Source organism: Staurois parvus, unplaced genomic scaffold (genome assembly GCF_062004578.1).
Source record: "Staurois parvus isolate SC_StPar_1 unplaced genomic scaffold, SC_StPar_1.0 ptg000163l, whole genome shotgun sequence".
Taxonomy (NCBI): Eukaryota; Metazoa; Chordata; class Amphibia; order Anura; family Ranidae; genus Staurois; species Staurois parvus.
In genome coordinates, this window is record NW_028317959.1 from 745,477 (window position 1) to 864,835 (window position 119,359).

The window sequence follows — 119,359 nt, forward strand, 5'->3', positions numbered from 1 at the left end:
ATAAACAGACAGTCGAAGCAAAAATTCAATGACCAACATTTACAAATTGTATTAAATGAAGGGAAGCTGGTTCAAGGCATGCATCGATAAAAGCATAATCTGAAAAGTTTACATAGGTGCCCTGAGGGAAGGGATGGAGGAAGAGGTTGGAAGGGAACGGGTAACAAACCTTTGTGGGTCAATGATAATGTAAACTCTAAAGGGAAGTTTTGCTACATCAACATTATAGAAAGCGGGAGAGGCACGAGAAGAGGCCTCACCAAAAAGCAGTACATGTTCATGACCTAGAGTTTATAAAGAAATCTAGATTGCATAAATAGTATTGCGGATGTAGCACAGAAAACAGCAGGCACAATCCGTAAAATATGTTTAAGGACAGATTAAACAGGAGAGTAGAAAAAGACAAATAGTAGAGAGACACGGACAACACACACACACAAAAAAAAACAAAAAAACAAAAGGAGGAGGGAGGGGTTCCGAGGGGGTCACAGCAAAATCCATCCTCATATCGACAGAAGGGACTGGTCGAATCTGGAGGGTTGAGCTATATCCAGCCAGGGACGCCATATCTGCAGAAATTTTGTATGGGTATCCAACAATATGGCCGTCAGTTTTTCAAAAACCATTATGAAGTTCATTTTTGACAGCCTCAAAGCTAAGGACAGGAGTCTTCCAAGCCCTCGCAATTGTCAATTTAGTTGCCATAAATAAATGTGATGCCAGCTGCCGTTCAGAGCGGAGAAGGCCCTCTAGTGGTTTAAATAGAAGCGCTTCATACGGGTTACGCTTAATGTCTGTATGAAGAATAGTGCAGAGGAGGGCATACACCCTAATCCATAACCTGCTTACTTTAGGGCAAGTCCACCAGATGTGGGCCATGGTACCCAATTGTTGGCATCCCCGAAAACAGACCGGGGAATAGGTAGGGATAAAACTAGCTAAACGGCCAGGCGTATAATACCATCGGTATAGAATTTTGTAGGCATTCCCAAGGATAATGACATTCCTGGAACACTTAGATAATGTTTGGGTCATGTGCTGCCAGTCCTGTTGATCCAAGGTCCCCCCTAATTCAGACTGCCAACGCTGATGATAGGAACGAACCAGAGGGGTTCTATAAGATATAATGGAAGAATAAATCAAGGAGATCAGACCCGGAGCATGAGGTCTATGTCTGCACTGGCTTTCAAAAGGGGATAGACGATAAGGTCCTGGATGCGTACGTATTAGAGTATGAATAAAGTGACGAAGTTGAAGATAACCAAAATGTTCTCGGAGAGGAATGTTCTAAGAAGAACGCAGAGTGTCAAAGGTAATTATTCTAGTGGGGGATAGGAGTGAGTGAACATCATAAAAACCATGCGCCTGGCACCAGGCAAACTGTCTAGGATTATTCTTACCCAGAGGGAATAATGGGTTATGCAATAGACGTATCAGAGGCAGGTGAGGAGAGATAAGGCCAGCGGAGTATTTGATAGAATCCCAAAGATGAAGCGAAAGCGTCAGCATTGGGCTAAGGGTAGATGGACGTTGGGAAATAGGGAGCCATGGCAAGGAGGAGAGCGGTATCGGGTGAGAGTCCATCATATCTACTACAGCCCACAGGGGGAAATGGTGAGATGCATGAATACGAGCTAAAGGGGCAATGTTAGCCGCCAAATAGTAAGACTGGAGATTTGGAACAGATAACCCGCCCGCACTCCACTGCGTGAATAAGATATGTTTGCTAATTCTGGGTCGAGAGGAGCTCCAAATAAAGGACAAAAGTTTTCGCTGATGTATACGCAATATATGCGAAGGTACTGAAACTGGCAGAACATGAAATAGGTAAAGTAGTTTAGGGAGATAGGTCATACGGATTGCATTAATTCTGCCGAACCATGATAGCGGGAAATGAGACCAAGAGGACAATAGCTCGGTCAACTCATGAAAAACAGTGGGAAAGTTAGCCTGATACAGCCTGATATGTTGGGGTAAGCTTAATTCCTAGATATGGTAAGGCCGAAAGCCATTGGAAAGGGAACGTTTGCTTCAAAGTAGTCAAAAGTGATGGTGGGAGGGTAACTGACATAGCTCTTGATTTAGCTGGATTGACATGTAAACCTGAGAGGGTGGCAGAGGAATCGAGAACTGCGAGCAAATTAGGCAAAGTAACCCCCGGATTCGAGATTGACAATAATATGTCATCCGCAAACAACGACAATTTATGTTGGGAGCCTGCCACATCAATTCCCTTAATATCAGGATGTATACGGATGGCTTCTGCCAACGGTTCCAGGGCTAAGATAAAAAGTAAAGGGGAAAGCGGGCAGCCCTGTCTAGTACCTCTGGCAACCGAGAACGTAGAAGACTCAAATCCGTAGTATCTAAGCTTCGCTTGAGGGGATGTATATAGCGAAGAGATCCATCGTAAGAAGGAAGGGCCAAAGCCGAAACGGTGGAGGACCGACAGGAGATACGGCCAGGATAAAGTGTCGAAGGCCTTATTGATGTCTAAGGATAAGAGCATCATGTCGATTTTACGAGTATGGGCCAAATGTTGCAATTGTAAAATACATCTGATAGCATCTCCGGCCTGCCTGTGGGGAACAAATCCCACCTGGTCCTTTTTAATCAAATGAGAAAGGAAGGAATTCAATCGAGTAGCCAAAATCTTAGTAAGAATCTTCATATCGATATTGATAAGAGAGATAGGCCTATAGTTAGCCCAGGAAGAGTGATCTCGATCCGGTTTAGGGATCATAACCACATTAGCAGTTAAGGAGTCCGGGGAAAAATTCGAACCTCCCTTCACCGCATTAAACATAGTGGCAAGGTGGGGAGCGAGCACATCAGCTAATTTCTTATAATATAGTGCCGTGTATCCATCAGGACCTGGGCGTTTGCCCGTTTTCAGTTCTGCTATACATTGCAAAACCTCAGATACTTGGATATTACGGTCCATCAAATCCTTATGGGCCGACGTTAAAGTAGGTAAGGGCAAACTAGATAAAAAGTCAGAAATAGACTGAGGGTCAGCCCGGGTGGGATCAGAGTAAAGTTTAGCTAGTCTGTGCCGGAACTCCTCTAAAACCACTACAGGGTTGCTCGTAAGGGTATTGCGACGAGTACGTAAAGATATCGGTTTGGGGTGTTGCGCAAAAGAACAAAATCTACGGGCCAACATAGAGTCTGGTTTGTTTGCTTTGCTATACCACTTCTGGCGAGTCCAACGTAAGGAGCACTCAGCCTCATCTGTTAAGCAAAGATCCAATTCTAAACGAGCCTGATCCAACAGTCTACGATTTGACGGGGAAGGTGACTGTTTAAACTGGGCTGACGCGGAAGCTAACTTCGATTCCAACTGACGTTGTGTAAGCTGTCTTTCCTTCTTTCGCCTTGAAGCTATATGGATAATATGTCCCCTAAGAACTGCCTTGTACGCTTCCCACAATGTTACTGAAGAAGAGACAGAACCCGAGTTTAATTGAAAATATTCCTGAGACTTACGATGTAGCTCCGTCTGAATCTCCTTCAGTGAAAGCAAGGAGTCATTCATTATCCATGAAGAGAAGGTCGGCCTACATAGGAGAGATCGACAGACTACCAAAATAGGCTCATGATCTGACCATGGGACCGTTAGGATAGAAATAGAACGAACCAAAAGGAGGTGTTTACGTGAAACGAAGGCATGATCAATTCTGGAATGAGAATGATGAGGGTGTGAATAATAAGTGTAGTCTTTCCCCTGAGGATGAAATTCTCGCCATAAATCTACCAGATCATGGGTAATTAACGTCCGTACAAAGGACTTCGCTGATGTGGAAGAGTCAGAGCGCTCCGCTGGATATTTATCTAGTGCAGAATTTAGCACTAAGTTTGAATCCCCAGCCATCAGAAGCGTACCCCTTTGATGTGTGGCCAGGAGAGAACATAGGTGTGACAGAAAAGGTCCAGGGTTGATGTTAGGAGCGTAGTAGGACATTATGGTAACATCTATTCCATGGATCGTGCCCTGGAGCAGAAGTTATCTGCCATTGGGATCAGCAATACGCTTCACACAGACAAATGGAGTTTTACTATGGAAGGAAACCAATACGCCTCTCTGTTTAGTGGGACCACTAGCTTGAAATATCTGAGGGTAACGTGCATCAAAATATTTTGGGGCAGAAGTAGTAGAGAAGTGGGTTTCTTGCAAACAAGCAATGTCAACTTGGCGAGCCCGTAGAAACTTAAATATCTTTACCCGTTTATGTGGAGAGTTCATCCCCTGGACATTCAGTGATAACCAGTTCAACGACATGGTGATCTAAAAGAAAGGAAGATTAAATCCACCACGATCCCCGGGAGCCCTGGAAAAATTTTTTTACAAAAACACAAGACATACATGACAAAGGACAAGGAGAAAGAAACGAAGAAGAAAGGAGAGGACAAGAAGACCTCTAATATACAAGCAAGATATCTGTAAAGCATGGATATTGATTCAAACAATATAGTAATCAACTGTGGGTAAAACACCCACATAAAGGCTAGGTAGCAGGCGGTACAGAAGACCAGACCGCTAGCCAGCTCGATGGGGGACACGACCATCCACCGGAACAACTCGGCATTGATGTAAAATATAAAAACATTATACAAACAACTAAGGCTAATACACCTGTGAATAGGCAATCCAAAACTCACAGGACAATAGAGATCTCAACCAATCAGTGCAGAGAAAAGTAACATCCACTCTTGATTGGAAGAGATAAAACACACGTAAATATGAAATCCCTGAACAGATCTAGATTCAAGTCTAGAAAGTGGCAGCAAAAAAAAAAAATCCACATGGGACTAAGCTACATACTGGCGGCCAGCTTCTAAACATCAAGTTGCAGAGATTTCCTGAAAGCGCTGGGCCTGTAGGGATCGAAGGGCCTGTGAACCACTTTGACTAGGAGGAGATTTATGCGAAGACTGGGAATTTCGATGACGCGTAGGTATTAAAGTCTCCACACTCTGGGATTGTGGCAACTCCAAGTTGAGCTCCCGAAAGTGACGCCGAAGATCCGCTGGCGAAGAAGACTGGAATTGACGACCTTGAAAGGAGAATGAAAGCTTGAAAGGGAAGCCCCATCTGTACTTGATATCAGCTGACTGAAGAATCCGAAGATAAGGTCTCAGGGTACGACGTTTGGCAATCGTGACTGGGGACAGATCTGCGAACAGATGGACAGAGTGACCTTGAAACTCCAAAACCGAACGGTTCCGAGCCACCTGCAGTAGACATTCTTTAGTGCGATAGAAGTGGAATTTAATAATAATGTCTCTGGGAGGACCCTCCGTGGGCTTAGGTGCTAGAGCTCTATGGATACGATCAAACTCCAGACGTTCCATAGGAATCTCAGGGGCCAGCTCCTGGAAAAGAGCAGTTGCAGTGCCCTGCAAATCGGTGGTTGCCTCCGGGATTCTGCGGATGCGGAGATTATCCCTGCGAGCTCTATTCTCAGCATCCTCCAACTTATCTTTCAAAGTGTCCAGCTCAGCATGTAAATCCTCCACTTCTTGTTCGTGACCCTCCAAGACTGTAGTCGCCAGATCCATACGTTGTTCCAATTGGTGGGCGCGAAGACCCAACTCCTTTAGGCCTCTCGCCAGATCAGAAGATAATTTACGTGAGGCAGCAGTAATCTCCTGTCGCACTATAGCACGAAATTTGTGTAGCGAGGCTTCGGGATTGTGTTCAAGAGAATCAGCCATCCCCGATGGGAATTGCCGCTGGCTATCGCCGTCAGGCTCAGGGTCACCTGGAAGTTGGGTGTTATCATCAGGCTCAGGCGGGCTAGGTATCAACTTAGCGATGTGGCCCTGTGAAGGGGATTGCTGTCGGGCCCGGTGTTTAAGTTTAGTGCAGGGAGTGCGGTGCATTGCCGAGAGTGGTCCACAGGTTTCCAAGGCACCCTCAGACTATTGAAGTGATATGTTAGGGTGTAAAAGCCCAATGGCCGAGAAGAATGTCTCGGTGGCACGGCACAGGGAGGTCACTCTGGCATTTCCCCCTTGGCTCGTGTACGTGTCCCCCACCGGGGAGGTATTCACAGAAGGTTCAACATAATGCTACAGTCAGTGAAATGTAGATGGTTAAGGTACATAGGTCGGGTATGCAGACTGTGTAGAGGCTGCCAAAAAATATCCCAGACACCCCTGATTTATCCACTGGGGAAGGGGGTTATTAAGAAGGATTCCTTCCCCCATCCAGCACCATTCCTGCAGCAGATCAGAGCCCCAGTATCTTGCTGGGATTCTGCAGGGATATGGTGTAGTCCACAGGGCCACCAGGAGGATCAGGGGAACCCACCCAGCCTGTCCCAATAGCTGACCTGTGTCCAGAGGCTGGTGGGCAAGGCGGTAGTGCGGCGGTCCGGCCGCGGCGGCGATCCGCTCCAGACGCGGATTTAGGAAACACCGCGGCTTCACACGCCGCGGTAGGCCTCAATCCGCCCCGCGCCCCAGATGCTCAGAGAAGGGGCAGAGCAACTCGACACCCCTCCTCGGATGTCAGGTAAAGTCTGGGCAGCCGGGGATCTGTTGTGGGCGGCCTCCGTACCCCGGATGGCAACGGATGGAGGATCAGGGTGCCGGAGCTTCAGGGAGAAACATCTGCTCCCGGCGCCATCTTCGACACGCCCCCGACGAAAATATTTTCAGTAACGAAATTGGCACCAGCCAGGTATGGTATATACTCTACACAGTTACAGTATAAAATATCCATACCTGGAGTTCTTCTTTAACCTATTCCTTTCCTTCTCACCCTGTTTGTTACTTTTACGCAATACACAATCCAATTTTTTGTCAAATGTAAACGATGATGTTAGCCTGAGTAAATAGATACCAAACATGTCACGTTTTAAAATTGCGCACGCTTGTGCAGTGGCGACAAACAGTGTAAATATTACTATTCATAAGTGACCGGCTAAAAGCGTTTCAAGGTTACCACTTTAGATTTACAGAGGAGATCTACTGCTAGAATTACTGCCCATGATCTAATGATTGCACCAAGATATGGGTTTTTCAATGCTTTGGATTTTTAAAAATGGTGCAGAAAAGTTTCCAAGTAAACCGGAAGTGATGTCATTTACAGCTTTGTTTGGCTGCCCAGCCAACCGACGGATGCTGGTCGTTCTGGACTCCTGTTATGATGGGAGATTCTGAGAGAGCAAGGGGTGGTGTCCCCCTTCACTGCTTGTACAAGACAGCTGACCTTTGGCTCTAAAAAACGGTACCGGGGGATGGAAGGCATCACTCCGGTACAAGCACAGAAAGTCCAGCACCGTATGGGTATGTCCGGAAATAGTTTACTATAGGTACTTATATAGCGCCATCAATTTACACAGCATTTTACATTTTACAAACCCACGCAGGCACAGGGAGAACATACAAACTGCAACCAGGCGGTGCCGTGGTTGGGATTCAAACCAATGACCCTAGTACTGCCAGGCTGATGTGCTAACCATAAATAGTTAAGGGTGTTTGACTATTTTTTCAGCCTCTAAACACCCCTCTATGTTAGCCTATAGGGATGATTTACTAAAACTGGGGAGTGCAAAATCTGGTGCAGCTCTGCATAGAAACCAATCAGGTTTTATTTTCCAGGTTTTATTGCTAAAGCTCCACTGAACAAGCTGAAGCTAGAAGATGATTGGCTACCATGCACAGCTGCACCAGATTCTGAGTGCTCCAGTTTTAGTAAATCTCCCCTCTGAGTTACATATTAGAAGAGGAGTATTTGAAGGCAGAAAAAAACCAAAACACTTGTGCATTCAGGATAACAACATTTGAGCAGAAAAAAAAACGCTTGACGCACCTAAATGTCTGTAAATGTAGCTAAATGTGCCTAAACACTAGCTGCGTCTAGAGCTTGAGCATTAATTAATTTCAATGAATTAATATTCTGGCCAACAGAATGAAAGAACTCCCAAATACTTGACCAACGTTACCGCTTCAGGGCAGCACGGGTGCGCAAAATTAAGTATATATACATGATTTTGCATTTTCAGGTAGGAGGTAACGTGCAATGCGCGCGTCCTACCTGCTCCTCCGGCTGTCAATGACTGGGTTCTGGCTGCTGATTACTCACCAGTGCCTGGTGATTGCCGAGCACCTCCGAGGGGCAGGAGAACTGTTCGTAAACAAAACAGTTCTCCGCCCTGTCAGCTTGTGCACACTGCTTTGAATGGTTGTGCACAGCACAGCCATCCAAAGTAGTATGCTTATAGTGAAGTACACATACACAGCCCCATTTTTAAACACACCCAGCACACAGGTAACCCTTTGATCGCCCCTCATGTTAACCCCTTCCTGCCCATTGCCATCAGTACAGTGTCAGTGCTTTTTTTTTAGCACTGATCGCTATATTAGTGTCACTGAGGATGTCAGTGACACCAAGTCAGTTTCCCCCAGTGTCAGAATTCCTACTGCAGTCTTGCTATACAGTGAAGCAAATAAGTATTTGATCCCCTGCTGATTTTGAATGTTTGCCCACTCACAAAGAAATGATCAGTCTAAAAATCGAATGGTATGTGTATTGTAATACTGAGAGACTGAATAGCAACAAAAAATTCAAAAGAAATGCATGTGTAACAAATTATGCACCGATTTGCATGTTCATGAGGGAAATAAGTATTTGATCCCCTATCATTCAGCAGGATTTCTGGCTACCAGGTGTTTTTCATACAGGTAAGAAGCTGAGATTAGAAGCAGTCTCTTAAAGGGAGTGCTGCTAATCTCATTTTGTTACCTGTATAAAAGACACCTGTCCACAGGAGCAATCAAACAATCAGATTCCAAACTCTCCACCATGGCAAAGACCAAAGAGCTGACCAAGGATACAACAAACACTTTTCTCCTGCGCTAGGAAAAGACTCAGTAGACCCAGTAGGAATGTTCTGGAATTTTCTGGAATATGCACTGCTTGCTGCCCTCAACAGACCAGGGTGGTCCAAATACACTGGATGCAAATGGAGAAACAGAAAAAGGGCTCACCGACCTAGTGCATTATCGTTTAAAATATTTATTGAAGAAACAAAGTAAGTATCATACTCACAATAGACATAAAAACACAGGCATGAACAAGATGTATGATCCAAACAACATCTGAGTCCATACGATGGAACCCTGGATGACCAACTGGCTAACGCGTGTCGAGGACACAACCTCTTCCTCAGAGCTGTCCAAGGATCTCAGGGACAAGATTGTAGACCTACACAAGGCTGGACTGGGCTACCAAACTATCGCCAAGCAGCTTGGTGAGAAGGTGACAACAGTTGGTACAATTATTCGCAAATGGAAGAAAGACATAACAACTGTCAGTCTCCCTAGGTCTGGTGCACCATGCAAGATCTCACCTCGTGCAGTATCAATGATCATGAGAATAGTGAGGAATCATCCCAGAACTACACCTGAGGATCTTGTCAATGATCTCCAGGCAGCTGGGACCACAGTCACCAAGAAAACAATTGGTAACACACTACGCTGACAAGGATTAAAATCCTGCAGTGCCCACAAGGTCCCTCTGCTCAAGAAAGCACATGTCCAGGACCCTCTGAAGTATGCCACTGAACATTTGAATGATGCAGAGGAGGACTGGTTGAAAGTGTTGTGGTCAGATGAGACCAAAATCGAGCTCTTTTGGCATCAACTCAACTTGCCGTGTTTGGAGGAGGAGGAATGCTGCCTATGACCCCAAGAACACCATCCCAACTGTCAAACATGGTGGTGGAAACAGTCTGCTTTGGGGGTGTTTTTCTGCTAAGGGGACAGGACAACTGCACAGCATCAAAAGGGACAATGGACGGGGCAATGTACTGTCAAATTGGATGAGAACCTTCTTCCCTCAGCTAAGGCATTGAAAATGGGTCATGGATGGGTGTTCCAGCATGACAATGACCCAAAACACAGGGCCAAGGTAACAAAGGAGTGGCTCAAGAAGAAGCACATTAAGGTCCTGGAGTGGCCTAGCCAGTCTCCAGACCTTAATCCGATTGAAAATCTGTGGAGGGAGCTGAAAGTTTGAGTTGCCAAACGTCAGCCACAAAACCTTAATGACTTGGAGAGGATCTTCCAAGAGGAGTCGTCCAAAATCCCTCCTGAGATGTGTGCAAACCTGGTGGCCAACTACAGGAAACGTCTGAGCTCTGTGATCTCCAACAAGGGATTTGCCACCAAGTACTAAGTCATGTTTTGTGAAAGGGATCAAATACTTATTTCCCTCATGAACATGCAAATCAGTGCATCATTTGTTAGACATGCATTTCTTTTGAATTGTTGCTATTCTGTCTCTCAGTGTTACAAGACACCTACCATTCGATTTTTAGACTGATTATTTCTTTGTGAGTGGGCAAACATTTAAAATCCGCAGGGGATCAAATACATATTTCCTTCACTGTAAGTTGCGGATCGCTGCCATTTCTAGTAAAAATAATCATTTAAAAAATCCCAGTATATATACTATTTGTAAACGCTGTAACTTTCACGTAAACTAATTAATTTACATATATTACGTTTTTTGTTTTTTTTTAAAGACAAGTAGCAGAATATATTTTGGCCTACATTTATGTGGAAATTAGATTTTTTAAAAATATTTTTACTGGACATGTTTAGCCACTTGCCCTCCAGAGGATTTACCCCCCTTAATGACCAGGCCTCTTTTTGTTACTTGGCACTGCACTAATTCAACTGATAATTGCGCGGTCATGCAATGCTGTACCCAAACGAAATTTACATCCTTTTTTCACACAAACAGAGCTTTCGTTTGATCACCTGTGTGCTTTTAATTTTTCACGCTATAAACAAAAAAAAAGACTGAAAATTTTGAAGAAAAACAATATTTTTTACTTTCGGCTATAAAAAATATATAGTAAACTCAAAGTTAGTTATAAATTTAGGCCAAAATGTATTCTGCTCCATGTTTTTGGTAAAAAAATCCTAATAAGTGTATATTGATTGCTTTGTGTGAATGTTATAGTGTCTACAAACTATGGTATAGATACTGTAATTTACGCCTTTTTTTGCTACACAGCACTGCACTAGTTTAACTGACAATTGTGCGGTCATGCAATACGGTACATATATGAAATGTATGACCTTTTTTTCACACAAATAGAGCTTTCATTTGGTGGTCAGCATAGAGATGGTATTGGAAGCCATGGGATGTTATCAGTTGGCCCAGGGAGGAGGTATAGAGAGAGACAAGGAGGGGCCCAAGGACAGAACCTTGGGGTACCCCAAAAGAAAGAGGAAGCGGAGCAGAGGACGACGAGTTGTATGTGACACTGAAAGTGCACTGAGAAAGGTAAGAGGAGAACCAGGAGAGAGCAGAGTCACGGAGGCTGAGTGGAGTTTACTGAGGAGGAGCGAGTGGTCGACTGTGTCAAAGGCAGCAGAAAGGTCAAGGAGTATGAGTATGCAGTAATGGCCATTGGTTTTAGCAGTTAGTAGGTCATTAGTGAGTTTTAGTAGGGCAGTTTCTGTGTAATGTTGTGGGCGGAAGCCAGACTGTCGGGGATCAAGAAGGTTGTTGTCGGTGAGGTTGCAGTTCATACGGTTGTGAACCAGGTGCTCAAGAAGCTTGGAGGCAAACGGGAGCAGGGAGATGGGTCTTACGTTATTCAAACAGGTGGGGTCCAGCGAGGGTTTTTTGAGGATGGGGGTAACCAGTGCATGTTTGAGTGGGGAGGGAAAGGTGCCCATGGAGAATGAGAGGTTGTAGATGTGGGTTAGAGAGTTTAGGATAGAGCATGAAAGAGGCTGCAACAGTCGTGAGGGGACAGGATCCAGGGGACAGGTGGTGAAGTGGGCCTTGGAAAGCAGTTAAGGGTAGAGAAGAGTTGAGGAGGATTGGATGAGAGGGTCTTGATGAGAGTGTTATAGTAGGTTTGCTTAGCAGCGTGGAGGCTGGAGTTGTATTTGAGAAGAGTGGATTTGTAGAGGGTAAAATCTTTCAGGAATTTAGTTTAACGCCATGCTCGCTCAAGAGTGCGGCTGCGTCTCTTGAGACTTCTGGTGTCATCTGTTTGCCAGGGTTGTGACATGCGAGGCCTGGTTCTGCGTGTAGAAAGAGGAGCAAGAGCGTACAGGGAGGATGATAGATAGTTGTTGTAGGCAGATGTGGCCAGCTCTGGGCAGGACAGGGGTGCAATTTCTGATAAAGCTGATAAAGTTGTAATCAGAGAGAGAAAAAGGGGTGTTAGAGAGGTTACAGGGAGTGCATAGGTGAGTGAATACAAGGTCAAGGGTGTTGCCATTGGAGTGGATGGTGGATTGGGACCATTGTGTTAGGTTAAAAGAGGAAGTTAGGTTGAGTAGTTGAGAGGTGGCAGGGGTGAGAACATTGACTGGGATGTTAAAGTCACCGAGGATGATGGCAGGCACATCAGAGGAGAGAAAGTACGGTAGCCATGCTGAAAAATCATCGAGAAAGCGTGAAACTGGGCCCGAGGGCTGGTAGATGACTGCGATCCTCAGACAAACAGGAGTAAAAAGACGAATACAGTGCACTTCAAAAGAGCGGAGGGACAGAGACTGAGGGGCAGCAAGAAACTGGAACGTGCTTTGTGGGGAAAGAAGTCTGACTCCGCCCCCTTTTCGTCCACTGGGTCTGGGCGAGTGAGTCCAGAGGAGGCCGCCATGGGAGAGTGCAGCTGAGGAGACAGAGTCGGAATCCTGGAGCCAGGTTTCAGTAATAGCAAGAAGGTTGAGGGCGTGGGAGAGGAAGAAGTCATTGATAGTAGAGAGTTTGTTAGAGGCTGAGCGGGCATTCCAGAGGGCACATAGGAGGGAGGGATTGGTGCGTGGAAGCAGGGGAATTGAGATGAGAGAGTTAGAGTTGCGGCTGCGGCCAGAGAGGGGAGGCAGCTGCTTCTGTGGGTTGGAGTTTGATGGTGGAGGGCCAGGGTTTGGGGCAATGTCTCCAGAAGTTAGTAGTAGTTGGAGGGTGAGGGAGGTGAGGTGGGAGCGAGATTTATATGAGGGCAAATGCTGCAGTGCTTTTGTAGCGTTGACATTATGTGGACCAAGAGAGAGCAGGAGATAAGTGCAGTGATATTGAGAGGGCGGGAGTGAGGGTGATATGTATAGGTTGTGTGGTGGGGAGGAGGGGTAAACAAGAGAGAGTTTGAGAAGAGAGGCATTATAGCAACAAAGAGAGTTAGTAAGAGCATGCTGGAGAGAGAAGAAATAACAAAGGAAGGCAGATGGAAAGAGGTAAGTGGGAGGAGCACATGCAATCTACTTGAGGTGAAGTACTAATGTTTGTACATGCCTTAGTCAAAGTGCCGTGTTTAAAGTGCCATGTACTTAGCGCCATAATGCGTACTTTGCGCAAGGAATGCCAGCCTGTCCCCTCGCCAGCCATTCCACGGACTGTACTGAATTTAGACTTGGATGGATGGAGGGGTTAGGCAATTGTTCAATTAAGAGCTAGTAAATGACACATGGGGGATGTGTTCTGCACTTAACAAATTTCAAGCAGGATGGACACAAGATAAGGCAAGGTGTTTGATTTCAGCACTCTGAGGCTAAGGTCACCTCATACAAAGCAGATAATTTCAGGCATGCAAAGTAGCTTAGTGTTTGAGAGAGCAGTGGAAGCAGTGGCTACTGGGGGCAACAGGAGGTAGTTGTCAGTTGCAGGAAGAGCAAGAAGTTTCAGAGGGCAATGGAAGAAGTGGTTACCAAGGGCAACATTAATTCTAATGGCATGCCACCCGCACTGGAAATCGCAACAGCACTGGGAACCGCGGTTTCCAAAGAAGTGCAGCGACTTCTTCCCTACGTGTCCTGGTGCATGGGAATCCATTCAAATGAATGGGCTCTCGTGAACCAGGGGTAAAAGCCCCAATGAGCTATTGTTAGTGTCCCTCTTTGCTATTTCAGAAATTGTAAGGTAAAATAATATCAAGAATATATAAATTGAGTGTAAAAGTGTTGACAATTCTTATTCAAAGACACTCCCCTTCATTTCTATGACTCTCCAAGGCAGCCATTCTCCACCAGGGTTCTTCCATAGGTGGCCTGGGGTTCCATGAGCTACGGCTAACTGACCTTCTATGTGATGGTACCTGCATAGTCCCAAGTCCAACACCACTTGGCAGTGCCAGAGACATAAATGTAAGGGTGGCAATCTGACCATCAATGTGAGGGGAACATTCATTGCACTGACAAAAAGCAATGTAAGAGGCATTTTCCCAATGACCACCAATGAACTAATTTTATCAGGAGTTCCTAAAGACCTTCAAATTACTGCAAGGGTTCATTTGGAGTAAACAGGGTTGAGAATGGCTGCTGTAGGGTTTGAAGGATCATGCTACATCACTGAGGTACTGGCATGGTGCAGTGTATTCTGTGTAGTAAGCATAGCATATGTAGGTAATAATGATAAATGTAAAGTGAGACTTATGGGGAATTAAACATTTTATTAGCAGGTTCTTAGCACAACTATTGTTTGATATATCTCAGGGCTGGTTTCAGCTGGCAGTGTTCCTAAAGCAAAGCTGATGACATTTTACACATGCATCATTGTTCTAACAAAGACACAGGCTTGGCTTGCAGTTGTGTTGACTATTCATTGATATCCACCAGTATGAACTGGCAATGCAGGGGTACACTTCAGCTGGAGCCTCTTTATTTCCTTAGTCCCAGGTACAATTCCAGATCCCATTTTACAACCATTTTTTGTAACGCAGCCTTTCATTGCCATCGAAAGCACATCACCACCTGCAAATCAAAAGAAGATTTTCTTCAATAGTTTGAAAAAGTAAAAGGTAAATCATTTTGCTGGGCCTGATTTCTCTGTTAAATGACCTATTTGTATTTCTGTCTGTGTTACTGTTGCAGATTTTCCCTCATTTCCTGTCTGGGAAAACCACTGCCAGCAGGACAGGAAGCGAGGTGAAATCTCTCGAACAGAGCCCCATATAGCAGAAAAACATGACAGCAGTTTTTATCTTTTAGGGACCACCTACCACAGATTTACTGAAGCAGAGCAGCCCTGCTGCGCCAGATTACATGCATGTACATAATTTGGCTTTTCCAGGTAGGGGGTGCCGCGCCCACTGGTGCCCCCTGGCTCTGTTTTCATTCACTACAGCACATGCTGATCAATGGGTCCCAGCCAATGATAACTGGCTGGGACCCGCTGAGTGAATGACAGGATAGAGTCCTGTGTTAGTAAACAACACAGGGCTCTCTACAGAGCACAGCAAAGCAAGGAGATAAAGCAGTCACAATGATTAGTAAAAGCAGCACACTTTACACCTTTACACTTGTTAGGCACAAAGTTAACCCATTGATTGCCCCTAAATGTTAACCCCTTCTCAGCCAGCGTCATTAGTACTGTGACTGTGCATATTATTAGTACTGCTCACTGTATTAGTGTCACTGGAGATGTCAGAGTCAGCCAGTTCCCACAAAGTATCAGTTAGTGTCAGATTTCCCACCGCACAATCACAGTCCCACTGTAGGTCACTGATCACAGCTATTACTAGTATAGAAAAAATTAATAAATAAAAATTCCAGTATACAGCGAGGAACAGAAGTATTTGAACACCCTGTGATTTTGCAAGTTCTCCCACTTAGAAATCATGGAGGGGTCTGAAATTCACATTGTAGGTGCATTCCCAGTCTGAGAGACAGAATTTAAAAAAAAATTCAGGAAATCACATTGTATGATTTTATAAGAATTTATTTGTCTTGCACTGCTGAACATAAGTATTTGAACACCTAAGAAACAGCAAGAATTCTGGCTCTCAAAGACCTGTTACTGTGCCTTCAAAAAGTCCACCTCTACTCCACTCATTAATCTAACTTAGTAGCACCTGTCTGAGCTCTTTAAAGACACCTGTCTACCCCACAGTCAGTCAGACACCAGCTACTATCATGGGCAAGAGCTGTCAAAAGACACCAGAGACAAAATTGTGGACCTCCACAAGGCTGGAAAGGGCTACGGGGCAATTGCCAAGCAGCTTGGTGAAAATAGATCAACTGTTGGAGCAATTGTTAGAAAATGGAAGAGGCTAAAGACGACTGTCAGTCTCCCTTGGACTGGGGCTCCATGCAAGATCTCACCTCGTGGGGTATCACTGATCATAAGAAAGGTGAGGAATCAGCCCAGAACTACAAGGGAGGAGCTGGTCAATGACATGAAGAGAGCTGGGACCACAGTTTCGAAGGTCACTGTCGGTAGAACACTACACCGTCATGGTTTCAAATCATGCATTGCACGGAAGGTTCCCCTGCTCAAGTCATCACATGTCCAGGCCCGTCTGAAGTTTGCCAATGGCCATCTGGATGATCCAGATGAGGCATGGGAGAAAGTCATGTCAGATGAGACCAAAGTAGACCTTTTTGATCTAAACTTCACTCGTCGTGTTTGGAGGAAAAAGAAGGATGAGTTGCATCCCAAGAACACCATCCCTACTGTGAAGCATGGGGGTGGTAACATCATGCTTTGGGGGTGCTTTTCTGCGAAGGGGACAGGACGACTGCACTGTATTAAGGAGAGGATGAATGGGGCCATTTATTGTGAGATTTTGAGCAACAACCTCCTTCCCTCAGTCAGAGCATTGAAGATGGGTTGTGGCTGGGTCTTCCAATATGACAACGACCCGAAGTGAAGTACACAGCCAGGATAACCAAGGAGTGGCTCCGTAAGAAGCATATCAAGGTTCTGGAGTGGCCTAGTCTCCATACCTAAATCCAATAGAACATCTTTGGAGGGAGCTGAAACTCCGTGTTGCTCAGCGACTGCCGCCAAAACCTGACAGATCTAGAGGAGATCTGTGTGGAGGAGTGGGCCAAAATCCCTGTTGCAGTGTGTGCAAACCTGGTCAAGAACTACAGGAAACGTTGGACCTCTGTAATTGCAAACAAAGGCTTCTGTACCAAATATTAACACTGATTTTATCAGGTGTTCAAATACTTATGTTCAGCAGTGCAAGACAAATAAATTCTTTAAAAATCATACTATGTGATTTCCTGAATTTATTTTTAAATTCTGTCTCTCAGAGTGGGAATGCACCTACAATGTGAATTTCAGACCCCTCCATGATTTCTAAGTGGGAGAACTTGCAAAATTGCAGGGTGTTCAAATACTTCTGTTCTTCACTGTATACCATCATTTGTAGACACTATAAATTTCATGCAAACCGATTAATATATGTTTATTGGGATTTTTTTTTTCACAAAAGACATGTACAGTAGCAGAACACATTGTGGTCTAAATTTTTTAAGACATTTTATTGTTTTATTATTTTACTGGATATGTTTTATGGCAGAAAGTAAAAAAAGATTTTTTGTTTTCAAAATTGTTGGTTTTTTTCATTTATATAACTAAAAAATAAAAAAAAAACCATTGGTGATCACATACCACCAAAAGAAAGCTCTATTTGAGTGAAAAAACCCCCCATAAATTTCATTTGGGTACCGTGTTGCATGACTGTGCAATTTTTACCTGTGATTAATACCAGCAGATATAGCCAGTAGCAATCATCACCGGTAGTCACGGCACCCGGTGCCCCTTTGCCAAAAGAACACAATAGCTCTGCGGGAGGGATTTCCCTATCAACTCTGATTGTGTTGGTGGGGGAATCAAGCTATTTTCTTTCCCGCAACTCACGGTTGCAGGAAAGAAAATCTCATCATTTATGGCCTGCCTTACTTTTACCATTGTCTAGCACATACAACGGGACTTTCAATTACAGTAGTCCGGGACAAATTAAAGAAGAAGACAAATCTTTCATACAAATGTATGTCAATGTTATTTATACAAACAACTAGTTTGCATATTATCACATACAATATTTAGTTTAAGTTATTTTAAAGCTAAAACATTTTTACCTAAATGCATTCCCTGCATTAAGATAAAAAAAGTTTTGCTACTACTTGATGTGACCCCCCCCCCAAACAGTTAAATGAGCCCTATATTGATCCAGTGCTGTGCCTGTTTGCAGTACCTCCCCCTGTCTTTTTCTTCTCATAGGAGGATCATGCAGCAGCCGCAACCATTGACCCCTGCTACTGTCAGGCAAATCCTGTGAGAAGAGAGCAGGAGGTGGGGCTGAGCCAGGCTGTGTGTGTCTATGGCCACACAAGACCCAACGCAGGAGCAAGCCTGCATGTCAGCCCCCATAGCAAGTAAAAAAATTTGAGCCTGAGAAAGAGGGTGCTGCCCTCGAAATGAGTAAGCCCTTTGGTGATGTCCAAACCTATGAGCACTTGGAGTGGCTGAACTGATTGTATCTCTATGATATGCATTGTCAGATATAACATATGAGAGTAGATATATTTACATTTCTGTTAATAAGTGGTTTTAGAGATGTGCAAGGCTGGTGTGCCCTCTATTTCTTTGTGTTTTCCTGAAGAAGAAATAGGCAGTATACATTATCATATGGTGACAATTGTGCCATGGGGGTCTATTCATTATCCACTTGACCTCCGGAAGATTTACCCCTCTTCATGACCAGGCTATTTTTTTTTGATATGTTGCTGTGTTACTTTAACTGATTATTGCGTGGTCATGCAAGCTGTACATAAATTTAATTTATATATTTTCACCACTAAAAGAGATTTTCTTTGGTGATATTTGATCACCTCTGGTTTTTTTATTTTTTTATTTTTTGTGCTGTAAATTATAAAATACTGAATTAAAAAAAACAAAACAATAATTTTTACTTTCTGCTATAAAACATATCCAATAAAAAAATTAAAATAATCTAATTTCTTTATAAATTTAGGCCAAAATGTATTTTGCTACGTACTTTTTGTAAAAAATCCCAATAAACATATATACTGATTGGTTTGTGCAAAAGTTATAGCATCTACAAATGGGAGTATATATACTGGAATTTTTTTTATACTAGCAATGGTGGTGATCAGCGACTTATAGTGGGACTGCAATATTGTGGCAGACAATCTTACACTAATATAATACAGTGATCAGTGCTGAAAATATACACTGTCACTGTATTAATGACACTGGCTGGGAAGGGATTTAACATCTAGGGCGATCAAAGAGTTAACTGTGTGCTTAGCTATGTGATTTGTGTACTGTGTGTGCTGTTTTTACTAGGCAATCTGCTCAATCTAGCAGATCTAGCAAAATCCAGAAGATCGCAGAGATCAACAAGTGCCGGCGCTCATCCACTGGTTGGCACCTGTTAACCGACTTGTGCTGTGCCCAATCATAGCAGAAGTGGCGCTCTGGCGGCACATGTGCGCCCCTACAGCGGAAATGCAAAGTCACGTTTATATACATGATTTTGCACAGAATGTCTGCTGTGTAGCAGTAAATCTGCTGTAGGGTGGATGGCAACTGGGTAAATAAAAAGACCAATGCATAAAAGGCAACAAACACAATTCTCCCAAGGGATAAAACCATTAGAGCATGCACTCCAAATGTATTCAGGACAACCCCAGACAATATACCCCATGGGTTCAGACATATGAAGGTTCCAAGGTCCAGATAGGTCCTATCCAGGGGTTGCCAACACCCCACAACTTTTTTTTTCTGACAAAAGATGAGAAATTTGCTGAGAAAGCACATTTGTACTGACAACTTGAAATATGACAGAGCCTCCTATTACATCAAGGTTCTCACAGCCCCCCCCCCCCCCTTACATCAAGGTCTCCAAATTACCTTCCCCCCCAATATCAGGGTCCCAAAAGTTCCTCCCCTTACACTGGGGCCCCACAGTTCCTTTTGCTTACATTAGGGTCTTAGCAGTCCTTCCTTAAATTAGGGTGCACAGTCCCCTCACTTACATTAGGATCACTAGAGTCCCTCCATCCACTTTCATTAGGGCCCTTATAGCCCTTAAATCAGAGTCCTTCTCTTACATAATGAATCTTAGAACCCCTGCTCACATCAGGGCCCCCAGGGCCCCACTTACATCAGAGTTCCTGTCTAATCTCACATCAGGGTCCCTGTAGGTCCCCTATTTTACATTCGGGTCCCAAGAGTCCCACCCTCTTATATTAGGGTCTATGCTTCACGGCAGGCAGTAGGGTGGAAGCTGAGAGGCAGAGCACTGGGAGCAGGTCTGGAGATGCAGGCAGAGAGTTGAGTGAAAGCTATGTTGGAGAAAACTAAACATATGTAGCGTCATCAACAAAGAATCCATCTATATATGTTTGTGTAACCTTTGTAGTGGGGTAAAACTTAAAAAAGACATTTGTTGAGCTCATTTTTTATTCAGCATTTACTGTGGACTTTCATTATACTGTAAAGTACTTTGGATGTTATCACTTGTATTCGCTATCATTCTTTGTATTTATCATATGAGGTTGATTTATTTGTTTTTTTACACATTTATTCATTTATATTTATTGTAGAATAGCAAAGCACTTTTCTTACATTGCATTATCCCTTTTACATCTGTTGCATGCAACACAATTGTTGAGGTCTTGTGCACAGAATGTTTGATCACTTCCTATATATACAGTATATTTGGTAATCACAATAGTTATTCTGAAATTGTAAGTAGGAATATATACATACTGGACAGCTCAATAATTCCCCTGTATTCCACGCACTCCAATTCATTCCCACCGCACAACACCATTTCTTTACTATTACAGCTCTTAGTAGATCCAGGCACATAGCAGCTTGGGCACCTGAAGCCATTCCGTAACAATGGTGAAGGACACAATTCTGAAAAAAAAAAGATTGATCTATTATTGGCCAATTTATCTATCTATCTATTCTTTTTTTTCATCTATTTCATCTGTCTTCAGCTTCTGACCCACAATAGTGAATGTAGATATGTAGATGAAATCGGATTCTATACAGAGAAACAGCCTGTGAACCTCAGACTTGGATGTCTCTTTGCCTTACATCGGGCTACTTGGTTAATGCTAATTCTCGTGCTTGCTGGGGATACATACCACTAAAAACTCTATCTAGGCTCTTCTACCTTCAAACAGAAGATTGTTTAAGTGCACTCTGGAAGAAGTTCTCAGCATAGTAGTTCATGGGTAGCAATTAATAAGGATGTGAATTATATTTGGGATGCCCGGGGAAAAAAATAGGGGCACCGCATCTTAGTTATAATATAAATCCTCATATGCTCAACCCAAATGGACTTTTGAGGTGCCCCAGAAACAGCCACAAGATACAAAATGTAAAATTAGGTGTCATACACATGCCCTTGCGACTTTATTTATACAAACAGTTAAAACTGAACCCGTATTGAACAACACAGTCATAACATAAAAGAAACTGCATAGTGGACTCCTCTCCAGTGATTAAGCACCATTCACCTCTACTGTCAATACATAGTTTCCAACAGGGAGTAGCAAATCCCCTCAGCATATATTGTCCACCGTTATTGTACAGTGTTAAATCCTCTATGCCTTACACAGGAATCGACATCTGCTTCTTCCGGACGATACCAAGTAGAGAGGCCATTTGCTATGCAGTATTCCAGTAAAATCAGTTTTCAATGGGTGTGACCCTCAGACCCCCCCAAAAAAAATCACTTGTGACCTCAGGGACTGCCAACAGATTTTTCTGGAATTCTGCATAGCGACTTGACTCTCTACTAGGTATTCTTCCAAGGAAGCAGGCACCAATTCCTGTGAAACGCGTAGAGGAATAACAGTACAATAATGGTGGACAATATATATGTTTTGGGGATTTGCTATCCCTGATAGAGACTTTCTATTAACAGTAGAATTGGATGGTACATAATCATTGGAAGGGAGCTGATTATACAGTCTTTTCTGTGTTTTGATTGTGTAGGTCTGTACGGGTTTAGTTTAAACCATTTGTATAAATTACATTTAACATTTTGTATCTGTTTCTGGGGCACCTTAAAAGTCCATTTGGGTTGAAGATACGAGGATTTACAAGGATGTGTGTCAGCACTCTAAAATGAGACTGTTCCCTTGAAAATGGTGAATTTTTAGTTTGGGATTCATTGGTGAGGGGTTTGAACCTATTTCAGGTTTCTTTTGCTGTCTGTGTCCCAACTTGGGAATGTTGCGCTCTTTATTTTTTCTGGTTGGCATTGTTGCTGGAAAGTGATGGGAATCTCAAAATGTTACCACTAGAACAGGAATATTGGGGAAGTCGTCCTATGAAGATGCCTGCTTTGGTGATAACAATCTATGAGAGCACTTCTATTTCCTATTGTGTCTTCAGGGAAGAAGCCAATGGAAATCTCCTGAATGGACACAGAGGGCATAAAACCTTGACCATTTCCTACTCCAAAATGACAAATATAGAAAAGGTTTGTGCTTTAAAGCAGAACTAAACTATCTGAGCAACATAAACTGAAAATGCTATTTTTTTATATATTTTTTAATATTCAAAGCAAACTCACCCATCTATCCATGTCTCAATTTTTTTTCTGAGAAGTCACTTTGAAAAACACCTCCCTAGCATTTCTAGTCACAGCCATCTTGAGTAAGGCCAGATGATTGATGTAACATTTGCTTCCTGGAATCCATCTGGCCTTTGCTCAGGCACACAGACAGGAAGTTATGCTTAGCTTAGAGAATTCCTCTTCTCCAGATAAAAGGAAAAAAAAAAACTCATGACAACTCTTGGAATGTATGACATCATGTTGGGCTAGGCCAGAAACCAGGAAGCAACTGAATGCATGGTAAAAAAAAAAGTTTAAAACAAGTGAATATAATATACCATCTTTACTATTTAGTAATGCTAGCAACTTCAGGATTTAGAGTGGAAGGTTTACCCCCCTTCATGACTAGGCCATTTTTTACTATACAGCGCTGCACTACTTTAACTGACAATTGAATGGTCATGCAAAGCAGAGAGATAGAAAGTAGCATTTCCCCGCTGACAGGAGAGATCTGCTGTTTACACTCAACTCTCTCCCCTGTAAGCTGCCCGGCCATGAATCGCTGAACGGGACCAAGTAAATGGCATCTTTGGAAGCCAATGACAACGCAAGTAGAGTGCCCGCGCCCCCTACCCGGAAATGCAAAATCATGTATACTTGCATGATTTTGCACAGAACAGCCACTCTGTAGCAGTAAAACTGCTACAGGGCTGCTGGGAAGTGGTCATAAATACTTAACATTGATTGAGACAGTTTAGTTCCTCTTTAAATACAATTTAAATCTTACAGTTGCTGAATTGCTAAGCTTCTTTACTAGATCACCTAATCTAAGACAAACTACTACATTGGTAAATTAGTTATATTATTATTATTCCAGTTATTCGTTTTAATATTTTTATAATTGTTTTCACAGACATGGATATGTAAACTCACTTTTAAATTTCATATTGGTATTACTGTTGTTTCCTTTCTTACATTCACCACTAACTCGAATAAAGAAGTCACGGCTTGTTGATGCAGAAAAGCATTTATTACACAATGGCTCAAAGGCACATGTTTTCTTCACTGAACTGTAAATCACATTGCCTGAAAAGAAAAAACAAAATCACAAAGAAAAAAGTGAACATTTGTCTTACCGGAGGTCATCTTACTGGCAGGTATTAGTGCCACTTTAATTATTATTCATCCTTTAGTGATGTAATGGGTGTAGATAGTGCCCCCTTATATGCCAGTTGTGGGTGGAGCCAAGTACACTTGGGGTATGGGAGCTGGACTCTACTGATCTGCAGAAATGTAGTGCTATGCTGGAGCTGAACTAGAGCGCCCTCTGCAGGACTGTACCACCAGGGTGGTGAGTAAGGACACTTTAGGAATAGACAGAGAAACCTTTATTTATTCCAGGTAACAGGCTACAGGCCGGGAATATGCATGTGGCAGGCCTCAGGAGAATGTTCATTTTATTGTGTTCAGTGTGTTAAAGCGGTAGTAACCTCAAAACGAAAATGTAATATATTGCAGCTTACCGATCTTTAGATGTGGTGGCAGCATTAGTTTTCTTTTTTAGGATTTTTCCACTTTATTTCACTTGGTGATCCTGCCACTAGCATGCTTCCTATTTCTAGAGCTTTCTTTTGGTGGTATTTAATTACCACTGGGTTTTTATTTTTTGCTAAGCAAACTAAAAAAGACTGAACATTTTTAAAAATAAAAATGTTTTTTTTTCTTAGTTTCTGTTATAAAATGTTGTAAATAAGTAATTTTTCTCCTTCGCTGAGGTACGCTAATGAGGCTACAGTGATGGGCATTGATAGGCTGCACTGATGGGCATTGATAGACTGCACTGATAGATGGCACTGATAGGCGGCACTGATGGGTACTGACAGGCATCATTGATGGACACTGCAAGGCAGTACTGATGGGCACTGATATGTGGCACTGATAGGCAACAATGATGAGCACTGATAGGTGGCAGTGATGAGTACTGACAGGCATAATTGATGTACACTGCAAGGTGGCACTGATAGGCAGCAATGCTAGCTACTGATAGGTGGCACTGATCGGTACTGATTGGCACTGATAGGTTGCACTGATGAGGAGGCACTGATAGGCGGCACTGATGGGCATTGCCAAGCATCACTGGTGGGCACTGAAAGGCAGCACTCATATATGGCACTGATAGGCAGCACTGATAGGTGGCACTTACTGGAACTGTTAGGCGGCACTGACGGGCACTGATAGGCATCACTGATTGGCACTAATAGGCATCACTGACTGGCACTTATAGTTGGCACTGAAAGGCAGTTGTGATGGGCACTGATATGTGGCATTGATGTGCACTGTTGGGCACTGATATGTGGTATTGATGTGCACTGAAGGTCACTGTTATGTGGCATTGATGGGCACTGACAGGCAGCAATTATGGGCATTGACAGGCAGCACTTATGGGGCTGCACTGATGATCAGTGCCCTGATTATCAGTGTAGATGTCCCCTCTGAGAAATGCTGCTTGCCGGCTCTCCTCACGTGCTGTCAGCATGAGGAAAGGTGAGCCGATAACTAGCATTTCCTATTTACATGTGATCAGTTGTGATTGGACACAGCTGATCACATGATATACCCCGTGTCATCGTCTCTTTACTGCGATCGGTGAACCGATGTGTCCAAGGGACACAGTGCACCATTGATTGCCAGGCCGTACGCGCAGCTAGAGTGGGAGAGCGTTGTATGTTGTCCTCCCAGAACAAGAGAGCCACTGCTCGCCTGTCATTTCCTTATACGGCTGGCAGGAGGTGGTTAAAAATAAAGACTTACTAGCTGATGGGGACTCTAATGGGGACCATGATGTATTAGGGACTCTGATAGGAATACTGTTATGGACCCCGATGTAAGGAGAGGCTCTGATGTAAGTTGATACCTGGATGGGCACTTGAAAGTATGGGGGCCTCTGATGGGAACTTACAAGAACGCAAGTCTTACTTACTGATATTGGAATATTCAGACAGCATCATACACTTGGATCCACTACATTGAGTTTCCTTTTCTGTGCAGCAATTAGTTGAGTCAAGCGTCCAACACCTTTGGCATATAATCTTGAGATGACCTAAAATACAAAAAAAGGCAAAATAAAGGCTTTAAAGTGAAAATAAATCAAATCTGAAATAAATAGAGTTTTAAATTTGACAATGGGGCCTGACTCTAAGGGGTTGATTTACCTAAGGAAAATAAACCGATCGTTTTGCAAGCAAAGTTACATGTTGCAGGGGAATATACCCCAAAGTTTAATGAACGTTTTGAAGCTTTGCTGACTTCCATCATCAAATCACCTGCAAGCAAAAATGCTGTTTTTTTCTTTATTTTCCTTGAATGTGATTGGGTATTCTTTGCAAAGTAAAATTTCACCACATTCACTATGTTCTGGGGGCAAATCCTTCTACAAAATTCAGTGTCCCTTGCAAAGTAAACAACCTATTTGCCTATCAATCTCCTAATTGTTCTTAATGGGTATCTTTAACCTGCCAGATCTAGAGCACTTCAATGACATAGCTTTCACTAGAACTCTTTTCCTAGTCAGAGAAAGTACTTTAAAGTAGATATCCCCAACCGCACCCGCATGTGGATAGACTGTCAACATCACATTGCACTTAGAAAATGGATAAGCAATCCATAAAAATATTTGGTTACCTAAGTGACTACTCCACAGTTTGACCCACATGGTCTGATTGCTAGTTGTGACAGACCCAACTGGGACAGGGGCTTTTGGAGGGGACTAGGGGCTAGCCTTTTGCGCACTAATTATGGCCCATGGAGAGATCTCTAATGATGGATAACAAGGTGATGAACGCTGAGATCGAGGCTAGGAATAATTCTCTGCATAAAGAAATAAATATTCCCTTCTGAAGTGGATGGAAAGATGTAAAATTAATCTTGTACAGGTTAATGGTCAGAAGAAATATGGTGGCCCTCACTAGATGTGCAACAATGAGACGACCCCCAAAACAGGAATGGTCTTACAGGTGGAGGCCACTGACATTTTTTTCCCTACTCATCTTTACTGACTGTTTTTCACTAGTTTTGCATTTGACTAGGGTCATTGTCGCTACTGATAGCATGAGGCGATACCTGGACCCTACAGAGGTTGCACAGGCAGTCCAACTCCTCCAGGATGGCACATCAATATGTGCCATTGCCAGAAGCCTTTTTGTGTCTCCCAGCACAGTCTCAAGAGCATGGAGGAAATTCCAGGAGACAAGCAGTTTCTCTAGGAGAGCTGGACAGGGTTATAAAAGGTCTTTAACCCATCAGCAGGACTGGTATCTGCTTCTTTTTGCAAGAAGGAACAGGATGAGAACTGCCAGAGCCCTACAAAATGACCTCCAGCAGGCTACTGGTGTGAATGTCTCTAACCAAACAATGAGAAACAGACTTCATGAAGGTGGCCTGAGGGCCCGATGTCCTCTAGTGGGCCCTGTGCTCACCATAGACCTTGATTTACATTTGCCATTGAACACCAGAATTGGCAGGTCCGCCACTGGCTCCCTGTGCTTTTCACAGATGAGAGCAGGTTAACCTTGAGCACATGTGACAGAAGTGAAAAGGGTCTGGAGAAGCTAAGAAGAATGTTATGCTGTCTGTAACATCGTTCAGATGATAGTTTTTGTGGTGGGTCAGTGATGGTCTGGGGAGGCACATCCATGGTGGGATGAACAGACCTCTACAGGCTAGACCAGGGGTGGGCAAACTTTTTGACTTGAGGGCCGCAATGGGTTCATATATTGGACCCGGGGGCCGGACCAAGGGTAGATGAATGATGTGTATGTGTCATCCATAGTAAGTATAGTAATATTCCCCCATAGTAAGCATAGTAATTAATCCCCCATATAGTAATTCATCCCCCATAGTAATTCATCCCCCATAGTAATTCATCCCCCATATAGTAATTCATCCCCCATATAGTAATTAATCATCCATAGTAATTCATCCCCCATAGTAATTCATCCCCCATATAGTAATTCGTCCCCCATATAGTAATTCGTCCCCCATAGTAATTCATCCCCCATATAGCCATTCATCCCCCATATAGCAATTCATCCCCCATAGTAATTCATCCCCCACATAGTAATCAATCCCCCACATAGTAATTCATCCCCCATAGTAATTCATCCCCCATATAGTAATTCATCCCCCATATAGTAATTCATCCCCCATATAGTAATTCATCCCCCATAGTAATTCATCCCCCATAGTAATTCATCCCCCATATAGTAATTAATCCCCCATAGTAATTCATCCCCCATAGTAATTCATCCGCCATATAGTAATTCATCCCCCATAGTAATTCATCCCCCATAGTAATTAATCCCCCATATAGTAATTCATCCCCCATATAGTAATTCATCCCCCATATAGTAATACATCCCCCATATAGTAATTCATCCCCATATAGTAATTCATCCCCCATATAGTAATTCATCCCCCATATAGTAATACATCCCCCATATAGTAATTCATCCCCCATATAGTAATTCATCCCCCATATAGTAATACATCCCCCATATATTAATTCATCCCCATATAGTAATTCATCCCCCATAGTAATTCATCCCCCATATAGTAATTCATCCCCCATAGTAATTCATCCCCCATATAGTAATTCATTCCCCATATTAATTCATCCCCCATATTATGTCCCCAAGTCCCCCCTGTGTCAATTCACTTACCTTTGCTCTGCGCGTTCCTCTTGTTCCTCTTGTTCCCGCGCCGTTCGGTGTAGCATGAAGATCTGTCTCCTATGAGGATCTGTCCCCCTCGACGTATCTGCGCATGTGCCAGTTTCAGGCATTAGCAGCCGATCGGCGATCTCCGGCACATGCGCAGATACGTCGAGGGGGGACAGATCCTCATAGGAAACAGGGCGGACTGTGAGAGGAGCCTAGCGGGAGCCTAGCTCCGCAGGCCGGATTAAAAGGTCCGCCGGGCCGTATACGGCCCGCGGGCCGTAGTTTGCCCATTGCTGGGCTAGACAATGGCACCCTGACTGCCATTAGGTATTGGGATGAAATCCTTGGACCCATTGTCAAGCCCTATGCTGGTGCAGTGGGTCCTGGGTCCCTCCTGCTGCATGACAATGCCGGCCTCATCTGGCAAGAGTATGCAGACAGTTCCTAGAGGATGAAGGAATTGATACCATTGAATGTCCCCCACACTCGCCTGAACTCAATCCAATAAATCACCTCTGGGATATCATGTTTCAGTCCATCCGCCGCCACCAGGTTGCACCTCAGACTGTCCAGGAGCTCAGTGATGCCCTGGCCAAGATCTGGGAGGAAATACCCCAGGATACTATCCGTCATCTCAGGAGCATGCCCCAACGTTGTCAGGCATGCACACAAGCACATGCGAGCCATACAAACTACTGAGTACCATTTTGAGTTGTTGCAATGAAATTTGGAAATTTGGAATCACCCAATCTGGGTGACAGGCATTCTGTCACACTAGTGTTACTGAGTTAATCTTTACAATTCTAGTTAACCAGTTTCTGTCCAGCCTATAAATTCCCTCAATGCAGAGATTAGGGGTTGTTTTACTAACCTCATATGTGAACAAGCCTTAATAGTGCAGCCAGTCACAGTGTCTTTGATAACCACCACACCTCACCGCCACACCTGTCCCTATCTCACTAGACCAATGTATGCCAGCAGAAGTGTTCCTGCTCATCATCACACATGTCCCAGTTTCATCAGATCATTGTAAGCCAGCAACGGTGTCACTGATCGCTGACACACCTGTTCCAACTGTTACTAGACCAGGGTTTACCAGCAGCAGTGTTACTGATGACCATCACACATGCCTGTGTTTCTGATTGCAGCCACAGCAGAACAGTTTCAATAGACAAGTGTATGCCACCAACAGTGCCCCAGATCACCATTACATATACTGTATCCCAGTTTCCCCAAACTAGTGTAAGCCAGTGTCAGGAAGTATTGCTCAAGCCTGGGATCAAAGGAATACTCTTGCGTGCAGAATGGCTTATTAGGACCCTGCGTGCATCTACATGAGCACGTACGCATTAACGTGCATATAAGCGTTACAGTTCGTGAGCATGCTTATTGCACTTTGATGCCCAATTGTCTATTTAAAGCCTTACAGGACTCAGGTTCATTGCTGAGTGGACATCAGATTCTTCTGTTTGTGACCTGATCCTGTGTTCATCCATATCCTGACCCAGCTTGTATCCTGATCCTACTTGATCCTGAAATACTGCTGCTGACTCTGGCTTGTGACCTGACCTTGCTTCCTGCTGCTGTTCCGGTACATCTTCTGCTCACTTGGAACTGACCTTGGCCTGGATCTGACTCTGCACTCCTGCTTCTACTGTTGCTGACCCCTGCCTGTCTGACTACACAGCCGAGATCCAGTATCTGCCTGCTGCCAGCTGGCCTGCTTCAGTTCTGCATCTGACCAAGTTATTTTGAATTAGATCTCCAACAGACACTGGTGCCATTCTGTGCCCTGTTATACACTATCAACATCCCCGGAAGGAAAAAGGACAAGGGGTTTATGGGCAGCCCTCTCAACAATTCGGCCTCGATCAGGAATGTGACAGCCAACAACAGCATTATTGATCACTGCCACACCTGTGCAGTGTCACCAGACCAGTGTAAGCCAGCAATAGTGTTCCTAATCACTGCCACATCAGCCTCAGTGTCACCAGACCAGCGTGAGCCAGCAATAGCGTTCCTAATCACTGCCACATCAGCCCCAGTGTCACCAGACCAGTATAAGCCTGCAACAGTGTTCCTGATCACTGCCACATCAGCCCCAGTGTCACCAGACCAGTGTAAGCCTGCAACAGTGTTCCTGATCACTGCCACATCAGCCCCAGTGTCACCAGACCAGTGTCAGCCTGCAACAGTGTTCCTGATCACTGCAACATCATCCTAAATGTCAGCAAACTAGTGTGAGCCAGCAAGAGTGTTCCTGATCACTGCCACATCATCCCAAATGTCAGCAGACCAGTGTGAGCCAGCAACAGTGTTCCTGATCACTGCCACATCAGCCCCAGTGTCACCAGACCAGTGTGAGCCAGCAACAGTGTTCCTGATCACTGCCACATCATCCCAAGTGTCACCAGACCAGTGTGAGCCAGCAACAGTGTTCCTGATCACTGCCACATCAGCCCCAGTGTAACCAGACCAGTGCCAGCCTGCAACAGTGTTCCTGATCACTGCCACATCAGTCCCAGTGTCACCAGACCAGCGTAAGCCAGCAGCAGTGTTCCTGATCACTGCCACATCAGCCCCAGTGTAACCAGACCAGTGCCAGCCTGCAACAGTGTTCTTGATCACTGCCACATTAGCCCCAGTGTCACCAGACCAGTGTAAGCCTGCAACAGTGTTCCTGATCACAGTCACATCAGCCCCAGTGTCACCAGACCAGTGTAAGCCTACAATATTGTTCTTGATCGACACTGCACAATCCCAGTTTCACCAAACCAGTATAAGCCAGCAACAGTGATACTCATTTGTGCCACATCTGTCCTAGTATTGCTAGACAAGTGTATGCCAGCAAAAATGTTCCTTATCATTGACACACCAGTCCTAGCATCACCAGAACAGTGTAGCCAGTAACAGTGTTCCTGATCACCGCCATACCTTTTCCAGTGTCACAAGACCAGCACAGCCAACAACAGTGTTCCTGATCACTTCCACAACAGTACAGGTTGTCTGTTTATTGACCTTGCTTATGCCTGCTGCCTGGACCGATCCTTTGCTTGTTTGCTGACCGTAATTCTGCTTGCCACCTGAACTGACCCATCTGTATGTCCACTGGTTATGTTTCGGTGAGACACCAGTCCCAGCTATCCCCTGTGAACAACTGTGCACCTGGAACCTCAGGAACTCTTCTGTTTTTCTTTCTCTCAGCCTCATGTACTTCTTGGCTAGTGGCTTTCCTGGGGCAGCCAGGTACCAGTAGGATAGGCTTACTTGGCATATAGGAATGGAGAAGGCTATAGGTAATGCTGCACTAAGCTATATTCCCTGAACACTCATTCAGAGATGACAGTACACAGTTTTTGATACAGTTTGTTTGATTTTTATGATATGCAAGATACAATTTGTGGTATAATCAGTCCAAACAGTTAAAAAGTCTCACACATATGTTATTGCCATACTCAATGTGTTTAATGTGTTTTGGAATGCAATTCTAAGTATGCCCTTTCTGTGTGGGAAGATTTCTTATTAAATAGACAACTCTGTGCATTCTTTCTTCATTTTCCAAAAACTTGTCACAAAAAATAAGTCTTCTCACCATTCCTCTTAAAACATCTTAGATTGTTACTTTCCAAAATGAAGTCATTTTTTGGGATGTTTCTACAGTCATGATATCTCAGGGCCTCTAAAAATGCACAAAATGCACAACTGATGCCCTTTGAAAGCCTGAAGCTGCTCCTTGTAATTTTGGCCTTGGTTAAGCTGTGAAAAAGTCTCATGCTTGTGGTATCATCTTACTCAGGAGGAGTAGCAGAATGTGTTGGGGGTATAATTCTAAGTAAAAAAAAGTAAATTTCATTCTCATTCTTTATTTACTAAAATTTTGTTGCAAAACAATGAAGACTTCAAAAGAGTCACTATGCCTCTTAGAAAATAGCTTAGGGTGATGTAAAGCTTGGATACAGCTGCTCGGCCATGGAAACCCATTCCATAAAGCTCTCTAAGCACTGTTGTTGTGCTAATCTGAAGGCCACATAAAGTTTGGAGGTCTCTAGCTATTGACTCTGCAGACATTGGTGACTTCTGTGCACTGTGCGCTTCGGCATATGCTGACCCCGCTCTGTCATTTTACGTGGCCTACCACTTTGTGTCTGAGTTGCTGTTGCTCCCAGTTGCTTCCACTTTGTTATAATACCACTAGCAGTTGACTGTGGAATATTTAGTAGCAGGTAAATTTCATGGATGGACATATTGCACAGGTGACCACCTATCATGGTACCACGCTAGAAATCACTGAGCTCCTGAGAGCGACCCATTCTTTCACAAATGCTTGTAGAAGCAGTTTGCATGCCTAGGGGCTTGATTTTATACAGCTGTGGCCATGGAGGTGATTGGAACACCTGAATCCAATGATTTGGGGGGGGGGGGGAGGGGTCCCAATACTTTTGGCAATATAGTGTGTGAGTGTGTATATATATATATATATATATATATATATATATATAAAAGCAGGAGTTCCATAAGACCCGAAAGGTTCTAGTGTATTAGATGTCATTTGTAGATGGATTACAATTAAAATGCTCAACGATAGGTTTTCCATAACCCTCCTCATCCCAGGAAGATTCTCAACTACTGCAATACGACTTGTTCATGTCTTGGCTCATGTTCTGTTTACCCTGGTACAATATGTTTTTTGTCCTTTGAGCCTTTCTGTGGCCCTGGTCACTCCTAATGTTACTGTACAATGTGATGCTTTGACATTCAATGTACTTCAGTTGACATCGTGCTATCCTTTTTATTGCATATCATTTGTACAAATAAAAGAATTAAAAAAAAATGCTCAGCTGAATACATGTTGCAGTTTAATAAATGTTTCCTTTTTCCTCTTGCCTTTGTACATCAAATTCCCATGTCAATGTAACACATATGTTTGCTATAAATTCCTGCCTACTATAGAGCATAAATGCTGGGTGAGCTCTTGCCTTGAAGCTCTGAGTTTAAATGTTTTACAGTTTCCATTGCATCACATAATGGCCACTTGAGTTTATCTACACCAAAGAAAAAACCTAATATATTAAAGCTTAGCAGATGTGGTGGCTGCATTAGGTTATTTCCCCTTTCTATTTATCTGTTGACCCTGCCAATAAAACACTCAATAACCAAAATGTATCTATAAAGATGCAGAATTGTCATCCTAGGCTGCCCGCTCTTAGTTTCTGATCTCCATAACATAGGGATGAGGGTTTTCTGTGGTCCACAAAAAACTAGGCGGGACTGATAACCCTGCTTGGGATTGTAACACCAGCAGCGTGTACAGGAAGTAATCAACTCACTGGATTTCTGGCAGGATCAACAGGTATTTTTGTGCACTTATGGGAGCAAATAAGAAAAGCAAGTGGCTTACTTACTTTTAGGGTGCATGTAAGTTGGGGACTTTGATTTCAAGCTTTATGTAAAGGATTAGTACTAATGTGAATATATTTATATGCTCTATTAAACTCTGTTTAGTATGTTGGTGCAAAATAAATAATAAAAAATAATTTGATGTCAAAATAATTTCTTACCTGTAGTCACCACACTGCTCAAGATCAAAAAGACGAAGATTGTATTCATGGTTATGAAAGCCCAATTCAGGTTTGAAGACAGAAAGCTGAGTTGCAAGTCCGGTCTTGTAGTCACCTATTTCCAGTGAGGGGTTATGATGACCAGATAGATATTTATACAAGTTTAGCATTGTACCAAGGTGCAAGCAGTTCTTTGGCAAAAGATATGTTCTTTGAATTTCATTATTTATATTTGTTTACTCAGACATTGATCTGAACTGTTTGGACGCCTATGAAAGTTTTTGAAAGGATTCAAGGATCTGAAGAAGGATGTTTTAAGAAGAAAGGTAACCCATAAACTGCCAAATATGCAGTCAGAAATATGTAAGGACCATGTACTAAGGCAGCAGGGCAAAACTTGCATCCCTTCACTGCTATCCCTAAAGGGTATGATTGGTGTCCCAGGAAAACTCATAGCCACTGGTTCACCAGTAGGAACCTTTGTATCAATATCCCTCCTAAAACATATCTAAACTCAGAAACAAAGACATAATATACTCCAGCTTCCCAGTCCTAAGATAAGGTGGCGGCATTAGTTTCAATTTTTCAGGGGTTTTTTTACTGCGTAATCTCATAACTAACAAACTTCCTGTCTTTGAGTGGCTATACTTTTTTTGGAACATTGTATAATTTATCTATTTTCAATCCATCTATTATTTGTTTTTTAATCAAAATGTGACTTTACAGTGTTTAGACCACTTTGTTTATGCTCAATTAAAAAGATTGCATTGCTGTCCAGCCACTGTGCAACATTTTTGGCTATAGATAATACACTCTAAAATATATTTAATGATAAAACCTGCTTTGTCTCTCTCCCTCCTATATTGCGGCCTAACCAAGCTATTTACATAGCATCCAGCCAGTGAGCAATGGTTGTGGCTATTTTCTCTCAAATGATACAATGATCTGGAATGAGAGTTGTAATTTCAAGCCATGGTTGTCTACCCCTGTTCTATATATTATACAGTTTTTGAACATTGCAAAATGTATCTACTTTTTAATCCATTATGTGTTCTGTCATAATAATGTGACTTGATAGTTTTTAGACCAATTTGATTTGTTCTAATAGAAAGATTTTTGTATGTCCAGCCACTTTGCAATATGTGTGGTTATAGTCTCTCAAACAATACACTCTAAAGTTTATTTCAAGGTAAAACCTACTTTGTCTCTCCAGCTCATATTGCAGCCTAACCAAGTCGCTTAAATATAGTCCAACCACTGTACAATAATTGTGGCTGTTTTCTCTCAAATAATACAATGAACTGAAATGAAATGCAATGATCTGAAATGTGTAGACACCTGTGCAAAACCTTGAAAGGATTTGTAACTGTATCTGAAAAGGAAGGTTACCCCATTCTCACAGATGAACTTAAAAGGCTTTTATTAAAAATAAAAAAAAATGGATTACTGCCCCTGCTGGAGCTGCTTGGTAATTTGGGTTCCCTGTTCTGTGCCTTGACTCCAAGAACAACCTCAGCCTCTCCAATACACCTAGTTGAATGAAAGGTACTGCAAGCACTGTTAAGAAGAAAATATAGATACCTTTAATTCGGCTGTGAATAAGCACCAGCAAATAGACGTTTAGTGGTATATGAAATCAATATATTGATATGGGTTAGAATAAATGCTGGATTGAGCATAAATCAACGCACAGAAGGAAGGTTAAGACACAATACAGAGTTCTGTACTACTGGACTGGGAATAATTCATGAAAAAACAGACAGCAATAAACACTGCATATACACATTAACTGCAATCTGAATAATATTATTACTGTATATCTAGTCTAGAGTGCACTCTAGCAGAATGGTTAGGATATGTTACAATGTCCCCTGAGATCTACCTCTTAGCAAAAGCAATATGTGAAGGTCTCTGTGTAGCAGCTGTAAAGGGACATTCTTTTATTCCTAACTCTTTAGCTGGCTAGTGTTGGGGCCAAGTTGTACCATTGGTTCACATGAGAATAGTCCCAGTCTAGCCTGTAGAAAGCAATAAGGCTTCTGGATGACTGTATGACCAGTTCCTAAAGGGCTCAGTCTCTCTAGCAGGAAATACTAAATCCCCACAGCAGCAGTCCACCAGTCCCAGTGGTAGTGCAGCTCACCAATCCTGCCACACACATTAATTAGTCTTCTTTGCACCCAGGTGACTCTGGCCTTCAGCACCGCTGAATTCAGCACTCTGGATCCAATTTAGGCAGCCTATATGCAGCTGTAGTAGTGCACACTTGACGGCGATTTGCTCTCTCTGGGCTTCCTTGTGTCAAGAAGAAGTTGGGTCCTGTACAACCTGAGGAAATTAGCATCTTTCTCATCCTCCTGGCAGTCTCTCTATCTCTCTGGGAGTTCAACATCTATTGATTGCAATAGAGTCTCACTCCTCTGGACTACAGTTCTCACAGTGCAGTGTTGCCTTATTTTTGGGAGTAATTCCAGATATACCTATGGCATGTGTGAGCAATAAATCATTTAAGTGACAATTTTGTGTAAAAAAAAATGTTTTTTTTTGTCATTTTTCAAAAACTTGTAGTAAAAAAATAAAATTTTCTATTGACTCAACATTCCTCTCAGCAAATAGTTTGGGGTGTCTACTTTCTAATAAGGGGTCATTTGGGGGGGGGGCATTTTAGGCCCAGCATTAGAAGTGTATGCCACGCATCACTCACTCTTCTAACCACTTGAAGACCAAGCCTTTTCAACAGTTTTGTTCATATGAAAAAATCTGTATTTTTTGCTAGGAAATTACTTTGAACCTCCAAGCATTATATAATTTTTTTTAAAGCAGACACCCTAATGAATAAAATGGTGGGTGCTGCAATTGTTTATGTCCCATAGTACCCGAGCAGCGATTCTTCAAAAGCAAATTTTTTGAAAAAAATACACTTTTTTATTAACAAAAAATTTTTTTTATATTGGACAATTATTTGGTAAAATATAAAAATTAATGTATTCTGACTAAACAGATACAAAGCATGACATGCCTTAAAACTGTGCACACCCCGTGCAATGGCAACAAACTGCATACGTTTTTAATATCCATAGGTGATGCTTTAAAAGCCTTTACAAGCTACCATTTTAGATTTACAGAGGAAGTTTACATACCTTCATGGGGTCACGTGTGCACGAGAGTGATTTTATTCTTTTTTTTTTTAGTTATTTTGACACTGTCCCTTTCATTTTTTTTTATCATTTTTATTGCTATCACAGGGAATGTAAATATCCCCTGGGAATGCAATGGGCATTGACAAGTATTCTTTTTTGAGAAATCTGGGGATTTTTTGAGAAATTACCTAATCTCACCAAGATCGGTGTGATCAGATGCTTTCCCAATTTACAAATGGCGTTGTTTATATCCTGCAAAACTGAAGTGATGAAATGCTTGTAGCTTCCGGTTTCTTATACTATAGAGATAATTGGCTACATTTAATTCTCCAATCAGCTTTATGGTCAGCTGGCAGAAACACTGGCTACATTCTCAGGTTCCCCCGATGGCATGGGACTGCCCGAGAAGGCTGTGGAAAGCAGCAGGGGAGGGGTGGCATCTTCTCTCGTTGCTTGTAAAAGCAATCCTGCAGCTACTTAGCGACTAGGATTTCTTTTACATAAAAGCTGATCGCCTGCTGAAAAAAACAATACCAGGATGATACCTGCAGCCGTTCCTTGTTGGGTATATATGCTATGTTCTTTTTTTTGTATGCAGCTTGTGAACAGAATGAAAAAAAGAGAAGAAATCTCTGGCAGAAAAAGTGTGTGGTATGCCCACCATTAGAATATACTGCCCTGCATCCACCCACTTCTAATGGTGGGCACACATGAAATGTTCTTTTTTTGTCATTCAGCCCGTGGGCTCAATAAAAAAAAAGAACCTAACAGATTCCTCTATTCAAATAAGTCGATGTGGATGAAGAAATCTCTGCCAATTTTTTTTTTAAATATATACCGGAGCATAGGGGCCATCCACCCACTGGCCACCCCAGGCCCCCATGCTTCGACACATATGCTCTTTTTTAACTGCGGATGAAAAATATCATCCAACACCTCTGCACACACTGGCTGTGCTGTACCCTATACTACTATTGCATCATAATAGTGTGTGGTAGCGACCAGGTTGGTCAGGACAGGAGGGACAAAAAAAGCGGGTGTCACGCCTAATTCCATGTCCGCTACAGACACGACCAGGGGCGGACTGACAACTCATGGGGCCCCTGGGCAATAGGGGATCATGGGGCCCCTGTGTCCTTTCCCAAACTCAAAAAAGCCTATGAAAAAGGTACCAGGGGCATCTCATGGGGCCCCTACTGACCCTTTCCAAATGGTCAGTCTGCCCCTGGACACGGCATCTTTTTTGGGGTGTCCTTTGGGTTGGGGTACCAGGAATGGCATCAGGAAAATGCCTCTCACGCAGCCGGTTAACTGCATCTGGGTTGGGGGTTTAGGCCATAGCACATTCTGGATACACAAGGGCCATGATGATCTCTTCCTGGAATTTAGGAAGGATCCACTATGTCCAGTCACTTTGTAAAGCACAAAAGCATTATATAGAGCCAATTGAATTAAATAAACACACACTTTTTTGTATCAGCGTCTGGCTTTTTGGGAAACTAAGTATGGCTTCATCATTTGGTTGTTGAAGTGCACCCCTCCCAAGTTAAGTGTGACAGGAGTGACTTTTGGGGGTGGGGGGACCTCTGTGTCAGCTCATGTTACCCCCCATTATGTTTAACCCACCCTGTGCCTGTTTAGGGGTACAGGGTGTGAATGAGTATTGTGTATTGGTGGGGGGATTGTTCATTGTTCTCTGCCATGTGGTTGTCCATTGTTCACTGGCACATGCTACCTCCCATTGTTCTATTGTGTCTTGCTGGCCAGCAAACTATTATGGGATGTACTGTTTATGTAAAATAAGGTGGGTTAACTTCCTGTTTTAAGAAGAGCTGGGTGCTGTCTTATTTTCCTGCATGATCAGGTGCTGTGGTCCGTGTTCGGACAGGGGAAGCTGCGGTATAATGGAAAAACTCAGTGCGGTCTGGGTTCTGGTTCCGTTACATTAAGGTTATAGTTGTGGACACAGAGGGGCTTCTCAACAACACCAGCTGCCGTGGCAATTTGGATGGTCGTGTCTGCATGAAAGGAAGACAGGATGAAAAAATCCCATTTGTTCTTCCACTTCACCGCGAGCAATTCTTCATTTCTTAAGCAGGCTTTTTCCCCTTTCTAAGATGGGTATTTACAAGCCGTTGGGAGAAGCCCATTAGGTCGCACGGTGCCACGTGCCCAATTCCAAGATTGTACAAATTTCTAAATACAGTTGCAAGAAAAGTATGTGAACCACTTGGGATTATGTGGAGTTTTGCATGAATTGGGCATAAAATGTGCTCTGAATGTCATCTAAGTCACAACAATAGAAGAACACAGTCTGCTGAAAATAATACTACACAAACATTAGGTGTTGCCATGGTTTAATTGCACATAACATGTAAACATTCACAGTGCAGGGAGGAAAGAGTATGTGAGGCCCTAGCTTAATGACTTCTCCCAGAGCTAATTGGAGCCAGGAGTGAGCCAACCTTGACTCCAATCAGTGTGATGATATTGGATGTGTTGCTGACAGCTGTCCTGCCCTTAAAAAACACACACCTGTTTTGGGTTTACTGGTTTCAAGAAGCACTGTCTGATGTGAACCATGCCTCGCAGAAAAGAGTTCTCAGAAGACCTACGATCAAGAATTGTTGACTTGCATGAAGCTGGAAAGGGTTACAAAAGTATCTCTAAAGCCTTGATGTTCATGTGTCCACGGTAAGACAGATTGTCTACAAATGGAGAAAGTTTAGCACTGTTGCTACTCTCCCTAGGCGTGGTCGTCCTGTAAAAATGACTGCAAGAGCACAGCGCAGAATGCTGCATGAGGTAAAGAAAAATCCCAGAGTGTCAGCTAAAGACCTACAGAAATCTCTGGCACATGCTAACATTTTTGTTGACACATCTACAATAAGGAAAACATTAAACAAGAATAGAGTACATGGGAGGACACCACGGAGGAAGCCATTGCTGTCCAAAAAGAATATTGCAGCACGTTTGAAGTTTGCAAAAGAGCACCTGGATGTTCCACAGCACTACTGGCAAAATATACTGTGGACAGATGAAACCAAGATTGAGTTGTTTGGGAAGAACACACAACACTATGTATGAAGAAAAAAAGGCACAGCACACCAACATCAAAACCTCATCCCCACTGTAAAACATGGCGGAGGGAGCATCATGGTTTGGGGCTGCTTTGCTGCCTCAGGGCCTGGACGGATTTCTGTCATTGATGGGAAAATGAATTCCAGAGTTTATCAAGACATTTTGCAGGAAAACGTACGACCATCTGTCCACCAACTGAAGCTCCGCAGAGGATGGGTGATGCAACAGGACAATGACCCAAAGCATACAAGTAATTCAACAAAACAATGGCTGCAACAGCACAGAATACGCCTTCTGGAGTGGCCGAGTCAGAGTCCTGACCTCAACCCGATTGAAATGCTGTGGCATGACCTTAAGAGAGCGATTCACACCAGACATCCCAAGAATATTGCTACACTGAAACAGTTTTGTGAAAAGGAGTGGTCCAAAATTACTCCAGATCGTTGTGCAGGTCTGATCTGCAACTACAGGAAACGTTTGGTTGAGGTTATTGCTGCCAAAGGAGGGTCAACCAGTTATTAAGTCCAAAGGTTCACATACTTTTTCCTCCCTGCACTGTGAATGTTTACATGTTATGTGCAATTAAACCATGGCAACATCTAATGTTTGTGTAGTATTATGTTCAGCAGACTGTGTTCTTCTATTGTTGTGACTTAGATGACGTTCAGAGCACATTTTATGACCAATTCAAGCAAAACTCCACGTAATCCCAAGGGGTTCACATACTTTTTCTTGCAACTGTAGTGGCAGGCTTGAATACAAATTGTCCACGTATAAGTGGTACCCCATATGGAAAAAGAATGACACCAAGTCCCAAACTATCTTGCCACTGCTCCCCATGTATTCTTGGCATCTGGGGGGGCTCCACATGACTATCTTTTCCCTCGTAAATCCGAAACTTATATGTATAGCCTGTTGCCCTGTCACAGGTCTTATACATCTTCACTCCATATGTGGCACGCTTGCTGGGGAGAAATTGTTTGAATGCAAGGCCACCAGAAAAACGGATGAGGGACTCATCACAGATGTTTTGCTGGGGAGTATAGACATCTGCAAATTTTTGGTTAAGGTGATTTACGAAGGACCAAATTTTGTAGAGCCGGTCAAATTCAGGGTCACCCTGAGGACGATAAAGTGTATTGTCATTGAAATGCATAAAACACATTATATTATCATATCTATGCCTGACCATGGCAGCAGAGAACTCAGACATGTGATGAATCGGGTCTGTGGACCAATACAACCGCAATTAATTGTTTTTAGTAATGCCCATGTTGAGGGTTAAGCCCCAAAAAACTTTAAATTTCAAAACCGTAATAGGTTTCCATGCAAATGGTCTGGCAAGGTTTGAATTTGGGTTGGCAGTGATAAACTGTTGTGCATATACAGGTGAAACTCAAAAAATTAGAATATTGTGCAAAAGTTCATTTTTTTCAGTAATGCAACTTAAAAGGTGAAACTATTATATGAGATATACACATTACATGCAAAGCAAGATAGTTCAAGCCGTGATTTGTCATAATTGTGATGATTATGGCTTACAGCTCATGAAAACCCCAAATCCACAATCTCAGAAAATTAGAATATTGTGAAAAGGTGAAATATTCTACGCTCAAAGCGTCCCACTCTAATCAGCTAATTAAGCCATAACACTTGCAAAGGGTTCCTGAGCCTTTAAATGGTTCTGTCAGGGATCCCCTCGATCCCCGCCGCGATGGTCCCGGCGCAGGCGCAGTGTGCCGCCCTGTGCAGGGACTCGAGCACTAGGTCCGGGCCGGCCGCGGCGTTCGAGTTCGCGCATGCGCAGTAGAAGCTGCGGCCGCCCGCTGGGCACCAATGGCGGCGCAGGGCGGGATATTTAAACGACCCTGAGCTGTCATTCAGTGCCTTCTGGTCTTACCTGTATCCTGTATCTGCGAACCTGTGAATTGTAAGTTGCTGACCCGGATTGTGCCTTGACCTTGCTGTATTTCTCCTGCTCTGACCCTTGCTTTGCCTGACCTCTCTCCTGGATGCCCCCTATTGGATTTGACCTGCTGTTGCTGACCTGGCGTGTGACCCGACCATTCTATGCCCGCTGCCTTGTACCTTGCCGTCCTCTCTGTTACCGACCCGGCCCGTCTGACCTTGCTCATCCATCCATCCATCCATCCCGTGCAGTGGGGTCTGCTGACCTCCTCATATCAGACTCTTCCCCGTGGGAGCCCTTGGCGCATACCACTACCACTGACGGACGCACCCAGTAGCCACGACCTGGTCTCAGGGGGCTCCAAGTCCATCCCCACCATCAGGGGCCCTGGTGAACAAGCACCCTGGGACTTAGACTCCGTGCGCTGGGGACGCCTATTCAGTGGAGAGCTAGTGGTACCGCCAGGCGGTCCCTTACAGGTTCTCCCAGTCTGGTTCAGTAGGAATCACAATCATGGGAAAGACTGCTGACCTGACAGTTGTGCAGAAAACCATCATTGACACCCTCCATAAGGAGGGAAAGCTTCAAAAGGTAATTGCAAAAGAAGTTGGATGTTCCTAAAGTGCTGTATCAAAGCACATTAATAGAAAGTTATGTGGAAGGGAAAAGTGTGGAAGAAAAAGGTACACAAGCAGCAGGAATGACCGCAGCCTGGAGAGAATTGTCAGGAAAAGGCCATTCAAAAGTGTTGGGGACTTTCACAAGGAGTGGACTGAGGCTGGAGTCAGTGCATCAAGAGCCACCACACAGAGACGGATCCTGGACATGGGCTTCAAATGTTGTATTCCTCTTGTCAAGCAACTCCTGAACAACAAACAACGTCAGAAGCGTCTTACCTGGGCTAAAGAAAAACAAACCTGGTCTGTTGCTCAGTGGTCCAAAGTCCTCTTTTCTGATGAGAGCAACTTTTGCATCTCATTTGGAAACCAAGGACCCAGAGTATGGAGGAAGAATGGAGAGGCACACACTGCAAGATGCTTGAAGTCCAGTGTGAAGTTTCCACAGTCGTGTTGATTTGGGGAGCCATGTCATCTGCTGGTGTTGGTCCACTGTGCTTCATTAAGTCCAGGGTCAACACAGCCGTCTACCAGGAGATTTTGGAGCACTTCATGCTTCCTTCTGCAGATGAGCTTTATGGGGATGCTGACTTCATTTTCCACCAGGACTTGGCACCTGCCTACACTGCCAAAAGCACCAAAACCCGGTTTAATGACCATGGGATTACTGTGCTTGACTTGCCAGCCATCTTGCCTGACCTGAACCCCATAGAGAATCTATGGGGCATTGCCAAGAGAAAGATGAGAGACATGAGACCGAACAATGCAGAAGAGCTGAAGGCCGCTATTGAAGCATCCTGGTCTTCCATAACACCTCAGCAGTGCCACAGGCTGATAGCTTCCATTGCATACCGCATTGAGGCAGTAATTGCTGCAAAAGGGGCCCAAACCAAGTACTGAGTACATATGCATGCTTATACTTTTCAGAGGTCCGATATTGTTCTATGTACAATCCTTGTTTTATTGATTGCATGTAATATTCTAATTTTCTGAGATTGTGGATTTGAGGTTTTCATGAGCTGTAAGCCATAATCATCACAATTATGACAAATCACGGCTTGAACTATCTTGCTTTGCATGTAATGAGTCTATCTCATATATTAGTTTCACCTGTTAAGTTGTATTACTGAAATAAATTAACTTTTGCATGATATTCTAATTTTTCAAGTTTCACCTGTAAATTGCTTTGATCTACAATCAATGCATACAGATATTCCATGAAAAACAGCTCCAAAAAATCAAGGGGAGTAGTTAAATTTGCTGTTTCCACCTGAATTCTGGGTTGCACAGTGAATGGGGGAAGTATGGGTGCTACAGAATTTGTGGGCTGCAAATCGGGATTTTTAAGCACATCCGGAAGGACACTAGGGGCTCTACGGGTTTGTGTTCTAATTCTTGGTGGCTGTGGGACACTATGTGTGACGCCCCCCCATCAGCTTGTACTGCACTTTTGGGACTTGCCACCTCACCAAGTGATACTGCAGTGCTGGTATATAGAAGACCAGGATGTACTGGGCCCCTGGTTCACCAAAAGGTAGAGCGGCACTAGTACTGGCATTCTGCTGCATATGAGCATCATCATGCAATTGTAACATCTCAACAACCTGGGAATGGGGTCGGGTACACCTGACCTTAGCAGAGACATCTAATTCATCGTCTGAGCTATGTGTCAGGTTAGCGCTGCCGTCTACCGGTTCGCATTCTGAGGGAGATTCTGTCAGTGAGGCTTCCCCTTCGCTCTCATCTGACAGGCTCAGAATCCTGTAGGCCTCTTCACTCGAGTACCTTTCGTTGGACATTTTGGCCACTAAATTTATAGGTACCCAGTGCAACTCACAGGAAAAAGAGCTCCTGGCTGTCAGAGACTGCTTGAACCCCTACAAGAAAATTTACCTGCAAGTGCTAACAGAGATCATGCCTGATTCTGTGAACACTGCGATTTTGTGTGCAATATATCAAGTGACAGTGATCTATTGACACTGCACTTATTGGGGAAGGTGGAGGGTAAGCATATGGGCTAAACGCAGGTTCTGGCAGGGCTAATCCCTCTAATGCTGCATTTTTAGGGACACTATACTAATGTGAACACTGGTATAGTGCTGATCCGTTCAGACACTATACTAGCAATGGAGGTTTATTGTGTATGTGAGCATGTTCCTAGCAATCAAGGGGTTAAATGTGATGACTGGTGTAGTGACGGGCAATCTGATGCTATCTTAGAGGGACGCTAACTGGTTCACTAATACAGTAATCAGTAAAAAAATCTGTAAACTGTACTAATGACACTGGTCACAGGGCAGTGAGGGGGTTAAATGGGGGGGGGGAGCAATCAAAGAATTAAATGTGTCCTAAATGTGTTCTAACTGTAAATGTGTACTGCTTTTACTCCCTGTGTCTTCTTTCTTCTCTCTCTGGGACAGAATGTGCCCAGAGAGAGCAGATTGCGTCATTTCCTGTACCGTGTAAGTGTAAACACAGGTACATGAAGATCTCTTATATATATTAAATGGGATCGATCATCCTATTTAGACTGAACATCACTGGCTTAAATCAGATGATTGATCCCTTGGGGACCGAATCACAGCACCTGCGGGTCGTATATATACATGATTTTGTGCACCCATGCTGTCCTGTAGCAATATTACTGCTATAGGGCGGACGGGAAGTGGTTAAATATATAGTCAAAAATATGTAAACACCATGTACCCAGGCAGTGGGGCAAAACCTGCACACTTCTGCTGCTATCCCTGAAGGGTATGATGGGTGCCCTAAGAAACACTTAAAGCCACTGGTTTGACAGTAGAATTGAACCTTTTTTGCAGAACGCCACGTAAAACATATCTAAAACAAAAACTCTAATATCTTGCAGCTTACTAGTTCTTAGATAAGGGGGCTGCATGAATTAAAACATTTCTGGTTTTACTTTACTTTGTTTTCACCTGGTAATTCTGTGAATAAAAACAAAAATATGGGGGAACCCATAGAAATATATATTATATTAATGAAGTGCCACCAACACTATCTGGTGGGATGCCGCCCAAAAACATAATAATATAAATGGAGAAAAGAAAATAGGCCACACACCCATTTGGCTAATTTCTTATATACAATGTAATATACACAAGAAATGTAAGTAAAAATCATCACAGACATGTCGTCCAATGCCCCTCACCATCCCCTATGGACCCCCTCAATACAAAACTCACCCCAGCCCAAGACCCCACCACAAGATCACCTCCCTCCCCAAATGGATCCCAAAAGAGCCCCCCCACTTTTTCATTCCATGCTCTCGCAGCTTGCTTGAGCCCATAGATGCCCCTTTGCAGTTTGCATACAAGGTTCTTTTCTTTCTCAAATCCTGGTGGCTGTTCCATGTCCATGATGTCTCCATACAAAAAGGTAGTTTTGATGTCTAGGTGCTTTACTTTCATTCCCTTTCCGGCAGCAATACTGAGTGTCCTTATGGTGGAATGTTTCACAACTGGAGCAAATGTCTCATCGTAATCTTCTCCAAATTTTTGGGAGTATCCCTTGGCAACTAATCTTGCTTTGTATCTATAGATGTTTCCTTCTGTATCATATTTCACTTTAAAAGTCCATCTGCTTCCGATGGTTTTGCGACCAGGAGGGAGTACTGTTAGTGACCAAGTTTTATTTTCTTGAAGTGATTTTATTTCTTCTTCAGCTGCTTTTCTCCACTGATCGGCTTCCCTTCTCGGCAAAGTTTCTATGTCTTCCCAGGATGTTGGCTCCTGTGTTTGATGTGTTTTAGCAGCGTATGATAACCTGCGGGGTGGTATCCCTTTTGTCATTCGAGAGGATCTTCTGATTTCTTGTTCAGTGGGTTCTATTGGCTCGTTGATTGTAAGTTCCACTTCTTGTTCTGGCTCTTGTCCTGCTTCGCATGGGTCAGTGTCTCTTGCCGATTCAGTGCGTAAATCCTCTCCACATTTTTCAAGAATTGTATTATCTGGTGCTTCACTTTCTTCAAAATAAACACTGCGGCTTACTGTGACCTTGTTAGTCTTTGGACAAAGGATTCTATATCCCTTACTCTGCTCACTGTAGCCCACCAGAATGCCTTCTATGGCTTTGTTCTCCAACTTGGAGCGTTTCTGACTTGGAATGTGGGCATATGCTTTACAGCCAAACACTCTGAGTTGTCCTACGTTAGGTTTTGATCCATTCCACATTTCATAGGGTGTACTCTCAATAGCTTTTTGATGGGAGCCTGTTTTGTAGGTATGTTGCAGTCATTATTGCTTCTCCCCAGTATTTGTTAGGTAAGGCAGCGTCCAAAATCATACATCTGGTCATTTCAACAAGAGTGCGATTCTTTCTTTCCGCTACGCTGTTTTGCTCAGGATTGTATGGTACAGTTGTTTGGTGTATAATACCTTGTTTCTTTAGGTATGATTCCATCTCTTTATTCATATATTCCCCTCCATTGTCAGTGCGTATTATTCCAGGTTTCCTTTGAAACTTGTTGCTTGTCATAGCTACAAACTCTTGAAGTTTTTCTAATGTCTCACTTTTGTGCTTCATTAGATACATTATTGTGTACCTGGAATAATCGTCGATGAAAGTCAGTAAATATTTGTTCCCGCCAGGTGTGATGGTTTTCATTGGTCCGCACACATCACTGTGTATCAGTTCCATGGGTTTAATGGTTTTACTCTGACTGGTCTGTGGAAGAGAGGTTCGGGTGGCCTTTGCTTTGATGCAACACGTGCACTTGCTGAGTGTGTGGCAAGGCAATATTTTCATGTCTTCTGATAGACCTCTCTTTGCAAAGTTCTTTTTTAGCTTCTGGGTTTTGATGCCCCAATCTTCTATGCCACAGGTGGATGCACTTGTCATGTGGGTTATGAGTTGCCGCATTAACCTTCTCACTTTCAGTGATGATTTTGTACAGATGTTCATTTAACCTTCCTCTTGCTAGAATTTGCTTTCCATTTTGAATTGTGCATTCATTTCCTCTGAACTGGACAGTGAGTCCATTGCTTGCAAGGGTTTTAACTGATAGGAGGCTTCCTTCTAGGCTTGGAACATATAGAACATTCTTTACAAGGATGCTCTGCTTGCCCCCTGATGGCGTTTTGCAGTTCAGAAATCCCTGACCATTACCTTCCGCTGTAATACTTTTCCCATTTGCTAGGAAGACTTTATCTTTTACACTAAAATCAATTTCTGTGAAGAATGTCTCGTCGCTTGTCATGTGACTTGTTGCCCCTGAATCAATGTACCATCCGTGTGAGGTACTATTCTGAGTCACTTTAAAAGTACCACTCCATGATGCACTTTCATTTTCTTTCATGACCACTTTAGCTCTTTCTCTTGTGGGTAGCTCCCGCTTTTGCTGCTCAGCTTTGCAGATTGAACAGTTCTTTTTCAGGTGACCGGCCTTTTTGCAGCGAAAACATACCCTGGTTTCTTTACTTTGTCTTATGCCTTCATGCACCTTCAGAGCTGCCTCTGGTCTCTTGTTCTCTTCACTATGCAAATTTTCCTTTCTTCTGCTTTATTCATCAATTAATTTTCCCTTAACATATTCTAGCGTCAGTTCAGTTTCCAGTCTAGTTTCTAGAGCACTGTATGATTCTGGAAGGCTGCATAGCAGTAGTGCTACTACATGATTGTCTTTCATTTCTTCACCTATTGCACCCAGCTGGTCCACAATTTCTAGCATAGCATTTACATGTTCACCCATTTCCTGCCCTTTTTCCAGCCTCATCTTATACAGTTTGCGCAGCAGATATAGTTTACTGTTTAGGTTTGCACGTTCATGCAGCTTTTGTAATGCAGTCCACATACCTTTAGCTGTGTTTTCTTTCCTTATATGAATTTGTTGATCGTCCTCCACTAACAGGCTTATGACTGCTTTTGCTTGCCTGTTTTTTCTGTCCCATTCTTCCAGGTTGTCATTGGGTCTGTGTGTATCTAGTACCTGCCACAAGTCATCTTTGGATAACAGCATTTCAAGCTCAAACTTCCCTAGCTGGTAGTTGGTATTGTTGAGCTTTGCTATTGTAAACTTCATATCTGAAGCACTTGCCATCTTTCAGTGAATTGGATACAGCTCTTGTTTCCTCACACAGGATTTGGTAGGATTGTAAATGCAGCACTTACTTGCTTGTAGTTTTTCTTTTTCCAGTGTCTGGAGCTGGGCCCATAAACTGTTGGTTATGAGTTAGAGAAGACACTAGTAGCTTGTGATGAGGCAGAACTTGGTTTACTTGTGTGGCTTAAGTTGCAAACATACAAAACATTTCAGCAAACTGTAACAGCAGACATCTTGGTTATGAAGAGAGAGAGAGAGAGAGAAAAAAAAAAGAACCAACAAGTTTTACAGATATGCACAACTGGTAACCTTAGTGTACAGTGCCATCTACTGGTCAAGTGATATTAACACACAATACTGTATATAGTACATGCTGTTGCATCCCCAACAGGGGGGGGGGTCCCAATCCTTTTGGCAATATAGTGTGTGTGTGTCTGTGTATATATATATATATATACTGTATATATATATATATATATATATATATATATAAGCAGGAGTTCCATAGGACCTGAAAGGTTCTAGTGTATTAGATGTCATTTGTAGATGGATTACAATTAAAATGCTCAACAATAGGTTTTCCATAACCCTCCTCATCCCAGGAAGATTCTCAACTACTGCAATATGACTTGTTCATGTCTTGGCTCATGTTCTGTTTACCCTGGTACAATATGTTTTTTGTCCTTTGAGCCTAAACAGACAGAAACCATGGCTGGAGCTGATAATCAAATTCTTAAGTGTGAGTTACTAATAAATGTTATCCCTATGTTTTGAATATTGCTCCTAAGACCATTTATTTTTCTGAGGACCTGGAAAATATTCTTAAAGAAGATCTTTGGAGGATTACTGATCCATAATGTTGGTAGAGCTTTCATAACATGCACAGAGGGTAATAGTATTTGGTACTATTGTGTTGTGGTTGAAGGAATTCACTGTGTAGCAGTGATCACAGAGTGCGCACACTTTTGATTGATTTGTTCATGTCTTGGCTCATGTTCTGTTTACCCTGGTACAATATGTTTTTTGTCCTTTGAGCCGTTCTGTGGCCCTGATCACTCCTAATGTTACTGTACAATGTGATGCTTTGACATTCAATGTACTTCAGTTGACATCCTGCTATCTTTTTTATTGCATATCATTTGTACAAATAAAAGCATTAAAAAAAATGCTCAGCTGAATACATGTTGCAGTTTAATAAATGTTTCCTTTTTCCTCTTGCCTTTGTACATCAAATTCCCATGTCAATGTAACACATACTTTTGCTATAAATTCCTGCCTACTATAGAGCATAAATACTGGGTGAGCTCTTGCCTTGAAGCTCTGGGTTTAAATGTTTTACAGTTTCCATCGCATAACATACTGGCCACTTGAGTTTATCTACACCAAAGAAAAAACCTAATATATTAAAGCTTAGCAGATGTGGTGGCTGCATTATTATTATTATTATTATTATTATACAGTATTTATAAAGCGCCAATAGTTCGCTCAGCGCTGTACATTACAAAGGGGGACAGAACATGTGACAGAACAATACCAATACAATGCAAAACATGAGGGGATTGAGGGCCCTGCTCTTTCGAGCTTACAATCTAGGAGGGAGGGGATGGTGGCACAGGAGGAGATAGCTGTGGGGGATGGAGTGGTAGGAAGAGTGGAGGAGGTCGGCAAGTTAGCAGGGGGTGGGGTAGGCTTCCCTGAAGAGATGGGTTTTCAGGGTGAGCCTAAAGGAGAGGAGAGTAGGTGATAATCTGATGGGTTGGGGCAGGGAGTTCCAGAGGATGGGTGACACCCTGGAGAAGTCCTGGAGGCGGGCATGGGAGGAGGAGACCAGGGAACTAGAGAGAAGGAGGTCTTGTGAGGAGCGGAGTGTGCGTGCTGGGCGGTACTTGGATATTAGGTCAGTGATGTAGTTCGGGGCAGCATGGTGGACGGCTTTGTACGTCAGCGTTAGGATTTTGAATTTGATCCGTTGCGAAATCGGAAGCCAGTGGAGGGATTGGCAGAGGGAGTGGCGGAGACAGAGCGGTTGGAAAGGTGAATGAGTCTGGCAGCCGTATTCAGGATCGACTGAAGCGGGGATAGCCAGCGGCGAGGCAGGCCAGTGAGGAGGGAGTTGCAGTAGTCGAGTCGTGATATGATGAGGGAGTGGATGAGCTGTTTAGTGGTTTCTGGGGTTAGGAACATGCGTATTTTGGCGATGTTGCGGAGGTGGAGTCTGCACGAGTTTGTTAAAGATTGGACTTGGGGTTAAAAGGATAGGTTGGAGTCCAGAATGACACCAAGTACTCTGGCCTGCAGGGCGGGTTTGATGGTAGCGTTGTTTGATGTGACGGAGAAGTCAATAGGGGGGGTGTCCGGGCTGGGGGGAAGACAAGAAACTCGGTTTTGGAGAGGTTCAATTTAAGGAAGTGGCGTGACATCCAGTCTGATATGTCGCTCAGTAGGTGTGTGATTCGGGCTGAGACCAAGGGGGTGAGGTGGGGGGTTGAGAGATAGATTTGTGTGTTGTCGGCATAGAGGTGGTAGTTGAAGCCGTGAGAGTGTATGAGTTGGCCAAGGGAGGAGGTATAGATGGAGAAGAGAAGGGGCCCGAGGACAGAGCCTTGAGGGACCCCAAAAGACAGGGGGAGTGAGGGGGAGGTGGTAGCATTATAGGTAACGCTGAAGGAGCGTTGTGACAGGTAGGATGAGAGCCAGGAGAGAGCAGAATCTCTGAGGCCGAGGGAGTGTAGTTTTTTGAGGAGGAGGGGGTGGTCGACTGTGTCGAAGGCCACAGAGAGGTCAAGGAGTAGGAGCACTGAATAGTGGCCATTAGCTTTGGCGGTTAGCAGGTCGTTGGAGAGTTTGAGTAAGGCAGTTTTGGTGGAGTGTAGAGGACGAAAGCCGGACTGTAGGGGATCGAGGAGGTTGTTGACGTTGAGGTGAGAGCATAGGCGGGTGTAGACTAGGCGCTCGAGGAGTTTAGATGTAAATGGGAGCAGGGAGATGGGTCTGATGTTGTTCGGGTCATTAGGGTCCAGGGAGGGCTTTTTAAGTATGGGGGTGATGTGTGCATGTTTCAGAGGGGAGGGGAAAGTGCCGGAGGAGAGGAAGAGATTGAAGATGTGGGTGAGGGAGCGTAGGATGGAGGGGGAAGGAGGTCGTAGGAGTTGTGAGGGGATAGGGTCGAGGGGGCAGGTGGTGAGGCGGGCATCAGAGAGGATCTTAGAGACTTCCTCGATGGTAGTAAGGTCAAAGGTGCGGAGTGTTGGGGGAGCTTCAGTATGAGGAATGTAGGGTGGGGTGGAAGAGGAGGTCAGAGCAGTGGTGGGGCCATGGGAGAGGGGTGATGAGGGGGTAGCTGAGTGAGGGTGAAGGGGGTTGGAGAGAGTTTGAGCAGCGACGAAGTCCCTGCGGGTTATGTTGAGGGGAAGGGGGGATAAGGGGGTAGCTGTGAGAGGGGAAGGGTTGAGAGGGCGTGTGAGTTGCGGCAAGGTCCTTGTGAATTGTGTCAATCTTGTTTTTGAAGTGATTGGCAATCTCAAGGGCAGTGAGTGAGGTGCTGGGTGGAGGTAGGGGTGGAGAGAGTAGAGAGTTGAAGGCGGAGAAGAGTCGGCGAGGATTGGAGGAGAGGGCCTTGATGAGGGTCAAGAAGTAGGCCTGTTTGGCAGCATGGAGGGAGGAGGTGTAGGTGTGGAAGGCAGATTTGTAGCGGGTGAAGGCTTGTTGGGATTTGGTTTTGCGCCATAGTCGCTCCAGGGCACGACTGTGTCGTTTGAGGGTTTAGGTATTAGGTATTTCCCCTTTCTATTTATCTGTTGACCCTGCCAATAAAACACTCAATAACCAAAATGTATCTATAAAGATGCAGAATTGTCATCCTAGGCTGCCCGCTCTTAGTTTCTGATCTCCATAACATAGGGATGAGGGTTTTCTGTGGTCCACAAAAAACTAGGCGGGACTGATAACCCTGCTTGGGATTGTAACACCAGCAGCGTGTACAGGAAGTAATCAACTCACTGGATTTCTGGCAGGATCAACAGGTATTTTTGTGCACTTATGGGAGCAAATACGAAAAGCAAGTGGCTGACTTCCAAAACTTACTTTTAGGGTGCATGTAAGTTGGGGACTTTGATTTCAAGCTTTATATAAAGGATTAGTACTAATGTGGATATATTTGTATGCTCTATTAAACTCTGTTTAGTATGTTGGTGCAAAATAAATAATAAAAAAGAATTTGATGTCAAAATAATTTCTTACTTGTAGTCACCATACTGCTCAAGATCAAAAAGACAAAGATTGTATTCATGGTTATGAAAGCCCAATTCAGGTTTGAAGACAGAAAGCTGAGTTGCAAGTCCGGTCTTGTAGTCACCTATTTCCAGTGAGGGGTTATGATGACCAGATAGATATTTATACAAGTTTAGCATTGTACCAAGGTGCAAGCAGTTCTTTGGCAAAAGATATGTTCTTTGAATTTCATTATTTATATTTGTTTACTCAGACATTGATCTGAACTGTTTGGACGCCTATGAAAGTTTTTGAAAGGATTCAAGGATCTGAAGAAGGATGTTTTAAGAAGAAAGGTAACCCATAAACTGCCAAATATGCAGTCAGAAATATGTAAGGACCATGTACTAAGGCAGCAGGGCAAAACTTGCATCCCTTCACTGCTATCCCTAAAGGGTATGATTGGTGTCCCAGGAAAACTCATAGCCACTGGTTCACCAGTAGGAACCTTTGTATCAATATCCCTCCTAAAACATATCTAAACTCAGAAACAAAGACATAATATACTCCAGCTTCCCAGTCCTAAGATAAGGTGGCGGCATTAGTTTAAATTTTTCCGGGTTTTTTTTTACTGCGTAATCTCATAACTAACAAACTTCCTGTCTTTGAGTGGCTATACTTTTTTTGGAACATTGTATAATTTATCTATTTTCAATCCATCTATTATTTGTTTTTTAATCAAAATGTGACTTTACAGTGTTTAGACCACTTTGTTTATGCTCAATTAAAAAGATTGCATTGCTGTCCAGCCACTGTGCAACATTTTTGGCTATAGATAATACACTCTAAAATATATTTAATGATAAAACCTGCTTTGTCTCTCTCCCTCCTATATTGCGGCCTAACCAAGCTATTTACATAGCATCCAGCCAGTGAGCAATGGTTGTGGCTATTTTCTCTCAAATGATACAATGATCTGGATTGAGAGTTGTAATTTCAAGCCAAGGTTGTCTACCCCTGTTCTATATATTATACAGTTTTTGAACACTGCAAAATGTATCTACTTTTTAATCTATTATGTGTTCTGTCATAATAATGTGACTTGATAGTTTTTAGACCAATTTGATTTGTTCTAATAGAAAGATGTTTGTATGTCCAGCCACTTTGCAATATGTGTGGTTATAGTCTCTCAAACAATACACTCTAAAGTTTATTTCAAGGTAAAACCTACTTTGTCTCTCCAGCTCATATTGCAGCCTAACCAAGTCGCTTAAATATAGTCCAACCACTGTACAATAATTGTGGCTATTTTCTCTCAAATAATACAATGAACTGAAATGAAATGCAATGATCTGAAATGTGTAGACACCTGTGCAAAACCTTGAAAGGATTTGTAACTGTTACCTTGTATCTGAAAAGGAAGGTTACCCCATTCTCACAGATGAACTTAAAAGGCTTTTATTAAAAATAAAAAAAAATGGATCACTGCCCCTGCTGGAGCTGCTTGGTAATTTGGGTTCTCTGTTCTGTGCCTTGACTCCAAGAACAACCTCAGCCTCTCCAATACACCTAGTTGAATGAAAGGTACTGCAAGCACTGTTAAGAAGAAAATATAGATACCTTTAATTCGGCTGTGAATAAGCACCAGCAAATAGACGTTTAGTGGTATATGAAATCAATATATTGATATGGGTTAGAATAAATGCTGGACTGAGCATAAATCAACGCACAGAAGGAAGGTTAAGACACAATACAGAGTTCTGTACTACTGGACTGGGAATAATTCATGAATAAACAGACAGCAATAAACACTGCATATAAGCATTAACTGCAATCTGAATAATATTACTACTGTATATCTAGTCTAGAGTGCACTCTAGCAGAATGGTTAGGATATGGTACAATGTCCCCTGAAATCTACCTCTTAGCATAAGCAATAGGTGAGAGTTTCTGTGTAGCAGCTGTAAAGGGACATTCTTTTAGTCCTAACTCTTTAGCTGGCTAATGTTGGGGCCAAGTTGTACCATTGGTTCACATGAGAATAGTCCCAGTCTAGCCTGTAGAAAACAATAAGGCTTCTGGATGACTGTATGACCAGTTCCTAAAGGGCTCAGTCTCTCTAGCAGGAAATACTAAATCCCCACAGCAGCAGTCCACCAGTTCCAGTGATAGTGCAGCTCACCAATCCTGCCACACACATTAATTAGTCTTCTTTGCACCCAGGTGACTCTGGCCTTCAGCACTGCTGAATTCAGCACTCTGGATCCAATTTAGGCAGCCTATATGCAGCTGTAGTAGTGCACACTTGACGGTGATTTGCTCTCTCTGAGCTTCCTTGTGTCAAGAAGAAGATGGGTCCTGTATAGCCTGAGGAAATTAGCATCTTTCTCATCCTCCTGGCAGTCTCTCTCTCTATCTGGGAGTTTAACATCTATTGATTGCAATAGAGTCTCACTCCTCTGGACTACAGTTCTCACAGTGCAGTGTTGCCTGTCTCAGTCCATTGAACTCTTCCTGCTCAGCTGCTCCCTCCTTTTGCTGATACAGCTGTTAATCAGTTCAGCACCGCAGGGCAGCAGCTACAGAGAGCAGCTGTAGCCAGTGTTTCTTTCACTCTCCATTCCTAGCTAAGCAGCTGTGCATTTTTAATTTTTTAAAAAGTCTGCAAAGGATTGTACTTGTGAATAGTGGATCGCAGGTGCAATATTAGGTTTCTGTAAACTCTTCCTCCAGCTCTCTGCCCATACCTCTTCATGTTGATAAAGCTATAGTAGCTATTTACTACTTGCCCTCCAGAGGATTTACCCCTAGACTGCCAACATGTGGTATCCCCATACTAGGGAGAAGCAGCAAAATGTGTTTTGGGGAGTAATTCCAGATATACCTATGGCATGTGTGAGCAATAAATCAAAATACACTTTTTTTTTCACAAAAAAAAAATATTATATTGGCCAATTATTTGGTAAAATATAAAAGTTAATGTATTCTGACTAAACAGATACAAAGCATGACATGCTTTAAAACTGTGCACACCCCGTGCAATGGCGACAAACTGTATACGTTTTTAATATCCATAGGTGATGCTTTAAAAGCCTTTACAAGCTACCATTTTAGATTTACAGAGGAAGTTTACATACCGTCATGGGGTCACGTGTGCACGAGAGTGATTTTTTTTTTAGTTATTTTGACACTGTCCCTTTCATTTTTTTTTATCATTTTTATTACTATCACAGGGAATGTAAATATCCCCTGGGAATGCAATGGGCATTGACAAGTATTCTTTTTTGAGAAATCTGGGGATTTTTTGAGAAATTACCTAATCTCACCAAGATCGGTGTGCTCAGATGCTTTCCCAATTTACAAATGGCGTTGTTTATATCCTGCAAAACTGAAGTGATGAAATGCTTGTAGCTTCCGGTTTCTTATACTATAGAGATAATTGGCTACATTTAATTCTCCAATCAGCTTTATGGTCAGCTGGCAGAAACACCGGCTACATTCTCAGGTTCCCCCGATGGCATGGGACTGCCCGAGAAGGCTGTGGAAAGCAGCAGGGGAGGGGTGGCATCTTCTCTCGTTGCTTGTAAAAGAAATCCTGCAGCTACTTAGCCACTAGGATTTCTTTTACATAAAAGCCGATCGCCTGCTGAAAAAAACAATACCAGGATGATACCTGCAGCCGGTCCTTGTTGGGTATATATGCTATGTTCTTTTTTTTGTATGCAGCTTGTGAGCAGAATGAAAAAAAGAGAAGAAATCTCTGACAGAAAAAGTGTGTGGTATGCCCACCATTAGAATATACTGCCCTGCATCCACCCACTTCTAATGGTGGGCACACATGAAATGTTCTTTTTTTGTCATTCAGCCCGTGGGCTGAATAAAAAAAAAGAACCTAACAGATTCCTCTATTCAAATAAGTCGATGTGGATGAAGAAATCTCTGCCAATTTTTTTTTTAAATATATATCGGAGCATAGGGGCCATCCACCCACTGGCCACCCCAGGTCCCCATGCTTCGACATATATGCTCTTTATTAACTGCGGATGAAAAATATCATCCAACACCTCTGCACACACTGGCTGTGCTGTACCCTATACTACTATTGCATCATAATAGTGTGTGGTAGCGACCAGGTTGGTCAGGACAGGAGGGACAAAAAAAACGGGTGTCACGCCTAATTCCATGTCTGCTACAGACACGACCAGGGGCGGACTGACAACTCATGGGGCCCCCGGGCAATAGGGGATCATGGGGCCCCTGTGTCCTTTCCCAAACTCAAAAAAGCCTATGAAAAAGGTACCAGGGGCATCTCATGGGGCCCCCTACTGACCCCGGGCCCTCGGGCAGTGCCCGACTTTCCAAATGGTCAGTCCGCCCCTGGACATGACATCTTTTTTGGGGTGTCCTTTGGGTTGGGGTACCAGGAATGGCATCGGGAAAATGCCTCTAACGCAGCCGGCTAACTGCATCTGGGTTGGGGGTTTAGGCCATAGCACATTCTGGATACACAAGGGCCATGATGATCTCTTCCTGGAATTTAGGAAGGATCCACTATGTCCAGACGCTTTGTAAAGCACAAAAGCATTATATAAAGCCAATTGAATTAAATAAACACACACTTTTTTGTATCAGCGTCTGGCTTTTTGGGAAACTAAGTACGGCTTCATCATTTGGTTGTTGAAGTGCACCCCTTCCAAGTTAAGTGTGACGGGAGTGACTTTTGGGGGTGGGGGAACCTCTGTGTCAGCTCATGTTACCCCCCATTATGTTTAACCCACCCTGTGCCTGTTTAGGGGTACAGGGTGTGAATGAGTATTGTGTATTGGTGGGGGGATTGTTCATTGTTCTCTGCCATGTGGTTGTCCATTGTTCACTGGCACATGCTACCTCCCATTGTTCTATTGTGTCTTGCTGGCCAGCAAACTATTGTGGCATGTACTGTTTATGTAAAATAAGGTGGGTTAACTTCCTGTTTTAAGAAGAGCTGGGTGCTGTCTTATTTTCCTGCATGATCAGGTGCTGTGGTTCGTGTTCGAACAGGGGAAGCTGTGGTATAACGGAAAAACTCAGTGCGGTCTGGGTTCTGGTTCTGTTACATTAAGGTTATAGTCGTGGACACAGAGGGGCTTCTCAACAACACCAGCTGCCGTGGCAATTTGGATGGTCGTGTCTGCATGAAAGGAAGACAGGATGAAAAAATCCCATTTGTTCTTCCACTTCACCACGAGCAATTCTTCATTTCTCAAGCAGGCTTTTTCCCCTTTCTAAGATGGGTATTTACAAGCCATTGGGAGAAGCCCATGCCCAATTCCAAGATTGTACAAATTTCTAAATACAATTGCAAGAAAAAGTATGTGAACCCCTTTGGATTACGTGGAGTTTTGCATGAATTGGGCATAAAATGTGCTCTGAACATCATCTAAGTCACAACAATAGAAGAACACAGTCTGCTGAAAATAATACTACACAAACATTAGATGTTGCCATGGTTTAATTGCACATAACATGTAAACATTCACAGTGCAGGGAGGAAAAAGTATGTGAGGCCCTAGCTTAATGACTTCTCCCAGAGCTAATTGGAGCCAGGAGTGAGCCAACCTTGACTCCAATCAGTGTGATGATATTGGATGTGTTGCTGACAGCTGTCCTGCCCTTAAAAAACACACACCTGTTTTGGGTTTACTGGTTTCAAGAAGCACTGTCTGATGTGAACCATGCCTCGCAGAAAAGAATTCTCAGAAGACCTACGATCAAGAATTGTTGACTTGCATGAAGCTGGAAAGGGTTACAAAAGTATCTCCAAAGCCTTGATGTTCATGTGTCCACGGTAAGACAGACTGTCTACAAATGGAGAAAGTTTAGCACTGTTTCTACTCTCCCTAGGCGTGGTTGTCCTGTAAAAATGACTGCAAGAGCACAGCGCAGAATGCTGCATGAGGTAAAGAAGAATCCCAGAGTGTCAGCTAAAGACCTACAGAAATCTCTGGCACATGCTAACATTTTTGTTGACACATCTACAATAAGGAAAACATTAAACAAGAATGGAGTACATGTGAGGACACCATGGAGGAAGCCATTGCTGTCCAAAAAGAATATTGCAGCACGTTTGAAGTTTGCAAAAGAGCACCTGGATGTTCCACAGCACTACTGGCAAAATATACTGTGGACAGATGAAACCAAGATTGAGTTGTTTGGGAAGAACACACAACACTATGTATGAAGAAAAAAAAGGCACAGCACACCAACATCAAAACCTCATCCCCACTGTAAAACATGGCGGAGGGTGCATCATGGTTTGGGGCTGCTTTGCTGCCTCAGGGCCTGGACGGATTTCTGTCATTGATGGGAAAATGAATTCCAGAGTTTATCAAGACATTTTGCAGGAAAACGTACGACCATCTGTCCGCCAACTGAAGCTCTGCAGAGGATGGGTGATGCAACAGGACAATGACCCAAAGCATACAAGTAATTCAACAAAACAATGGCTGCAACAGCACAGAATACGCCTTCTGGAGTGGCCGAGTCAGAGTCCTGACCTGTCCTGTGGCATGACCTTAGGAGAGCGATTCACACCAGACATCCCAAGAATATTGCTACACTGAAACAGTTTTGTGAAGAGGAGTGGTCCAAAATTACTCCAGATTGTTGTGCAGGTCTGATCTGCAACTACAGGAAACGTTTGGTTGAGGTTATTGCTGCCAAAGGAGGGTCAACCAGTTATTAAGTCCAAAGGTTCACATACTTTTTCCTCCCTGCACTGTGAATGTTTACATGTTATGTGCAATTAAACCATGACAACATCTAATGTTTGTGTAGTATTATGTTCAGCAGACTGTGTTCTTCTATTGTTGTGACTTAGATGACGTTCAGAGCACATTTTATGACCAATTCATGCAAAACCCCACGTAATCCCAAGGTGTTCACATACTTTTTCTTGCTACTGTATGTCTACTATGTCTACCTTTCCTTCTTACAATAGTGTCCTCTTCCCTGTCTTTTTATTGCTGCACTCATCAATCCCTGCTCATTATCAACCCACAAGCTAATATAACCTCCAGGATACTGGGGCATATCTAACTTTCACACACATGGCACCCTCCTTCCTCTGGCAGCAGCCACAAAGAACACACTCTCATTTATATTCTATATAGAAGAAAAAGAGTTCACTGTGTGGCACTCGTCATTGTATATATATCAGGGGGAGATGGAAGCTGGTGTCTTACCATAGGAGGTCTCAATGCATAAATCTTTATCCTCGCCAGGTAGCAAACAGGGTCTTGATGTTCTCTTCCAGAGAAGAGGCCATTTATAAGATATAAGATTATTTATCCATACAGAGTGTCTGCTAAGTCCCCTAGCACTGTATCAGTGATTGTGGGAAGTTTGACTGCTTTTGCTAGGCCCCCTTTCTGCAGCCAGTGTTGCACACTGCATTGGTACCACCATCATCCATATTGTGTCACCCAGTGGTCTATTTCAATCTGTTGTTCCTATGTATCTATTGGTATCTATGTTAAGTTGTGTTAAGTTATTACAATTTAATAACCTCTTTGTATTGTCGGTGACCAGTTTTATCTAAACTATGTCTGAACCTACAGTATCAGAAGGGTTGAGGGGCTTGCAGGGGACAAGCATCATTAAGTGGCCTTCTGGGGGTAACGTTACACTTACCAAAAAAACAAAACAAGAAATTTTTGCCATGAACTATGTTTATTGCATGAAGGCTATTAAGTGCTTATCTAAACAGAATCATGATTAGGTTGGGTGGCAACAGAGCAAGCGCATTACAATGTGCAAAGTAGTAAAGTTAACTTGATGGAGACTGTGTACTATAGCATGAAATCAAAATAATTCCTTTTTCCATTTTATTTTTCAGTTGTATCCCCCTTTGCAGTTTGTAAATACCTTTTTCGTATGTTTGCAATGCATATTCAGGCTGTGCTTTCTACTATTCAAATTTTGCTGCATCTCTAATTCAAAAAAATGGCCAGAGCAAGGTCATATGATATAGAAGTGCAGCAAAAAAGCTAATTGCACTGTTTGATACTGAGATATTCACTTCAATCAAAGCCCATATGAATCCTTTCTCCAAAAGAGCTTACAATCTGATATTTCTACCACAGCCATCTAGGCTCGGTACACACATTAGGAATCCTTTGTTGTAGTCATAATTGTGAGAAGAATCCATAGTACTCAGAAGAATCTCACACAAACACTGTGAAAACACAACATTCATTCGTAACAACAGTGGTGGGAATGAATGCATCATTCCAGTCCTACATGGCAAATATGTGAACTATTTTGGAACCACATTTATTTTGATGCCTATCAACCAGCTAATTATACAACTGAATAATTATTTAATTGTTAATTGTTATATATATTACTTATAACTAATGCACTACCATTACTACTTTTCATGCGAATTTGATTTGCATTTCTTGAACCAGGACAATTCAGTATTGTGGATTTTTTTCATGTGATGGATGAGACATTTTATTTTCATAGCACGTGTATTCTACTTCATGAATTACTTGCACACCAATCAGGGTACTGTAGTCCATGGCGCAAGCCTCTTTACTACTGCATCCTTGTCCTGAGAAGTCAACACTGACGCCGCCTGTAAAAAGAAAACCGTCCACATATACCAAACTGTTATATGTTATTAGATACTCTGCATGTCTAATTTGCTAAAAGGAAAAGCAAAGAAACAGGGAAATTACTATAAAAATAAGCAGCATGCTTCTCTTGCAGGTTAGCCTAAGTGTTCAGATCTAGCAAAGCATATGCTCATGTTTAAAGAGTTTATTCCAGTGGTTCTTAACCTGGGTTCGATCGAACCCCAGGGGTTCGGTGAGTCAGTCTCGCGGGTTCGGCGGAGGTGAAGACCCACACCCGACTCATATGATTCGTGATGACATGCCCCGCTTGTCCATCATTGGCTGCAGGTGGTCACGCAACATCGCTTAGCCCAGTGGTCGGCAAGCCGCGGCTCGCAAGCCACATGCGGCTCTTTAAACGCTTTAATGCGGCTCTTGTGTGCCGGGCGCCCGCTCCCCTCCCTCCTCTCGGGCGGCAGGGACTCCAAAAAAAAAAAACAGCCAGGGCAGCGTGCTCAAATGCAATGATTGGCCAGTCTCGCTGCCACTCACATCCTGATAGCCAGTGATTGGCTGTCAGGATGTGTGTAGGCGGGGCAGCGTGACGAACGTGAGAGGAGTTAGGCTCCTCTCACAGTCCGCCCTGAAGACCGGAGCGGCGCGGGAATACAGCAAGAGGAACGCGCGGAGCAAAGGTAAGTGAATTGACACAGGGGGGACTTGGCTTACTACTTGCTACTTACTTACTACTACTATATAAGGGATGAATTAATATGGGGGATGAATTACTATAGGGGGGATGAATTACTATATGGGGGATGAATTACTATATGGGGGATGAATTACTATGGGGGATGAATTACTATATGGGGGATGAATTACTATATGGGGGATGTATTACTATGGGGGATGAATTACTATATGGGGGATGAATTACTATGAGGGATGAATTACTATATGGGGGATGAATTACTATGGGGGATGAATTACTATATGGGGGATGAATTACTATGGGGGATGAATTACTATGGGGAATGAATTACTATGGGGGATGAATTACTATATGGGGGATGAATTACTATGGGGGATGAATTATTATATGGGGGATGTATTACTATGGGGGATGAATTACTATATGGGGGATGAATTACTATATGGGGGATGAATTACTATGGGGGATGAATTACTATATGGGGGATGAATTACTATATGGGGGATGAATTACTATGGGGGATGAATTACTATGAGGGATGAATTACTATGGGGGATGAATTACTATATGGGGGATGAATTACTATGGGGGATGAATTACTATATGGGGGATGAATTACTATGGGGGATGAATTACTATATGGGGGATGAATTACTATGGGGGATGAATTACTATGGGGGATGAATTACTATATGGGGGATGAATTACTATGGGGGATGAATTACTATATGGGGGATGAATTACTATATGGGGGATGAATTACTATGGGGGATGAATTACTATGGGGAATGAATTACTATGGGGGATGAATTACTATATGGGGGATGAATTACTATGGGGGATGAATTATTATATGGGGGATGTATTACTATGGGGGATGAATTACTATGGGGGATGAATTACTATATGGGGGATGAATTACTATGGGGGATGAATTACTATATGGGGGATGAATTACTATATGGGGGATGAATTACTATGAGGGATGAATTACTATGGGGGATGAATTACTATATGGGGGATGAATTACTATGGGGGATGAATTACTATATGGGGGATGAATTACTATGGGGGATGAATTACTATATGGGGGATGAATTACTATGGGGGATGAATTACTATATGGGGGATGAATTACTATATGGGGGATGAATTACTATAGGGGGGATGAATTACTATGGGGGATGAATTACTATATGGGGGATGAATTACTATGGGGGATGAATTACTATATGGGGGATGAATTACTACAGTGGTTCTTAACCTGGGTTCGATCGAACCCCAGGGGTTCGGTGAGTCAGTCTCGCGGGTTTGGCGGAGGTGAAGACCCACACCCGACTCATATGATTCGTGCAGTAAATATTCATTATTATGTTTTTGTTTTTGTGTGAAAATCATGTTTTAATGGTTTTGTTCTTTGTTCTTAACGGTTTTGTTCATTTTGCGCACCTATGTATAAATATATACCTAAATATATACCTATGTTTTGAATTTTAAAAATCATATTTTATTTTTCCAATTAAGAAGGGTTCGGTGAATGCGCATATGAAACTGGTGGGGTTCAGTACCTCCAACAAGGTTAAGAACCACTGGTTTATTCATTACAGTCCCTGTTGGTCATGGCCACTGAACATCCAAAAATGGATGTTTTTGTTCCTTGCATGTATTACTACAACCTTAAAGGATATGCAAACCCTAAAAGCTAGTACACACTATGAGAAAATTGGACGACTCACCATCCCATTTTCCATTTTTTATTATTGACTTGTAAGAAACAAATTTAGGCAAATGTAGCTACATTCTAGTGTAGTAAAGAGGGAGTGTAGAGTCATTCAATGCTTCTGATTATGCACATTTTATTCTATTTGATTATTTTCGTACGATAACTGTACACATTAGATGAAAATCGGACATTGTGTTCACATACGATAACATTTTCTAGCTTGCACTTTTGAGTTTTGTTATCCAAAAAATCAGAACAAGCTGTCAAAAGCACTATACTAACAATCAGATAGTCGGCCGATTGCTCCTCGCACGTACATATTCATATGAATTTCTTCTTGTGTGTATGGACATTAACCACTTGACCTCCAGAGGATTTACCCCCCTTAAAGACCAGGCCTCTTTTTGCTACTCGGCGCTGCACAAATTCAACTGATAATTGTGCAGTCATGCAATGCTGTACCCAAACGAAATTTATGTCCTTTTTTCACACAAATAGAGCTTTCTTTTGGTGGTATTTGATCATCTGTGCGCTTTTTATTTTTCACGCTATAAACAAAAAAGGCCCAAAATTTTGAAGAAAAACAATATTTTTTACTTTCAACTATAAAAAATATATAGTAAACTCAAAGTTGGTTATAAATTTAGGCCAAAATGTATTCTGCTACATGTTTTTGGTAAAAAATCCCAATAAGTGTATATTGATTGCTTTGTTTTGATATATCTGTTCAATAAGTACACAAATACATGTTGATCCTGCCAGAAATCTTGTAAGCTGATAACGTCCTGTGCTGCACTTTTATCAATTCGCATTGTTCCTAGCTACCTATGTGGACTGCAAAATGCCTCCCGCTATTTTATGGAGAAGACAAGGTGTTCTATAGATAAAGAGCAGTAAATAGTCTTGTTGTCCAAGACAGGAAGTGTTTAACTATAAGGACTATCAGGTAGAAATAAACAAGCCTGAAAAAAGAGAAATAATGCAATCATCATATGTAAGGATGCAGCATAACTATGATTTTGATTTATAAAGAATTTGCATAGTCATTTGCCCAGTGAAGATATATATAAATTCGGTTCTGTACAAATAGGGTAAAACCCGAATATAAATAGGCTATATCCTGTGCTGTTCAAATGTAAACCATTGATTGTAAATCAAAAATACTGCATGTGACCACTGGATGGAGCTAAGCGTTATTGTAAATTCCTGTGTCCCATCTTGTGGCCAGTGGAAGTGTTGTCTGCTTTAAATTGATTTACATTCAAACAGCTAAGGATAAAACCCATTTGCATTTTTCCCCCCAATTTTTACTGAAAAAATGTGCATTCACTTTCACTGGGCAAATGGCAATGCAGGTCCTTTATAGATCAATTCCTATGTGTTAAAAAATAATAATGTAACTACTGGGGCTGCAACGTCACTCGGAGAGAGCCGGAATATTACACGGACGGCAGGTGCATGACTCAATGGTCGGCGGAGGACACGCTACATTTTGGATTGCCGCATACCGTCTTCACTATATGTGAGTGTACTACTTGGAAGGAATAAAGCAGTGTTTTAAAAAGATAAACACTATGTCTGGCATTTTTTTCCTGCATGTGGAGAAACACATGGAGAGGAGAGTATAGGGGTCTGTATCACTGTGAGGAGTGATTAACCCCAGAGAGGATAATCAGCTCTAAAGGATATTCCTGCTCCGTAATTTTAAGAGGAGAAAATTCTAACAAGCAGGTCCCAAAGGAGGTGGACCAAAAGTGTATATAGCCTAATTGCAGGCATATCAGGAGGTGAGCTTACATCTGCACTAATTGGAGGATTCACAAATATATTTTTTTTTTCACGGATTCACAATCAGTCACGGATTCAAGATTTTTAGGACACAGAGTCACTTTACTTATATTTTCATGATTAATGGGACTATGCTTTTGCACTAAAAATTAATTAATTTATTTTATGAGTATTTATTCACGGTAATTTTTATATTTTGTCACCAAATTATGATTCACAATTAATTATTATTTATTATATAATCACGAATATGGATTAATATTATACTTTTTTATATATTAAGTTATTATTTCATATATGAATTTATGATTATTTATGTTCAGGTAACTTTTTTATATTTGAATATTATGAAATATAATATTCACTTTGTCACTATAATTTAATAAGGAGCGCAACACAAGATGATGAAATAATGTAACTACCGCAATGGCTTACAAAGATATGGAGGTCTCCTAAGGGTAGATTTAGATGTGCCTCTAAATCTATCTTAATATTTAACAGTTAAAGTGTGGTTTAGCATGGGTTAACGTGCTGTGCTGTAACATCCCCCTATGGATGTCACTTCCCATGTGGAGGTGATATATGCAGGTGTAGGTGGGGTCTCAAGGTATTTTCCTTGTTCAAAAGGAAAGTTGGGAGCAGGACCACATCTGTGAGATCTAATAGTTTACCAAGTTGGGGTAACCCCTTAGCAGGACCCGAGCATGGGACCATAAGCATCTAAATAGCTGAGCAAGAGAATTTACTGGTGAAAGAAGCTGGTTTTGTAAAAGGGGCACAGTCATGCTGAAACAGAAAAGGGCCTTCATCAAGCTGTTACCACAAGGTCATCACAATTGTCTAAAATGTCTTTGCACACTCCAGCATTAACAGTACACCTTCCACTAGGAACACCTGAACTCAATCATGAGAGGTCATAAATAGTGTAGGAGGTCATGTGTTTAAAACCCTTTGGCCATACACTGAAGTCAAGTTGGCCAGGTGTTTACCAACCTTTTGACCATATAGCATAACAACCATGGTGGGAAATGAATGCTTCATTCCTATCCTACATGGCAAATATGTGAGCTATTTTGGAAGCACACTTATTTTTCTTTTACAAAGAATTTTATTATAGAATAGATAGCAGCAGAGAATCAGTCAAAAACAGATGCATTGACCAACAGGAATAAAACATACAAGGTATTTGATGAATATTACAGAGTATGTACTGATGGAGAGACATAGAAATAAACTGCGTACATAAGTGCGGTGTTATAGAAAAAGACAACAAAAAAAAGGGAGAAAGCAGTAAGTTGCAAAAATGGTAAATATAAAGAGACCAATGACAATATAAACGCTAAGGAAAAATTGTTACTATATCAGCATACAGAAAGCAGAGAAGATATGAGATAAAGCCTCTCTGAATGCAGATAGGTATTCTACACGCAGGGCTCTCGATGGAGTCCAACATAAGGATATAGTATTGCTGGTATGGCACTCAAAGCAATAATCACAATCAGCATAAATAGCATAAAAAGAGACTAAACAAGACAAAAGAGAAGAACGAAGAGAAAGGCAACGAAAACAAAAACAAAAAGGGCTCCAGGGGGACCGCAGAAGAAAAAAACCCCAAAAAACGAATGTGTAAATTTTATATCGACAGAAGGGACTGGTCGAATCTCGATGGTTAGGCTATATCAAGCCAGGGATGCCATGTCTGCAGGAATTTTGCATGGGTGTCTAACAGTATAGCCGTCAGCTTTTTGTTAACTATTATGAAGTTCATCCAGTTTTTGACAGCCTCGAAGCTGAGGAGGGGAATCTTCCAAGCCCTCGCGATCGTCAGCTTGGTGGCCATAAATAGGTGCGATGCCAGCTGCCATTCGGGACGAAGTAGGTCCACTAATGGTTTAAATAAAAGTGCTTCATACGGGTTGCGCTTAATGTCTGTGAAACAGTGCGGAGGAGGGCATAAACTCTGATCCACAGTCTGCAAAGGGACAAAATGAGCCAGATGAGCAGGCGTGTAATGCCATCTATAAAGAACCTTATAGGCATTTTCTAGAATGATAACATTCCTAGAACATTTAGATAACGCTTGGGTCATGGTCCGCCATTCCTGTTGATCCAGAGTGCCCCTGAGTTCTGACTGCCAGCGCTGATGATAAGAACAGACCGGAGGAGTTCTATAAGAAATAATGGAAGAGAGATTAAGCCCGGAGCATGGGGTTTATGTCTACATTGACTTTCAAAGGGGGACAGTCTGTAGGGTCCCAGGTGCGTCCGTATTAATATATTGATAAAGTGGCAGAGATGAAGGTAGCTAAGATGTTCCCGCAATGAGAGGAGTGCAGAGTTTCAAAGGTATTCGAGTGGGAGAGAGCAGTGAATGTACATCATGGAAGCCATTTGCTTGCCACCAAGCAAACTGTCCAGGATTATCACGACCTGGGGGGAATAATGGGTTATATAGCAAACGTAGTAATGGTAGGTGGGAATAGATGAGGCCAGCGGAATATTTAGTAGAATCCCAAAGACGAAGCGTTAGCTTTAGCGTCAGCGTCAGACTAAGGAATGAAGGTCAATGGGTAGAAGGAAGCCACGGTAAAGAAGACAGTGGTATCGGGTGAGAGTCCAACATGTCTATAGTAGCCCACAAGAGAAAGTGGTGAGATGAATGGAGATGGGCTAAGGGGGCAATATTGGCCGCCAGATAGTAAGACTGTAGATTTGGGACAGATAGCCCACCCACGGTCTTACGAGCAAATAAAATTTGTTTGCTAATTCTGGGTTGAAAGGAACTCCAAATGAAAGACAGGAGTTTACGCTGATGCATACGCAATATATGTGAGGGAACAGGGACAAGTAAAACTCGAAACACATACAATAATTTGGGAAGATAAGTCATATGGATTGCAATGATTCTACCAAACCGCGAAAGCGGATTCATGACCCTCCAAGACTGTAGTCGCTAGATCCATATGTTGTTCTAGTTGATGGGCACGGTGACCCAATTCTTTTAGGCCTCTTACCAGATCAGAAGATAATTTATGAGAGGCAATTGTGATCTCTTCTCGCACTATGGTGCAGAATTTGTGTAGCAAGGCTTCAGGGTTTTGTTTAAGGGGGCCGGTCAGTCCCGAGGGAAATTGCTGCTGACTATTGCCACCTGACTCATCAGGCGTGACGTCATCAGGCTCTGGAGGGCTGGGCATTATCTTGCCAGTGTGGCTATGCGGAGGAGATTGCTGCTGGGCCCCGTGTTTGGGTTTGGTGCATGGGGTAAGATGCATTTTTAGGTGAAGCTCAGGTATTTCACAAGCACCTACAACCGGCTGAGAATATACGCAGGGGCGTAGAAGCCCTATTGCCGAGGTAGATGTTCCGGTGGCACGGCGCAGGGAGATCAAATGGTCATCTTCCCTAGCTATGCGTGCACCCCCCCCAACGGGGTTGCGTTTACATAAGAACCATTGCTGTGGAGTACCGCAGGAGTCCCACCATAGCCATTAAATTGTAGAAAAGATTGTCACAATGGAGGGGTAGGTATAGGCTGAAACTGTAACGATACCTATCTCAGGGTGATGAAGTCCCAGGAAGAGCAGGCGTAGGCCCCAGGATCTCAGCAACAGGTGGGGCGTGTGGGTCCACGAGTGCCAGGCTAGGCGGATGGCAGAACTGAAGGCCCGCAAGAGGGGTCACAGGAGCCTCCAATTCATCCCCTATAGAAAGGGGGCAGATGGGGTAGGCCTCCAGGCCGGTCAGGGGCCTCTCTTCCACCACGTTGGGCCTCCAGGCCTTATTGCAGACCGTGCAGGCCTGGAGTGAGCCCCGGAGCTAATAGAGAGGCTAGGGGGCCACACACAGACTGCCCCAGGAGCGAGCCTGATAGCAGGGGGCCGGGGGCGCCTCGCTCCGGACGTGATAGCGGAAAAGACCGCGTCTTCACAGGCCGCGGTAGGCCGCAAAGCATCGGAGGGACAAAAGCGCCCAGCACCCCTCCTCAGGCATCAGGCAGGGGCCGCAGGACCTCCGGTAGCTGTTTCAGAGCCCACTACCGCCCGGATGGCAACGGATTATACCGTGGGGTGCCAGAGCTCAGGATCAAGTGGCCGCTCCTGCCGCCATCTTGGATACTCCCCAGCACACTTATTTTTATGCCAGCTAATTATAATTGAATAATTACTTAAGCACATCACTATAGTCTGCACCTAGAAGTTAGCCTTCATTTCTCAGCCATTGAGCAGCAGACAAGAGATTTCCTGCCATGGAGCTGCATATATACAAGGAGGCAGGAATGCCCAAGATATCATTGACCTGTTGTGGCCACATGGTCATAATAGGTCATTGACACTGACCTAATATGGCCACATGGCCATATTGGGTCAATTACGTCATGGGCTTCCCACCATAAGGTCATGGGAAAACCCCCTACCCAGCACTAACAGCTGCATTATAGGTTCAGACCAAACCCAAGTCCCCAGTCTCTTGCTGTATTCTGTGGCATGTCTCCATTCTTCAACCAAACATTTAGCATGTTCTTAGTCTTTGAGCACCATTTCTCTAGTATGCCTGCAGTTTCCTACAGTCCTCTTTACAAGCAGAAATATTGAACATTGCATGTGGTCCTTTCATGATGCAAGTGGCCACAGTTGACATCACTAGTAAGCTGACAACCACTGTTCTATATTGTGGGCAATTTGAATAAAATAACTCACAGGGAATAAATAAAGTTAAATGAAACAACCAAAAACTTCTCTCTACAATGGAGCTGCATGCACCAAAAGGTGTAAAAGTGGATATGTAATGTAAGAAAGTGGAAAGTGCCTCCATTATCTTTAGGAGTGTTCAAGAGAGATTTACATTGGAGATATCCATTTGTCCATGCTTGCTTGACCTTTGTAGTGGTAGTCAAACTACAAGATGAGAGCATTCCCTTGGGAGTCCTGGTGGCATGTGACTGTTAAATTCAGCCCGGGTTAACATATATGCTGTGTGGTACATCACATGTGATTCACACAGGAACCACACCGCATTCGTGTGCAAATCACATGCAATTGTGTGAGGTGTGATTGGAGCCCTACATATTTTATGGCTCTAATCGCACCACATCCGTACCAAAAAGGTGCAGGACCCTTTTTTTGGTCTGCACTAGAATCGGATCGCATGGGTATTCACACCTATGTGATCTGATTCTGCACATCGCACCAGGTTTTGTGGGCTGATTTTGGGGTGTTGTTAACATACACACCTGCAGCAGTTCGCTTGAATGGGGTGTGATTCTGATGTGGTGCGGACTTCGCACAGAAAACACAGAATTCCAGACCGCATTAGTGTGAACCCAGGCTCACTGCTGGTTATTCAACATTTGTTGAGGACTTTTATTATAAATTATTTTAGACATTATTATTATTGTTTTTATTTATCTAATGTGTTTGATATATTCAGTGTTTACATATTCAGCAATATTTTAGCATATTAATGCAGCACTTTTCTTATATAACAAATAAAGGTACTTGAGGTGCAAACTAACCAGTTTGAAAGAATTGTCAGGCTGTATATTTTTATTTTATTTTTCTGATCATTGGACAGCACAATGATTAGCTTAGTGATTAGCACTTCTGCTTTACCAGCATTGGTTCGAGTTCCAATTGGGACTCTGTCTGCCTGGACTTTGCATGTTCTCCCATTGCTTGCATGTTGGCCCTAGTATGTGTATGCATGCCTGTTAGGAACCATAGCTTGTAAGCTATATACACAATAAAAATACATTGGTCATAAGACTTTGCGTGAGGCAGATCACATGCAAAGCATAATAGAGTTGGTACACATGATTACAAGTTTTATTGTTCAATGACACAATAAAGTCCTTTTATACACATAATTATAGATTCCATTTCTCAACAAATTGACAAAATGAAATTCCAACTAAAAAATGATGATGAGCTGATTAATAATATACCAAAAAGGCATTATAAAACCATACATTCATAGTTGATCATGATATTAATATGCATGGTATTTTTGCACGATTGTATGGCATATTGCAACCAAAAAATGACAATACATCCCAGAACTTGATGTGTTTCATGGATCACTGTCCACTCTCTTAGGAGTAGATGCAAGATACTGCAAGAGTCTATAAAAATAAATGAATAACAACATGACTGTATCATATAAATAGGTAAATAGCTCCCAAAAAATGGCAGGTAGCTTTAATACTTACAAATCAGCTCAGAATAAAACCCAGCAGCCTTAGGGTCCGAATATGCTAGGGGATATCTATCTCAGGAGCTGTGGTATAACCCACATGGACCAAAGAGACTAATGGAGGGCAGACCGAGTTTTCATGAAGCACAGATCCATAAAGTGTATAGATTTGTAATGACACCAACAAAGAATGCCAACACTTATCTGTGGAAAGTCCATGTGGGTTATGCTACCCCAGACCCAGGGATAGACGTCCCCTAGCATCCTCTACCCCTATGGCTGCTGGGTTTTGTTCTGAGCTGATTTGTAAGTGTTAAGGCTAACTGCCATTTTTTTTTTTGGAGCTATTTACCTAGTTATATGATACTATTATTTTGTTCGTTTATTTTCATATACACTTATCTTGCATTTACTTCTAAGGAAGTGGACCGTGATCCACGAAATGCATCAAATTTCTGGGATGCAATATAATTTTGTTGTAATATGCCATACAATCATGCAAATAATAACAATATGAATATCATGATCAGCAATGACTTTATGGTGTTATAATGTTTATTTGGTATAATATGAATTGACTCATCATCATTTTTTTTTAGTTGGAATTTTATTGTGTCTATTTATTGAGAAATAGAAACTGTAATCATGTATATAAAAGGACTTTATTGTGTTTATTCATTGAACAATAAAACATGGTAATCATGTGTACCATCCCTATTATGCTCTGTATGTGGTTTGCCTCATGTAAAGTTCCATGAACAATGTATCTTAATTCTGTATATATATACATGGATGGAGGCATATCACTTATGGTTCTCCAGACCACAACTTTAATTTATATTAGCTAGCTTGTAATCTCCTTGATAGCAAGGAATTATATATATATATATATATATATATGTATATTATACTTGAAGCACTGCCTACATTATTGGTGCCATATACTGTACTGTATATACATGTAAGAAATAAATATTTAAAAATTTTCAATAGTTTCTAACATAACATAGCTTAGCAATAGCTAATAACATTTCACAAACACTTACCAGGTGGTTTAATAGATCCTTTGAAACGTACACACTCATCATCTTCATTTTCACAAATAGATGATTTTGTTGCATTACAGCCCTGCTGGGTGTTAAAAGAATGGCAAGCTGGACACATTCTGCCTTTATGTTCAGTCTGATTATTGGCTGGCACTAAATAAAAGGAATATTATGACTTTTTAGACAGATATGGTGAGCAAAATGTCAGAAGAAAAAAACCATAAACAAAGTGTATTATACAGTATATCTTTATATACCGTGCATGTGTAATGTAATATAATAATGTAATGTAATATATATACACACACAGTATATATATATATATATATATATATATATATATACTGTATATGGATTTAGGTGGCGATGAAAAGGTAATCTGAGCTGAATACCTTGGAAGCTTTCTTTTTGCTTTTTGTTTTCTGTTATTACATTTTGCATTTAGGGGAACTATAAAGTAATGCCCGTAGCGAAAAAAGGAAAGGAAAGTTAGTGCAGGGCAGGCATGACTAGGCCTAGAGTGGGAAGGAGAATAAGAAAGAATTAATGATGTGCCAGGGGGGTGTGGAAAAGTATAGCTGGGGGTGCTGGTTGGTGGAGAGAGAGCGTGGGTGGGCTCTGCCGCACCTTAGGGTGGGGTGTCCCGGGGGGGGGGGGCCTCATTTCGGAGCTGGACGTTGGTGAGTGAGATTCCCTCCCGCCCTCCCATGTTATAGGGAGTATTGTGTTCCTCTCGGGGGAAAAGGGGGTTATTTCGGTCTTGGGCGGTTGTTGGTCTTGGAGGCGGTTCTTATCTTGGAGGTACAGATAATGGTGTGGGACCCATCGGTGGTATGGTGTGCCCAGGGACATTCCAGTTAACCAAGGTTTAACTGGAAGGTGGTGGTGCTGCACTGCGGAAGGTATGGTTGTCTCCGAGCTGGTTGGTTGCGGCTGGAGGCCTTTGTGTAATATGGTTGTCCGCAGGTGCATTTCAGATCATTTTTGTGGGGTGCCTTCGAAGACCAACAACAACAACTCTGTATGTTTCTGTTATAAGGAATGGTTGGTGTTAAAAATGTTTGTTAATAAAAGGCCATGTTGGCCATTTACTCCAAAATTGGTGTCATGGTTTTTATTTAAGTATAGTAAGGGGGGGGATTTGGATGACCTATCTCTGGTGCTCTAGTCATGGTATTCTATGTTCTTATGAAAAAGTACAAATAAGTAAAAATGACAAGTTTCACTTTAATTTATCTTATATCTCACTTAAGCTTTACAAGCTCTACATTTTAAACTCTGGGCTAAATATTGTATAAAATGATAGTCAGTGTTAAAAATAAAAAGCAGCTCGGGCTCCAATAACCTTCAATCAGGAGCTGGGGTCTGGTGTAGCAGGTTGGTCTTCGACCATGAAAGGATGCTAACTCATATATTAAATGGTATCTTCTTGCAAACACTAAGAATTTTTAAAAAGGATTGTAGCCTGCTGGTTACTTCATGCTATTGACAAGGCCCAACAAGCAGAACAGAGTCATCATAGTTCCAGCTCTGACAGGATCAAAAGAGCATGTTTTGTACATATTGAATGGATATAACAATACTTCCAATGCTATCTTTAACAGAATCAATATGTTAGAATGTATGTTAAGTTGGATATGTATGTGGCTGGTGCAATATGTATGCCTGTTGGAATGCTGATATGTGGAAGTGTATGTAAATAGGGATGTGGATGTAATGGGCTACTGAGTACTGGTAGACTGCTGGTATGGATGGGATGATGTGAGCCCTCCCTGTTTTGCACTTATGAAACAGATATAACAATACTTCCAATGGTATATTAACAGCCAAAACAACACAAATAGAAGTTCATTGTTAGGGTTTCCATACACTTAAATTGCAGTCCATTAAACCCAAACTATGTAAAATCCTCAAGCTCTATACGGTTTTGTACCAAATGGGTAAACATTTTTTTCTAGTTTTGCAGTGGGAAAGGGATAAAACCCCTGTCAACTTAATATCTGGCTAACCTAGCTAACTGAACTTTGTTTTTTTAGGGTCTACTAAATACCCTCAATCTAGTGTGTATGTGCAGTGTAATCCTTATTTTATTCTAGGCCTCACTATACCATTCCTTTGTGTCCTCTGCCATGCTAGACAGAATCCATACCTCCAACCATTGTGACAAGCCTGAAGCAACAACCGCTGTCACCAGGACTGCAAGAGAAGAGGAATCCAACATTTTCAGTTTACTCCAAAACAGAAAGTAAGGAGAAATCTTGCAATAGTAAGTTTTGTTTCAGTAACCACCCAGAGGGGATTTCCCTTTGAAGAGATTTCCTGTCTGTTGTGTCTATGGGACATAAAGTAAAGCCCCCCCCCCAATGGGACACAAATGGCAAAAAAACAAGCCAGGGGGTTAACCATTCCCAACTCCATTCAAAAAAAGTAATGTAGCTTTAAATATACTTTATCCACCATGCTGCTGGAGAAACACAGACAAGAAATAATAAGTGCACATACTCCTGCATGCACATACACATATTTACATTGTGACCCCTGTGTACTTACTTGTAAAGTTACCAGAGTTGCATAGATTCCCGTCACAACATTGCACGTTCATTTTTAAATACACGTCCTGACCTGAATATACTTTGTAAGTTTTGTTACAAGGCAAGTTCAGTGAACATCGTTTATAGATGGAGTTCTTTTCTTCACCTGCCCAAAAAAAAGAAGGAATGAGGGGTATATTAGAAAAAAAACAGTCTTAAAATTATTGCGATTCTAAAGCCAATTAACTGACGTCCAACTGCCCTATAGCAGAGTTACTGCTATAGGCCGGCAGGGCTGCACAAAATTACGTATAGATATGTGACTTTGTATTTTCGGGTAGGGGGTGCACGAGCGTGCATGCGCCACCTTACCCGCACCACCATTGGCATCTACAGCTGTAAATCACTGGGCCCCTGGTAGAGATTCCCCACCGCCACCCGGCAATCGCTGAGGAACAGTGACAGGGGAAAGACCTGTGTGTAAGCATACTGCTGTGTACTTCTCTGCACACCACAGTTAACCCTTTGATCGCCCCAGATGTTAACCCCTTCTTGCCCAGTATCATTAGTACAGTGTCAGTGCTTTTTATTAGCAGTGATACTGATCACTGTATTAGTGTCATTGGGATGTCAGATGCAGTTAGTCAGTCCTCCCCCAGGGTCAGAATGCCCGCCGCAGTCCCGAGGTCCCGCTATAAGTCACTGATCGCTGCCATTTCTAGTATAAAAAAAATCCAGTATAAATACTGCCATTTGTAGACGCTAAAACTTTCATGTAAACCAATTAATTTACATGCATTGGGATTTCTTTTTAGCAAAGACATGGAGCAGAATACATTTTGGCCTAAATTTATGACAAAATTTTATTTTTTACATTTTTTACTGGATATTTTTTATAGCAAAAATTCCAAAATATTGTTTTTTTCTCAAAATTGTCAGTCTTTTTTTGTTTATAGCGCAAAAAATTAAAAAACGCACAGGCAATCAAATACCATTGAAAGAAAGCTTTGTTTGTGGGGAAAAAAGGACGTAAACTTAATTTGGGTGCAGCGTTGCATGACCACGCAATTGTCAGTTACAGTAATGCAGCACTGTATTGCAAAAAATGGCCTAGTCAGGAGGGGGGGTAAATCTCTTGGAGGGCAAGTGGTTAAACCCTTTTAATGTATTACCGTAATGCAGTCAGGTTGCATATAAAGTAAGCAATATGTGTTTTGTTTTTTTTTACTTTTTTAATTTCTAAGTGCATTAGAAGAGTTGGACTGCTGTTCTAACACACAAGGCAGCTCTCCAACAGTCCAGCAGCCTCCTTTACCACTACTCCAATCATCAGTGCTGCAAAGGGAGACAGAACATTGCTGACTGGTGCCTTGTCCTCCCTGGGTGTCAGACTACTGGAAAGACGGGCTACTGTATCATGTGTGAGAGCAGTGGTCCAAGTCCCTAGTATTTTAACTCTTGCAGCAGTACTTAGCAGATGAATAAATTAAAAAAGAGGCATATTTATTATTGCATTTTCAGCTTGACTGATACATACAACAGCTTTCTTTATTTTTGTAAAGACTGTAAACACTGTCTTTTGGATTTCTGGCCACATCAACAGGTGTTTCCTGTACTTGCTGAAAGGTAAAAATAAAGTGAAAAGAACTGAAAGTGAAAAAAATAAATAAAATGAATGCAGCCACTAAATCAGAGGACTGTTTAGCTGCAATATATTACAGTAGTTGTAAGCCCTTACCAGGGGTGGACTGACCATTTGGAAACTCGAGCACTGCCCGAGAGCCTGGGGTCAGTAGGGGGCACCATGAGATGCCCCTGGTACCTTTTTGATAGGCTTTTTGGAGTTTGGGCAAGGACACAGGGGCCCCATAATCCCCTATTGCCCGGGGGCCCCATGAGTTGTCAGTCCGCCCCTGGCCCTTACATACAGTACTATGTACCCAGTGAACATACTGGCCTTGGGAGACACAGAGATAAAACAAATCTTCCTACATTAGTTGTACCTGTTCATCTACACTTCTCTACAGCCATTCAAAGTCCAGACTTTATACACCGTGTCTGAGCTTTCAGAAAGCAGAGGGCAGGGAGCTGAAGTTACACACTGCATAGCTCAAGGCGGAGAATTCTGAGAGCAGATTGGAGGGAAAGGCAAAGCCCCCCTTCACACAGCTCACAAGAACACAAGAGGCTGTCAATCAATTGGTGTCAGGAAAACGTGTCAGAAGTGATTCATGTTGATAGAACAAGAAGGAAGCAGCAGACAGAAATCTCACTAAGGAATTTATTTACTAAAGCTGGAGAGTACAAAATCAGTTTCACTTCTGCATAGAAACCAGCTTCCAGGTTTTATTTCCAAAACTTAATTGAACAAGCTGAGGTTAGAAGATGATTGGTTTCTATGTAGAAGTGAGAATGATGTTGCACTCTCCAGCTTTAGCAAATAAACCCCTTAGTGCTCTTAACTGAGACAAGTACTCACTACAGAGGAAAATGCATTGTTCATATTTCATGTCTGAGGTGTACAACCACTTTTTTTTATAGTTCAGTTACACTTTAACTCTGATATAAAAGTATGAGTAATAACAATGTACAAGTAAAATGTTGCACCTGTTTTCTGAAGATCAGAGGGGGTTTGAGAGCAAACCATTTATTTTTTTCAAAAGAGTAACAGTAGAGAGTTATTTGATCTTTGCATAGCAGTTACACATGGCAGCTCACAATTACTAGTGTGCATCACAAATAGGGCAATAGTAAGTGTAATTCTGTATTAAACCTCAAAATTACTGCCATCTTCATTAAAAGAGACTAAAGACCTCATTGTGGAACATCACACCTGTCTCACCTCCTTCAAAATGGCCTTTCCCCCATTACCTGCCCACGTGTACCACCACACACAGGAGCTGATTTACTAAAACTGGAAAGTGCAAAATTTGGTGCAGCTGTGCATGGTAGCCAATCAGCTTCTAATCTCAGCTTGTTTAATTAAGCTTTGATAATAAAACCTGGAAGCTGATTGGCTTCTACGCAGAGCCAGATTTTGCAAGCTCTAGTTTTGGTAAATTAACCCCACAATGACTAATACCTTGCTCCACTAGCCTAACTACAATCAACCATTGGTATCCAATAAGTATCTTGCTTTTGATATGGCAGGTAGTCATTGGTCAAACATCCCTATTGACAATATTTCCCTAAAAAGGCCATAGTATACAATATAGTCATTCCTCATTAGGGCAGTGATGTCCCTCAGGGGATAAGTCAAGGGTGTCTGTTTTAGGGTACGTCTACAGCAGGCTTGTAGCATGTTACAATATTCTGCTTCCAAATCCTACTATAGCATTTCCCCATCTCCAGAGTCCTCATCTCTAGAGATATTGACTGTGTCAGCTGCAACTAGTTAATTGTTAAGGATATGGTTGGTGTGTAGGTTGAAAAGTTTGGATGAATTACAAGAGAGAATAAATATTTCCAACTTACCATAGTTTACAAATGTTTCAGAGATGAGCATGCAGTCACTGTCTTCATCACATTCCTTTTCTTCTTGTTTACAGGACTTGGCATCAACAGCATGGCAGGTATAACACACTTTCTTGCTAGCTAGAACTGCAGCATATATATTAAGGGTTAATAATGTAATTTTCCATTGAGTGTATATGTACAGTATATACCTAATGTCAGATGAATACAATGGATCCATAGTAGAAAATTCACTGCTTTCAATTAGTTTAAAGAAGAACTCCAGCCATTAATACCAAGATAAAATGAATAATACATTAATATGTGCCTCGCTTCACTTTTGTTACCAATTATCATAAAACAAACATAAATTCTAATACAAATATATAACCCCCCAAAAATCACTAGATTCTCAATGTACTATTGCATGTTCTTTTTCCTATGTGCATGGTTTAATATAGGGCTATTTTTAATTTCTCAGAGAATAGGTGCAGGAACCTCCACATCTCCCCGTGTCTCTGCCCCCTAACCACCTCCAAGCAGTGTTCCTTGGTTCCACCCTCTACCCACCTCCCAGTACTGCCCCTTTTAGAGAATACAGAACCAAGCATAATTTTGTGGTGCTAAGTACATTTGTATGGAATTCGTTAATAATAACAAGAAAGGCAGTAAAATAGATCCCCTGTAGCTAGCAGCAACAGACCCCGCCCCAGCAACAATGGACCCCAAAAAGCCAGCATCAACAGACCCTCCAGCAGCCAGCAACAGTAGACCCCTCCCTTAACAGTAAATCCCTCCCAGCCAGGATTGACCCCCAGTAACATAAGATCCATCTCATGTAACAATAGACCCTCACTGTAAAATAGATCACCTCCAGCAACAATAGATCCCCAGCAGCCAGTATCAATAGACCCTCTAGCACACCCCAGCACCCCTTGTCAATAGATACATTCAGTGCTGGAGGTGCCAAAACTGCGTTCCCCCTGAAAAAATGCCCTGGATGAATAAAAAAATGGCATGAGAATACAAGATCTGGAAAGCCTGTGGAGACGTGGAGTGGTGTAAAAGGAGAAACACTGGCGGAATCTACTTGCTAGGCATAACCCTTTATGGTTCCTGAGGGACATAGGCGCTTATTGACCGTACTTATATTTAAGGTCACAATGTCCCAGGTGAGAGCACATGTGATGGAGGGTGATTACAAGAATTATGTGCACTGAGTGGTGACATCACAACAGAATAACAGAAAATCGACATATAATGGTGAACTGTGCAATCTGGACTCTGAATATGTGATAGTACATTGGGAAATATAGTGCATGTTTTTTGGTTGTATATTTTGATTTGAATTCATGTGTGTATTGTGATAATTGATAACAAAAGTGAAGCACAGCACATATTATTAGTATATACACAGCTATATGAGAATGTATTTAGTGCAAGCACCAATATAAATTAAATAACTCAAGCGCTTACTATGGTGAATAAAAAACAAAAAATACACACACACATATATATATATAAATACTATAGCCGCTAGTGCACACAACCCATGTCTCAGTGGGGCAAATAATAAGAATAAAGGTGAAGAAAAAATGCTGCGCTACATCAAAAAAATTGTACAATACCTGTGAATCAAAAATGTGAAAAAAAGGAATTAAATACGAAAATCAAGAATCACCCAAACAAAAAACAAAGAATAATAATTTTGAATCAACCAAAAAGTCATTATAAACTCAAGTCCAATCAAAATAGTGTTCTTCTGTAAACCCTCCTGTGGATAACGAAAATATCTGCAGCTGTCACAAATTCCAGTGAGAAAACATCCTCCACCATATATGTGCTCACCTCCCGTGGTGTGACCTCACATTATACAATGTTATGGTTTAACTGCTCTTTTGGTCCCAATTGGACTCAGAAGATCAGCTTGCTAAATGAGGTCTCCAAAGTATGCTTCCTTCTTATAAACGTCTTAGTGTCATCCGTACTCCTCATTAAAAAGAACTCAACATAGAGCTTTATCCTTTTAAACGTTTATTAAGCAATAAAAACATAGGAAATGCACTCATGTTCCGGAGGTGCATGTCTGCACCACCTATGATGAACATCTGGCAATATATCGATTAAACACAAGATGGCAGAATCATCTGAACAGCAGGACTTAATCTATATATTGCTGGATGTTCATCATAGGTGGTGTAGATATGCACCTCTAGAACATGAGTGCATTTGCTGTTTTTCCCCCTATCTCTTCTCATTGGCTCACTGGCTGTGATTGACAGCAGTGGAATCCTATAGCTCCCGATGCTGTTTAAGCCAATGAGGAGATGGAGTCCTGGGATAGTTAAGACTCCAGTGCACATCTCTGGATTGAAAGGGGGCTTAGGTAAGTATTTGGGGGGCTGGGGGGGATGCTGCACAGAAAAGGTTTTTAACTTTCATGCATAGAATGGTAGTAAAGAATGAAGGTTAAAAAAAAACCTTGAGCCTTTACAACACTTTAAATCTGTTCAGTAGGTGCAAAAAATAAAACCTATTGATCCTGCCAGAAATATATTGCAAGCTGATAATGTTGCATGTTTTTTTGTTTGCTCTCTGTTTTCCGTCTCATTGTTCCCAGGTTTGTCTGTGGACTACAATAGATCTACCCACTATGTTATGAAGAAGAGGAAAGGGAGAGGCGTTCTGTAGTTCTAACACACTTTGGGGTTGATTTATTAAATGCAAATAGACTGTGCACTTTGCAAGTACAGTTGCTCCAGAGCTTAGTACATGAGGTAAAGCTTCACTTTGCAAAGAATACCCAATCACAAGTAAGTAAAATATTCAAAAAACTGTATTTTTTTGTTTGCACATAATTAGGCGATGGAAGTCAGCTGAGTTTTTCCTCATTTACTAACTTCTGGAGCAACTGCACTATCTCTTTGCCTTTAGCAAATCAACTGCTTCCTGTCCTTGGGTGATAACATTGTCCCCTCCATAAATACAGTACAAAAACTAATATACTAAAGTGCAAGTGTTTCCATTATTATATGAGGATCCGTTTTGCATACAAGTAGACAGAAATACAGAAACTTTCTTAGAGTTTATAAGCTAGTTTAAAGGATAAGTTCACCTTTGGGTTACATCTTCCCATAGCTGCAGCCACTTTCCCTCCCTCTGAGAGATAATACGGGGAGAAGTTTCCCTATACTATCTGTCAGATTTGTACAGTGGGGCTCCGCCCACATGGCCTCATCATTTATTCACAGACTTCCATGAATTAATGAACTGCAAGTTTTAGGAGTATTAGCGACTGTATTCTTGTCGTTTTCAATTAACTACCACGGTGCTGTGGAGCACTGTGATAGTTCATTGAAGCTTCCTGTCAGAATATCTGCTTGGCTGAACATCCCTGTATGGCAAGCAAATATTCTGACAGGTCTGCAGGAGACCTGCATGGCATCAGCGATCTTCTAATCTCTGGTGCAATGTTTTCCAGGTTCCTTTGGACAAAAATAATAAATGCACATTTTTTTACCTGCAAAAAATGTGCATTTATTATTTTTGTCAAAAAGATGAACTTATCCTTTAAATCTGAACTGCATGCATATACTGTATAAAAGACTCAGTCATCGAATCACTAAGTGTATTATAATTAATTATGATGTAGCAGTGTAAGTTCCATTTATGACATGGTAGTAGTATCTTGCAATCTCTGTATGGCAGAACTCAGATAGAAGAGGGAAAGGCAGCACAAGGCGCCAAATAGCTTATGAGTTGACAATAAGAATGCTAGAAAGAGAAAGCTGGATGATAGAGGGATGATCCTATTGTTGGGCTGCCTTTTCTTTCACCGTATAGTCACAAGCTGGGGATTGGTCCAGGAATATCTGGATTTAAAATTGGATGATGCTGGCCATCATACTGTAGACATAATCTCTGAATTGGTGTTGATTATTACAAAAGCTAATGGCAACAAGAGCGTTCTCTGATCTCAGCTCCCTTCAGAGTGGACAGGCCATACATTGGAGTCCCACTGTTCACTTCAGGCTGGTCAAATTTTATTATATTTGCTACTTTGTCTCACCCAATAAAGATGCACCTTCATTAAGGTGCTTATCTGAGAGCATTTTCCATAGCGCCTATTCTTTTCAGTTCTCATGTTCTTCCTGTGCCTACATGGGTTTCCTCCCTCACTCCAAAGACATGCTGGTAGGCAAATTGGCCCTAATATGTGTATGGATGTGAGTTAGGGACCTTAGATTGTAAGCTTCTTGAGGGTAGAGACCAGGGGCGGACTGACAACTCATGGGGCCCCCGGGCAATAGGGGATCATGGGGCCCCTGTGTCCTTGCCCAAACTCAAAAAGGCCTATGAAAAAGGTACCAGGGGCATCTCATGGGGCCCCCTACTGACCATGGGCCCTCGGGCAGTGCCCAAGTTTCCAAATGGTCAGTCCGCCCCTGGTAGAGACTGATGTGAATGAACAATATCTATGTCAAGTGCTACATAAATTGGTGGTGCTATATAAGTACCATTAATAAAGCTGGGTTTGTTATTTATCTTTTCATGAGCTATTATTAACTTTGTTACTTACACAAACCTTTCTAAAGCTCCAAAAGGCAACCACCACAACAGTCTCTCACCCACCTACGTGTAGGAGAAATGTATGCACTTGGAAGGTTCAAAACTACTGATGATATGGCAAAAATAGTGTAGCCTACAGAATATGGAATACAGTAGTTGTTCAGCACTAATAGCAATAAGAAAAGGGGCTCTGGTGTTCAAATAACCTCGCTACAGACTTGTTTAGTTAACGACATATAAATTATAAAGTGATTATTTTGAAATTATTATATTGCTTTTGAAAATAAAACATATTGTTTTTGTCCTAAAATGTTGAATGGTAGGCCATCGGGCCGATCCAGTGACATTAAAGCTTCTGAGTCACTTACGTAAAACCCAGACCAGGAGATCTGACTACATGCTACATTCTAGCTGTGGGTCAAAAATAAGAAAAGAATTGAACCTAAAGAATAAGTGACACTAAATACATACAGTACATACAGTATAAGTGATGATAAATACAGTATATAAAACACTAAAATAGATGATTTTAAAAGAGAATACATACAGACAGGCAGCAAGAATAAAAAAAGCAGGAAGATGTTGAAAAAAACAGACTTCATTTTTCGTTGGGTTTCAGTTGCTTGATGGTGTTGAGCTTTGGATGCTTCTCATATTGTTGAAGTCCTCCTCAGCTTTTGGTATTTATATGATGGTTTATGGTTTTGGGATATTGTTACAGCACATTTAATTATTTCAGTGTACAATTCTCGATGTGTATGCTAAATATTTGCGATTAGCCAGTTCCCTGTACAATACACTCAATGTAAAGGTTATGTTGACAATAACTTTGTACCGAGTTCAACAGTGACACTCCCAAATGTATCCAACAAATATTTAGTTGAAAAATAATTGCTTGGATTTATTTGGTAAGCCCTAACGCATTAAGGGTATTTTTCTGTTTAGAGACGTAGCCTATGTAGACTGTACAAATGGGATCCAAAACATATTATAATGCTACAAATGCAAAAGTAGGGCCAACTGTGACCAAGTCACAAACATTCACAGTCCACTAGGGAGCCTCTATAATGCATGACTGACTAGGGCCTTGCTATTTTGCCCTCATACAGTTCACAGCCCACATAGAACTCTGTTTCTGCAATGTGTGCATGAGTGGTGATTTTTAACCAATTCAATACCAGGCAATTTTACACCTTCCTGCCCAGGCCATTTTTCAGGTTTCAGCGCTCTCACACTTTGAATGACAATTGCACGGTCATACAACACTGTACCCAAACTAAAATTTTATCATTTTCTTCACACAACTAGAGCTTTCTTTTGGTGGTATTTAATCACTGCTGGGGTTTTTATTTTTTGCTAAATTAACTTAAAAAGACTGAAAATTTAGAAAAAAAAAACACGTTTTTCTTTGTTTCTGTTATAAAAGTTTGCAAATAAATAATTGTTCTTAATATAAATTTAGGCCAAGATGTATTCTGCTACATGTCTTTGGTGAAAATAACCCAAATTAGGATGTATTTTTTAGTTTGTAGGTAGGTTATAGAGTTCACAAACTATGGTATAGATCTGAATATTGATCAATCCTGAAGTACTGACAGCCAATCTAATTTCTTGAGGTCCAAGAATGTCAGAATAGTACAGATATCCCCCAAATGACCCCTTTTCGCAAAGTAGACAGTCCAACGTACTTTATAAGAGGCATGGTGAGTTTTTTTAAGTTGTATTTTTTTTTGTCATAATTTTTCGGAAAATGAAAAAATAAAAAAAAATATTTTCTCTATTTTTTTTTTTACATACTGTCACCAGTGCAGTACAGCATCATCATATAACTGGCATGGCGGTGATCAGGGACACTGACTGGCGACAGTGTGAAAAAAATATATATATTTTTTATTTTTTTTTCATTTTTTTATTATTTTAAATTTTTTATTAAATTTTTTTCTTTTTTTAAGATTTTTTTTTTTCATATTTCACTATGACCAAAGTAGTACAATGTTACCATAGTAACATTGTACTACTTTGGGGAAGTGATCAGTATTTTTTTTACACAATTTGCTATAGAATTACTTTCCTATAAGCAAGCATTTATCTGAATTCCATTGATTCATTCAGGGTTTTTTTTTTTTTTTGTGCTTAGCTGTGATTTGGCCACAGCTAATCACATGACATGTGCATGTGATTAGCTGTGACCATTCACAGCTAGACACTACTATACAATGGATGGCATTAATGAAGCCATCCATTGTATACAACTGTCATGTGACCTGCTGTGATTGGTCACAGCAGGTCACATGGTACCGGCAATGGGGGCCGGTACTCAGATCTGTCATCGGCCGTGTCCGAGGTACATGCGAACTGCGTATGTGCGGGAGGACGCCATATGGCTAGTACATTTTTCAGGACACCATACTGCTATTGTCCAGGCGTCAAATAGTTAAACCCTTCACTTACCATTCTCCTAAACACCATAGCACCAACCCATCAACGGCTGGGGACACTCTTTGTGCAAGGCCCTGAATTTCTTCTGTGGTCACAGGATAGGGTTTGAATCATCTGCTGAACACCTGAGCCCCATGTGACATGGAGGGAGTCTGCTCCTTATCAACAAGAGGGTGGCTTTGTCCCCTATCCTCCACCAGCAACAACACAACCAGGTTTGCACTTCTGTAATTCTCCTCAGGATTCTGTATTCCACTGTATGTATCCTCCATAATGCGCATCTGTCCACCAATGTGGCCTAATTACAGTATGTGCTGCCCAAACTCATACTCCACATATAGCAGGCATCTACTTGAACCACCATAATTCAATCAGAGACTATGGCTCCATTTAAAACTTCAAAGTACCACAAAGGAAACAGTTTTTCGCATGACATGTTCTCCATCCAGTAACAAATGACAAGTCCTCTTTATGTCAGCAACATCTTCCCGTGGCACTAGGGGTGCCTGTCCAGGAGTAGTAAAAATTGTTTTAAACTCTTTGTACATCTCCATAACCAGTCATCTCCATTTCCATCATTATGCTCTCCAAGCTAAGTTCTACCAAAACCTTATATACAGTAGGATCCTGCCAGGAATGAGGTGAACCCCTACCTACAAATGGAGCTCCATTATACAGTGAAGGATTTATGCATTATTACATAGAGTCCCTTGTTTGCAAAAAGGAGAAGTACATCTAAATAATGCATGAACAATTAATTCCCCTTTCTTAGATTAAAAACTCATACAGACTTTTAGAGAGTGGCTTTTAAATGCTGGCTTTAAGATAACAATATCAATCAAGATGCATGAAAAAGCATCACTACATATTAAAGAATCTCCTCAAGCAATTGAGTCTATAGAAGAATGAAAGCTCCACATCTCAAAGTTACACTATTCAAAAAAGGGGAGAAACCTTAAAAAAAGAGGTGGGGCTTGAATGGTGCAAAGTCATTCAAATAGCACACAATATTGTAGGTTACATCTTCAATATGTAATACATACAAATATAATAAAAAATGTTTTTATAAAACAAAGACATATTTAACTGTTTGACAGTGTACAGTCTCACATATGACAGTTCCAAATGTGTATATGGTGTGATGAATTCTGACATGTTTCACCAATCAGGCTGCCTCAGGGGATAAGATGGATTACACTGTAAAGGAACAATTTCAGATAAATCCAGAAGGACAATGCAAAGTGGTTGAGATAATTGTACAAGGTTGGAGTCAAATAGTCCAGTGATTCCCCCCCCCACACACACACACACAGAAAGGGGTATATGGTGTGCCACAGGAGGAGCATAAAGTCAGAAACCTACAGTATGTGTTTCTCTTGCTTGAGGGAAAACCCCCTCACACTCTGTGTCCCAATGGATATAGATTGTTTTAAACAGCAAGAGAAAAAAGGCAATCAGCAGTCCATCTGTTAGATTAACCACTTAACCACTCACTGGGAATCAGCATGATAATCCGCTAGCATCTGCTTAAAGCTCTCCATCCATAGGAGAGCCTGTGCAACAGGATGGGTCTCTAGGGATTCCTTATATTGAATACGGGCAGCCATGGGAGTGCCTCTAGAAATGGTGACATGGCTTGTCCAAGGGCTACTCAACCCTTGGCCTTGGCATGTTTGCACCAGTCCAAAAACCTAGCCAGGTGTCTGGCTTCAAGGCTCAATAGTGGGTTGGGGAAACCCTTACCTGTGGTTTAGCATGTTGAGATTGTCCACATTAATTCTGGGAGATGATCTGCCCAAAGAAACTGTGTAAACTCCCTTTGAACTACTGTCGGAAAGGTTGCGGGAATGTGGGGAGAGTTTGGAGAAGGTAAAGTAGTTGGAGAAGCACATTAATGTGCAGAATACTGTTCCTCTTGAGTAACCTATCTGTAAGATATTTACATATTTGCAGTCCTCTGCGGATTGTCAAAAGCAGGAGGAATTATTTTTTTTTTAAATGTTTTTAAAGCGGAGTTCCACCTTAAAAAAAAAAAAAGTTAGCAGCTAACTTCTCTTCTCTCCTTGGTGCCTGCATCTTCAGTGTGGACATCCGGTTGTGACAGCTTGCAGCTTCACAGCCAGGTGCCCACTGTGCATGCGCGAGAAGCTCTGCGCTTTGTGAATGGCCCCGTAGTATTCTGGGACCTGTCATGTGTCCCAGAAGACTACGGGGAGGGAGAGGGGGAGGACAACATCCACTTCCGATCACCTAGATGATTGCAGCGGAAGTGGGAGCAGGTACCAGTCAGGTTTGGGTACCCGCTCCCCAAAGATGGTGTATATATAGAACTTTACAGAACTCAGAACACAATTCTCCTGTTTTCAATACTACACCTCTATCCACATAGTCTGCTAGCTGATCACTTAGCACATACTGCCAAATGAATGATCTATACAAGCTGAAAGTTTAGGTAGAAAAACAAATTTGATGTCTGTGTATTTAGTGGGAACAGTGATCACTGAACGATTGCATTCATGAAATAGTCATGCACCTGGAAGTGGGTGGTAGGTAGGATGGTAGATGATGCAGGGTGTGCTAATGAGGTCAGCTGGTTAATTCCTTCCTGTGTCATGACCTAAAGTCTCTGCAGGAAGTAAAGCAGAAGTAATGGAGAAGCTTTTTTATACAGTCATCTGGACAGTGAGATAAAGGTGGGTAGAATAAATGGAAAGCTTTTGAATTAATGCAAAAGAAGTACATTAATGCCATATTGGTACATAGGGGAGCAGGAATTTAGAAAAAAAGGTAAACAAAGGTGAACCTATCCTTTAACATTTCTAAGATTTATTTTATTGTTGAAAATCCTGTAGTACTTGTAGATGTCCAACTCTTGTAGAACATTTACGACCCTAATTTCTGGTCTGGAAATAAAGAAAAAAAAACTGCAAGTCATTAGTGTATGATGTGATGAGTATTAGCTTCTACTCCCATAACATCCGAATTCTTCAGAAATGTCTGAGAATGGGTTCAAGAGTCAAAATAAAGATAAAGTGGTGAAAGTGTGCAGCCTTTTTGGGTTCCATTTGTCAAGGTGAAATTTGAAAAGATTATCTCATTGACCTTTACCTTTGCAACTGGGTGGTCATATTGTTCCATTTCAATATACACTATATTTCCAAAAGTATTGGGACACCCTTCAAAATCATTGGATTCAGGTTTTTCAATCACCTCCATGGCCACAGGTGTATAAAATTAAGCACCTAGGCATGCAGACTGCTTCTACAAACATTTGTGATAGAATGGGTCGCTCTCAGGAGCTCAGTGAATTCAAGCGTGGTACCGTCATAGGATGCAATGTGCAATGTGTAGAGAGCTTTATGGAATGGGTTTCCATGGCTGAGCAGCTGCATCCAAGCCTTACTTCACCAAGTGCAATGCAAAGTGTCAGAATGCAGTGGTGTAAAGCATGCTGCCACTGGACTCTACAGCAGTAGAGTGACAAATCATGTCTGGGTTTGGCAGTTGCCAGGAGAACGGTATTTGACTGCATTGTGCCAAGTGTAAATTTTGGTGGAGGGGGGATTATGGTGTGGGGTTGTTTTTCCAGTGAAGGGAACTCTTAAGGCATCAGCATACCAAGACATTTTGGAAAATGTCATGCTCCCAACTTTGTGGGAACAGTTTGGGGATGGCCCCTTCCTGTTCCAACATGACTGTGCACCAGTGCACAAAGCACATCCATAAAGACATGGATGTGCGAATTTGGGGTGGAGGAACTTGACTGGCCTGCACAGAGTCATGACCTCAACCTGATAGAACATCTTTGGGATGAATTAGAGCGGAGACTGTGAGCCAGGCCTTCTCATCTGACTTCAGTGCATAACCTCACAAAAGCTCTTCTGGAAGAATGGTCAAAAATTCCCATAGACACCCTTCTATACCTTGTGGACAGCCTTCCCAGAAGAGTTGAAGCTGTTATAGCTGCAAAGGGCAGGCCAACTCAATATTGAACCCTACGGACTAAGACTGGGATGCAATTAAAGTTCATGTGCGTGTAAAAGCAGGCATACCATACTTTTGGCAATATAGTGTATCTTCTCCTAGGCTGATGTGGTTAAGTGTGTGTGTCAAGAACCACAAAGAGCCTTTTCTGTGTCTGCAGAGAGTATCAACAATGGGAGGAGGCTGGAATTGCAATGGTGTATGATATTTCATAGTAATGGTATTTTCCCTAGACTCTGTGCCTGCCAGGAATCCTACCTGATTGTGGTTTATGATTCAGGATAGTTAAGGAAGGAGATGTGTAGTCAATACTTTTGCAACAGTTTTAGGTCTGTGTTCAGTAAGAAGAAACATGCTATAACTAGAACAAATGGAGGGGCCTTCATTCGCTTCTGGTGCTATGGATATATGGGTGTGCATAGGGTCCTTTGAAAGGGGACATCCTTGTAAGATAGAATTGTAAGCCTTAATGAATCAAGTGGCAGAGAAGCTGTTGGAGAGCTTTGTAGTTAAAATGTATGAGACCATATGGACCAGGAACTTTTTCTGAAGGCATTGCTTTGATTCATAAAAATTTTTCCTCAGTAATTTATCCATCAATTGAATTTTGCTCTCATTGCAACATTTTCAAAAGGCATGCCTCTACAAGATATTCTATAAGTGTGTCCCTGTGGTCAGCAGAGAGGTTGTATGAAGAATCAGGGTAATTTCTGAAAAAAAAAAATCTAACTCTAAATTTTATAAATCAGTTTGATTATCTTTAGTGACAACCCTTATTAAGTACGTGTTTATAATTCAGATTTTATCAAATGTATTATATCCAAGTTATAAATGATAATTTTTATGCAAAGCCATTGTTTAAAATCTTGAACCAAATTTACATGGTAAAGCTATTAAGCGGCATATTTAATTTTCTCACATGTAATGTTTTTTATGAGCATAGCAATTTGCATACATAAGGGTAGTATTACTATCATATGACTATGTTCTCTTATTCATAAATTATGTTTTATTAGGACATTTATTTACATTTAGTATTAGCAACTACTTAGTAACATGTATCTTGTGCTTACAAACAGAATTTTTACTTCATTGTTTTAATTACAACTAATATTTATAGATCATTCTTTTTTTATTTTGAGCTCCTTATGAAGATGTCTAGAAAACCACATTTTATGATAGCACTACAAACAAATTTTAATATTATCATTTACCTTTTCACAATTTACGTTAGCCCTGAAGATTGGGTATCTTCTAATCCCTGAAATGTGTTGGCTTTTGATTTACTGATTTTAATCCAAGAAAAAAAATTGACTGTTTAGAAAAAAAATGACTATTTTCTTCAACTGAAGCTCCTCCTGGTATCATTTGCAGTGCTCCTCACATGCAGGTTTTTTTTGCATGTTTTTTTGGTATGGTATTAACTGCAGGATATAGTGGTACTTCCATGTCTGATCCACTGTCACAAACTGTTGCAGAAATATTTCTAGATTTGAATTAAACAGTGAAATATGTCCTGTGACTTGTTCTGTCACTTTTGCCCAGGCGTCAGGAGCTTTGGGACCCACCCTTCATCGCTAAGTTCTATGATACTATAGAAAGGGGCATCTTCCCCTAGTATTGCCACAATGTATTCATGAAGGTCTTTTGGTTTCAGTTAAGTTTTAGCTAGCTCTGAGCTATTTCTCTCTGTTTTTACTCCTTAGCTCACCCAGTCAGGATTGTTGTTTATTGCATCTCCTCTGTCAACACAAATCTATGAGTAGAGCACCATGATTTCATGGAATATAATATAATACTTTTTGTTGTGCCTGAACCCATAATGGATTTTATTATGGCACTAAGTATTATGACTACAGATGAGCGAATCGAACATGGCGAAGTGGAATTAGTTTCGAATATTGGGAAATATTCGATTCGCGCCGAATCCGAAGATTAGCCAACTTCGGATGCGCGAATCGAAATTTTCCAAAAATGGCGGCGACATGTGTGGCGACGGAGCGGGGATCTCTGGGAAGGCGCGCAGACAAGGCGCGCTGACCCATAATGCATTCATTCATGACATGTGATCGCATTAGCCAATCAGCAGCCAGCCAGCCAGCACTGTGTAATGGTGGAGCTATAAATCGCGGCCATCTTAGAATTCTCCATTAGCCTCCGGTCATTCAAGAGAGACAGACCGGTCTGTATTGAGGGACAGAGTTAGGGCCACAGAGACTTTAGGGACACAGAAACGTTACTCAGGGACACAGAACCATTACTCAGGGACACACAATCGTTACTCAGGGACACACAATCGTTACTCAGGGACACACAATCGTTACTCAGGGACACACAATCGTTACTCAGGGACACACAATCGTTACTCAGGGACACAGAATTGTTACTCAGGGACAGACACAGAATTGTTACTCAGGGACACAGAATTGTTACTCAGGGACAAAGAATTGTTACTCAGGGACACAGAATTGTTACTCAGGGACACAGAATTGTTACTCAGGGACACAGAATTGTTACTCAGGGACACAGAATTGTTACTCAGGGACAGACACAGAATTGTTACTCAGGGACACAGAATTGTTACTCAGGGACACAGAATTGTTACTCAGGGACACACAATCGTTACTCAGGGACACACAATCGTTACTCAGGGACACAGAATTGTTACTCAGGGACAGACACAGAATTGTTACTCAGGGACACAGAATTGTTACTCAGGGACACAGAATTGTTACTCAGGGACACAGAATTGTTACTCAGGGACAGACACAGAATTGTTACTCAGGGACACAGAATTGTTACTCAGGGACACAGAATTGTTACTCAGGGACACAGAATTGTTACTCAGGGACACACAATCGTTACTCAGGGACTGTCAGGGCCTGGACTTGAACCTGGGACTTCTACTGTGTCAGGCAGTAACTCTACTCACTGAGCTACCTGGGATGCTGGACAACACTTTGCCTCATCTATTGGATAATCCTGCCTTGTGCCTTGTTTGCTCTTGAACCTTGAACTCCTTGCTCCTCCCATGAACTTCCTATATAAGCCATGTCCTTGGACTTCCTCCTTGCCAGATTATTGTGCCTTTCCAGCCAATATTCCTGCTACTGTTCCTGCTGCTGTCTACACCTCCGCTACTGACCTTTGGCTTGTTCCTGACCACGATTGATCTGCTACCATTTGTGACCGACCCTTGGCTTGTGACCGACTCTGCTTTCGTCTGATCCCTAACCTGTTGATCCGCTATTGGTTCCCAGTCTGCTCATTCCCTGGTGGGGCGATCCTGAGATCTGCGACCTGGTATTAACACGCAGCCCAATCCATCTCCACCATTAGGAGCTCTGGTGAATACCGGTTAATACTTAGACCCCGCACCTCAGGTGAGCCTGCGTCATTCCCAGGGGGATCCGCTGGTGTACCTATCCTGCTGGTTCCAGGTAAGCCTTTTACTGCTATAGCAACTGGTCTCTGAACCTGACCTTACACCGTGACAGAATAATCTGGCCCACACATGGAGGCCGCTATAGCAATGCCATGGCTCTTGTCAGGCAGCAAATTTCAGAGCTACAAGAGTTTGGTGTTACCTACCAAAAGAAATTTGCTGAACTGCAAAGTGTAGTAGAGGGGCAACAGGAAGAGATCCATGCTCTGCAGACACGATTGCTGGACATGTGCTCCCGCGATGTTGCTAATACACGCATGCCTCTGCCACTCAAGTTCAATGGAGACCGCCGCCACTACTGGGGTTTCCTTAACCAATGCCGCATTTATTTCCAGATGCAACCTGCTGCATTTAATACTGAGAGGCAGAAGGTATTGTTTGTTATAAACCTCCTGACTGAGGAAGCCCTAGCTTGGGCCTCTCCCTATATAGAGCAAAACAATGCAATGTTAAACAGTTTTGCGACTTTTGTGACTGCAATGAACCAGGTCTTTGATGATCCCAACCGCTGCGCTACCGCTGAAGCAAAGCTGCATAGTTTGAGGCAGGGTAGACGCCCTGTTGCGGAGTATACAACTGAATTTCGACGCTGGATCTCAGACACCACCTGGAACCCAGCAGCGCAAAAGAGTCAGTTCCGGCAGGGGCTCTCTGAACAGGTGAAGGATGAGCTCGCCAGAGGAGAGACTCCTAACGATCTTGAGGAGTTCATCCAATTATGCATTCGGATTGACCAAAGACTGACAGAAAGAAGAAAGGAGAGATTGGGAAGTAATGGTGGCATGCGTTTTTCTGCTAATCAGTTCAGTCAGAAGGATTTAAACATTTCTTCAGATTATAACACACCTGAACCTATGCAAGTAGATACTGTTAAAAGATCAATTTCTACTCAAGAGAAGGAGAGAAGACGTTTGGAGAATTTATGTTTATACTGTGGGGACTCTGGGCATTACGCAGTCAATTGTCCTAATAAAGCCAAAAGAACAATTGCTGCGACTGATGTTATCCTGCCTGAACGCATAAATTCAATTACCCAGTCTATCTCCCCATTGATCGATGAAGAAAATAAAGTTGGTCCTAAACAGTCTCATTTTGTTGTCCCTATCAAACTTTTTACTGAGGGCCATGAAATTCCTTGTTCTGCTATGCTGGACTCTGGGGCTGGGGGAAACTTTATGGACATAGAGTTTGCCCACAATAATAATATTCTCAGGAGAAACAAATCTGCCCCTATTGATATGGAGACAGTTGATGGTTCACCTTTATCATCAGGACCAGTTACTCATGAAACAGTTCCTCTAGTACTCCAATTTCAGGCTGACCATTTTGTGACCATCAGCTTTCAGCTGATTACATCACCTAAATTTCCTGTCATCCTGGGCATCCCTTGGTTTACTACCCATAATCCCTTCATCAACTGGGGAGCACGGACCATAAATTTTACATCTCCCCATTGTGAGGAACATTGTAGGAAACCATGTGCTACAAGTTGTCTACCAATCAGGAAATCACAGGCTGATATGGTAACTACACAGTCATATGACAATCTGCCTCCACAATACCATGAGTTTCGAGACGTCTGTGATAAGAAAAATGCGGATCAACTACCTCCTCATCGTCCATATGATTGTCCCATTGAACTGCTCCCAGGAGCAGAAATACCATTCAGCCGCATTTTCAATTTATCAGAACCTGAGTTAAAGGTGCTAAGGGAGTGGCTTGATGAGAATTTGGAGAAGGGCTTTATCAGACCCTCAACATCTCCTGCAGGAGCAGCCCTGTTCTTTGTTGAGAAAAAGGACTCCACCTTGCGTCCATGCATTGATTTTAGGGGCTTGAATAAAATCACTGTTAAAAACCGTTACCCACTCCCTTTAATCGCAGAGATGTTGGAAAGACTCCGCTCTGCCAAAGTCTTCACAAAACTTGACTTACGGGGGGCATACAACCTGGTACGCATGCGTCAAGGCGACGAATGGAAGACTGCCTTTAGAACCAGATATGGACACTTTGAGTCCCTAGTTATGCTTTTTGGCCTATGTAATGCTCCCGCGACTTTTCAGCACTTCATAAATGATGTGTTTCGAGATTTGTTGGACCAGTTTGTTATTGCTTATCTGGACGATATCCTCATCATTTCGGACAACCTGGTGGAGCATCGCAAGCATGTCTGCACTGTATTCAAAAGGTTAAGGATGAACCGACTCTACATCAAACTGGAGAAGTGTGAGTTTGAACGAGCCCAGATCCAGTTCTTGGAATATATCGTTTCTTCAGAAGGAGTGAGCATGGATCCTGAAAAGATCAAGGCAGTGGTGGATTGGACTGCCCCTGGAAACGTTAAGGAAATACGATTTATTGGATTTGCAAACTTTTACAGGAAATTCATAAGAAACTTCTCTAAGGTAATAGCACCAATTACACAGCTGACAAAGAAAGGAGTGCCCTTTGCATGGTCAACTGAGGCACAAACTGCTTTTAGTAAGCTAAAGACTCTCTTCACATCTGCACCAATATTGGTACATCCTGATCCTGAGCTACCTTTTATTGTGGAAGTGGATGCCTCAGACTCCGCCGTGGGAGCTATCATTTCTCAGCGACGAGGAGAAAAAATGCAGCTTCATCCCTGTGCTTATTTTTCTCATTTGATGTCGTCTGCTGAAAGGAATTATGACATTGGGAATAAGGAGTTGCTGGCAATTAGGGAAGCCTTTTCCGAATGGAGGCATCTGTTGGAAGGGGCTAAGCATCCTGTGACTGTCTTCACGGATCATAAAAATCTAGAATTCATCCGTTCTGCCAAGAGATTGTCTTCTAGACAAGCACGTTGGTCACTGTTCTTTTCCAGGTTCAATTTTATTATCTCATATCGACCTGGGTCAAGAAACGGAAAGGCTGATGCCTTATCACGAATGTCATCTGGGCCTCTCCAGGAGAACACTTCTGATTGCACAATCCTGCCTCAAAAGAACTTTCTAGGGGCCACCAGTCCTAAGGCATTCTTGAATCTTCTTAAAGAGGGGTATGAGAATGACCCACTTCTCAATCATCCACCTACGGACATTAACCTGACTTATAAGAATGGCTTTTGGATTCAAGGACATCATCTTTATGTACCTGAATCTGTTCGGGTGGAAGCTCTCAAGTTGGTTCATGATTCCAAACTTGCTGGGCATTTTGGAGTCGCTAAGACCGAAGAACTATTATCACGTTCCTTTTGGTGGCCGGGGTTCAAGAAAGATGTCAAACGCTATGTGACCTCATGCTTGACCTGTGCACGCAATAAGATTCCCCGAGCCTCCCCTTTGGGGTTGCTTCAGCCACTCCCTGTTCCATCAAGACCATGGGGGTCTATTTCTATGGATTTTGTGGTGGATTTACCTCCCTCAAAAGGAATGACCACCATTTTGGTAGTGGTTGACCGTCTCACTAAAATGGCCCACTTTGTTCCAGTTAAGGGGGTGCCCACTGCTGAACAGACCGCTGAATTGATGGTTCGAGAAATTTTTAAACTGCATGGAATCCCTGATGATGTGGTGTCTGACAGAGGTGTGCAGTTTACTTCGAAATTCTGGAGAAGTTTTTGCTCAGCCTTAGGTGTTACAATTAATCTGTCCTCTGCTTTTCATCCCCAGTCTAATGGTCAGACTGAGAGAACTAATCAAACAATGGAACAGTATCTTCGATGCTTTGTCACTTATCTTCAGGATGACTGGGTGGACTGTCTTCCCACTGCAGATTTTGCATACAACAATTCTAAACATAGTTCCACCTCTCAAAGTCCTTTTTACTTAAACGCCGGTTACCATCCAGTTTTTATTCCTGATCTCCCTATCACAACTCCAATCCCTGCTGTTACCGATAGACTAACTACATTGCAGGAGATTCAAGAGAAATTGATTGAGACTTTGAGGGAAGCTCAGGAGTATTACAAAAAGTCTGCAGACAGACACCGGAGAACACTTCCTGCGTTTCATGTGGGTGAAAAAGTTTGGTTATCAACAAAGAATTTGAAGGTCCAGGTGCCATCTGCTAAGTTGGGTCAAAAGTTTGTGGGTCCTTTTCAGATTTCTGCCCAAATTAACCCAGTCACCTTTCGCTTACAGCTTCCGGATAGTATGAGGATTCACCGTTTTTCATATATCACTACTCAAACCGTTTCAGGAAAATCCTTTCCCTGGAAGAAGTTTTTCACCTCCTCCACCTGTTGAGGTACAGGGTGAAGAAGAATTTGTGGTGGAAAAAATCCTTGATTCCAGGATCTTTAGGAATAAGTTACAGTATCTGGTTCAATGGGAAGGATATGGACCAGAAGAAAATTCTTGGGAGCCTGAGGAGAATGTTCATGCTCCTAGACTAACCAGAGAATTCCACCAGAGGTTTCCACGCAAGCCTAGTCCTAAGACGTCCAGAGGACGTCCTGGGAGGAGGGGAGTACTGTCAGGGCCTGGACTTGAACCTGGGACTTCTACTGTGTCAGGCAGTAACTCTACTCACTGAGCTACCTGGGATGCTGGACAACACTTTGCCTCATCTATTGGATAATCCTGCCTTGTGCCTTGTTTGCTCTTGAACCTTGAACTCCTTGCTCCTCCCATGAACTTCCTATATAAGCCATGTCCTTGGACTTCCTCCTTGCCAGATTATTGTGCCTTTCCAGCCAATATTCCTGCTACTGTTCCTGCTGCTGTCTACACCTCCGCTACTGACCTTTGGCTTGTTCCTGACCACGATTGATCTGCTACCATTTGTGACCGACCCTTGGCTTGTGACCGACTCTGCTTTCGTCTGATCCCTAACCTGTTGATCCGCTATTGGTTCCCAGTCTGCTCATTCCCTGGTGGGGTGATCCTGAGATCTGCGACCTGGTATTAACACGCAGCCCAATCCATCTCCACCATTAGGAGCTCTGGTGAATACCGGTTAATACTTAGACCCCGCACCTCAGGTGAGCCTGCGTCATTCCCAGGGGGATCCGCTGGTGTACCTATCCAGCTGGTTCCAGGCAAGCCTTTTACTGCTATAGCAACTGGTCTCTGAACCTGACCTTACACCGTGACAGGGACACAGAATTGTTACTCAGGGACAGACACAGAATTGTTACTCAGGGACACAGAATTGTTACTCAGGGACACAGAATTGTTACACAGGGACACAGAATCGTTACTCAGGGACAGACACAGAATCGTTACTCAGGGACAGACACAGAATCGTTACTCAGGGACAGACACAGAATCGTTACTCAGGGACAGACACAGAATCGTTACTCAGGGACACAGAATCGTTACTCAGGGACACAGAATCGTTACTGAGGGACACAGAATCGTTACTGAAGGACACAGAATCGTTACTGAGGGACACAGAATCGTTACTGAGGGACACAGAATCGTTACTGAGGGACACAGAATCGTTACTGAGGGACACAGAATTGTTACTCAGGGACACAGAATTGTTACTCAGGGACACAGAATTGTTACTCAGGGACAGACACAGAATTGTTACTCAGGGACACAGAATTGTTACTCAGGGACACAGAATTGTTACTCAGGGACACAGAATCATTACTCAGGAACACAGAATCGTTACTCAGGGACACAGAATCGTTACTCAGGGACACAGAATCGTTACTCAGGGACACAGAATCGTTACTCAGGGACAGACACAGAATCGTTAATGAGGGACACAGAATCGTTACTGAGGGACACAGAATCGTTACTGAGGGACACAGAATCGTTACTGAGGGACACAGAATCGTTACTCAGGGACACAGAATCGTTACTCAGGGACACAGAATCGTTACTCAAGGACAGACACAGAATTGTTACTCAGGGACACAGAATCGTTACTCAGGGACACAGAATCGTTACTCAGGGACACAGAATCGTTACTCAGGGACAGACACAGAATCGTTAATGAGGGACACAGAATCGTTACTGAGGGACACAGAATCGTTACTGAGGGACACAGAATCGTTACTGAGGGACACAGAATCGTTACTCAGGGACACAGAATCGTTACTCAGGGACACAGAATCGTTACTCAAGGACAGACACAGAATTGTTACTCAGGGACACAGAATCGTTACTCAGGGACACAGAATAGTTACTCAGGGACAGACACAGAATTGTTACTCAGGGACAGACACAGAATTGTTACTGAGGGACACAGAATTGTTACTGAGGGACACAGAATTGTTACTGAGGGACACAGAATTGTTACTGAGGGACACAGAATTGTTACTGAGGGACACAGAATTGTTACTGAGGGACACAGAATTGTTACTGAGGGACACAGAATTGTTACTGAGGGACACAGAATTGTTACTCGGGGACACAGAATTGTTACTGGGGGACACAGAATCGTTACTGGGGGACACAGAATCGTTACTCAGGGACACAGAATCGTTACTCAGGGACACAGAATCGTTACTCAGGGACACAGAATCGTTACTGAGGGACACAGAATCGTTACTGAGGGACACAGAATCGTTACTGAGGGACACAGAATCGTTACTGAGGGACACAGAATCGTTACTGAGGGACACAGAATTGTTACTCAGGGACACAGAATTGTTACTCAGGGACACAGAATCGTTACTCAGGGACACAGAATAGTTACTCAGGGACAGACACAGAATAGTTACTCAGGGACAGACACAGAATTGTTACTCAGGGACAGACACAGAATTGTTACTCAGGGACACAGAATTGTTACTGAGGGACACAGAATTGTTACTGAGGGACACAGAATTGTTACTGATGGACACAGAATTGTTACTGAGGGACACAGAATTGTTACTGGGGGACACAGAATCATTACTGGGGGACACAGAATCGTTACTGAGGGACACAGAATCGTTACTCAGGGACACAGAATCGTTACTCAGGGACACAGAATCGTTACACAGGGACACAGAATCGTTACTCAGGGACACAGAATCGTTACTGAGGGACACAGAATCGTTACTGAGGGACACAGAATCGTTACTGAGGGACACAGAATCGTTACTGAGGGACACAGAATCGTTACTCAGGGACACAGAATCGTTACTCAGGGACAGACACAGAATTGTTACTCAGGGACACAGAATTGTTGAATTAAAGAGTATGTCAGACAACACGCAGAGGAGTGGCAGAGGAGGCAATGTTTCAGGAGCGAGCAGACGTGGCAGCAGAGGAAGGGGTCGAGGCAGCACTAGTCGCAGCCAGAGGCCAGTGCTCCCGGTGTCATCCAGCGGTCGTGTCTCCACCGACAACCCTGCCGTCATCGATTGGTTGGCTCGGTCGTCTTCCTCTTCCCAGGTCACCTCTGACACCTACAGCCAACGGTCGGTGTGTACGTCAGACACAACCGTTAGTTGACATGGCCCGGGAGCAAGCCCACTGAAATCACGTGTCCTCTACCTGCCCCTGTCCTTTGCTGTTCCCTCACCAAGCAAAGTATCGCATGCTGTGGGCTCAGCCCCACTGTACAGTGAGGAAGAGCTAACAGAGGGCGATCAGGAACGGGGGGAGACATCCGCCTCTTCAGCAGCCAGGCGAAGAAGTACTGGTGAGGAGAGTGGCTCGGTAGCCGGTCTAGAGACAGGTCTGTCTCCTGACCCACACGCAGCCGAGGGGGCTAGTAGTGAGGCGGAGACCCTAATTGATGATGATGAGGCTGATCGCACTTGGCAGCCTCGTCGTCATCAGGCTATTGCTTCCGCATCATCAGGAGAAGAGGGTGCCAGCTTGGCAGCAAGCAAAACAGTCGGTGGGTTGCCCAGGAGGCAGCAGGGTCGCAGCAGTGTCAGTGGAGCCAAACGGCCACGGAGTAGAGCACCAGCTCCACTGCAGCCTACCACCACGGCCAGTAGTGGTGCCGGTGTGCACGGAGGAAGTAGCAGTCAGCCAGTGAGGAGTAGCGGGGGCAAAGTTTCCTACTCGGCGGTGTGGCAATTTTTCGTCAAGCCGCCCGAGGAAGTAAACGTGCCGTATGTCGACTATGTGGCCAGAAAGTCAAGCGTGGCCAGGGGCCCATGTTGGGACTACAGCGTTGCGTCAGCATATGCAGCGTCGCCATTCGGTGGCCTGGGAAAACCGTGATAAAGATACGGCGGTTCTGCCTGCCCCAGCCCCCGCTCCATCACCCGCTCCGTTACTTGCTCCGTCACCCGACGTCAATCGCCCTCTATCAGCCAGTCAAGGCTCCAACACCTCTGCTGAGGGGAGTTGTCGCTCGTTGGCATCTTCCGCTCGTTCAGATGCTCCTTCTCCTGCTACTCCTCTTCACGGATTCCGTCAGCAGTCTTTTTTGGAATCCGTTTCCAAGAGACAACAGTTTGCGAGCACGCACCCGACGGTGCAGAAGCTGAACGTCCTCCTGTCCAAGTTGCTGGTGCTGCAGTCCCTCCCTTTCCAAGTGGTGGACTCAGCACCTTTCCGAGAAATGAAGGCTTGTGCCGCGCCGCGGTGGAGAGTGCCAAGCCGGCATTTCTTTGCCAAAAAGGCAGTGCCAGCCCTGCATTCACATGTAGAAGAGATGGTGGGCCAGTCTTTGAGCATGTCGGTCTCTGCCAAAGTGCACGGCAGCGCCGACGTGTGGAGCTGTAACTACGGTCAGGGACAGTACATGTCATTTACGTCCCACTGGGTGAACGTGGTGCCGGCACAGCCGCACCAGCAACTTGGACAGGTCACGCCGCTTTTGCCTCCACGTTTGCACGTCCTTGGTCCACAAAAGATGTCCGCCTCTACCACCTCTTCTTCCGCCGTGTCCTCAGCCGCCACCCCCGTGCCAAGTCCCATTACCCGACCGGCATATCACATGTGCAGGGCGCAACGGTGTCACGCTGTGCTGCACCTGGTATGCCTTGGCGAACGTAGTCACACAGGGGAGGAACTTCTGAGTGTAATGAACAGAGAAATCGACAGATGGCTGTCTCCGCGCAAACTGAAAATCGGAACCATGTTGACCGACAACGGAAAGAACATGGTGTCTGCTCTGCGTCAAGGAAGGTTGTGCCATGCGCCATGCATGGCTCATGTGTTCAATCTGGTTGTCAAGCGGTTCCTAAAATCCACCATCCCACTGCAAGACATCCTTAAAATGTCACGTAAACTTTGCATGCATTTCAGCCATTCCTACACCGCAAAGCACACACTCCTTGAGCTGCAGCGGCAGAACGGAATTCCACAGCATCGCTTGATCTGCGACGTTGCAACAAGGTGGAATTCAACCCTACACATGTTAGACCACCTTTACGAACAGCGAAATGCCATCACCGATTTCCTGATGTTACAAGCGGATAAAGGTACTCCCTGTGTAACTTAGATGTCAGCCATTGGCAGCTCATGCGTGACACCTGCCGCTTGCTCAGGCCCTTTGAGGAGGCCACGCTAATCGTGAGTCGGCAGGACTATGGGATGAACGACGTCATTCCTCTGTTGCACGTCCTGGAACAAATGCTGTTAACAATGGCTGGTCAGGGTGCGGTAGACGTGGCGCACAGATCTCAACGCCACATGACCCCTGTGGGGGCAGGACAGGAAGAAGAGGAGGAGGTAGAGGAGGACATTGGTGCTCAGGAATTATTGAGTGAAATGGGTGGTTTTTCCACTCAGCGGACAGGAGTGGAGGAGCAGGAGCATCTGGTAGAGGAGGAGGAGGAGACAGAGGACCCAGACGCACCGTGGCAGTATGCTGTGGAGATGGACGCAGGGAGTCCCTCGCATTCCTTGGCACAAATGGCCCATAGCATGCTCGGTTGCTTGCGTAGCGACAGCCGAATAATAACCATCAGACAGAGGGATGACTTTTGGCTGTCCACCTTGTTGGACCCTCGCTACCGTTCAAAAATGGTGGCCTTTTTCACACCTGCTGAGAGGGAGGCCAAAATAACGTACTATAAAAACCACCTATGTAGTCAGTTGGTCTCTGCCTTTCTGCGCCAACGTCCATCCTCAGACACTGTGGGCCCTGTGCGCTCGCGTTCCGCTGCCATGGCAGCAGGGGAGGGGTGGGGTGGTAGGAGCAGTGGCAGCTCCACCAGCAGCGGCTGCCTCAGTCTGCAGTCGATGATGAGTAGCTTTCTTCACCAGCGCAGTGAGGAAACTACTAACCAGCCGCAGCAGCAGCAGCATCAGGTGGACCTGGAGCAGGACCTCAAACAACAGGCTCGGGCCTACTTGGACAGCACCCTGCCAACCGAGGTAGACAATCCCCTTGACTACTGGGCAACGAAACTTGACCTTTGGCCCCAACTAGCTGAATTTGCCCTTGAAAGGCTGTCATGCCCGGCCAGTAGCGTGGCATCGGAGCGCGTGTTTAGTGCGGCAGGAGGTATTGTAACTCCGCGGAGGACACGACTGTCCACCCAAAGTGTGGAGAGACTCACGTTTGTGAAAATGAATCAGGCGTGGATTAGTCTGGATTTCAAACCACCAGTTCCTGACACAACTGACTAAATCCGCCATGAATCATGCCCCAAACATGTTATTATTTTTAACATAGGCCTCTGTATGGCCTTCAATTTAAGCTGCTTACGCTTCGCCACTCTGCCATGGGCCCCTGTACCGCCTCCTCTTGCTGCTGCCAGGTCCAGAGTGTGTCATGGGTCCCTGTACGGCCTCCCATTGCTGCTGACTTCATCGCCAGACTCTGCCATGTGCCACTTTCAGGTCTCCTTACACTGTTGGTGGGTTCCATTTTGTGATAGGGTGCTGTATGGCCTTCCATTGCTGCTGCCTCCACCGTCACCCTGCGCCATGTGCCTCTGTCGTCTGCTCACGCTGCTGACGGCTTCCGCTTTTTAACCGAGGCCTGTGTTTGGCTTCCGAATACTGCTGCATCCACCGCCACCCTGCGCCATGTGTCTCTGTCGTCTGCTCACGCTGCTGACGGCTTCCGCTTTTTAACCTAGGCCTGTGTATGGCTTCAGAATAATGCTGCCTACACCGCCACCCTGCGCCATGTGCCTCTGTCGTCTGCTCACGCTGCTGCCAGGTCCATACTGATTCATGGCCCCCTGTACCGGCTCCTCATGAACGTGGTTCAGCGGGTTTGCATCACTTAACGGCAAATCGTTGACAAACGCTGGGACGTTCAGTGTTGTGCGCATTAAGCCAGACACCAAAGGGCAGCACAGACCTGTTATTACTCGCTCAAGCATGGCTGAATAAAACCAGTCTCTACCACAAATTGGACCCAGACCTGCCCAGGGTCTCGTAAGTAGATTAAACGGAGGAGTAGAGTTCGTTATTGGAATTAACTGTGAGGGACTTTTTAACCTAGGCCTGTGTATGGCCTTCAATTGAAGCTGCTTCTGCTCCGCCACTCTGCCATTGGACTCTTGATAGTCGTCTCCCCACGCTGCTGCTGGGGGGACTTTTTAACCTAGGCCTGTGTATGGCCTTCAATTGAAGCTGCTTCTGCTCCGCCACTCTGCCATTGGACTCTTGATATTCGACGACTATACCATACAGCACCCTATCACAAAATGGAACCCACCAACAGTGTAAGGAGACCTGAAAGTGGCACATGGCAGAGTCTGGCGATGAAGTCAGCAGCAATGGGAGGCCGTACAGGGACCCATGACACACTCTGGACCTGGCAGCAGCAAGAGGAGGCGGTACAGGGGCCCATGGCAGAGTGGCGAAGCGTAAGCAGCTTAAATTGAAGGCCATACAGAGGCCTATGTTAAAAAGTCCCCCCAGCAGCAGCGTGGGGAGACGACTATTAGCCTCCTCATGCTGCTGCTAGGTCCAGAGTGTGTCATGGGTCCCTGTACGGCCTCCCATTGCTGCTGTCTCCATCGCCACACTCTGCCATGTGCCACTTTCAGGTCTCCTCACACTGCTGGTGGGTTCCATTTTGTCATAGGGTGCTGGCAGATTACGGGCCTCCCATTGCTGCTGCCAGGCCCGTAATCTGCCATGGGCCCCCGTACCGCCTCCTCATGCTGCTGCCAGGCCCGTAATCTGCCATGGGCCCCTGTACCGCCTCCTCATGCTGCTGCCAGGTCCAGAGTGTGTCATGGGTCCCTGTACGGCCTCCCATTGCTGCTGTCTCCATCGCCACACTCTGCCATGTGCCACTTTCAGGTCTCCTCACACTGCTGGTGGGTTCCATTTTGTCATAGGGTGCTGGCAGATTACGGGCCTCCCATTGCTGCTGCCAGGCCCGTAATCTGCCATGGGCCCCCGTACCGACTCCTCATGCATGCTGCTGCCAGGCCCGTAATCTGTCATGGGCCCCTGTACCGCCTCCTCATGCTGCTGCCAGGTCCAGAGTGTGTCATGGGTCCCTGTACGGCCTCCCATTGCTGCTGTCTCCATCGCCACACTCTGCCATGTGCCACTTTCAGGTCTCCTCACACTGCTGGTGGGTTCCATTTTGTCATAGGGTGCTGGCAGATTACGGGCCTCCCATTGCTGCTGCCAGGCCCGTAATCTGCCATGGGCCCCGTACCGCCTCCTCATGCTGCTGCCAGGCCCGTAATCTGCCATGGGCCCCTGTACCGCCTCCTCATGCTGCTGCCAGGTCCAGAGTGTGTCATGGGTCCCTGTACGGCCTCCCATTGCTGCTGTCTCCATCGCCACACTCTGCCATGTGCCACTTTCATGTCTCCTCACACTGCTGGTGGGTTCCATTTTGTCATAGGGTGCTGGCAGATTACGGGCCTCCCATTGTTGCTGCCAGGCCCGTAATCTGCCATGGGCCCCCGTACCGACTCCTCATGCTGCTGCCAGGCCCGTAATCTGTCATGGGCCCCTGTACCGTCTCCTCATGCTGCTGCCAGGTCCAGAGTGTGTCATGGGTCCCTGTACGGCCTCCCATTGCTGCTGTCTCCATCGCCACACTCTGCCATGTGCCACTTTCAGGTCTCCTCACACTGCTGGTGGGTTCCATTTTGTCATAGGGTGCTGGCAGATTACGGGCCTCCCATTGCTGCTGCCAGGCACGTAATCTGCCATGGGCCCCCGTACCGACTCCTCATGCATGCTGCTGCCAGGCCCGTAATCTGCCATGGGCCCCTGTACTGCCTCCTCATGCTGCTGCCAGGTCCAGAGTGTGTCATGGGTCCCTGTACGGCCTCCCATTGCTGCTGTCTCCATCGCCACACTCTGCCATGTGCCACTTTCAGGTCTCCTCACACTGCTGGTGGGTTCCATTTTGTCATAGGGTGCTGTATGGCCTCCCATTGCTGCTGCCTCCACCGCCACACTGTGGCTCCACACTCTGGTTTTGGCCCCGTGACTGCCCAAATGAGTGAAGTGTGCGGTGATTCTAAGATCGACGGCACTCATCTGCATGTCATACTGACTGACAGTATTATTTCTCTTCCCCAGCAGACTCCAAGGGCATTTAAATTAAAGGTACAGTGTTCTGCACTAATATAAAGGCTCTCTGAAGCCTAGAAACACCCTTTTTATAAGTTAAATTCGCAGCGAATATATTCGACTCGAATCGAATTTTTTCCACGAATTCGCCGAATCAGCCGAATCGAATTTTTGAATACTTCGCTCATCACTAATTATGACTATTCTATTTGCTCCCACTATTTTAGGATAAAAGAAAGGCCTAAAACCTGATTCTTTTCTATGGAATTATTGCAGGATAACAGTGTGCAGAACTTTACACATATATACACTGCTCAAAAAAATTAAAGGAACACTATAAAAATACATCACATCTTAATGGGGAAAAATATCATGCTGGATATCTATACTGATATGGACTGGATAATGTGTTAGGAAGGTAAGGATGCCCCATCGTTTGATGGAAATGGCAATTATCAACCTACAGAAGGACTGAATTCAAAGACACGCCGAAAATCAAAGTGAAAAAATGATGCAGCAGGCTAGTCCATTTTGCTGAAATTTCACGGGGGAAACTCAAAATGTTACTCAGTAGTTTGTATGGCCCCCACGTGCTTGTATGCATGCCTGACAACGTCGGGGCATGCTCCAAATGAGACAATGGATGGTGTTCTGGGGTATTTCCTCCCAGATCTGGACCAGGTCATCACTGAGTTCCTGGACAGTCTGAGGTGCAACCTGGTGGTTTCGGATGGACCAAAACATGATATCCCAGAGGTGTTCTATTGGATTTAGGTCAGGCGAGTATGGAGGCCATTTAATGGTATCAATTCCTTCATCCTCCAGGAACTTCCTGCATACTCTCCCCACATGAGGCCGGGCATTGTTGTGCACCAGGAGGAACCCAGGACCCACTGTACCATCGCAGGGTCTGACAATGGGTCCAAGGATTTCATCCCAATATACCTAATGGCAGTCAGGGTGCCATTGTTCTCCACAGTTTCTCCAGGCCCTTTTACGTCTGTCACATGTACTCAGGGTGAACCTGTTCTAATCTGTAAAAAGTGCAGAGAGTCAGTGGTGGACCTGCCAATTCTGGTGTTCAATGGCAAATGCCAATCAAGCTCTATGGTGCCGGGCAGTGAGCACAGGACCCACTAGAGAACGTCAGACCATCAGGCCATCCTCTTGAAGTTTGTTTCTGATTGTTTGGTCAGAGAAATTCACACCAGTGGCCTGCTGGAGGTCATTTTGTAGGACTCTGGCAGTGCTCATCCTGTTTCTTCTTGCACAAAGGATCAGATACTGGTCCTGCTGATGGATTAAGGACCTTCTATGGCCCTGTCCAGCTTTACTAGAGTAACTGCCTGTTTCCTGGAATCTCCTCCATGCTCTTGAGGCTCAGCAAACATTCTAACAATGGCACATATTGATGTGCAATCCTGGAGGAGTTGGACTGCCTGTGCAACCTCTGTAGGGTCCAGGTATCGCCTCATGCTACCAGTAGTGACACTGATACTAGCCAAATGCAAAACTAGTGAAAAACAGTCAGAAAAGATGAGTAGGGAAAAAATATCAGTGGCCTCCACCTGTAAAACCATTCCTGTTTTGGAGGTCATCTCATTGTTGCCCATCTAGTGCACCTAATTTCATTAACACCAAAGCATCTGAAACTGATTAACAACCCCCTCTGCTACTTAACTGACCAGATCAATATCCCAGGAGTTTAATTGTCTTGATGCTATACGCTGATTAAAAAGTGTTCCTTTATTCTTTTTGAGCAGTGTATGTATCACATAGGAATCAGTTACCTAATTTTGTATAGCATGCATACTTGATAAATAGATGGAAATTTGTGGAAATTGTGGAAGCTTTTCATCACCTTCCAACCTCAGCATTCTGCCACCAATATGTCAATCATTTTCTATCTTGGAGCAACAAACTGCTTGATACTAAAGCAGAATTTTAAATGCTTTTCAGCTGGCACAGTCTTGGTTTTTATCAATTCATACTACATACTTTTGATATGCTTTGTGCACATAAATCAGAAACTGTGTCAACTGTGATTGAAAGCTTTCAGAATTGTCACAAATTTGCCAAGGATATGACCAGCAGTATTTAACCAAACGCAATGCTATAATAATTCAATTTCTACCAATTCTGGCCATTGGTAATTAGCTTTCGATCCCAAAAGTGACTAGTAGGATGAATGTTATCTCCCACAAACAGTTTTAATACATATTGTAAGATTAACTAAATTGTTGGTGGTTGTCTGTTTTGAACATGCCCTGAACTTGACTTTCTTTTTTGCTCTGTTCCTCTCTTTCTGTTGGCAGTGAGAAGCCAATACATGGATACATACACAACCCCAAGAAAACAAATCTTTTACTGCACATATGTTGGAGGAGCCAACTCACTACTAGGCTATTTATGCCAGAAGACATTGCACCCTTGCAAGAACATATTGATTTATTTAGCACGCAAGACAGCAGGGAACAATCACAATCTCCCCCGGCTGTGGTCTGCTTTGAATAAATAAAACTTTTTTTTTCAGGGTCTGGGGACACAAATAGCCTTCCAGGTTGACTTCTAAACAGACTGTTGGAATTTTTTGTTTTTTCAGGGTTTTGTATGGGACACACACAAAAAATATGCAAACACACCTGCAAATATATGCACATGAACAATATGATCTTTCCTGAAACTCTATTTATCTTTAATTAATTCTTTAAAAAGCAGTTTTATACTATCAATTGAAAACAGATGCCACTTGATGCTTTTAAGAAATGCTCCAGACAATAATGAAATATATATCATATGATTCCGTGCTTTATCACTTGTCTTTACCACTTTTGAGGATCTGAGGATGACACGTCTTCTGTCCTCAGGAAAGGCAGGCAGATGTCTCAACAGGGGAGGCTGGAAGTAGGAAGATGTCACAGCAAGGCAGGCTGGCAGCAGGGAGATGTCACAGCGGAGCAGACTGGTGGCAGGCAGGCTGGCAGCAGGCAGATGTCACAGCAAAGCAGGCATGTAACAGGCAGGCTAGCAGCAGACAAATCACAGCAGGGCAGTCTAGCAGCTGACGGGCTGGCAGGAGGCGGATGTACCAGATGAAGACATGTTGGACTGCGGAGCTGTAGCAGGCTGGTTGAGTAAGATGGAGGGTCAGACAAGCCGGGTTGGCAACAGACAAGCAGGCAGGCATAAACGGTAGACAAAAGAGAAGTCGGGTCATAGTCCATTGTCAGCAATGGTGGAGGCAGATCAGGCAGAGGCAATAAGCAGAGGCAGAATCCGGATAACAAGCCAACGTCAGGGCAGGTAGCAGACAGGCGGAGTCAGAAGCAAGCCGGGTCAAGATCAAAAGTCAACACAGGAATCAGGATATATACACACAGAAGCTGCAGACCAAACAGAAATTAGCCAGTGCAGTAGCTCCATTTAAATATGCAGTTTGGCTCCAGCCTTAGTGACAGATGTGCTCCCGATTGCACGAGTGCATGCCTATGCTCATATTTTGTGCACATCTGCCCAGCCAGTTGCAGGTCTGTGCATGTGCATATGTATGTGCCTAGAAACTTCACCTGTACTATGAGAAAGACTTTCCTGACAATAGCTGAGCTCCTCCATGCCTCTTATCAGTCTGGCTGACCTTCTATGCACTTTCTCCAGTGTGTGAGGGTAAAATACCTTCAGTATGCAGCTTCCCCTGCAGCCTCCCCTGATACTCACCCAAGCCAGATCTCGATATAGCATTGTTACATAGTTAGTCTGGCTGAAAAAAGACAAATGTCCATCCAGTTCAACCATAAAAAAAATAAAAAAAAAAAGTTATAATCCTATACCCACAGTTGTTCCAGAGGAAGGCAAAAAAAAAACCAGCAAAGCATGATCCAATTTGCTCCTGCTGGGAAAAAAAATTCTTCCTGATCCCCCGAGAGGCAATCAGATATTCCCTGGATCAACTTTACCTATAAATGTTAGAATCAAGTTATATTCTGTGTACCTAAGAAAGAATCCAGGCCTTTTTTGAAGCAATCCACTTGAGGGAGTCTATTCCACATTTTCACAGCTCTCACTGTGAAGAAATCTTTCCGTGTTTGGAGATTACATTTATTTTCCTCCAGATGTATAGAGTCCCTCCTTGTCCTCTGTGATGACCTCACGGTGAATAGCTCTACACCGAGTTCACTCTATGAACCACTGATGTATTTATACGTGTTGATCATATCCCCCTTAATCTCCTCTTCTCAAGAGAGAATAAGTTCAGTTCCTCTAATCTTTCCTCATAGCTCAGCTCCTCCATGCCTCTTATCAGTTTTGGTTTTCTGTACTTTATCCAGTTCCCCCAATGTTCTTTTTGTGAATCGGTGCCCAAAACTGAACTGCATATTCCAGATGAGGTTTTACTAATGATTTGTACCGGGGTAATATGATATCTCTCTCTCTGGAGTCTATACCTCTTTTAATACAAGAGAGGATTTTGCTCGCTTTAGAAACCTCAGCTTGGTATTGCATGCCATTATTAAGCTTGTGATCTACCAGAACTCCCAGATCCTTCTCCACTATCGATTCCCCCAGTTGTACTCCCCCTAGCATGTATGATGCATGCATATTCTTAGCCCCCAAGTGCATCACCTTACATTTATCAACATTAAACCTCATTTGCCACATAGTTGCACATAGATGTGCACAAGAGCAGCTGCTATCCTGGCACTCTGCTTCCTCAGTGGTTCAGAGACAGCAATAGGAGCCACTGGCCAGTGAGGAGGAAGTGGGGAAGGGGCTAGGCCCCATTCTGTGTGCCTTATGGACAAATGGCTTGCACCAGGGGCACTCGACAGAGGGAGAAGCCCAGAGCACCAGTGGGGGACCTGAGAAGAGGAGGATCCGTGCTTCTCTGTGCAAAACCCTTGCACAGAGCAGTTAAGTATCGCATGCTCGGTATTTCAAATAAATAAATTGTAGCATTTTCCTAGTTAAGTGCTAATAGTTTAGTTATTGGGCTCTGCTGTAGCCAGTGGAGCTGTGATGGTGTTTTAAATAAAATGTCAAATGAGATCAAGCGCTGGGTAAAAAGATAATAAATAAATAAATAGCAAAGGACTAGCCGCTAGCATAAAAAGGTAACCTCTAAAACCTCCAGAATAATAAACCATAAAAGGGAGGTGACCTTTATCTTTTTTGCTACACCACATGGCCTGTTAAGGACGGTCGGTGGCCATTTTGGAATCCCATGTGTAAGTGTGTTTTTATGATTTATGTGCATTTCCACCATTAAAGAAGTACTACACTATCAGAGGCTTTGTCTGGAGCTCCCTTTGTTTGTATTGGAGACCCCCTTTTGAAGGTGGTTCCCGACTCCTGCCTTACTGATGTCTGGTATCTTGGATGATCCCCCTGGTGGCTGTTATTGGTATTGCTTGATGCTGTCTTTGGATTCATGATGTATGACATCTTGTGGCTGCTATACAGATGACCACTACCACTACAAGTGTTCCAGATCCAGACAACCAGGAGTAGGTCTTATTTACTCCATGCGCATCACTTCTGCTATCTGGTTAGTGCAATCTACACTTATTTCCACCATCACAGGAGTCACGGATATTTTGCTATATAAGCCTTATTGACTCTCTCACAGCAGTCACACCTTTTTGCACTTTAAGCTGATTGACTTTATTTATTTATTTATTTATATGGCTATTCATTGTCCATTTTATTCTTATTTTAATATGTTTTATGACTATTAGCGCTGCATACATTGTTTTATGGTTTTGTGATGGTGTTTTGCCTACTCCGGGTTCTGCAGCTGCAGGTTTGCCTGTCTCCCCCTGTCTTTCCAAAAATCTCTGGAACAGTGGGTGAAGAAAATAAAGCCTTACCTTGCCCGGTTTGCAACCTTAGCCAATTCCTGGTCAGGAGCATTGACCAACAGGGACTGAAAGAGGTATACAGTTGCAAGAAGAAGTATGTGAACCCCTTGGGATTACGTGGAGTTTTGCATGAATTGGGCATAAAATGTGCTCTGAACGTCATCTAAGTCACAACAATAGAAGAACACAGTCTGCTGAACATAATACTACACAAAGATTAGATGTTGCCATGGTTTAATTGCACATAACATGTAAACATTCACAGTGCAGGGAGGACAAAGTATGTGAGGCCCTAGCTTAATGACTTCTCTCAGAGCTAATTGGAGCCAGGAGTGAGCCAACCTTGACTCCAATCAGTGTGATGATATTGGATGTGCTGCTGACAGCTGTCCTTAAAAAACACACAACTGTTTTGGGTTTACTGGTTTCAAGAAGCACTGTCTGATGTGAACCATGCCTCGCAGAAAAGAGCTCTCAGAAGACCTACGATCAAGAATTGTTGACTTGCATGAAGCTGGAAAGGGTTACAAAAGTATCTCCAAAAGCAACTGTATCTCTTGCAACTGTACAAGGACTGGAGCAGAGAGTACTGTAGCTGGTTCCTTCTTCTGCTGGGGATTGAACCAGACTGGAAGTGCTGGTAAACCTTCCAAGGCTTAGGAGAAGCCTTAAGATGTTCTGGATGATTCTAGCTCACCAAGGAGCTAAAGGATCACCCCCAAAGTCACAGGAACACCAGGGCAACATCTAAATAGTATCTTCTTGGGATACTTTGTACCAGTATCAACTGAAGTTGGGAGGAGATCTTCCTGGATCTTCTTACCTGGATCACAGTAAGTAGGCCTCAGAGAATCCTGAGAGAGTAAAACAGTTGCCTGCTTACCCTGGCTTCTTAGAGGGACTGTTCCAGACTTGCTTCCAGGGCTGTGCCATTAGAAGAAGCCCCCCTGTGCTAAGCTGTTAGTATCTTTTGTGCAGAAAACTTTGCTTTAGTTATCCATTTCAAAATAGTGTCCTAGTTGTTTGGTTCTGAGCATCCCAAAGCTTTTCCCAATCTCTTTTGCAGTTCTACAAAAAAAATAAAAAACAAAAAAAAAGAACACTCTGTCTGAGAACTAAGAGAGATTTAATGCACCTGGCTGAAAATACTCTGTGCCTGGCTGCTTTCTCCATTAGGAGATCAGAACCTTGGTTAACAGTGGGACCAACCAGAAGGTCTGCGCGATAAAGATATAAGCCTTTAATATCAGTCTATGACTAGTCTATGATCTACAAGAACCCCCATATCCTTCTCCACCATTGATTCCCCCAGTTGTATGCCCCCTAGTATGTATGATGCATGCATATTCATAGCCCCCAAGCGCAGAACCTTACATTTATCAACATTAAACCTCATTTGCCACATAGTTGCCCAATTAAACAGTGCATTGTGGTTGATTTTGTAAGTTGGGGACATCCTGTAGGGACGTTATGCTTGGTGTGATCTGTAAAGACTGAAATTGTACTTTTAATCCCAGACCTTATATCATTTAGAAATATATTAAAAAGTAAGGGTCCCAACACTGAACCTTGGATTACACCACTGACAACCCTAGACCATTCAGAGTATGAATCATTAACCACTACTCCTTGAATACGATCTTTTAGCCAATTTGCTATCCATTTACAAACTGATTTTTCCAAGCCTGTAGACTTTACCTTAGCCGTGTGTGGGGAACTGTGTCAAGCACTTTTGCAAAATTCAAGTATCCTACGTCCACAGCAAATCCTTTGTCTAAGCTTTTGCTTACTTCATCATAGAAAGGAGATTTGTGTGACAACTTCTATCTTTCATGAATTGATGCTATCTATTGCTGAAAATATTTTTTATAGCAACTTCTCATCTTTTATTAAACTCTCCAGTATCTTCCCAACTATAGAAGTAAAACTAACAGGTTTGTAACTACTTGGTAAAGACTTTAACCCCTTTTTAAATATATCCATTTTAAATAGTGTTTTAAACAGTTTTTCTTATTTATTCTGATTGGTCATTTGCCATGTAGGGTCATAAACTCAATTTTTCTCTTTTTTTACATAATATAAAATATGGTCCCCTGTGAGCTTAAGGACAGAACCACTGATGTGCCTGCATATAATATTTAGTGAATGTAATGCTACAGAAATTTGCCAGAAGTTGAAGACATACAATAGATGGTCTGAAACTACTGGTATACTACATGATGTGGTCACAGACTGTGGGCACTGAGGGATGTGGCTTGTATCTTCATGTATGTGGCAGTAGTTTTGCAGTGTTGCCAGCACGCTATCCTGAATAGTGATCCTGAGCCATTATACCAAGGTGCTCAGTACAGTGCTTTTCACCACATCTCTTCCTTCATTTACCCGCACCAGATGAGCTCTCATCTACCAAGACCAAGGAGAACAGGAAAGAATTGGTGGCGGCACTGGATCATGTGACATACATCCCATTATTGCCTGGAGCAACCCTTGATATCATCAAAAGACATCCATTTTCTACTGATAGGTATAAAACTGTTTTTTGAAAGCATGAATGAAAAATGAATAAAGTTTCAGAAAAGATCATGTTCATGTGCATATATTTGCATGTGTACATGCTTTTGTGGGTGTCCTGAAAGACAGTAACATTTCTAATGGCATGTTAAGAAGTCAACCTGTGAGTTAATTGTACATCCAGATCCTGCACTCTTTAAAAAAAAAAAAAAGGTATTTATTCAAAGCAGACCACAGCCAGGTCAAGAGGCAGATTGTGGTGTTCCTTGCTGTGTGCCTTTGTGTGCCAAATATGTTTTTATAAGTATACAATGTCTTGTGGCATAAATAATGAGTTGCCTCCTTATGCTAACAAGTGCATGCAGAAAATGTTTGGTTTTCTTGGGGTTGTGTACGTATACAAGCGCTAGCTTCTCACTGCTAACAGGAAGGAAGGCAGAGAGATTATAAATGGTCAAAAGTGGTAGAAATAGAATTAGAAACCCACATGGTAGAAAAAAATATATTTATATTTAAATACCTTTTAAAAAGATTCTTCCCAAATATATTGACATATATTTGAAATACTACCAATTTTGGTAATTTTTTGCTTTCTTCCACGGCTTTCAGATGTTGGTTGCCATTTTAAAGCATTTGTGATCATTTTAGCTGAGCAGCCTATCATTTTCTGCACTTCTTTAAATGTTTTCCCCTCTCCAATCAACTTTTTAATCAAGGTACGCTGTTCTTCTGAACAATGTCTGGAACGACCCATTTTCCTCAGAATTTCAGAGAGAAATGCACTGTAACCAGCATGTACAACATTTGCTGCCCTCCTTCCTTAATTAAGGGCAATAATTGCCACCTGTTTTTCAAAGAATGAATGACCTCACTAATAGAACTCCACACAGCTATTATTTTGAACATGCCCCTTTCAATTAGTGATTCAATGACACAGAATCAGCAGCATGCATGTCATGACTGTTGGGTCTGTTGGATTTCTATTACTCTACTACACCTGATAGTAAATTATTTGCCATGTAGAAATATCATTTCTACCAAAAACAGTGATTGATCAGGTTAGTGATGTCTGCCTGCTATTTGTTTTCAACACAACTGTATATACTGTATGTGGAAATGCGTTTTTTATATATTTTTATATATTACAAAATATATGAAAACATTTTAAAAAAATATATATTTTTGAAATATATTCTTCAGATTTTTTATAACTTTAAAATGTCATTTTAATATATATATTTTTACATATATTTGTAAATGCATTCCAAAAATGTAGATTAAATGGAATTTTAAAGACACACTGCATATTTGAAAATGTTTTTTAATATATATAAAAAATGCATATCAACATACAGTATATATATATATATAACAGCCACAATTGTAGTATTTCAAATATATGTCAATATATTTGGGAAGAATGTATTTTTAAATTATATTTAAAATTATTCTTCCATGTGGGAAAGCTTTCTGTGTGGCCACGATAATGTTAGTCCAACGATTGGCAACCGTGTGACAATTCTGAAAGCTTTCAGCAGCTATTTGCTATCCTTAGTTGACATTGTTTCTAGTTTATGAGCAAAAAGTCTATTAACCACCTCAACATGGGGCACTTTTACGCCCTTCCTGCTCTGGCCAATTTTCAATTTCAGTCAAATGACACCTGAGCAGTCATGCAGTACTGTACCCAAATTAAATTTTTATAATTTTTTTTGCACAAATAAATATTTATTTTGGTGGTATTTAATCAACACTGTTTTTTTTTTGTTGCTTTAAATGAAAAAAGACTGAAAATGTTGAAAGACTTTACCTTAGCCGTGTGTGGGGAACTGTGTCAAGCACTTTTGCAAAATTCAAGTATCCTACGTCCACAGCAACTCCTTTGTCTAATGCAGGCCATAGATGGGTCAAAAATCGGCCAATTTTTTGGCCGAAAATAAAATCGGCCGATTTTCGGATCATTAGTGGGCTAATTTTTCGGCCGTTTTTCGGTATTTTGGCAGATTTTTTTTTTATCGGTAAAGTTGGAAAAAAAATCGACCGATTTTCGCGGCAATGATGGGCAAATCGGCCGATCTTTTTACCGATAAAAAAATCTGCGCATGAGCAGTGAACTGCAAGAGGAAGACAAAAAGAAGATGAGGAAAAAGAAGAGGATGAAGAGGAAGAGGAGGAAGAAGAAGAGGATGATGAAGAAGAAGAAGAAGAGGATGAAGAAGAGGAGGATGAAGAAGAAGATGAAGAAGAGGATGTAGAAGAGGATGAAGAAGAGGATGAAGAAGAAGAGGAAGAAGAAGAAGAGGATGAAGAAGAAGGAAAGGATTAAGAAGAAGATGAAGAAGAAGAAGAAGAAGAAGAGGATGAAGAAGAGGAGGATGAAGAAGAAGATGAAGAAGAGGATGTAGAAGAGGATGAAGAAGAGGAAGAAGAAGAAGAGGAAGAAGAAGAAGAGGATGAAGAAGAAGGAAAGGATTAAGAAGAAGATGAAGAAGAAGAAGAGGATGAAGAAGAGGATGAAGATGAAGAGGATGAAGAAGAAGAAGAGGATGAAGATGTAGAAGAAGAAGCAGAAGAAGAAGAGGATGAAGAAGAAGACGAGGATGAAGAGGATGAAGATGAAGTAGAAGTAGCAGAAGAAGCAGAAGAAGAGGATGAAGAGAGGAAGATGAGGAAGAAGAGGATGAAGAAGAGGATGAGGAAGAAGAAGAGGATGAAGAAGAGGAAGAAGAAGAAGAGGATGAAGAATAAGAGGAATTCCAGTCCGGCAAAAAATGTCCCTGCAGAGAGCTCCGCTATTTCTTTGACAGTTCCTTGACATTTATAGCGGTTGCAACAATGTATCTATTTGTTTCCAAATAAAAACATCTGTATCCTAAATGGATACAAATACATTGTTGCAACCACTATATATGTCAAGGAACTGTCAAAGAAATAGCGGAGCTCTCTGCAGGGACACTTTTTGCCGGCTGTAAATGGGATGAAAATCGGCCGATTTTTTTTTACCGTTGCTGGCAACGTCGGCCGCTTGAACGACCGATTTTTCGTTTTTTTAAAGAAAAATCGGCCGATTTTCGACCCATCTATGGCCTGCATAAGCTTTTGCTCACCTCTTCATGGAAAGGAGATTTGTGTGACACCTTCTGTCTTTCATGAATTGATGCTATCTATTGCTGAAAATATTTTTTATAGCAAATTCTCATCTATGTGTTTTTTATTAAACTCTCCAGTATCTTCCCAACGATAGAAGTAAAACTAACAGGTTTGTAATTACTTGGTAAAGACTTTGACCCCTTTTTAAATATATCCATTTTATTTTTTTTGCTTTAAACGAAAAAAGACTGAAAATTTTGAAAAAAAACCTTTTTCTTAGTTACTGTTATAAAATTTTGCAAATAAATAATCTTTCTACAAAAGGTTACGCCAAAATGTATTCTGCTACATTTCTTTGGTGAAAATAACCCAAATCAATGTTTATTATTTAGTCTGTAGGAGAGGTATAAAGTCCACAAACTATGGTATATATCTGAAAACTGATCAATCTTGCTGTACTGACGACCAATCTCATTTCTTGATGCCCAAAAATGCCAGGACAGAACAAATGCACCCGAAATTACTTTCATTATATAAATGGGTGGTGGTGATCAGGGACGTTGACTGGTGACATTATATAAAAATATAAACAAATAATAATTTTAAAAAAAATGGTTTAAAAACAAAAAATGTTTAATTACTTTTTTATGACTTTTTTTTTTTATCATAGTAATATTGGACTACTCTGGGCAAGTGATGAGGGTTTTTTTTATACATTATGATTGCTTTTCACTGGTATAAACAACTATTTTTTACTGAATTAAATTTTTGAAAAATGAACAGAGTGTTAAGATAATAATACTGTTCTTATGTATGGCACTGTCCCTTGGACACAGCGGATCACCAATCACGGAAAGAGCCGAAGATGTCAGCTCGGTCATGTGATCAGCTGACAACTCGTGAGTAGAGGAGAGCCGGTAATCGGCTTTCCGAGGAGGGGACATGTACACTGATCATCAGGGCACTGATGATCAGTGTGCCCTAAGGATCAGTGTAGCTCCAGCAGTGCCACTTGTCAGTGTCCATCAGTGCCTTGTGTCAGTGCTCATCAGTGCCTCGTGCCAGTGCCCATCAGTGCCACAGCAATGCCACATATCAGTGCCTACCAGTGCACATCAATGCCACCTATCAGTGCCCATCTGAGCTGCCTTTCAGTGTCACCCATCAGTGCCAGTCAGCGCCACCTATCAATGCCAATCAATGCCACCTTTCAGTGCCACCTATCAGTGCCAGTCAGTGCCGCCTATCAGTGCCAGTGCTGCCTAACAGTGCCATTCAGTGCCGCCTAACAGTGCCAGTCAGTGCCGCCTATCAGTGCCATGTATCAGTGCTGCCTTTCAGTGCCCATCAGTGATACCTGTCAATGCCCATCAGTGCCACCTACCAGTGTCTCCTCATCAGTGCCCATCAGTGCCACCTATCAGTGTCCATCAGTGCAGCCTATCAGTGCCCATCACTGCAGCCTCATTAGCGCACATCGGTGAAGGAGAAAAA

The 119,359-nt window shown here is 42.9% G+C and overlaps 2 protein-coding genes across 3 annotated transcripts; both read right to left on the reverse strand.

The window, feature by feature from the left end:
• Positions 1–14,415: 14,415 nt before the first annotated feature.
• Positions 14,416–33,640, reverse strand: LOC149462981 (phospholipase A2 inhibitor NAI-like). Its single transcript, XM_089676085.1, has 5 exons — positions 33,592–33,640; positions 25,297–25,416; positions 23,250–23,402; positions 20,510–20,662; positions 14,416–14,730 (listed from the first exon to the last, which is right to left on the reverse strand). The coding sequence occupies exons 1-5, from the start codon at positions 33,638–33,640 to the stop codon at positions 14,579–14,581; spliced, it is 627 nt and encodes a 208-aa protein (XP_089532211.1). The 3' UTR covers positions 14,416–14,578.
• A 26,659-nt stretch (positions 33,641–60,299) lies between these two features.
• On the reverse strand, positions 60,300–83,866 carry LOC149462982 (phospholipase A2 inhibitor and Ly6/PLAUR domain-containing protein-like). 2 transcript variants are annotated; one of them, XM_089676044.1, is made up of 5 exons: positions 83,770–83,866; positions 78,675–78,800; positions 75,220–75,366; positions 72,670–72,822; positions 60,300–61,228 (listed from the first exon to the last, which is right to left on the reverse strand). In XM_089676044.1, the coding sequence occupies exons 1-5, from the start codon at positions 83,822–83,824 to the stop codon at positions 61,065–61,067; spliced, it is 645 nt and encodes a 214-aa protein (XP_089532170.1). In that variant the 5' UTR covers positions 83,825–83,866; the 3' UTR covers positions 60,300–61,064. The 2 variants fall into 2 exon arrangements, with proteins under 2 accessions (XP_089532170.1, XP_089532171.1); XM_089676045.1 differs by lacking the exon at positions 60,300–61,228 and adding an exon at positions 66,523–67,599.
• Positions 83,867–119,359: the final 35,493 nt, after the last annotated feature.

Excerpts from the sequence above, each read along its gene's own strand:
- LOC149462982 (XM_089676044.1), bottom strand. The coding sequence starts at position 83,824 with ATGAAGTCTGTTTTTTTCAACATCTTCCTGCTTTTTTTATTCTTGCTG. Across the intron at positions 78,801-83,769 it reads TTTATTCTTGCTGCCTGTCT|TTCTAGCTAGCAAGAAAGTG; the intron begins GTATGTATTCTC and ends TATATGCTGCAG. Across the intron at positions 72,823-75,219 it reads CAACTCTGGTAACTTTACAA|TGCCAGCCAATAATCAGACT; the intron begins GTAAGTACACAG and ends CCTTTTATTTAG.
- LOC149462981 (XM_089676085.1), bottom strand. The coding sequence starts at position 33,640 with ATGAATACAATCTTCGTCTTTTTGATCTTGAGCAGTGTGGTGACTACA. Across the intron at positions 25,417-33,591 it reads GAGCAGTGTGGTGACTACAG|GTCATCTCAAGATTATATGC; the intron begins GTAAGAAATTAT and ends TTTGTATTTTAG. Across the intron at positions 23,403-25,296 it reads GTCTGAATATTCCAATATCA|GCAATGTGATTTACAGTTCA; the intron begins GTAAGTAAGACT and ends TTTTCTTTTCAG.